We start from the raw sequence: 121,896 nt of genomic DNA, 5'->3' as shown, positions 1-121,896 counted from the left end.
CAGGGCTGGTTTCCTTCAGAATGGATACCGGTAGATAGGAAAAAATGAACAGCTCCCCCCCGCCCCCAGCCGAGCCCTGTGGGTTTTTTTTTAATTAAAAAAACCATAAATGATCTATTCTAGATCGTTCTCCCGTTGAACAACAGGATCCGACTGGACGTCCTAAAAGACTCCAGGAGCTTACTTCCGAGAAAGTGCGGTCAGGACCCGACCGCTCGCCCCACCATTGGGAATCCTTTGCAGGAACCCGATCCTCCAACTGCGCTAAGCGCGCCTTACTCCAGAGCAAACATGCATAGGATCAGGCCGGGGCACCCACTGGGCCACTCCCGAGTGCACCGGAAAGTAAGCACGGAGAAGATCGCCGCTGGAGGCCCGAGCGGGGAGATCCGGGAGGCGGAGTTCGGCTCGTCTTGTCCCGCTCCCCGCCCTGCCCGCCGCTCCAGGCTCGGCCATTGGCTCCCCGGCTCCCCCCGCCGCCGAAGTTTTCCTTTCCCTCCCCGCCTCCTCGTTCCCACAGATCCGGAGACTTGAGTTTCTCCGGCTTTCCCGGCGGAGCCTCCCCGACGCGATCGCTGCTTGCGGGGCTCCCTCCGCCCGCCCGCTCCTTACGGGCGCCTCTGGGGTACTTTTTGGAGAGGTCGCGCGTCTTGGCGCACGTCGGAAGCGCCGCGGCCGCTTTCCGTTCCACCGATCGGCAGCGGGGCTGGATTTGCGCCGGCGCTGCTCTTCCTGGGCACCGGATTTGGGGAGGGTCTCTCGCACAGAGTGCCCGCCCCGCGCCCCGCGACAATTTGGCACATTTTGGAAAGCGCGACGTGGCTGGCAACCAGACCTTGCCCCGCTGCTAGACACGTGTGCCGGGGTTTTCAGACAGTTTTGCCTGCAGCTTTCCTCGCCTCGCCTCCTCCTGCTATGGAAAAAGGAGGGCGTGGGGCGACTTGGGGGGCTGGGTAGGGGCGGGGAGAGCTTTAGACGGCGGCGCACTTCGGAAGACCACCAGCGTCTCGCGTCTCCAACCCTGCGCTGAGCAGCCCAGAAGCCAAGGCGAGGGGCTCTGAACGGCTCTCTCCTCCTCCTCCATCTCCACCTCGTATTTCAACCCCCCCCCCCAAGATGGCAGCTATCCAAGCCCTCCAGCAGTGGTGCAAGCAACAGTGTCAAGGATACCGGGATGTCAGCATCACTAACATGACCACTTCTTTCCGGGACGGCTTGGCCTTCTGTGCCATCCTTCATCGCCACAGGCCGGATCTCATGTGAGTTCTACACAGAGCGAGGGAGCTGGGGAAGGGGTTGCCTTAGGGGTCTCACTCTCACCCCTTTGCAATGAAGGACTTGGTGTGTGTGGAAGAAGAACACTTGCGAAGCGCTGGGGGGGGGATGATGGAAGGCTGGCAAGTTCCTGGCGGGTAGAGCTTTCAGAGGGGGGGGGGTCCTGCTGGAATGACTAAGTGGCACCTCCATGGACAGATGCAGTCTACCAGAGGTTTAAGCCAGCATGGTGCAGTGGTTAGAGTGTTGGGCAAAGGCCTGGGAGTGACCAGGGTTCACAGAATCGTAGAGTTGGAAGGGACCCTGAGGGACACCTAACCCCCTGCAATGCAGGAATACTCAGCTGTCCTATACTGGGATCAAACCTGCAACCTTGGCATTACCAACACCATGCTCCACAACTGAGCTATATCTCAGAACAGGCACACACTCTCAACCTGGTCTACACTGAGGTCCAGCTCCGAGGGCCTTCTGGTGGTTCCCTCACTGCGAGAAGCAAAGTTGCAGGGAACCAGGCAGAGGGCCTTCTCGGTGGTGGCGCCCACCCTGTGGAACACCCTCCCACCAGATGTCAAAAAGAAAAATAACTACCAGACTTTTAGAGGACATCTGAAGGCAGCCCTGTTTAGGGAAGCTTTTAATCTTTAAGAAATTAGTGTATTCTAATATTTCTGTTGGAAGCCGCCCAGAATGACTGGGGAAGCCCAGCCAGATGGGCGGGATATAAATAATAAATTATTATTATTATTACTTCACAGGGTTGTTGTGAGGATTAAATGAGGAGACAGGGAGAACCACGCATGGTGCCCTGAGCTCATCAGAGACAAAGGCGGTATATAAATGCAATCAATCAATCAATCAATCAATAATATTTAAAATAGGTGGTGTGGGTGGAGGCAACTTCTTCATGTCTCCAAAAGGCAGGATCAGCTGAGGCTTGTAGTCCAAAGTTGTTCCTACGCGAGATGAAATGTCAAAGTGCTCTGATCAGAAAATATGATGCGGGGATATCTCTTTTTAAGTAGTAGTAATTGCTGATGTTGGGGACCACAAGACATGCTGGCTGGGGCTGATGGGAATTGGAGCCCAACAACTTATGGAGGGCACCAGTTTGCAGAAGGCTGCTTTGGCCCATAGAGCTTCACATTCATTAAGCTACACACCCAGGCATCTAGGTTGACCCAGTAAGCTTCCTTATCAACCTCCCTTTGCTCTGAAATCATGTTCCAATGTCCACCTCTGTTTGTGCTTCCCCTTTTCAAGCGAAGTGGGTGGCGCTTCGTGAGAGAAGCTTTCTTCCTCTGTTATGGGATGCCATCCCCTGAGGCTCACCTGGCAGCATCACAGCTTTCTTTTAGGCGCCAAGTAAAAAACAAAACACAAACCCCACTTTTTGTTTGCTCAGCCTTTTAAAAAGTTCTTCTGTACTTTTAAAGTGTACTTGCCTGCTCCTTCCCCCTCAGTTTTGTCTTGTGTGCTTAAAAGCAGACAAACAAACAAACAAACAAACAAACAAACAAACCTGTAACCTGCCCTGGAGTCAATCCGGATGAAGGGAGGTTTTAAAAACATGCTCATTAATTTTGTCCTGACAATCCGTACAACAACCCTGTGAGGTAGGGGTGGTATTAGTGCTGCAGGGTGGCTTGCCAAACTCCCCCAAGGGAATTCATGACAGAGGTGAGATCTGAACAAGTTTTTTCACATAAAAGCAAAAGTGATAATAGAGAGATGTAACGGATAGCCACTGCCGATAGCCTTTACCTCTGTGGATTTCTGCAATCTTCTTTATAAGCCATGCAAGTTGGTGGCCATTATCACATTTTGCAGTAGGGGACCACACAATTTGTTGTTTAGTCATTTAGTCATGTCCGACTCTTTGTGACCCCATGGACCAGAGCACGCCAGGCACTCCTGTCTTGCACTGCCTCCCGCAGTTTGGTCAAACTCATGTTCGTAGCTTCGAGAACACTGTCCAACCATCTCGTCCTCTGTCATCCCCTTCTCCTAGTGCCCTCAATCTTTCCCAACATCAGGGTCTTTTCCAGGGAGTCTTCTCTTCTCAGGGGGTGGCCAAAGTATTGGAGCCTCAGCTTCACGATCTGTCCTTCCAGTGAGCACTCAGGGCTGATTTCCTTCAGAATGGATAGGTTTGATCTTCTTGTAGTCCGTGGGACTCTCAAGAGTCTCCTCCAGCACCATAATTCAAAAGCATCAATTCTTCGGCGATCAGCCTTCTTGATGGTCCAGCTCTCACTTCCATACATCACTACGGGGAAAACCATAGCTTTAACTATACGGACCTTTGTAGGCAAGGTCCTACAATTTAACTATGCGCTATGTGGATAAATTATTTTTGTCTCTCCTGAACCTTCCAATGTTCAGCTTCTCTGGATATCCTCTAGTATTCTGAGAGAGGGAGCAAAATTTTTATCTATCCACTTTCTTCATGCTATGCATAATTTTTTAATAAACTTGCATCTTATCCCCTCTAACTTGCCTTTTCCCTAAACAAAAAACTCCCAAATGCTGTTGCCTTTCCTTGTAAGGTTGTTGATCCATCCCCAGGATTATCTGCATTGCCCTTTTCTGAACTTTCTCCATCTCTTCCATATCCTTTTTGGGGTGAGGTGACCAGAACACTACACGGTATTCCAAATGCAGTTGCACCTGAGATTTGCATCACAGTGTCACGATATCAGCATTTTTCTTTTCAGCTCTTTCCGTAATGATCCCTAGTGTGGAATATCAATAATTTTGGTTGCCCTTTTCTGAACCTCTACAATATCCCGGGTAGCTCAGCCGGTAGAGTATGAGGCCCTTAATCTCTGGGTCATGGATTCAAGCCACACATTGGGCAAAATATTCTTGCATTTTAGGGGGTTGGACTAGATGACCCTCATGGTCCCTTCTAGTTGATGGTACAATCACAGCAAGCCCTGGTGAGATCAGCTGCAATAGGGAGTACTTGACTGGGAGCTGTGCAGCACAGCTTGCCCCTCCCATTTTAGCAAGTCCCCCCCCCCTGTTTTGCCCTAGATTCACACTAGGGCTGCATGCATTGACCCCAAAGCTAAGAAGTTCACTGATCATCCCTCGAAACTTGAAAATTAATTCAAATTGGCAGCTGCCGCCCACAAAAAGCAGGATGGAATTCCAAATCATAAATAACAAAATGCAGCCCCCCCTTCTCCTCCCCAAGTAAATTCATTGCAGGAGCAAAAGGATTAAGAAGCAAAGAAAAAGGAACTGCCTTCTCTTGGGATTTAAAAAAACTAAGAGGTTTTCCACTGGCCTGTCAGGGATCCACTATATCACCCTCCACTCCCGCAGACGAGGGCCAGACAAAGGAATCGCTCACAACCAAACTTCGCCCACCGGATGATGCCATTCCTGTTGAAACCCCAAACGCACATGATGAATGAACTCAGTGGTTATGCATGACCGTCTGAGCCACTGTGGCATAATGTGCTCTTGTCCCACTTCCTTCCATGTGACCGACTCTGACGAAGGAACTAGTGGGAAATGAGAAAGAAGACAGCTGAGCGGTCAAGCGGTCGAGCTTACCCAGCCCTCTCCTCTTGTCTTCAGCACCAACGGGTCAAAGAATCGTAGAAATGTAGAGTTGGAAGGTACCCCCAAATATCATCTTGTCCAACCCCCTGCAATGCAGGAATCTCAGCTAAAGCATCCCTGACATGTGGCCATCCAATCTCTGCTTAAAAAGGAAGGAGAGTCCCCCACCTTTTGAGGGAGATTCTTCCACTGTCAAACAGCTCTCACTGTTCGATCCACAGATGGATTCAATAGGTTTTGCTATGTTCTTAAGAACCCATCTGTTTCTGGACCTTTGCAATGGAGCCTTCCTGGGAAAAAAAACCAGGATTCTTGTCCCAAACCCTTTCTCTTGATTGCATCTGTGTTTAAACAGTGTTTATTTCTCAGCAAACAGACGCTGAACTTACCCCTTGGAATGTGGAGGCTAAAGCAAATAGTTTAGATGGAAAGCCTGTCCGCCTGTTATTGTTTTGACTTGCTTTGCTAACAGGTCTGACACATGTTTGGCTGTTTATACATCATCCACATCCTTCTCGGGAAAAGCAGGCGAGGGTGGGGGGGAGGAGAGAAGTGAAACAGAATCTGCTCACTCAAGGGCTTCCCCCCTCCTTCTTTGATGATCACTCATAGCCGAGTAAGATTGTCTTCCATGAACACGATCTTAACAATAAGTCCGTAAGTGACTGTGGAGGCCAATTCTGAATCTATACTTCCTTCCACAGTGGGGACATAACGCATTTTTCGCTCTATAAGACGCACCTGACTATAAGACGCACTTAGTTTTCAGAGGAGGAAAGGGGGAAAGCCCCGTTTTTTTTGGGATCAGCTCACAGTTGTGCAGCTTCTTTTGCAAAGAGGAAAAGCCCCATTTTTTAAATGGATCAGCTCAAAGTTGTTGAGTTTTCTTTGCAAAGGGAAAAAATCCTGTTCAACTGACAGTTCTACAGCTTCTGATAATCTAATCAGCCAGATAATCCAATCAGCCAGTCACATGTTGCTGGGGAAACAAACAGTCTCCCTCTGCAGAACATTCAACAATGGAGGCCTGGGCAAGGGGGCAGGGCGGGGTGGGAGCTAGCTTCCCTTATCTCCCTCCCTGATCTCTTGCAATCAGCTGCTGAGCGGCTTCTTTTTAACACCCCTCTTTCCCTCTTGTTAGTCTTTAGCTCTTTCAAAAAAAAAAAAAGCATGATCTGCTTTTTGCCCCTGGGCAATTCGGCTCCAAGGACCACACATTCACCCCATAAGACGCACAGACATTTCCCCTTACTTTTTAGGAGGAAAAAAGGGCATTTTATGGAGCGAAAAATACTGTAGGTTTCCAGATGGGAGTTGATCATGGTGGGGTTTGCCAAGCGTGCCTTCCTCTTAGCACGTTTCTCTCTTTCATCCTGAGTTTAAGCGTCTTCAAAGTCCATGACACTTTTGGTAAAGGCTGTTCTCCAACTGGAGCGCTCGCAGGCCAGTGTTTCCCAGTTGTCGGTGTTTATACTACATTTTAAAAGATTTGCCTTGAGACCATCTTTAAACCTTTTTTGTTGACCATCAGAATTACGCTTTCCATTTTTAAGTTTGGAATAGAGTAGTTGCTTTGGAAGACGGCCATCGGGCATCCACACAATATGACCCGTCCAACAAAGTTGATGTTGAAGAATCATTGCTTCAACACTGGTGATCTTTGCTTCTTCCAGTACACTGGTACTAGTTTGCCTGTCTTCACAAGTGATGTGTAAAATTTTCAGAGACACCGTTGATGGAATCTTTTGAGGAGTTGGAGATAGTGTTTATAAGTGGTCCATGCTTCACAAGCATACAGTAAGGTTTGTAGTACAATAGCTTTGTAAACAAGCATTTTGGTTTCCCTGCGAATGTCCCAGTCCTCAAACACTCTGCACTTCAATCAGGAGAAAGCCGGACTCGCAGAGCTCAGGCAATACTGGATTTCCCAACATTACACCATTGAGTTGGATTTGTGGCACTGCAGAGGGGTTATTTTGTGCTTGTTGGTGCAGCACTTTGGTTTTCTGGATGTTGGGTGATGGGCCAAGATTTCCATAAGCTTCTGCGAAGATATTTAGGATGGTTTGGAGGTCATCCTCTGAGTGTGCACACACTACGTTGTCATCAGCATGCTGAAGCTCTATGATGGAAGTTATGGTAACCTTATGCTTTGCTTTCAGCCTATTCAGATTAAAGAGCTTTCCATCTGTTCAATATACGATTTCTACTCCGGTGGGGAGTTTCCATTTGACAGAGTGTAGGATCATGGTGATGAAAATAATAAATGGGCTGATAACACAACCCTGTTTAACCCCTGATGCCACTGTGAATGGTTCACTTTGAGGGCCATTGTTGTCTGTGATTGCTGCTGCCATAGTATCATGGACGAGCCGAAGTCATTGCCTCCAATGTTTGACACACACACACACACACACACACACACACACACACACCCCGCAAATCTACCTTAATAATGGGAGAGCTTAGTGCTGGGAGCAATTCACATACTTTTTCCTGGTCATCTTTTCAGCGACCGTGCGAGGTAGACCAGTATGATTATTCCCACGTAGCGAGGGAGCTACAATTCCCAGATTTCCTTGGGGACTGCTTCTTCTTCTTCTTTCTTCTTTGGCGATCACTTGTAGCCAAGCAAGATTGTCTGCAGCTGTGCGAGGGCAATAGAGGGGTCTCCCAGAAACTCCCAGCACCCTATAAAACCACAGCTCCCAGGATTCTTGGAGGAGCTGAACTGGAAGCTGACCTGAAGCCGATTTGTGAGCGGAGGAAGGAAAAATCTGTCGGGCTGAGGATCCAGAAGTAAAAGCGAGTCTTCACCAAAACTGTAGAGAAAGCAAAGAACTAAGTACTTTCCTGCCTCTGTCCTGAATCAGCAGCGCCTGAGCCAGGAGAGGCGGCTGAGCTCCTCTGTATCTCCATATCTTAAAAACCTTCATTGGGGTTTTTTAATAAGCGTTGGATGGCCATCTGTCATATAAGATCGAGTTGAGATTCCTGCATTGCAGGGGGTTGGACTAGATGACCCTTGGGCCCCCTCCCCAATTCTATGATTCTATGAAACCACAGCTGTTTAAAGTGGCATCACAGCCCTTTATTTATGGTGCCAAGTGGCCTTTGTCTCTTCATTATTTAGCCTCCTTTTCCCTTCTTGTGTATCTCTTCCTGCTTCCTGCCAGCCCCTCCCACCTCCCTCAGGCATTTCCTTGAACCTCTCTCCCTGCCTGTTCTCTTCCCGGCCAGGGAATCAACTTTCCTTGCAAACTGTGGCAGCGGGAATCCTTTTTCACTGCCCCGGTGTTGTTCTGAGGGCACGGGATTCCCCTCCTTCTCCCCGTTTTTCCCTTCATTTCCACTCCTGTTTCATTCCTGCATCAGGCAGGTCTGTTTGACCTCCTGTGCCTTTAATAGTTGTGTAGAAGTCGGAGGGTGGAATTTTATGCGGTGCAGCTTCTCGCTTGCAAAATTGTCCTTTTTTAAGCAGCTGGGAAATGATAGAGGAGGCCGCATGCCCTTGAGGAAATCGCTTGGCTTCTACTGAGTGGGGTTCTTTTGCACGGCAGGCAGAAATCAACAGGTCAAGCCTTTCCCAGGATGTTGATATGATTATGATGCTGCTGCTGGAAACTTCCCACAGGCATGTGGGGGTCAGTGACTCAGGGTCAGCCTCAGACCCCTTGTCCTTCCTTGCCCTGAGCTGAGATGCGAGTATGGGCAGGATCCTTCGGGGGAGTGGAGGACAACCAAGCAACTGTTTCCAGCTTCTCTTCATCTGCCTTGTTTGCATGTACAGGAAAGGATAAGCTCACATTCCAGCAAAGGGCAGTTCAAAAAACTGCAGAGCAACTGTAGCAGTGTGCAAACATCAAGTAAAATGGGACATACTGGGACTGCTACTTGCTTGCTATTATGGTTTTGTTTACTATATTTGTATCCCACCTTTCCTCCAGACCCTTCTCTTTTTTGTCCTCAACAACAGCCCTGCAAGGTAGGATAGACTGCGACGGAGCAAATGGCCTGAGGCCAGCCTGTGAACTTCATGGCTGAGCAGGATTTTGAAGCAGGATTCAGTCCTCTAACCCAGGCTTCCTCAACCTCGGCCCTCCAGATGTTTTTGGCCTACAACTCCCATGATCCCTAGCTAGCAGAACCAGTGGTCAGGGATGATGGGAATTGTAGTCTCAAAACACCAAGAGGGCAGAGGTTGGGGAAGCCTGCTCTAACCATTACACAGCCGGACAAACTATTGGAAAGTTTTAGCTGTCTAGCTAATGTGGAAACTCTGTTTCAATCTCGTATGCTCTTTGGGTCCTGTTTTTGAAGAGGAATGCTCAGATGACTAGATTTTTGAAGAGGAATGCTCAGATGACTAGATTTTTGAAGAGGAATGCTCAGATGACTTTTCGGTTCTTCCCCCACTCTCCCCTGGAAATGGGGTGTCTCAGCCACCTCTCAACTAAATTTCAGGCTTCTAGCTTGAAGCGTTGCCAACTAACCAGCAGAAACTTTCCTGCCTTGCTCCCGTGCCTTTCAGAAGGAAGTGTGGCCTGCAGGCACCGTTGAGGACTCTGCATTATCACTTGCTAATAAATGTGTACAGATCGAGCTGTGGTCGAAGACACAGGTGTAGAGCAGGGGTCAGCAAACGTTTTCAGCAGGGGGCCGGTCCACTGTCCCTCAGAACTTGTGGGGGGCCAGACTATATTTTGCGGGGGGGGGGGGGATGAACGAATTCCTAGGCCCCACAAATAACCCAGAGATGCATTTTAAATAAAATGACACATTCTACCCATGTAAAAACACACTGATTCCCGGACCGTCCGCAGGCCGGATTTAGAAGGCGATTGGGCCGCATCCGGCCCCCGGTCCTTAGTTTGGGAACCCTGGTGTAGAGGCTGGTAAAAAAAGTTGGCAACCCTATTTGGTCGTTTCTAGAAGGCAGAGAAACTAGTTTTTCCAGAACTTTGAGACTTCCTCCTGCTTTTACCAGCTGCCATTGTTCCTGGACCATGATAGCTTGGCCACAGTAGTTCAAGATTGGATTACTGCAATGCGCTCTATGTGGGGCTTCCCTCACACTTGATGCTGCAGCACAATTGCTGACAGGAGTGAGGCCTTGTCAGCATATAACACCTGTGCTCCGAGATCTGCACTGGTTGCTGATTTGCTCCTGGGCAAAGTTCAAGACGTTACTAGTAGCATATAAACCACTTTTCCGCTTGAGAACACTTTACCTGCAAGATTGCCTTATCCCTTATCTGCCCACTCGGCTTCCTTCTGCGGAACTGGCATAGTTACTGGTGCCGTATAATGCCAATTCCACGTTCATAAGAGCTCAGTTTTTTACACTTTGGAACTCCCTGCTAATTGACATCTGGCAGGCGCCTTCCCAGTTCTCTTTCCAGCACCCACTGAAGGCATTTTCATTTGGACAAGCCTACCCAGACATGTGGGACAGCGGGTGGCGCTGTGGGTTAAACCACAGAGCCTAGGGCTTGCCGATCAGAAGGTTGGCGGTTCGAATCCCCGCGACGGGGTGAGCACCCGTTGCTTGGTCCCAGCTCCTGCCAACCTAGCAATTCAAAAGCACGTAGATAAATAGGTACTGCTACAGCGGGAAGGTAAACGGCGTTCCCGTGTGCTGCTCTGGTTCGCCAGAAGCGGCTTTGTCATGCTGGCCACATGACCTGGAAGCTGTACGCCGGCTCCCTCGGCCAATAATGCGAGATGAGCGCGCAACCCCAGAGTTGGTCACGACTGGACCTAATGGTCAGGGGTCCCTTTACCTTTACCTTTACCCAGACATGTAAAAAGTTGAAATGTGTTTTATCTGTTTTTAGCTTGTCACTGATTTAAATTTCTCTGAGTGTTTTAAATTGATGTTTTTACCGATGATTGCATGGTTTTATTCTTTTTTGTGAACCGCTTTGAGTTCTTTTACCATCTTGTTGTTGTTGTTTAGTCGTGTCCGACTCTTTGTGACCCCATGGACCAGAGCACGCCGGGCACTCCTGTCTTCCACTGCCTCCCGCAGTTTGGTCAAACTCATGTTCGTAGCTTCGAGAACACTGTCCAACCATCTCGTCCTTGTCCTCGTCCTTCTCCTAGTGCCCTCCATCTTTCCCAACATCAGGGTCTTTTCCAGGGAGTCTTCTCATGAGGTGGCCAAAGTATTGGAGCCTCAGCTTCACAATCTGTCCTTCCAGTGAGCACTCGGGGCTGATTTCCTTTAGAATGGAGAGGTTTGATCTTCTTGCAGTCCATGAGATTCTCAAGAAGAGTCTCCTCCAGCACCATAATTCAAAAGCATCAATTCTTCGGTGATCAGCCTTCTTTATGGTCCAGCTCTCAATATCATATACTTTACCATCTAGTGGTATATAAATATTACAAAATAAAGAAATAGATGAGCAAGCAGTCTGGCACAGAGTAGTACAGCTTGATGTGGAATCTAGGCACATATAAAAAACGCTGTGAAAATGCTTTTTGAATTTGCCATAAGCTTACCATTGCCCTCTATTGTCACATTTGTATAATGCACTTAGAACACACTTAAAACGTTATATTTGCAGCTGTATAGCTGAGTCCTGAGATGCACCAGGGCTGTTTCCCCATCCTTCAGCTGGCCTAGCTCCATGTACACCTGACCTGGTTACACATTATAGAATCACAGAATTGCAGAGTTGGAAGTTATAAGTTTTTCCCATTCTTTATTAAAATGTTGGTCTTCCTGATTTCTGATCCTTCAGGTCATTTTAGCCATTTCAGCGGAGTCCATCAACTTCACTTGCCATTCTGCTCTTGTAGGGACTTTATCTTCTTCCTGCCTCTCCTTTTATCCCCCGGCTGTCCTGCTCCAGTGTCCTTATCTGTGTCTGGACACGCAAGCCAGCAGGGGACTTTCCTCCCGTGTCCAACCTTTGTGTTTGCGTGCGGAACTTTGCATCCGCCAGGTGGGTGTTAAGGTTAAGGCCCAAGTGGAAATGAAAGAGAAAGCCAGGGCGCTGCCTCCAAATTGCAGCAGGATTATAAACTTAAAGCGCCGGCAGTGATGATTTCTTTTCAAGTCTTGAGCCGGAGTAGTAAAGAGCAAAGATCAGCATGGGTTTCTGGCTGCTTTGCGGCTTCTCTGTTGCCCAGCCAGCTATGCCTTGGGAGGAAATGTGTTCTCAAGTAATTTTTGATGATTCATCGGTGCTGAGTCATGCTTCCCTAAAACTCTCCATGCTCAGTTCTTCCCAGTACAGTGGTGTACCTTGGTTCCCAAACCTAATTCGTTCCGGAAGTCTGTTCCAAAACAAAGCATTCCAAAACCAAGGCGGGTTTTCCCATAGAAAGTAAGGCAAAACGGATCGATCCGTTCCAGACTTTTAAAAACAACACCTAAAACAGCCATTTAACATGAATTTTACTATCTAACGAGACCATTGATCCGTAAAATGAAAGCAGTAATCCATGTACAGTGGTACCACGAACTTAATTCGTTCCGGAGGTCCGTTCTTAACCCGAAACTGTTCTTAACTAGAGGCGTGATTCCGCTAATGGGGCCTCTTGCTGTCACTGCACCGCCAGCACACGATTTCTATTCTCATCCTGGGGCAAAGTTCTCAACTCGATGTAACTCTTCCAGGTTAGCGGAGTTTGTAACCTGAAGCGTTTGTAACCTGAGGCGTTTGTAACTCAAGGTACCACTGTACTGCGGTCGCACAATCCATCCATCCATCCATCTATCCATCCATCCATCCGTAGCTGAACTAGGTTCCACACAGTCACCAAAACAAAACAAAAAAGAGGCACAAAAGCAAAAACCCAAAATAAGTAGCAAAACCAGACAGACCTCAGCTTAATACTCAAAACGGAAGCGTAACACTCAAAATGGAGAACGTTCGGCTTCTGAAAAAAAATCGCAAACCAGAACACTTACTTCCGGGTTTGCAGTGTTTGGGTTCCAAGTTGTATGAGTACGAAGGCGTTTGAGAACCTACAGAGTCTCCCACCCACTCAGTGGACAATTGGTTGCTTGTTGCTTGGTCTGAGATCAGAGGCGAGTGCAAGCCAGCTTTTCCCAGGCTTAAGGGAGTTGTAGTTCAAGATCTCTGGAGATGCATGGAGTTGGGGATGTCTGCTATAGGATTTGGGAGGTGGCTGCACCGGTTCATGTTGCTCAGCAAGACTTCTCAAGTTTGGAAGGTGCTTTTAATAAACGTTATCTACCTGCTTCTCTGGCCACGTTAACAGCATCATGCCACTTTAAACAGGCATGGCTTCCCCCTGCAAAGAATTCTGGGAGCTGTAGCTTGTTAAGGGTGCTGGGAATTGTTAGGAGGCCCCCATTCCGTACCCTCCAGCACATCAAAAGGGAAAAACCAGGACGCCATATTCTGGATGTCATGATGTCGTATTCCCATTTTTTTTTCTTGCAAGAACATGTACAGTAGGCAATTTTGGGTGCAGTGATCTCCCGTGATTTCACGCTGCAATTTCTCCCTGAAAATGCGCTTTTCATGGTCTTGATCCCTCAAAATGCACAAGATCGCAGATCCGGGGAAAACGCTTTCTTCGCGGGGAAATCGTGCGAGATCACGGCACCCCGAATTGTGAGCAGAGCTGGCGGACTGAGGGTTTGATCCTGCTGGGTGCTGCTTTGCCTGCGACAATCCCTGCAGAGATCACACTTGAAACTCAGACCCCTGCACCCGGCAGAATCGCATGCCCCACTCTCCAGCCGAATAAAGTTGTCGGTGCCCGGTCTCGCTCGTTTGGCTAAAAGCTTCCTTCTCTTTGACCTTCTTTTCCAGAAACTTCAATGCTCTGAGCAAAGAAAACATCTATGAAAACAACCAGTTGGTAAGATTTTCAAGTTCTGCTTCCTGCTGTGACGTCATGTTTGCTGTGCCCTCAGGGTGCCTCTCTGCCCCTCCTCTCTGCCCCATGATTTGGCCCTGGATAGATTAGATCAAAACAAACGGACCATAAATTTAGACAGCGTGCCAAGAAACTTAACCCTTCTTACATTCTGCCTGCATCGGGCAGCCTTCGGGTCAATTCAAACACTCCTCCATCTGTACCTGTTTAATCTAGGTTTGCCACTTTTGTACAAAATGCTTGGAAATGTGCCCTGAATCGAACCAAAGGCTGCCGTTCATTTGCCCTGTTGCCAGAGAAGAAAATCAGGAATTTGTTTGAGCCGTAGGCTAGCATAAAAAGTATCCTTTACTGTTCAGGACAAAGAGTGCTGCCCTTTTCTGTCCGAGTTCTGAAAAAACCAGTTCTGCAAGATTTCCAACGTGGTCAACCACGGCAGCGAGGGAAAAGCTGGACATGAGGGGTGTCTATTGGCCAATGCACGTGACGTCACCAACACTCACACACATCCAGATCCTCAAGGCAGTTTTGCAAGTTTATAATTTGTTTGAGGGGAGAGGTGAAGGATTGAAGAATAAGCGTATCCACATGGATATGCAATAGATGACAGATAGATAGATAGATAGATACCACACACACACACACACACACACACACATTTTTCTGAGGACTGTGGAACAGCATAAATGGCCCTACTTCCTGTTTTATCTTCACAACAACCCTGGGAGGTAGGTTAGCCATAGACTTGCCCAGTAGGCTTCATGACTGAACAGGGAGGGTAGGATTTGAACCTAGGTCACCCCGGTCTCAAACCTTTATTGACATACAAACAAAATTCTGTTCAGTACAACAGAATCACTCAGCAAAATCTGCATCTGACGATTAAAATACTGTTGTACAACATTCACGAATCCTCACTGCATGTTGCAGAAACCTGGCTACTATCTGCAAGATCACCCCAGTCTCCATTTGACCCTGCTATCCCTCCACCTTGCTGCCTTTTTTTTTTTTTTGCAACCTCTCCCTAGACTCTGCCTTCCCATTTGGAAACTGGATCATGCCCTGTTCATTTGCTTGTGGTTACTGAAAATTGCATTTCTGGATCTCTGCATGCCTGGTGGTGGGGGAAGGGAGCTGTTGTCTTGCACAGATGTTTCCCAACAGAGGCACGGCATTCGGACCACCCAACCGGCTCTGTGCTGGCTCCAAAAATCTGAATATGGGCTGAATGAATGAATGAATGAATGCATTCAGAATGGAATGTGCCTTGTGAACAAGATGGGCTGCAGATTTTGCCGCTTCTCCAAGGACAGCTTCCTTGGCCTCAGTCCAGAATCGGTTCCACCACTGCTCAGCAGAAGCCTCGCCCTCAGCCTGGCCCTCCCAGAGAACATTTCCATGAGGACTAGTGACTTGACCCTCCACTGAGCGCTGGGGCGATGCCGCAAAGAGGCTGCTCTGACATCTCTTTGCCGCTGGGCTTGTTTTCTGAGTCCCGAAACCAGTCTTTAATTCAGCAGAGCATGGGGGTGCTTCATTCCCTTGTGGGAGACTTTGGGAGGCCTCATGCTCATGCTGGGCTGGGCCAGAGGCAGGAAAATAATAATAATAATAATAATAATAATAATAATAATAATAATAATAAAATTTTAAATTTATACCCTGCCCTTCCCGGTTTAAAAACCGGGCTCAGGGCGGCTAACAGCAAATATAAAACATTGATTAAAAAGCAACTTAAAAACAGCATAAAATACAACATAAATGCAGCATCAATGTCAATAAAATTCAAAAATTCAGGGGTCATGGGGGGGGGGAACCCCAGTCAGTAGACATCAAATGATCACCAGGGCTAACTGGCCAAGTTGGTCCTACTAGGAGGAGACCAGGGAAGAGTTTAAATGTGGGGTCCCAGAAGGGTTTATTCATAGAAGAGGAAAGGGAAAAGGGAAGAGAGGATCAGGCCAATTCAAATTGAGGGCCAGGTGGAATAGCTCTGTCTTACAGGCCCTGCGGAAGGAGATCAAGCCCTGCAGGGCCCTAGTCTCGTGGGACAGAGCATTCCACCAGGTCGGAGCCACCACTGAAAAGGCCCTGGCCCTGGTGGATGATAGTCTGGCTTCCTTAGGGCCTGGGACCTTTAAGCTATTATCATTCATGGACCTTAGGGTCCTCTGCGGGACATACCAGGAGAGGCTGCCTAGGGCTTTAAAGGTCAAAACCAGCACCTTAAACCTGACTTTATACTCCACTGGGAGCCAGTGCAGCTGGTAGAGCACTGGTTGGATATGCTCCCATGGCAAGGATCCCACTGGAGTTTCTGGGACAGTTTCAAGGGCAGCCCCTTGAAGTTAACTGTTGATATTTGGACAACTTTTCTGCTGTACATACTTTATTGGAAGGAGAAGAATAATCATTTCCTTAATAACAATTTGAACAATTTATTTAACTAAAACAATAACATTATAGCACAGGGGTCAGCAAACTTTTTCAGCAGGGGGCCGGTCCACTGTCCCTCAGACCTTGTGGGCGGCCGGACTATATTTTGAAGAAAAAAAATGAACAAATTCCTATGCCCCACAAATAACCCAGAGATGCGTTTTAAATAAAAGGACACATTCTACTCATGTAAAAACACACTGATTCCCGGACCACCCGCTAGCCGGATTTAGAAAGCGATTAGGCTGGATCCAGCCCCCAGACCTTAGTTTGCCCACCCATGGTTTACTGTGACATGCAACTTGGACCAACTTAAGCAATGAGAGGCAAAACGTGGCTAATAATGTTCTAACAACATATATATATATAACCTGTGTTATTTCACAATTCTTGAATAGAAAACATATGGTGGAGATACAGCTAATAAAATAAAATGCAAGCAATCCTTTCAATAGTCCCATTCTTCATTAGCTTCTTAGTGAGTGCTGATCGCATGCTACTTGAAGCACCTGTTCGGACCATTCATATGCTGATGAAGAATTTATATCGAAACAGTTTATCATCCAGAAAAACTGTACAGTGGTACCTCAGTTTAAGAACGCGTTTGGTTTCGCGGAGTCGTTCGCTCCCTGAGCAGTACTTAAATGGAGCGCCTCTTCCGCACGTGTGTGAAGTGCCGATAAAGCGCTTCTGCGCATGCGTGCGCCACGCAGATTGCTTCTGCGCATCCACACACCACAGAACCCGGAAGTAAACACTTCCGGGTCCGCGGAGTACTCAAACCAAGAGTACTCAAACCGCAGCAGACTTAAACTGAGGTATGACTATACTAGGTTTTTGAATCATCCATTATCTCACAGGTTCAGGATTGTGACTGTTGAAAGGCTTGTTTGCCGCCTCTTATACCGATGGACTATGTGGACTACTAGCGATAGACTTTCATTTTCTGTGATTCTATTGCAGGCATCCCCAAACTGCAGCCCTCCAGATGTTTTGGCCTACAACTCCCATGATCCCTAGCTAACAGGACCAGTGTTCGGGGAAGATGGGATTTGTAGTCCAAAACACCTGGAGGGGCGAAGTTTGGGGATGCCTGTTCTATTGCATATTCTCTGCTTAAGAATTGCTGCGCTTTGAGCTTCTGTTATTGCATGATTGTGGGATTGGGACCATTGAAAGGCTTGTTTGCCTCGATTGACTACCTTCTCCAATTCTGTTCATGCAATATTGATTTATTTTATTAGCTGTATCTCCACCATATGTTCTCTGTCCAGGAACTGTGAAATAATACAGGTTTTTTATATGCTGCTAGAACATTATTAGCCACTAGTGTAATTCAGCCCGTTCAACAAACGGGTGCTAGAACATCCCGGGGTTCGGAGAAGCGCTTGCGCAGCGCTTCTCCGACCCCCGGGACCTGTCCTTCCTGTCGGCGGCAGGGGGACAGGAACGAAGGAGGAGAAAGGGCTGCTTTCTCCTCCTTCCTTCCTCTCCCCCAGCCGCTAACAGGAAGGAGACATCCCGGGGTTCGGAGAAGCGCTTGTGCAGCGCTTCTCCGAACCCCGGGACCTACACTGGGGAGGAGAGGCTTCTTCCCCGCCCTGGCCTGGCTTGGCTGGAGGCGGCACCGGGGCCGGCCGTGAGCCCTGCGTTGGCAAGGCATCTCCACGGGACACAAACGTCTACCTCGCCGCCGCTGCTTCGCGGCCTCCCGCTGCTGCCGCGGCCCCACCACTCCTCTCACGGGCCAGGGAGGGTTGTGAGAAAGAGGCGGAGGAGGACCAAGATGGCCGCATCGGGCTCCGGGGCCGCGGTGGCTGCGGGAGCCGGACCGGGCTCCTCAAAGGCGCCCTTCCTCCCCCCATTCACCTCCGCCGGCCTCCACCCTCGCTTCCCCGACGTGCCCTGCAGTGAGGCGGTGTCCGGCCGGGAGCGGCGGTTGGAGGAGGCAGAGGGGGGGGGAGAGAGAGCGTGTGCAGTCTCTTCGTTCAGTCCCTGTGTCCGTGGGGCACATGCGCAGTAGCGCGGACACAGGGACACAGGGATTACTGGACGCAGAGACACTTGCACTTTATTATATAGGATGTGCTGCCTCTTATTGCTTAAGTTTGTGTTTGCAACACAGGGGACTTTTTTTTGTTACATGCAACCTGGACCAGCAGATCTCTTCATTACCTACTGCGGTTTCCTTCATCCTGACACCCTCCAGCTATTGTTGAACTCCAGCCCCTATCAGCCCAAGCCAACATCTGGAGAACATCAAGCTGGGCTGGGCTAGCCAACTTGCAGTATAACCATTAAGGCATGCCTCTCATCCGGCCGTACCTGACCCTGCTGAATCACAGCAAGACGTGGTTGCTGGGGCTGGGGGAGGTCTCTCTCCTCACCCAAAGTTCTTTATTTTCTGCCCCCCAAAACATGGTGGTCACCCCATTGCCGTAAGCCCTGTATATTTTCATTTCGTTGTTTAAAGCAGTTGGGGGAGAGGAAGCTGCTCTATCGGCGACTTGCCATAAAAGCCTTAAAAAGAAAAAGAAAAGACAGGTATTGTTCTCTGGGAAAACGAGAGGAGGGGGAGTCTAGAACAGGCCAAGCTTTAATACAAACCGGGAAGGGGGGGGGAGAACACAAGCAGGAAGCTTGTTTTAAGATCTCTCTGCTCAGCTGTGTAAAACTGTAATGGGTTCAAGATGGTGGAGCTTAATGGAAAGTCCCCAGCCTGAAACCCAGGAGGACCATCTCCCACCAGCACTGAGAGCAGTGGGCAGATGGAAACAATGGTCTTTGACTTAGTGGTGTTGTTGTTTTTGCTGGTGTCGTTTGTTTAAAGCCTTTTTTAAACCTTGCTTGTTCTGCCTGGACACTGAGGTCCAGCGCCAAGGGGCCTTCTGGCGGTTCCCTCGCTGCGAGAAGCCAAGTTACAGCGAGCCAGGCAGAGAGCCTTCTCGGTAGGGGCACCCGCCCTGTGGAACGCCCTCCCACCAGATGCCAAAGAGAAAAAAAAGCTACCAGACTTTTAGAAGACATCTGAAGGCAGCCCTGTTTAGGGAAGCTTTTAATGTTTAATAGATTATTGTATTTTAATATTCTGTTGGAAGCCGCCCAGAGTGGCGGGGCAACCCCAGCCAGATGGGCGGGGTATAAATAATAAATTATCATCATCATCATCATCATTATTATTACTCTTTCGTCTCAGAGTGCCTTTACTAAACACCAGTAGACAGGCAGGCCATCCTCCACAGGCTTCCAGACTTAAATGGTAGGGCACACAAGGAAAAAAGAGAGGAGGAGGGGAGAGGAAAACCTCCCCAGCAAGCTCCAGAACCAGCTCTTAAAGCTAATTTATTTCTTTGATTTTAAAAGAATTGTAGGGGTAGGTGTGGGAATGTTCAGGAATGTGGATAAGGAGATATTGTTTAATATATCCTATCCCCGCTTGCGCTAGCAAGCACCAAACTTTAGCAGAGTAAAAACATTCCCCTTTTTCAAAATACACAGCAGAAAAGCGTTTGCGCAGGCTTGTATAAGCCACTAAAATAAAGTGTATTTTCCTGGTATTTCCCCTTTGTCCCTCTTAAAAGAAAAGACACAACACAATGCTCTTAAAAGTATAAAAGATGTTTACTTACAATCTTCCTGAGATACAGCATACTCAAGAGGTAGACTTGCTTAGGTATAAAGTAATATATACATTGTGAAGTTCACTTATAAGAAGTGAGACTCCATCTCATCTCTCTCTGTTGGCTGGAAGCCTAGAGAGAGAATCCTCACTAGATGCTGAGTCCTTGAAGTCCAAGAGAGTAAGGTCCAAGAGGTCTGGAAATGGCTTCTCGCTAGTGAATTTATCTGCCGCTTCCCCAACTCATTTGCATGTGGAGGAACAGGAAACCAAGCTAGTCATGTGTTCCTCCACAGTCCTCCAAGTGGACTCTCTAGCATAGCTGCCAAGTTTTCCCTTTTCTCACGAGGAAGCCTATTCAGCATAAGGGAATTTCCCTTTAAAAAAGGGATAACTTGGCAGCTATGCTCTCTAGGGATTGTTGTGACTTGACTGCACTTAACCCTTTGCATCCCACAGTAGGCACCCTCGCCAATGGGGGAATTCCATGCAGATACACAGACCAAATCACTGCATAAACCCGATTGCAAAAACAATGCCAAAGGTTAAAAAAAAGAAGAAGTCACAATTAACAGACTCGGATGAGCACGACTCCATTTGAAAACGAGCAAAGCCTTGGAAACCTTGAAGCCCCGTGACAACGCGACAGTGGCCTCTCGGCAAATGGGAGGCACTACTGGGAGAGAATGTGGGGGCTGCCTTTGGGGGGTCCCCTGGGCTCTGCACCCAACTTGCATGATTCAATTCAGGCCCCCTTTCCCCCACAACAGCCTTTGGGGTAATGTTGGTTTGACACACCCCCGTTCCCTAAGTAGATATTCGCTTGCTCCTCCTTCCTTGGGGGGAAAGCACTTTGTGGTTTGCCTCAGGTGCCAAAATGTCTTGGGGTGGCTGTGCCTCCCCCCGGATGTTTCTAGGCTACAACTCCCATCATGCCAGACCATTGGCCATGCTGGCTGTGGCTGATGGGATTTGTAGTCCATCAGCACCCCGGGAGGTCGCCGACTGGGTTAGGCGTCCCTGCATGACCGCAGCATCTTTTATGAAAGGGTTGTTGGGCAAATGTCTGCTTAAAGGCATGTGCTCACGTTGTGTGGCAATACCCGAGTCCTCCCCGAGAGAATAAAGACACAAGACACTTGGTATAGGGTTAATGGGCATAAAAGGCCACAACTTTATTGATTACGGATGAAGAGAGGTATTGGCAATAGGCATTGGATCTAACCGACTATATCTGACTCCAGCCCGTTCTGCTGGCAGTCTGTGAAGGGTTAACCACCATTGGATGAGTCCTGCGATGCACATCAACTAGGACCCATCCTGGGGCCACCATTAAGGGCGTGCCCACTGGCCCTCACCTTCCACGGCTTCGGACTTGGCAACGCCCGGACTCCTTAAGGGAGTACCCTTCCGCATTTGGGGGAGGTGATGGCAGCAACCTCCCCCCCGCACCTGTACCTTCCAGAGAATCCAATGCCTACCGCCAAAAACCCCGAGTTGTGACGATTTGCATACGCGGCAGGCAAAAAACCCCAAGGCCAGAGCCAATTTGCCAAGTGGGAAAAATCCTACCAGGCCCCAGATGGTGGCCAATAAATGTGCGCAGCAACGTCAGGAGCAAACCTGCCTGAAAAGAGGGTGGGTGGGTGAGGAAAGCAGGAGCCGGGTCGAGGAGAAAGGCTGATTCCCCGCCGCGGGCCTGCTTAAATGCACAGGCAACGCCCCCAGAGGAATCGTGATTGGATGCGCCAAGGCGCGTCGCGGCGGGGAGGCAGCCAATGGGCTAGGGGGAATGCTAGCCATTCCCCCTTCACGGGAAGTCCTCGAGAGCCCACAACATCTCCTCCCCTTAACGGGAAGAGATTTTGTGTGGCAATACCCGAGTCCTCCCCGAGAGAATAAAGACACAAGACACTTGGTATAGGGTTAATGGGCATAAAAGGCCACAACTTTATTGATTACGGATGAAGAGAGGTATTGGCAATAGGCATTGGATCTAACCGACTATATCTGACTCCAGCCCGTTCTGCTGGCAGTCTGTGAAGGGTTAACCACCATTGGATGAGTCCTGCGATGCACATCAACTAGGACCCATCCTGGGGCCACCATTAAGGGCGTGCCCACCGGCCCTCACCTTCCACGGCTTCGGACTTGGCAACGCCCGGACTCCTTAAGGGAGTACCCTTCCGCATTTGGGGGAGGTGATGGCAGCAACCTCCCCCCCGCACCTGTACCTTCCAGAGAATCCAATGCCTACCGCCAATCGAGCCCCAAGGGGGGGCTCGCCGCCAATACCCTCACAGCCGTAACCAATACCTAATAGCGCCTAGAATGTCAGCAAGCCACACGTCATTTCCATCATTCGAAAGATGCACGCCATCATCACGGTATAAGGTTGCCTCAGTAAACTTAATAGCAGGGTGCGGTATAACATGTCCATTCAAGGCCAGAACCTTCTTGACCACTGCAATATCCAGAAACTTCCTTGCTTTGTTCACCGCAGCAGGCGAGAAGCAGTCGCGCCACACACGCCTTTCCAGTAGCGAGGACCAAAAGATGGTCATTCTGGGGAAAGCAGCCAATAGCTCATCCAAGTCCTTGTATATAGTCCATTTCAAATCCTGGCCGCTTCGATAAGCCAAATCATTCTCGCCAAGTTGCACCACCAACGCATCAGGAGGGCCTTGCAAAGCCGCCCTAGCCTGCACCGCTGTCAAAAATTCGCTCCAACGCATTCCCCTCCTCGTAATCCACGACACTCTGACCCAGCTTGGCAATCCCAAGTGGGGACCCAACTCCAGGGCATAGGCGCGCGCCCTGGCCCAGTGCACGATGCTGTGTCCAACCAACCAAATGTTAACAAGTTTTCCTGAAAGCAAAGCAAAGGGAAACATAAGATGACAGTGACCAAAAGGGGGGGCGCTATTTCGAGGAGCGGAGGTATCCCCTGTACGCTTTGGATTTCCAGCGTCCCAAGTTTTTTATTCTCTCTACAGACAAACCCAGGTGTGCTGCGGTTGTAGCGGCCCCAATGCGAAAGGAATGGGCTGCGAATTCTGACGGAGGGAAGCCGCACGCGTCAAGCGCTTTACGCATGACGCGTGTGAATTGATGTCGGGCTAAGCAAGACCCGTCACGGTGAATAAGGAGAGGGCCCGGTGAGGGAGGTCTCAATTGCAAAAAGCGCCTAGTGTCCTTCACAGGACATGGGCCGTGCTGGCAAGTGGCAGGCAGACGTATAAAAGCGCCTTTCCGTTGCTGATCCGTTTTCGATTGCCGAATGTGTAAAACCAGCTCCTCGTCCGACAAGGATAAGTCGGAGAGCATCAAGCCCCTAGTAGCCTGCCCAGGGAGAGACTCACAAACCACTTCGCCCACCCTGAGGGCGGCGAAAAAGGCTATAGAGTATGCCGCCGAGAACAATCTAGCCTCATATTTTGACCAACAAAGCTTTCTGAGTTGCCTATGAATCTGATACAATATGTCAAAAGTTATGGGTTTCCGCTTATCCTTACGAGGAGGCTCCAACCTGCGCCAGCCTTCGAGCGCTTTACGCACAAGGAAATCTGAACAGGGATCAGTTGCATGGGTGGCTTTACAGAAAAAGGAAATAGCGGATGTTTGAATATGTAAAGTTCTGGGTGCCCTGCCCAACCTCCTTAGGCTAGCTAGGTACATCAAAACCTCTTGCGTACTGGGTGGGGATTTTACTCCCGAACCCAAGTTTTTTGCCCGAAAGATCGTAAAGTCAGTCCACGCCCTTTTGTAGGTTTTAAGAGTGGAGGGGGCAACCGACGCCAATACTCCCTCTAAGACGTCTCGTTCCCAAGACTCCACAGGTGTTCCGGGAACGCCTCCGGCAATTGCTGAGCCTCTGGTGCAAGAGAGCGGAAGCGGTCCATCTGGAAACGAGATAATGCGTCCGCAATATCGTTATTAATACCGGGTACAAATTTTGCCGAGAAGTAAATGTTTAACCGCAAGCACAGCAGCACAAAGACGCGCAGCAAGGCAGACACTCTGGGAGATCGTGATGATTGCCTGGAAAGAACGCTGACCACGGCCTGGTTATCGGTCCAGAAGCAAACCCGCCGGTCCTTGAATTCGTCCGCCCATAAGTGCACTGCTACAACTATGGGAAAGAATTCCAGAAATGTTAGATCGCGAATGAGGGGCTTCTTTCGCCACCGGGAGGGCCACTGCTGGGCACACCATCTACCTTTAAAATAAACTCCAAAGCCAAGGGAACCTGCTGCGTCTGATTGCACCTGAAAATCCACCCTAAGCTTCAAGTTATCCTGCCACAGGGAGACACCGTTAAATTTGTCCAGGAATTCCAACCAGACCTTCAGATCCGACTTGACCCCTTTGTTGAGGCGCACACGATGGTGGGGAGCGCGCAAACCTGCCGATAGCCTAGCTAATCTTGCACAAAAGGGACGCCCGGGGGATATCACTCTGCAAGCGAAGTTAAGATGACCTAATAGGGACTGAATTTGTTTCAAAGTCAACTTCTTCAAAGGAAGGAGTTCGCATATAGTTTGTTTTAGGGCCGACAACTTGTCCTGGGGCAACCGAGATGTCTGAGCAACGGTGTCCAATTCAATTCCCAGGAATGTAATGATAGATACTGGGCCCTCCGTCTTGTCCGCTGCTAAAGGTACCCCCAGCTCGGCGGCCAGGGCGCCAAAAGCTTCTAAAAGGTGGGCACAATCTGAATTAAGGGCACTCCCACAGAAAAGGAAATCATCTAGATAATGGGTCACGCCCTCAAGGCCTGTCCTAAAACGCAAGGCCCAGTCCAAAAAAGTGCTGAAGGATTCGAATGCGGAGCACGCAACGGAGCAACCCATGGGCATGGCCTTGTCCACAAAGTAAGCTCCCTCAAATTTGAAACCCAACCACCTGTAATCGTGTGGGTGAACTGGCAAGAGGCGGAAGGCTGATTCAATATCGCACTTAGCTAGTAAGGCGCCTTTACCAAATTTTCTAATTAGCTTGATTGCTTGGTCGAAGGAGGCATACCTGACAGTACAAAGCTCTTGGGGAATGCCATCATTTACCGAGGAGCCCCTAGGATGCGATAAGTTGTGAATCAACCTAAATTCACTGGGGCACTTTTTGGGCACTATTCCTAATGGTGAAACATGAAGGTTCTGGATTGGGGGCTCTGAAAAGGGGCCCGCAATTCTGTTAAGGCATATTTCTTTATTGATTTTCTTCCTAGCTACCTCAGGCATTTCCCTCACGGACTTTTGATTAGGCGGTTCACCTGAAATTGGGGGTATGCTTACAGGAATTCTAAAGCCTTTGAAGAAGCCCTCCCAAAGATATTTTGCTGCCTGCCTATTGGGATAGAACCGGAGTAAAGATTTTAAAGGTTGAAGTTTGATGGGGGAAGAAGCCAAAGACAAAGACAAATTAATACCGGTTGGCCGAGGGGCCCTGTCTGCCTGCTGTTCCATTGCGGGGCCCCTGTTGGAAGTTGCCCCTGCCACCGCGAAAAGGCTGCCTACCTTTAAAGCATGCAGTCGCGGGGTGGGCGCCCTGGCACTTCTCGCACTCGTGGCTATATTTGCAGTAGGGTCTCGCACAAGTGCCTTTATTAAATTCCCAGCAAACTAGGCGGTGGTTTGGCTTTTTATATTCAAATTTTCCTGAGCGTGAACCTTCCATATTCTTCTTCTCAATGTAAGGGTTGACATGCTCGCCCCAGAAATTTTGGTCACGCAAGTCCCACCGTGTAGAAGATAGTAGGGATGCATTCCTACGAAAATCCTCATCATACAGAAGGGCTGGGCCTTCCCCTGCTAAAGCATAGGCCTTCCGTACGTGAGCCATGTAGGCGAGAAGGTGCATAGCCCTCTTAGGGTAGCACGCCACTATAGTCCCCATGTATACCTGGAACCCATCCAGCCAGTTCTCAAAAGTGCGCTCCGCCCTGGGCTCCTTGTACCTGCGCTTTCCATAAGTACGCTTTTTCTCGCCTTTACCGGTTAACTTTGAGGGTGGTAGGAGGGTAAAAATATCCACATAGTCACCGTTAAGAATTTTTGTCCTTTTTTTACTAGACAAGTGATTTCCAAGTATGAAGTCTGAGGACTCAAATGTGGAAGTTTTTACATCCTCCACCAGAGCGCCATTTTTCCACTCTAATGTCCCATTAAAGGTTTTGCGGTGTGAATTTGCCCGCCTCTCATGTGCCCAGACAGGTAAACCAACAAGCTCCTCCCCCTCTCCCCAGTACCCATCCAAAGTTGACTCCTCATCGGAGCTAGAAGATGAAGTACCTGACTCGTCATCTGGATCAACGTGCTTGGTCTTCTTTGTCTTCTTTTGGCCCGTCTTCTTCGTCTTCTGCTTGCCCTGAAGGTTAGAGCCCTGCCGAGATGGCGTTGCCCCCACCTGGTCCTGGTTATCGCTTTCAGATGTAACAGACAGTCGACTGGACCTGGTATCGGATGGCTGGCTCCTCAAGCAATTAGGGGTACCTAGGGACAACTGGGAAACAGGAGCATTACCCTCAGAAGAAGATGCCTCCCGATCGGCCGAGCCAGCAGAGGTGGACGCTGCGGGGCTTGATTGAGACCTGGTCGCCATGCGCTCGGCCTGCCCTGTTATGAAGGAAGACGAGGTCCCGGGGCGCACCCCCTGAGACGCGGGTGTTTCTGCAATAACAGCTTGGGACCCTTCGGAAGATATCCCCTGAATTGTGACTCCTGGTCTTGAAATCTGCTGAAAGAAAGTTTGGAAGCCGGAGAAAAGGTTGGCCACCGCCTCGGGAGGGACGGCAATAGGGGAGACCATTGGGGTACTGGGATTGTCGCTGGTTACAGGCCTCTTCCTTGGAGGAGCGGCTGAGGAGGCGCTCTGCTTCCGCTTAGAAGGCATTGTATGAAAATGATGCTGGCCGATACTTAAGATTGGCTTCAATTATATGTTCCGCCAAAGATGGAAAACCAAATGTGCCTGAAAGCGTTAACAATTAGGAAGCCCGCACCGCACCTAACAATGTTTCAATAAATTAAAGAAAACAAATCGTAACCCAATTAATGAGTGCCACTAATTATTCAACTGAATGAATTAGGCCCGTGAATTGCGCCAATTAAAGATAAAACAACCTGAGCAGTTCACCTAAGCGGAACAAATGTTTCCCCGGTATAGCAATGCAGCCTCAATAAGAAGCTAGACTCTGTACGTAACCAATGAAACTACACTAATGTGATCAAATATACCGCTGATGTGATTAAATAAACCGCTATTTTAGCGCCCAAACAAAGTAATTCAATTAATTTGCACCAAATGACTTAAATAAATTCCAATTCGAGACCCAAATTGCATACCTAAATAAGGCAAATATTAATGCTGAGCAAACCCCCGAAAAACTACCAGAAAGTACTTAACAAAAGAACCTAGGGAATCACGCGATGCCGCGGCCCAGTTGCAGCCGATAGAGGGGCCTATGGCAGATATGCACAGGAGACTGACCCCCACGCTATGGGCCACAGTTCAGCCCCCCCAGCGGCGTGAAGAGTGTGTGGTTGACTGCCCGATGAGGAATACAGAGCCCCTAGAACGGCTAATCGCGGGGGCGGGGTGCGCTAGAGATAAATAGGCGGCGATCCAATAAGTAATAACGACCCACCCAAAATGGCGGCCGAGTCGGGCACGTAGCCACTCTCAAAATGGCGGCCCGATAAACAATAAACAAAGGTGACCCACTTAAAATGGCGGCTGAGACGGGCACGTGGCCACGCTCAAGATGGCGGCCCGAAAAACAATAAACAAAGGAGACCCAAGCACTACCCCTAAAATGGCGATCGGGCCCCTACCGGACCAAATGGTTGTGCTGCAAGATGCCAGGAGCTAACGTAAGCACAGCAACCTCCCGCCAAACCCGAGCCTTTAAAACTTGAAACGAAAAACGTTCCGCTACTCACAAGCCCCACCGGAATGGGGGGGAACCCGACGCTATACCGCGTCCCGAGGCGCTTCGGGCACTCGTTGTGTCGCCGAACAAAGGGCAAACCAGCCCGGCGTGAGAACGGTGGTGCTACCCGGGAGAGGCGAAGAGGGCTGGGGGATGAGCGATCCGGGGTCTCCGGCGCGTCGGAGCGGCGGCTCCCGAACTCGCGGTCCTCCCGAAGTCGCGGTCCCTAAGAGCAAGACGGTGGCGAGGGAAATCCCCCGGCGCGAAGGCACCGGTCACCTCGGGGCGCAGGAGCAGCCCCCACGAGCCTGAGTAGCGACGAAGATTCCACCGACGATCCGAAGACAGGGAGCCGGAGCAGAAGGGAGGCGAGCGGGAAGCGCACGCCGAGGCGTCCGAGAAGGGACCAGCCCCCCGCCGCTTTTCTTAAGGAACCTAAACCTGAAAAGGAAAAGTGGCGTTTAAAAACGCCGTTTGAGTGATTTCAGCTGGTTTGCAGTGAGTTCCGCGTTCGAGCCGGAAGGCTGTAGCGATATCCAAAGCAGGAGCCGGGTCGAGGAGAAAGAGGCTGATTCCCCGCCGCGGGCCTGCTTAAATGCACAGGCAACGCCCCCAGAGGAATCGTGATTGGATGCGCCAAGGCGCGTCGCGGCGGGGAGGCAGCCAATGGGCTAGGGGGAATGCTAGCCATTCCCCCTTCACGGGAAGTCCTCGAGAGCCCACAACATCTCCTCCCCTTAACGGGAAGAGATTTTGTTGGAGCCCATAGATCGACAGAACTGCAGCCGTCTTGCATGCAGAAGGTCATGGGTTCAAGCTCTGGTATCTCCCATCGAATGGTTTCTCAGGCAGGGTGGGAAGAAACCCCTTGCCAGAGACCCTGGACAGCCCCTCTAAGTTGCTGGAGTGTTTCTGGCCCTCCTGAATCGAGTCTCGCTTTCGACCAGGGTTTCTGAAACTTGGGTCTCCATCTGTTTTTGGACTACAACTCCCACCAGCAGGATCAGTGGTCAGGGATGATGGGAATTGTAGTCCAAAAACAGCTGGAGACCCAAGTTTCGGAAGCCCTGCTTTAGACCTTGTAGCAAACCATAGTTCAGCTTTGTAAACCGTGGCTTGGCCTTGCCTCTCGGAAATCTCACTGGTTTGGGATTTCAAAACAAAATAACAATCAAGTCTCCTCTGTTCACGACTGATAGGCTTTCAAAGTGGCCGAAATGGAACTGGGCATCCCAGCCTTGTTGGATGCGGAGGACATGGTCGCTCTCAAAGTCCCCGACAGACTGAGCATCCTCACCTACGTCTCCCAATATTATAACTATTTCCATGGACGTTCGCCAAGTAAGTAAGGCTCCCTAACCCCTTCCATCTCTCCTGCAGAGCTTTTGACTGAAAATAGATCCTGCGCTATTTCACAGCTGGAATAAACGCTTCAAAAAATGGTTCTGGCAACTCGATGGAAGCGACAGCTTTCAATAGCCATGTTAGGAGACCTCCGCTTCCCCTCACAGAACTACAGTTTCCAGAGTGGTTTAACCATTGATCCCTCTTCCCAGGGAACTCTGGGAAATGTAGCTCCGTGAGGGGAAACAGGGGTCTCCTAACAACGCTCGGCACCCTCGACAAACTGCAGCTCCCAAGGTTCTTTGGGGGAAGCCATGGTGGTTTAAAGTGGTATCCATTGTGCTTTAAAAGTATGGCGGGGGGAATGTGGCCTTAATTGACTATGATAGCCCTGTGAGATCCATTAGGCCAGTCGGTCCCAAGCTGAGGTTGATGGGAGTTGCTCTCCAAAACATTTGGACGTCCCAGCAGTGCCGATTTACGTATCAGCTAAACAAGCTATAGCTTAGGGCCCCACTCACTTGGGGGCACCAAAGAATTAAAGAAAAAACAACAACCTGGATGTACATTTCCAAAATATAAGATAAAAAAACACAAATGAAATTAAAGCTACATACTGCAACAGTGTTTTGTGTTGTGTAGGCTCCTATGATGTAAGTCATGGCCCCCACCTGCTAGCCTGTGCCCTAAAATATCACTGGTTTACTCATTTCTATATATAGGGTGCCTACATTCTGCATGGACTGGTTGCAGGGCAACATGTGCAAATGGCTTTAGATACCTATGAGGTCCATCAATTGCCATTTGTTGTTGACAAGGGACAGCTGGACATATAAAGGGCCCCATTCCCTTCAGTAGCTTAGGGCCTCATCACACCTAAATCCGGCCCTGGGTCCCAGGTTGGCAAAGGAGGTTGTGTTACACTGAAAGACAGTTCCCCGCTTATTAGATCCAATTAGTTTTGTGTTGACGTTTTCTCGGTTTAGGGGGTTGAACTCAGGGACGTCTTAAGCCCATCCAGCGCCACCCTCCAGAGCCTCTCCAAGGACCCGGGAGTGCCAAGCGGACCGCGGCAGCAGCGGGAGGCCACCTCCGAGGACTCCGCGCTGCGCCTCCTTCTCGTTTCCCCAGCGCTGGGTTCCGCTCAGTCAAGCTTCACCACCAGCGCGCGCACCGCAGGACCAGCAAGAGCTGCTTGGGCACTGTGCGCGTGCTGGTGGCGAAGCTCGACTGAGCAGAACCCGGTGCTGGGGAAACGAGAAGGAGGCGCAGCGCGGAGTCCTCGGAGAAGGAGAGAGACGCGGCACAGCCTCTCAGCTTGTGGAGCGCAGTCCTGGCCAGATCGCCGGAACCCTGCGCTCACTTGGCGCCCTTCCAGCGCCCTCCAGCGCCGTGGTTCTCCGCGCCACTAGCCTCTATGGCTAGGACAGGCCTGGTTGAACTAACCACCTTAAGTCGGTCCTGTTTCCTGCTTCCTTATTGAGATGTTTTTTGTCTTCCTTTCCCAACAGTTGGAGGAATGTCTGGCATAAAACGCCCGTCTTCCGCACCCAGCGAGGAGCCGATGGGGAAGAAGGTTGTTTCTGAACCGGTGGCGCCAGCCCCCAGCAAGCCCCCGCGAGTCCTGCCGCCATCTGAACCCAAGACAGTTCCAGCCTCTCGCAATCTGGCGAAGGAGAACTCACCGGTGGCAGCGGTACGGGTCGGCCATCTTTTGCCCTAGAGACTGAAGCTAAACGGAGGGGCGGGGGGGGGGGCTGTCGACTACAATTGGACGTGATAGCCAAGAGTGGAGCTTCCACGTCTAGTGGCAGTGTATCTTTGTAAAACCATTGGCTTGTCCGCTTCCTTGGAGGCACCTAATTGGGTGCAGTCCGAAACGGGAGGCGGGATTAAATGGATCCTTTGACTCTGGTCTCCGGTTCACTTCTCTCTTGCCTTTTTCTCCCCCAGAGACGTATTTTAGCAGAGACCAGCAACACGCGAAGCAGCAACTGCGCCATCTGCGGAAACCACGTCCACCTGGTACAGCGCCTCTTGGTGGAAGGGAAGCTTTATCACAGGAACTGCTTCAGGTACTGTTCAGGTTGGCGCTCGCCAGATACACCTTGTAAAGGACCTAGGAGTCTTGGTAGACCACAAACTTGACATGAGTCAACAGTGTGATGCAGCAGCTAAAAAAGCTAATGCAATTCTGGGCTGCATCAATAGGAGTATAGCATCTAGATCAAGGGAAGTAATAGTACCACTGTATTCTGCTCTGGTCAGACCTCACCTGGAGTACTGTGTCCAGTTCTGGGCACCACAGTTCAAGAAGGATACTGATAAGCTGGAACGTGTCCAGAAGAGGGCAACCAAAATGGTCAAAGGCCTGGAAATGATGCCTTATGAGGAACGGCTTAGGGAGCTGGGTATGTTTAGCCTGGAGAAGAGAAGGTTAAGGGGTGATATGATAGCCATGTTCAAATATATAAAAGGATGTCATATAGAGGAGGGAGAAAGGTTGTTTTCTGCTGCTCCAGAGAAGCGGACACGGAGCAATGGATTCCAACTACAAGAATGAATATTCCACCTAAACATTAGGAAGAACTTCCTGACAGTAAGAGCTGTTCGGCAGTGGAATTTGCTACCAAGGCGTGTGGTGGACTCTCCTTCTTTGGAGGTCTTTAAGCAGAGGCTTGACAGGCATATGTCAAGAATGCTTTGATGGTGTTTCCTGCTTGGCAGGGGGTTGGACTGGATGGCCCTTGTGGTCTCTTCCAACTCTATGATTCTATGTTCCCACCTTTTCTCTGTTTGGACTGTTGTTGCTGCTGCTGCTGTGCTCGGATTGTTTTTTAAAAAACAAAACAAAATTTTATTAGTTTTCAATTTTTTATAATATTCTCAATTGAATATAATTAACAAAAGAAAAATCAGATACAAGATTCCCTTGCACCGTTAGACCTCCCTCTACCCTTCCATGGGGCCCCCACGTAACATTTCCTGCTGCATATTTTATGCCTTCCATTTAACATTTATATCTTCAGTCTCTGTTAACTCACAAGTGTTATTTAAGTCCTGTTAAGGAGCTCAACTGTTTACAGTACTCTTCCAAATACGATATAAACTTCTTCCAGTCTTTTTTAAAATCTTGGTCTTCCTGATTTTTGGTTTTTCCAGTCATTTTCGCCATCTCGACATAGTCCATCAGTTTAACCTGCCATTCTTTTCTGGTTGATGCCTTCTCGTCTTTCCATCTCTGGGCTACGAGCATTCTGGCAGCTGTCGTTGCATACATAAACAGTCTTTTCAGCTCTTTTCGTATTTCCGCCACTATAATAAGAAAGCTGCTGGTTTTTTAAAACAAATGTTCTTTTAGAAGTGTGCATGCACACGAAAGCTCATACTAATAGCAAACTTAGTTGGTCTCTAAGGTGCTACTGGAAGGAATATTTTTTTTATTTTGTTTCGACTACGGCAGACCAACACGGCTACCTACCTGTAACTAGTTCTTTTAAACATTTTTTTCCATTTCATTATATATTATTTCCCAGAATGTGTTTGGATTGTTGTTGTTGTTGTTAGCATTAGAATTAGCATTGGCGTTTATATTCCGCTTTTTTCTCCAAGCTGCTTAAGGGGGCATACAAGATCTCCTTTTATCCTATCTCCTTTTACCCCATCAACAACCCTGTCAGATAGGTTAGGCTGAGGGGCAGCGAATGGCTTCCAGGGTCACCCAGAGAGCTTCATTCGCAGCCAAGTGGGCATTTGAAAGCTGCGGCACTGGACAAAGAAGAAATCTTGTACAGGTGAAACTCAGAAAATTAGAATGTCGTCGAAAAGTGCATTTATTTCAGTAATGCAACTTATTATTTTTTATTTTTACAAATGCTTTCTTTTGGAAATTCCACAGTAATATAACAAATAGTTACAATAATACAAAAATAAACATCGCTATTACATTTCATTAATGACATTCCATTTAGAATTGATCCGCCTTTGTTGTTGTTTAGTCGTGTCCGACTCTTCGTGACCCCATGGACCAGAGCACGCCAGGCACAACTGTCTTGCACTGCCTCCCGCAGTTTGGTCAAACTCATGTTCGTAGCTTCAAGAACAATGTCCAACCATCTCGTCCTCTGACGTCCCCTTCTCCTTGTGCCCTCAATCTTTCCCAACATCAGGGTCTTTTCCAAGGATTCTTCTCTTCTCATGAGGTGGCCAAAGTATTGGAGCCTCAGCTTCACGATCTGTCCTTCCAATGAGCACTCAGGGCTGATTTCCTTCAGAATGGATGGGTTTGATCTTCTTGCAGTCCATGGGACTCTCAAGAGTTTCCTCCAGCACCATAATTCATAATGATCCGCCTAATGACCAATAATTACAATTACAGTGGTGCCTTGCTTAACGAATGCCCTGCTTAACGAAATTTCCGCTTAACGAAAGGATTTTTCGAGCGGAGCTTGCCTCACTAGACGAATGCGTTTTACGAAAAATGTGTCTAGCGAATCGCGGTTTCCCATAGGAATGCATTGAAATTCAATTAATCCGTTCCTATGGGCAAAAAAAAAGTCGAAAAAAATTCAGTGCATTCCTATGGGATTCGCTAGACGAATTTTTCGCTATAAGAAAAGACCCATGGAATGAATTAATTTCGTCTAGCGAGGCACCACTGTACAACAAATAAAGGCTTGACATATCTTGCTTTGCATGTCATGCAACTATCTCATATATTGGTTTCACCTTTTAAGTTGCATTACTGAAATAAATGCATGTTTTGACGATATTCCGATTTTCCAAGTTTCACCTGTATCGATTAAAATAGTTGACTACTGGGGCTCAGAAAGGACTAGAGACTTGCTTCGTTCATTTTGAGAAACAAACGTGGAATCTTGTTATCATTTTCCGCTTCATCAAACGCATAATCTTAGGGCTGCTGCTTTCTGCGTAAAGTGCTCACCCTCTGTCTGCCATTTTTCGCCCCAGGTGCAAAGAGTGCTCTAGCACCCTCCAATCGGGAAACTACAAAGCTGGGAGACACGCCGGCACTTTTGTCTGTAACCGGCACGAGCAACCGACACCCCTCTGGGATTCCTTGTCCTCTGGCACGAGGGATGTCCCCACGGAGGATAAACCTCCCGCTCCCGCCTCCTCCGCACAGAACTACTTGAAGGGACTTGAATCCAAGACGCCAGCGCAGGAATCCGTGAAAATGAGCGGTGCCATGAAATCAGCAGCTTCTGAGCCACTGAACCCTGGGAACCACAAAGGCAGCTCTGCGTCCGCGAGCTCAAGTTCACATTGGTCAGACGTTACCGGGAACAAACCGGATCGTCTAGCCATCTCCAGCACCTCTCCTTCCCCACCGCGCTGGACACCATCGTCCGCCAAAACGCAGCAGGCACGGGAGAAGTTTTTCCAGGCCGGATCAGGGAGCTCGGGACTTCCTCCGAGCAAAACGGAGCCGGTTAAAAACCAAGGCTCTCTTTTGAACCCTCCTTGGGTCTCCGGGAGAGCATCCTTTTCCGGGACCCACACGTCGGGGTCCGGTCCGGATGTCGGCGAGAAGGACAGAGCACGGAGCGTCCTGATGCAGGCATTGCCAGGGCTTCAGTCTTCCTCCAACAGGACTAGTGGCTTCTCTAGCGCCTCGCCCGGCTCGACGGCATCCAGCACGTAAGTGCTTTGTGTCCCTCCTTCGGCGCCCCTGAGCGGGCAGCAGGTTCCCATCTCTGCACTAGGAAAGTCACAACCACCTGTAATCCTTTTGTGCTTGGAGGTATACTGCTCCTGGCATGGAGGTTCTAATTGCCTACATTGGATAATGGGAGGCTCGACCAGCCAATTCTCTTGCAAGCCCAACCCCCTACCCCTTCTGTTTTTAACATGCAACTGGAATAACGCTCGCCCCTGCGATTTGGGATCCTATACACTAGCGAGGCAAATGCGTGCATGTTTTACTGCGGTTGTAGAAATTGAACAAATTTCCGGTCTTCTCTACTACCCTCATATTAAAAAAGAACTAAATAAATCACAGGCTAGGTTTGGAAATTTGGGAGGGAAGTTTCAGCCTTTCGATGTACACACTGGAAATTTTATGAATGCAAGTTCTTTTCTCACTTTTTGCCAATTATTTTTATTGATTTTCCATAATTTGTAACAAATGGTCACCAAATTAATACAAATTCAATTCAAATTTAAAAGCTGACTTCCCACCCCCCTCTATTTTCCTCCCTCCTTCGCTGCTCCCAATAAAACAACTTTTCCAACTATCATTTCAAAATAAATCCATCCCTTCTCCCTATGGTTCACCTCCCTACACTGCTATAGTTTTTATACATTGTTATAACCTGTCCTCAAAATAGTTGAGTGGAGTGAATCCTCTTCTATCTATCTATAACAGTCGTTCATCAATTTTCAGACATTTCCTTCTGATGCTTCTTGAGTAACACTTTGCCTGAGAAAAACAGATCTTGCTTGCTCCCAGACAAGTTCTAACCCAACGGGATTTAGTGGGCAGCTAGACTGGTGACTGGGAGCGGCCGCCGAGACCACATAACACTGGTCCTGAAAGACCTACATTGGCTCCCAGTATGGTTTCGAGCACAATTCAAAGTGTTGATGCTGACCTTTAAAGCCTTAAACTAGGCATCCCCAAACTGCGGCCCTCCAGATGTTTTGGCCTACAACTCCCATGATCCCTAGCTAACAGGACCAGTGGTCGGGGAAGATGGGAATTGTAGTCCAAAACATCTGGAGGGCCGAAGTTTGGGGGTGCCTGCCTTAAACGGCCTCGGTCCAGTATACCTGAAGGAGCGTCTCCACCCTCATCACTCAGCCCAGACACCAAGGTCCAGCTCCGAGGGCCTTCTGGCGGTTCCCTCCCTGCGAGAAGTGAGGTTACAGGGAACCAGGCAGAGGGCCTTCTCGGTAGTGGCTCCCGCCCTGTAGAAAGCCCTCGCATCAGATGTCAAGGAAATAAACAGCTACCTAACTTTTAGAAGACATCTGAAGGCAGCCCGGTTTTTAAAGACTGATGTTTTAATGTATTTTAATCTTTTGTTGGAAGCCACCCAGCGTGGCTGGGGAAACCCAGCCAGGTGGGCGGGGTATAAATAATTTATTATTATTATTATTATTATTATTATTATTATTATTATTATTCCCTCCGATTGCCCATAGCAGCAAGCCATCTCCAGCCACCTCTGGCACACAGCATCTCGAGACGAAAAGCATCTCGGACTGGAAGCCTTCCAGGCCTGTCAGCGTGCCGGCTGCCACGGGAGATCCACGGAAAGGACCCCGGACACTTTCACCCGGCCTCGAACGTTCGCCCAAGGACCTGGGTGGCAAAGCGGGCATCGGGGTGGCCCCCCAGAGCAGGCTCAAGGATCAGCCCCCCAGCAGACCTGCAGCTGACTCTGGGCATAAACTGGACGTTAAGGTCTCCAAAGGTAAAAAGTGGCCCTTGCTTTATTTACTCATTGCATCCCGTTTTTCTCCATTTATTTATTCATTTCATGAAATTCATACGTCGCTTGATTGTAAACCACCTAACCAACCTCCAGCACTTTAGGAAAAAAAGATAAAACAATGAAGCTGAGAAACATTTACCACAATACTTTAAAACGTACAAAAAGTCAACAAACTGAAACAGATTAAAATTCTCACTGGCCTTTCTAAGCAATCTTGGAAAGCTTGCTTCAATAAGAATGCTTTTAGCAGGTGCTGAAAAGAAGACAGTGAAGAGACCTGCTTGATGTCAATAGGCAGGGAGTTCCAAAGTTGCCACACTAAATGAGAGTTCTTACCAATGTGGAACAGGTTGAATCATAGAATCACCGAATTTTAGAATTGGAAGGGGCCAGATGGGTCATCTAGTCCAACCCCCTGAAATGCAGGACTCTTTTGCCCAACATGGGTCTCGAACTCATAACCCTGAGATTAAGAGTACAGTCATACCTCGGTTTAAGTACGCTTCGGTTTGTGTACTTTCAGTTTAAGTACTCTGCGGACCCGTCTGGAATGGATTGATCCACTTTCCATTACTTTCAATGGGAAAGTTTGCTTCAGGTTAAGTACGCTTCAGGTTAAGTACAGACTTCCGGAACCAATTGTGTACTTAAACCGAGGTACCACTGTACAATGGTACCTTGGTTCTCAAACTTAATCTGTTCCGGAAGTCCGTTCCAAAACCAAAGCGTTCCAAAACCAAGCCGCGCTTTCCCATAGAAAGTCATGCATCAATAATGGATCAATCCATTCCAGACTTTTAAAAACAACCCCTAAAACAGCAATTTAACATGAATTTTACTATCCAACGAGACCATTGATCCATAAAATGAAAGCAATAAAGAATGTGCTGCAGTCACACAATCAATCGATTGGTAGCTGAACTGGGTTCTACAGAGTTACAAAAAGAGCCGCAATTTTTTTTTTTGCAAAAACAGACAGACCTCAGTGTAACACTCAAAGCGATCCCCCCCCCCAGGTCACCCGCTGCCGATGGCTGCCGACGTTCCTCCTGCAATTTTCCACGTTAAGGGGGGGGGGGCTGAAAATGGATTCTCCGCCCCTCGGAATTAAATAATGCAGACGCGAGTGCTGAACACGCACTATATTCTGTTAGTTTTCTGGAAGTGGCAATTTATGTTGTGTGAAAGCTCAAATATGGCGCGGGACTGAACAGGTTTGTGTGAACGCTGCCCTTAACTTGCATACTATATTCTGCCTAGTTACAGACAGGTAGCCATGTTGGTCTGCCGTAGTCGAAACAAAATAAAAAAAATTCCTTCCAGTAGCACCTTAGAGACCGACTACGTTTGTCATTGGTATGAGCTTTTGTGTGCACTTGGAAGTGTACCCGAAAACGTGTGCAGGCACACGAAAGTTCGTACCAATAACAAACTTAGTTGGTCTAGGAAGGAATGTTTTTATTCTATTCTGCCTGTGCTGCTCGCATGGAGGGTCGATGATCTGTGCAAAAGGTTTGTAAATGCCTTCTCATAGTCTCATTCGTGGATGTCTTCTTTCTCCAGCGGGAGCCACGAGCGTTACGGAAGAGAAATCAGAAACGCCAGCGGACTGGAGGTCCCGGCTGAAGCCGGTGGCAAACAGGTGAGTAGAGCAGGAGAAGAGGGGATTTTGATTGGGTGGAGAACATAAGATTGTGTTTGCAGACACACACACCATGGCAGACACACGCAACAAAAGTGTGCCATAGGCAATATATGGCAAAACATTTGGTGAGCAACCAAGATGGAATATCCCAGCAGATGGAATGTCCTGCAGAATAAATTGTGAAAATTGAGGAAATGTATGCACAACTGTATGAAGGACATGGGTGGTGCTGTCGTCTAAACCACTGAGCCTAGGGCTTGCTGATCAGAAGGTCGGCAGTTCAAATCCCTGCGACAGGGTGAGCTCCCGTTGCTCGGTCCCAGCTCCTGCCCACCTAGCAGATCGAAAGCACGTCAAAGTGCAAGTAGATAAATAGGTACCACTACAGTGGGAAGGTAAACGGCGTATCCATGTGCTGCTCTGGTTCGCCAGAAGCAGCTTAGTCCTGCTGGCCACATGACCCGGAAGTTGTACGCCGGCTCCCGCGGCCAATAACACGAGATGAGCGCTGCAAACCCCAGAGTCGGTCACGACTGGACCTAATGGTCAGGGGTCCCTTTACCTTTACCTTTATGCACGACTTAGTCTGCATAAATTGCACGGGTAAAATTCTGCTTTTATTGGCATGGAAAGTTGGTTTGTATTAGAGCAGGGTTTGCATTATTTGGCTAGCGCAGGATATAAGCGGCTCTGTCAAAAGCCCTTTTAGGGTTGTTGGGTTTAGAGGACTCTGGGCTCCTTCTACCAATGCTTGCTTCTCTCCTTTTGCAGAGTCCCTGGCCACGGTGACCCCAGAACCGCTCACAAACCTGCAGATGTTCACAGGGCAGCTGCTGACATAACTCTGAGTCCAGTGCAGAACGACAAAAAGCCAGCTCATTCAACAGCCTCCCTGGCGAATCGGGAAACTGGTATGATAGCATTGTAAAGGCAGTAAGTGCAGCAGCAGGATAGTTTGTATAGCATTCAACATAGAAACTGTGATTTGAACCACCTCAGCAAGTATCCAGTCCTCACTGAGGCTGTCAAAAAACCTAAAAATGGGGGGGGGGTTGTCCCTGTCGAAAGCCCAGACCCCCCCAAAATGTGTCCCTGGGCACTTGGTGCTAATGCAGATTTAAGAACATAAGGAAAACTTGCTGGATCAGGCCAATGGCCCATCTGGTCCGCCATCTTGTTCTCACAGTGGCCAACCCAGTGCCTACAGAAAACCCTCAAGCAGGATTCGAGCACAAGAGCCCTTTCTCCTCCTGTGGTGTCCAGCAACTGGTATTCTCCTAGCCCAGGCATCCCCAAACTTCAATTCCCATCTTCCCCGAACTACAATTCCCATCTTCCCCAAACACTGGTCCTGTTAGCTAGGGATCATGGGAGTTGTAGGCCAAAACATCTGGAGGGCCACAGTTTGGGGATGCCTGTCCTAGCCCGTAGCCACTGATAGCAATCTCCTCCATGCATTTGCCTAATCCTCTTTCAAAGCCATCCCAGTTAGTGGCCATCACTGCCTCTTGTGGCAGGGAGTTCCACAGTTTAACAATGCACTGCATGAATAAGCATTTTCTTTTATCTGTAGCAATTCCATAGCTCACCAGCCATCTGCTAGACAGAACATTAGACTTAGAAATATTTGACTAGTGAACCAGTGGCATCTAAGGATTCTTAAAACTGATCAGCTCCATATTTGAGACATTCACCTTCATAAAAGTGGGAAGAACCGGTTTGCTGCAGTAGCTTTGGGTGCTATCAATATGTGTGTAGTGGAGAATTTGTGTGGTCTGGGTCTCAGAGGTAACTCCTGGCAGGATTAATCTCTGTTGTGCCTGTTTTTCTACCGGAATGTTTCCCCCCCCCCAGTTTTGGGGTACTTGTTGTTGTTTAGTCGTTTAGTCGTGTCCGACTCTTAGTGACCCCATGGACCAGAGCACGCCAGGCACTCCTGTCTTGCACTGCCTCCCGCAGTTTGGTCAAACTCATGTTTGTAGCTTCGAGAACACTGTCCAACCATCTCGTCCTCTGTCGTCCCCTTCTCCTAGTGCCCTCAATCTTTCCCAACATCAGGGTCTTTTCCAAGGATTCTTCTCTTCTCATGAGGTGGCCAAAGTATTGGAGCCTCAGCTTCACGATCTGTCCTTCCAGTGAGCACTCAGGGCTGATTTCCTTCAGAATGGATAGGTTTGATCTTCTTGTAGTCCATGGGACTCTCAAGAGTCTCCTCCAGCACCATAATTCAAAAGCATCAATTCTTTGGCGGTCAGCCTTCTTTATGGTCCAGCTCTCACTTCCATACATCACTACAGGGAAAACCATAGCTTTAACTACGGTATACGGACCTTTGTAGGCAAAGTGATGTCTCTGCTTTTTAAGATGCTGTCTAGGTTTGTCGTTGCTTTTCTCCCAAGAAGTAGACGTCTTTCAATTTCGTGACTGCTGTCACCATCTGCAGTGATCAAGGAGCCCAAGAAAGTAAAATCTCTCACTGCCTCCATTTCTTCCCCTTCTATTTGCCAGGAGGTGATGGGACCAGTGGCCATGATCTTGGTTTTTTTGATGTTGAGCTTCAGATCATATTTTGCGCTCTCCTCTTTCACCTTCATTAAAAGCTTCTTGAGGGGTAGTATTTTTTTAAAAAAAGAAAAATGACACCCTGTATGCTTGTCTATTTGTTTTAATTCTGTTGTGTTCTTAACTTTCGGAAGTCACCCCTAGAAAGCTGTTGAAGGGTGGCGTCTGAGTTCCTCAAAATATATAAACCTTAGGTTGGATGGGCAAATGGGCAAGATTTTTTAGGAGGTGGGCTTTCCACACAGGAAGCAGGCTTGGAAATCTCATTGAGCAGGAGAAAATGATTGACTATGCAGAGTTAGCAAAGTTGACCTGCGGGATCTGAAACCAGGGAGAGACAAAGTTCCAAAAGGAATAGAGTAAATTCGTGGACTATATGGAGAAGAACTGTAGAAGTTTAAAGACCACTTATTCCACTTATACGAATTGGTTTTAATTAGATGGACTAAAAGGAACTGTGAGATAAGAGTGGGAAAGAAAACCGAATGATGGGAGGGAGGGAAGTCAAAGCTCGGCAGAGCAAAATGAACTAAAATAGAATCATAGCATCATAGAATCGTAGAAGTGGAAGAGACCACAAGGGCCATCCAGTCCAACCCCCTGCCAAGCAGGAAACACCATCAAAGCATTCTTGACATATGCCTCTCAAGCCTCTGCTTAAAGACCTCCAAAGAAGGAGACTCCACCACACTCCTTGGCAGCAAATCCCACTCCCGAACAGCTCTTACTGTCAGGAAGTTCTTTCTAATGTTTAGGTGGAATCTTCTTTCTTGTAGGTGGATAGAAGATAAAATGCAAAATTCTTGTTTGTTGTTTGTTGTTATTATTTGTTGTTGTTTTTGTTTGGTGTTGATTATTTGGAAATTTAATAAAAATTAGCTTTAAAAAAGGAAAGGAAATCTCACTGAGCAAACGGTTTTTCCAAGACTCCTTCAGAGGAACACGCTTCCTGCAGACTGGGCCGTGTGCAGAGTATCTCAACAATCACCTTTGCCTCTACATCTTTTTTTCATTGCAGCTTCGTCAGCTGATCAACCGCCAAAGAAAACACTGCTGGTGCCTCCCGTGGATATTTCCAGTGGCTGGAGGTCCCCCAAGCAGCAGTGGGAGGATATTGCCGCAACCAAGAAGGCCGAGGGGCTGAGCCCCTCCAGGAAGGCCGTTGCGCCCGGTAGGTTACTGCCTCCTCGCTGGACTGGCTTGTGTGTCATGCTAAGCCACGGTTTAGCCTCGCTGTGGAGCACCTCTGAGCTGCGGGCCATATGTTGTCTCCAAGAATCCTTTATGTGGCCCTTGGTGTCATGGAATTCTACTCAGGATTGATCCAGAGTAGATTCCAATGCATAGTTAACAGAGAAACAACTTTAACACATTGCAGGATTTCCCCAAAATAGACCAGAGGCAATTTAAGGAAGTTTTTAATGTTTGAAGTTTTATTCTATTTTTATTGTTCTGTTGGGAGCCTCCTAGAGTGGCTGGGGAAACTCAGCCAGGTGGGCGGGATATAAATATATTATTATTATTATTATTATTATTATTATTATTATTATTATTATTATTATTATTATTATTCCATGCAGAAGAACTTTACTGCTACTAAAGGCAAATGAGCATAATTGTCACAAATCCAATACATTCAGGATTGGCACTGTCCATAAGAGATCCAGACAACTTAAACTTACAATAACCTATAATAAGTCTAAATCAGGCATCCCCAAACTGCGGCCCTCCAGATGTTTTGGCCTACAACTCCCATGATCCCTAGCTAACAGGACCAGTGTTCGGGAAAGATGGGAATTGTAGTCCAAAACATCTGGAGGGGCGAAGTTTGGGGGTGCCTGGTCTAAACCTTGGCTTTGACAGAAAGCGATAACGGGACCAGTTTAAGCCGGCTGTACTCAGCTTCTCTGAAGGAATAACCCAAACATCAGGAACCTTCTGCTTGTTTCTTTCACACAGAGAAGCTTCCAGAACCCTCTTGAATTAAGTAGAATAGGAAATATCTCTACACATCAGATCAATACTTTTCATACTAAGAAATGCAAACTGCCACTTGGGGCCAGTGGAGTCTTTCCCAGCCTTACCAAGAGACTCCAAAGATTTGACCCTCTGCATTTGACCCTCTCCACCTAAACATTAGGAAGAACTTCCTGACAGTAAGAGCTGTTCGGCAGTGGAATTTGCTGCCAAGGAGTGTGGTGGAGTCTCCTTCTTTGGAGGTCTTTAAGCAGAGGCTTGTCAGGCATATGTCAAGAATGCTTTGATGGTGTTTCCTGCTTGGCAGGGGGTTGGACTGGATGGCCCTTGTGGTCTCTTCCAACTCTATGATTCTATGATTCTATGCTAACTGAGATACAGCCCTGCAGTTCTGCACTTCCTTACCTGATAGCTAGCAAGCCCTATCGAACGAGGTGGGGCTTGCTTCTGAGTAGACATGAACTGGGTGCTGCTGCCCGTCTGTGTAAGAGGCTTCCCTTTTTCCTCTCTTTCCAGTGAGGCCGTCTCCTCCTAGAGTCCTCCAGAAGTCTCTGACCGGTCGAGCGGTGTCTCCCCCCAAGGTACGGCCAGGAGTGAAGAAAGGCAGTTTTGTGCAGGGGTGGGGAGGCCTCTAGCCCTCGTCCAGGAGCAGTGGGACTCTGAATCCCATCAGCACCTGCCGGCGTGGCCAGTGATAATGGGTGATGGAGTCTATCAGCAGGTCATCCCATCCCTGATGTTGGGGGTGGAGAGGCTCAGATTTGCTAGAGGCCATTGGTGTGGGCCGATATTCCGTTTCTCAGCACGACCTACCTCGCAGGGTCGTTGTGCGGAACAAAAGGTGGCGGACTCTCCTTCAGGGGAGTTTTTTCGAACGCAGGACGGGTGGCCAAGTGCCAGGGATTCTTGAGCTGTCATTCTTGCAGCGGGGTTGGACTAGATGTCCCTTGGGGTTCCCTTCCAGCTCTGCAATTCTGCGAGGGTAACGTGGAGGAAGAGAACTGGATGGTTCTGCTCCCTAACGGTAAGGATTATATTGTCGTATGGCGTGCGTGATAAAGCGCGGCTATTTTGTTCATTTCAGCGCCACCCAGACTACATCCCCGAGGAGGAAATCCAGAAGGAAGTCCGGCAGATTGAGAAGGATTTGGACAAGCTGGAGCTCAAAGGGGTGGATATGGAGAAGGAGCTGAGGAACTGCGAGGGAGGTGAGGCAGGTCCAGGTGTCTTTGGGGTGGAGAGGCGACTGTGGTCCCCTGCTGTGGGATTTGTTACAGTGGTGCCTCGCTTAACGAATGCCCTGCTTAACGAAATTTCCGCTTAACGAAAGGATTTTTCGAGCGGAGGTTGCCTCGCTAGACGAATTCGTTTTATGAAAATTTCGTCTAGCAAATCGCGGTTTCCCATAGGAATGCATTGAAATTCAATTAATGCGTTCCTATGGGCAAAAAATAATTTAAAAAAAATTCCATGCATTCCTATGGGATTCGCTAGACGAATTTTTCGTTATAAGAAAAGACCTGTGGAACGAATTAAATTCATCTAGCGAGGCACCGCTGTATTCTTATAAGGGATACAGTGGTACCTTGGTTCTCAAACGCCTTGGAACCCAAACACTGCAAACCTGGAAGCACACGTTCCGGTTTGCAAACTTTTTTTGGAAGCCGAACGCGCTTCATTTTGAGTGTTACGCTTCCGATTTGAGTGTTACACTGAGCTCTTTCTGTTTTTGATATTTATTTTCCTTTTTTGTTTTTGCAGATCTTTTTGTTTTGTTTTTTGTGACAGTGTGGAACCCAGTTCAGCTACTGATGGATTGATTGATTGTGTGACTGCAGTATGTTGTTTATTGCTTTCGTTTTATGGATCAATGGTCTCGTTAGATAGTAAAATTCATGTTAAATTGCTGTTTTAGGGTTTGTTTTTAAAAGTCTGGAACGGATTAATCCGTTTTGCGTTACTTTCTATGGGAAAGTGCGCCTTGGTTTTGGAACGGACTTGCGGAATGGATTAAGTTTGAGAACCAAGGGACCACTGTATATGAAATATTGAAGCTTTTCCTTTGGGACGCCTGCCCGTGGTTTGCTTGGCGGGGTCCAAGATGTCCCCCATTCAAGCCCCAATTGGCTTAGTTCTAAGACTTCCATATTCCCGGATGTCAGAGTTTATCAAACCTCAGGCAGCCCCCCCCCCAAGCGAAGAGCTCAGAGCCAACTCTTCAAAGTTTCTTTGGTCTCCTGTGTGCAGATGAGAGCGAGGATGGCCTGATGGTGGAATGGTTCAAGCTGATCCACGAGAAGCAGCTGCTGCTGAGGCGGGAGTCTGAGCTGATGCACAAGTGAGTGAAGCCATAGAATTGCAGAATCATGGAGGGGCACCCAGGGGCCATCCAGTCCAGCCCCTGCAATGCAGCATGGCAGCTAAGGTCCGGAAAAGTTTGCCCATTTCTCAGCGGGGCGGGGTGGGGGGTGATGGGAAAGTGGCCGCAAAGATGGTATTTGGCCTGTCAGCTGATATCCTCCCCTCTGCTGGATTTGCAGCAGATTATTTATGTGTTTATAACCATATTCACATACTAAAAAAAAAAAGGGGGGGGGAGATCAGAGTGGCTTGCAACAATTGCACATTAAAAACCATACAACGGAAAGTACAAAAAAGGAGTTAAAAGAGCCATTGTGGTTTAGTGGCTAAAGACCAGGGTTCAAATCCTCCCTCAGTCATGGAGGAACTCACTTTGGGGGCCAGTCTCTGCCTCTCAGCCTAACCCACCTCACAGGGTTGCTGTGAGGATAAAATGAGGAGGGGGAGAAGTAGAGCAACAAGCGGGGGAGGGGTGGTATATAAAATGTAATAAATTAATTAAGTACTAAATAAATAGATCCCGATGGAAGCCTGCCTTTCTTCCTCTTTATTAGCTTGTGGGAAATTCACCCCTTTTTAAAGGAAGGCTTTTGGACCATAAAGTTAATCCTGTTTTAGCCTTTTAAATATCTATATCTATATGTGTGTGTAAGTTTCCAGGTGCTTCCTGTTTCTGATTATATTTTCTTACGTCACTGTGTCTCCAGTTTTCTGTGTGTGTGTGTTTTTTATACTCTCCCCACCCCCCACCCCGAATGCATTTATCCAATTTAATAGGCCCACCCCAACCACACCACCAAATAATCCCAAAGCTGGCTGCATGTAAAAAAAACCCAACAACCCTTGGCTTAAAAACAGAAAACATTCTCTGAAAATTTCCCCCAAACGCAAATAAAAAAGCAGCAGGAGTAAAGAGCAGGTGATAAAATCCATAAAGACGGGCGTAACCTTTATTATTTGCTTTAAAACCAGCATCGTCTTGAATGGCCAGCCTCCTTTGACTTCTAAGGAAAGGTGGGCTGTCGGTTTCTTAAATTGGGGTGGGGAACCTGTGCCCCCCCAGATATTGCTGTACTCCCAACTCTTAGTCAACAGGGCTCACAACTGAGGATGACGGGAGCTGGAGTCCAGCAATATCTGAAGGACCACATATAAATAAATTTTAAAAATGGCAGGCTGGTTCTCTGTTGCAGTCCATTGTTCCCAGCTAGGGCAAAACCCCTTAGTGTACGTTTTGGCCATCAGGAATTAGTAGGTCCCCCTGTAGTGGCGAGTTGTGGAATGGCACAAACCATTTGGTGGGGGGGGGGCTTTGTCTGAATCCGCACTCGCTAACCTTGAATGAATGAATCTTTATTTGCACCAGCCATCGGCCATAGCGATAAAACAACAATACAATATACAAAGACTAGAAATAAAAAGTCAGTGATATAAAATAGATTTGAAGGTTTCGAATCAATATTCAAATAGTGGATCTGATTCTGATTGCCCCAGCTAAAAACCTTGCAACCTTTGCTGTCACCTGCTCATCTTGATCTGCCAAGAGAAAGGACAGTGGTTGGGCGACCAGGAATGGACAAAAAAAGAGGGGTGATAATCTCATTCCTCAAGTCTTTATAAAGAACGCAAGCCAGAAGGGCATGCGCCACCGATTCGGTACTGCCATCTCCACAGGGACATAAGCGTTTTTCCTGTGGAATCTGTTGGAATCGTCCCTCAAGTACAGCCGAGGGCAGTACATTCAAGCTTGCGAGAGTAAAAGCATGTCTATATTTTAGAATTGCTAGGTTATGCAGACAGGGTGCCAGAGAGTCGAAATGGGAAGGTGGAAAATAGTCATACCATGGGCAGAATTTCCTTATCGTGGCCAAGTTGTTCTGTCGCTTGATATCATTTCTCGCTAACCTTCCTCCCCGTCTTTTCTTTGGAAACCAACAGGATGAACCAGCAGAAGCTGGAGGAAAAGCAGTGGGACATCGAGGGCGAGCTAAGGAGCCTCATGAGCAAATCTGGTGCGTCGTCCGCCTTTCTCTAGAGACTCTTTTTTAAGAAAGTGTTTTCCCCTCCCCTTTTCCTTTGCTCTGATACAGTACAGGTAACCCACATCTTTTTCTTTTTTAAAAAAAGATTTTTATGGAAGTACGAGAATTTTTACATACATTATATTCTCTCCTTCCAATTTTTAATTTCACGTACCATTTTTCCTTTCCTTTCCCTTCCCACCCCCTCCCCCACCCATAATCCATTGGAAGGGTTCAAACAGTTGTCCTCAGCCACGGGCACAATGTCTTTAATTTCCACTGAATGTCTTCTGGTCCAGTAGTTGTTATCCATTGAAGATAGGGGTTCCATCTGGTCCTTATCATAGTAGACTTGGCCTTCCATGTTATTTCCTGTGACGTTACTGCCACGATGTCTGATTGAATAAATTCAAACATATAATTAGTCCAGACCTCTACTGTCCATTTTTCTCTGTCTTTCCAACCTAAAGCTATTGTTGCCTTTCCTGCTAGTATCATTGCTTTGAAGGTGTGCTGGTCACCTTTCTCTATGGCCGTGTTTCCTAGTATACCCATTGTCATAAGATTGAAGTCTATAGGTAGCTTCACTTTAGAAACTTCATTAATAACCTTAAGGACTTTATTCCAAAATCCCCCTACCTCTGGGCATTCCCAATACATATGGGAGAACCATCCCTTGGCTTGTTCACAGTGCCAGCAGTTAGGGTTCAATCCTGGTATCATATTAGCTAGCTGGGCCGGAGTTCTATATCATTTTAGAAAGAATTTTAGTTCGAGCTCCTTAAATTTGCTTACTTTAATCTCATCTATTCCTTTCATTATCCTTTCGACCTTTGATTCGCTAATTTGTTCTTCCTTACTCCATATCTTTTGAATAAGTTGGGTTGTCAGTTCTTTATTTGTAATCATCCTCTTATAGATTTTACCTGTCATTCCTTGTTTAGTTCCCCCCCCCATTTGTTTATATAGTTCCTCTATTGGCTCTTCTAATCTCATATTTCCTTTCTCTTGGGCTTTAAGAATTTCATTATATAACCCTCCAATTTTTAGCCAGTATTGGTTACCTATGTTCTCTGTTACTTCCTGCAATGACTTTAAGGACTCTCCTCTATACATTTCTTGGACTATGTGATATCCCTTAGCACTAAGAATTTTCCACCATTTGGGGTCGTCTATTGCCTCATATATGCTTTCTAAGGGTGCCCACAGAGAGATCCTTTTTAACCATATAGGTTGCCATCTCCTCCATATGCCTAATGCCAATTTCCTGGGTCCTATTGCAGATTTCAGATCTTCCTTTACATTATTTGTGAAGATTCCAAATCTTCCTGCACCGTTGTTGGCTTCATCCTCAAATCTGATCCACTTTTGTTTATTTTTTGCTCCAATTTCTAGTAAAGTTTTTAATTGGACGGCTTCATAGCAATTATAAATGTTGGGGAGGCCCCACCCTAATTCTGATTTGTGGTTATACACAAACCTATTTTGTGTCAGGTAACCCGCATCTTGTGCTGCTTTTACTTTGTGCAGGTGAAAAATACATACATACTGTCAGAGAAGGTTGCAGCTACTCATGAGTAAAGACGCTCCACTCCGTCGTTTCTTTCAGAGTTTTATTGTGCATGCTATTTACAGTGCAAGAGTATCGGGAAACATGACTGCTCAGTCCGTATCAGAACCTCGCAATGGCTTCTTCCTGGTCTTCGCCCAGCACAACAGCCTGGGGACCCCAAAACGCCACCCCCTTGCCCTACGGGTGGTAGCACGCCTCAATTCAGGCATCGGGGGAAACGGACACCCTGTGTCCGAAGGCTCTCTCAGCTCCTCCTCCCCTAGCATACGACAGACCTCTCTCCACTCCGCTCACTTCCTCATTCCTCTCCTCTGGCTCGCTACTGGTGCTGACGCTGGGTGATGAGCTGGTGAAAATGATAGGTGGGGGCTCTCTGTAAGGAGACCCCCTAACACATACATACATTCTTCTTCTTCTTCTTCTTCTTCTTCTTCTTCTTCTTCTTCTTCTTCTTCTTCTTCGATCACTCGTAGCCGAGTAAGATTGGCTTCCATGAACATGGTCTTAACAGTGATTCCGTAAGTGACTGTGGAGGCCAATTCTGGATCCACACGTCCTTCCACAGTGGGGGCAGAGGTTTCTAGGCAGGAGTTGATCATGTTGAGGGTTTGCCGAGTGTGCCTTCCTCTTAGCACATTTCTCCCTTTTCATCCTGAGTTTGAGTGTCTTCAAAGTCCATGACACCTTTGGTAAAGGCTGTTCTCCAATCGGAGCTCTTGCAGGCCAGTGTTTCCCAGTTGTCAGTGTTTATACTGCATTTTTAAAGATTTGCCTTGAGACAGTCTTTAAACTCCTTTTGTTGACCACCAGCATTACGCTTTGCATTTTTAAGTTTGGAATAGAGTAGTTGCTTTGGAAGACGATAATCAGGCACCCACACAACATCACCAGTCCAACGAAGATGTTGAAGAATCATTGCTTCGACACGTTGCTTTTTCCAGTACACTGGTATTAGTTTGCCTGTCTTCCCAAGTGATGTGTAAAAAATTTCGGAGACACCATTGATGGAATCTTTTGAGGAGTTGGAGATGGCGTTTATAAGTGGTCCATGTTTCACAAGCATACAGTAAGGTTGGTAGTAAGTGGTACCTCTGGTTAAGAACTTAATTCGTTCCAGAGATCCGTTCTTAACCTGAAACTGTTCTTAACCTGTTCTTAACCACTTTAGCTAATGGGGCCTCCTGCTGCTGCCGTGCCGCCGCAGCACGATTTCTGTTCTCATGCTGAAGCAAGTTCTTAACCCGAGGCACTATTTCTGGGTTAGCGGAGTCTGCAACCTGAAGCGTTTGTAACCTGAAGCGTTTGTAACCCGAGGTACCACTGTACAATAGCTTTGTAAACAAGCATTTTGGTTTCCCTGCAAATGTCCTGGTCCTCAAACACTCTGCCCTTCAATTGGGAGAAATCTGCATTCGCAGAGCTCAGGCGATACATCCGTACATGGAGAGCAGGGGAACCAAACCCTCATGGAAGCTACAAGTTACCTTCACATTTTGCCAGGAACACCTGGAAACTGAATCTGCAGAAAGCAGGACTCAAATGTCGGGGAACTGTTTTAGACTTCCCCCGACCCTTCTGTTTTTGTCTTATGCTGGTGCCATTTAATTACTGTTGTGAGTCGCTTCAAGTAGTTTCGTAAAGCAAAAATGAAGCCACAAATAAGTTTAATTATTATTATTATTATTAATAATAATAATAATAATAATAATATATTATTCCCCACCCATCTGGCCGGGTTCCCCCAGCCGCTCTGGGCGGCTTCCAACAAAACATTTAAATACAGAAATCCATCAAACATTAAAAGCTTCCCTAAACAGGGCTGCCTTAAGATGCTTTCTAAAGATCTGGTAATTGTTACCACAGGGTGGGCGCCACTACCGAGAAGGCCCTCTGCCTGGTTCCCTGTAACTTAGCTTCTCGTAGCGAGGGAACTGCCAGAAGGCCCTCAGCGCTGGACCTCAGTGTCCGGGCAGAACGATGGGGGAGGAGACGCTCCTTCAGGTATACTGGACCGAGGCTGTTTAATCAATCAATCAATTAATGATTGATTGATTAATTAATTAATTAATGAAAGTGGGTGGAAAGGGTGCATCTTATCAGACACAGACTGTAGGAAATCTAGGCCAGGCATAGGCAAACTCGGCCATCCAGATGTTTTGACACTACAATTCCCACCGTCCCACTGGTCCTGTTAGCTAGGGATGATGGGAGTTGTAGTCCCAAAACATCTGGATGGCCAAGTTTGCCTATGCCTGATCTAGGCCTTGTGGTTTGCACAGCAGATCCGTGTGCCTCTTCCCCATGTGGCAACTTGATCCCGGAAGTGCAGATCTCCTGTATTGTTGCTTCCTGAATGCAAGTGGGTGGGGTCAAGCAGGTGCAGGAGCTGATTGGCAGCAGGAGGGAGGAACAAGCCCAGCTGCTGAAGGATGGCAAAGGCATAGAGCAGGCATCCCCAAACTGTGGCCCTCCAGATGTTTTGGCCTACAACTCCCATGATCCCTAGCTAACAGGCCCAGTGGTCGGGGAAGATGGGAATTGTAGTCCAAAACATCTGGAGGGCCGAAGTTTGGGGATGCCTGGCATAGAGGCAGCCAACAGGATCCCCTCCAGATTATTTCTGGATTCCAGGTCCCATCTGCCCCTGGCCGTTGTTAGTGGGATGGCTTCAGGAGAAGAAATGGCTCAGGAGTAAACTCACACAAATCTGGAGTAGAGTCCCTAAGACGGTTGGATGGCGCCTTATTTGCCTCCTTCCGGCAACTCCTGCAGCCAAGCTGGTGCCAAACGTCTTGCTTTTCTTTTCTTTGGATCCCATCATTGATGCCGAGAGGAGGGTCTTGTCATCTGGGCAGCCCAGGACCTCAAGACACACTGACCAGGCTTGCGCCCTCGAGAGGTCACTTCGGTGCTGCAACATTGCAGTTTGACTTCACCCTCCGGAGACACACTCCATTGTCTCTCAAGATAGACGGAGGCCAACAAGTTGCTTTAAACTCTTTTTAATACAGTGGAACCTTGGTTTCCAAACATAATCTGTTCCGGAACACCGTTCGGCTTCCAAAACGTTAAAAAAAAAGGAGGATCAATGGGCTGGCTGCAAAGTCAATGGGAAATAATGAAAAACACGCCTTCGGAAGCCGTTCGACTTCTGAAAAACGTTTTAAAATGGAAGCAATTACTTCTGGGTTTTCGGCATTCGGGTTCCGAATTATTCGGCTTCCGAGACGCTCAAAAACCGAGGTTCCACTGTACTGCTTTTTAATGTTGCAATGTCTTGGGACCTTGCAGTGAAGGGCAGGTGATAAATTTATTATAAATTATTATTATTTATTACAACTAATTTATTAATCCTCTAAAGCATCATCTCAAATCGATTTACATATATGGTATTTTTTTTAAAAGTTCAAAACACAACAGCAGCAAATGCATTTAAAACATGATTGGTATTCTAAACATGCGGACACTCGTAGAGATCTACTGGGTGAATAAGGAGAAAGACCATCTCGCACAGCCTGCGGCTTTTCTGTGCTCCCATGTCTTCCTCCAGTCCTTCCCAGCTTTTATCTCATTCTGTTCCTTTCACCACTCCTCTAATGGAAGGCACATTCGTCCTTTCAGTTTTCTTTTCCGTTCTCCTGCCGTCACTGTCGCCACTCGAATCCAGGACATGGGGATGAACGCCCGCATGCTTTCCCTCTTCGCAAGCCCTACCAGCCACCTCCCCACCACCACTGCTACCGCCCCACTCACAGCTGTGTGGATATTTTGTGAGCCAATTAATGGTAATGATTGGCCTGTGTTGTTTCCCTTCCCCCTGTTGCTTAGAGTTCTCAAAGACGCCCAGGGAGAAGGCCCGTGAGGAGGAGCTGCTGGCGTTGTACGTGGCCACCGTCAACGACCGGAATAAAATCGTGGAGGACCTGGACGAAGACCGGCTCAGGTGCGCGAAGGCTTTTCAGGCGGGGGGGGGAGAGAGAAGGCTGCGTTCATGCATTGCCTTGACTCTGTTGCCTATCCCTCGCCATCCTGGAGAAAAAGGGCAAGTGAGGTACTGTAGGGTTCTGTCCTGGACCCACTGTCAGGCTTCAGGGAATCGGCTTTCTCCCCACCCCAGAAGCAGATAAGCAGAACAAAGGAAAAGGAGTCTTCCTACCAGTTAGAAACTTTAATGATCAGAGTGAGAGAACAAATAACCCGTCTCCTAGAACGGCGGTGCTCCCAATTAAGGATTACACCCCCTTAATCTACGTCACTCCTACGTCTTGTAATCGGAGCTTGTCCCCTCTGTGCTTTCTGTTCTGCCACCGTCTTAGCCCTTCTTGACCTTAGGGAGACCAGAGACAGTGAATCTGTTAACTCTCTATCTCCCGGTGTCTCTTCTCCTAGCTGTTCCCCATCCAGTATTTCCCAGCTTCTGCCTTCTTATCTGTGTCCCTCTGCAAGCCACTGTTCCAAATCTATACTGCCCTCCTGCTCCTGGGAAGATCCAGTATCCGGATCAGGGGGAGGGGGAGGCTCCCGCCATTCCTCCTCAGTGCAGCCCTCCTCAGCACGGTCCCTGACATCAACGTCTTTGCAAGGAATGAAGGAGATGATCATCAAATTTGCCGATGGCCCCAAACTGGGAGGGGTAGCTAATGCCACAGAAGACAGAATCAGAATGCAAAATGGCCTTAATGAATTAGAGAACTGGAATCACAGTGGTCAGCGCTGGGTCGTCCGTGTTCTGCAACGTGACTGTATTCAAAGATAGCAAGTAGATGCAGGGCTTGGCTTGCATAATCTGTACAGGCCGCAAAAACCCACTTTTATTGGCACAGAAAAGTTGTTGACCTTGAGGAAAGGTGGGGCAGTGGAAGACCCCCTTCATTTGAAACCCTGGAAGGGCACTGCCAGTCAGTGAAGACAGAACTAAGCTAGATACGGCCCCAATACTCAGTGCAAGGCATCTTGCAGCCCTAAGGGAGATGCCTCCCCACATGTAAGAAGGCAGGACCTGAACTCGGGCCCTTTGACATGTGAAGGTGATGCTCTGCTACTGAACACTGACCCCTCCCATCCTCTCCAGTCTTGGCATTTCAGGGCTCTGTCAGTTCCTCCCTTCCCTGTATAGGAGTGGAACAGGCTGCAAAGTTGGGCTGGCTGCCTCTTCTTTTCATTTTTGCCTCCCTGCTCCTGATTTTCCTGTTTCTCAAGAGGAAGCCCCTTCAGGAAAAGAAGGCAGGACTTCTTAATAGAGGGCCCTGCGTTGAGGAAGCCCTCTTTGGCCTCAGCATTTTCTGAGAACGGCCAACGAGCTCCCACGGTAGGTCTTTACTGGCTCCTTCTGCCAATCGAGGTTCATAGGGTCCGGCTCCTTGGCAAGCCTTTTGGAGTAATTAGGAACCGCCTTAGTTTCTGGCTGTTGTTTCCTTGTCGGTCCAGGTCTTTTCGCTCCAAGCTCTGAAAGGATGTGCTGACTAGGCAGGTGGGGAAGAAGCTGCGCTGCCAGCCTGGTATTTCTCTCCCCCCAAGCCCCCCCCAAAAAACTTTCTGTGAACCAAATCAAAACTTTGCTGAGTTAAACCAAAGGGCTTGCTTCAACTGAAAAAGAATGTCAGGCAGGAAGCGAGGGTCCCTGCTGGGTCTCTGCTTGGGTCATGGATGCCTCTTTGGAGAAATGGGCAGAACAGGAACTCATGCAGGGTGGCAACGGGCAGCCTCCTCTGGGAAACAAATCGTCCTGTGCCTCCGATAGAAGAATGAACTGATGACATGCGCCACAGAGACATGGCAGAATTAGCCAATCCCGGCAACAGTTGATTGGAAAGAGGCACGACTGCTGTAGGGAATCATACAGAGAGGCGGTAGACAACCTCCTGACTTTTCTTTGTCCCCCGCCTCCTTGATTAGTTTTTTGAGGAGATGGCTTCCTTGATAGAAATGAGGAAGAGGGAAGGAGCTGAAATGGTAGAATGCGCTCTGCTCCTTTGAAAGGTAGGGCCTGGCTTGTCTGAGCTGAGCCAAGGGTCATACTTGACCTTTATGATGCCAAGAGTCCTCATCTATCTGAGTTGCATAGTTCAGTGCTCTGTTCTCTGTAGGGTTCCAGCTGCTGAAACATCTGGAGTGCATTCTCTCTCCCCCCCCTCAACTGTCTGTATTTCCTTCCTCAGGGAAATTGAAGAAGATGAAGTGATAGCGGCCATGATCCAGAAGCTCGGTAAGCCTGATCTGCGATTTTTTTTTGTGGGGGGGGGAGAGAAAGCCTCGTCCTTGGATAAGACCAGATGTGCTGGGTCAGATCTGGACCACATTCACAGCACACATTTAAAGCAATATTGATAAATCATTTTATCCGCATGCTGCCTTTCCAAAGTTCAAACCATGCTCAAGGCGCAGCTTACAACATATTTTTTAAAAAATCGCATAACTACACACAGAAAAAAAGTAGCCATGACCGATAAACAAAGCATCAAAAGGTACACAACCTACTTAAACGATCTCCACATAAATCGTGAAATCCAAAAGAAAGATGCAAAAAATTAACAGCGAGAACAGCAACAACTTCCCACAACAACTTCCCCAAAGCAATAATCTGTTTGGCAGTCTCAGCTTTTGCAGCTGGAGTCAGTCCGGGCCCTAGGAGGAAACTAGACCAATAGAAGCCCAGATGGTGCTCTCCACGTGGTGCTGTTGGACTACAACTCTCATCAGCCCCCAGCCAGGGATGATGGGAGTTGTAGCATCCTGTCCATGCAGCCTGTCCCTCCCATAGATCTGGTCTGAGGAGTTAGGTGATCTTGGGAAACCAGTCTTGAGCCATTTCCTGCATTTAGACTCCATAATCTATCGCGCCCCTTGATCGCAACCACATCTGCACTCTTGATCAGTTATGCAAAGACGTGTATCGTTTTTCTCGCCTTCTGTAGACGTGCCCCGTAACACCCAGGAAAGCGAAAAGAAGAAAACGAAATTCGGCTTATTCCATATGTTGAAGATAAAGAACTAGGTGGAAGAGTGAAGTTTCCTCGGAGACAAAGAGTCCGTTTTCCATTGGTGATGGAGTAGCCATTCGGCCTCTCTTTTCTGCTTTGGGAGAGTAAAAGCCATTTTGGCCAAAAAAGAAGAAAAAAAAGAGGAAGCCGGAGAACCAAACAAGGGGTTTATTCAAAACCTGGAAAGTGGACAGTCAGGGATGGAGTTTCCCTGGTCCAGATCCGTGAACTGAACAGGCCTTGAAAGCAAACTTGATAGACTCGCTGGCATCATTTGGAGAGCAAATATGTTCATTGGCTGGTGTTTCTCTGTACACTAGTCTGTCTGGAGAATCCCAGTCCGGCCTAGAGCAATTCAGGAACTCTCTTTAGGAGCAGTTTCTCCCTCCTCTGCTACCAAGCGAGTACAGTCGTACCTTTGTTCTCAAACTTAATCCATTCCGGAAATCCGTTCCAAAACCAAAGCATTCCAAAACCAAGGCGCACTTTCCAAAAGGAAGTAATGCAAAATGGTTTAATCCGTTCCAGACTTTTAAAAGCAACCCCTAAAACAGCAATTTAACATGAATTTTGCTATCTAACGAGACCATTGATCCATAAAATGAAAGCAATCAACAACGTACTGCAGTCACACAATCAATCAATCAATCAATAGCTGAACTGGGTTCCACACAGTCACAAAACAAAAAAAGCCACAAAAACAAGAACCCAAATAAATAGCAAAAACAGACAGACACTCAAAACGGAAGTGTGGCACTCAAAACGGAGCACATTCGGCTTCCAAAAAAAGTTCGCAAACCGGAACACTTGCTTCTGGGTTTGCAGTGTTTGGGTTCCAAGTTGCTTGAGTACCAAGGCGTTTGATTTCTGTAATTGGGGATGGATGTAGAGCTGCCAGAAGCCTTATGGCTTTCCCCAAATAATTCTGGGAAGCGTAGTTTGTTAAGGGTGCCGAAGGCTCTTAAGAGGCCTCTGTTCCCCTCACAGGGCTACAATCAACAGATTTCCCTGTAAAGAGGGATTGCAAAACCACTCTGAGGCCATGTTCATACCACACATTTAAAGCACTATCTTACCTCTTTAAACAGTCGTGGCTTCCCCCGAAGGATTATGGGAGCTGTGGTTTTGTTAAGGGGTGCTGAGAATTCTTAGGAGCCCCACCCCACCCAGCTACATTTTCCAGAGTGGTTCAACAATGGTCACTGTACATTTAAAACACTGTAATAGATGCTTAAATTTTTAAGCTACCCCCAAAGAAATCTGGGAGTTGTCGTTTGTTCACGATGCTGGGAGCCCCTCCCAGAACTACAGTTCCAAGACTCCCCTAGGAAGAGGGAGACACTCTGAGAATTGTAGCTCTGGGAGGGGAATACGAGTCCTCTGACAACTCTCGGCACCCGCAGCAAACCACACAGTTCCCAGAATTCCTTGGGGGGGGGAAGCCATGGCTGTGTTAACGCACTGTCCTTAGGCTAGTGTCGAGCAGAGAGGAGGGTGGCTTTAACTGTGTGGGGGCTGCTGAATTGGGCTTGGGTGTGCATGCCAGGCGCAGAGGACCCATATAGAAGCAGCCCCCCCACCAGTTAGAGCGGGGGCCCCTGCTTGTGCGGTGTGAAGGTCGACTCTCCTTCCTTGGAGGTTTTAAAGCAGAGCTTGGATGGCCATCTGACATGGGTGCTTTATCTGGGATTCCTGCATTTCAGGGGGTTGGACTAGATGACCCCTGGGGGTCCCTTTCAACTCCGCAATTCTATGATTCTGTGTGTGGGGAGACCAACTCGCTGTGAACATTTCCTTCTAACCACTAGGTGGCAGCGCAGCTCTCAGCAAGCCGGTTTGCCCAGAGCACGGACCAGTTGACTTTTTCTTCTTTTCAAAACAAACCTCAGGAAGTCGTATTAAAGACAGAAGGGAGGGGTGGGGAAAACAAATAAGGGAAATTTGTTCTTTTCTTATATATAAAAGAATGACAACATCCAAACACGCGCGCCCGTGTAGCTAGCCGGTTGCTCCCGCGATGGGCTTCCTTTTTGCACTTGTTTGTATTAAAGCAAGAATGATTTAAACGGTGCCGGTTTATATAACGTGGCTTGGCTTTGGTGGCTCAGGGGAAGAAATGGCCTTTTAACTCATCTGAATTTCACCTGGTGTTTATACTGGCAGCCAAGGGAGAGGACTTTTGGCAAGTAAATAATATTAATAAAAAAGGGGACAAGCAGATTTTTTTTTAAAGTGGGGGACCTTTAATTGTCCGCCTTCCTTTTTAAAAAGTAGCTCTGTGGCCAGTTCAGGTACACAGGTGGGGTTGATGCCCTCATCATCCAGTTAAATATTTAGAATAGGACCACACACCATTCTTCATGGGAGTGCCTGCGAAGGTCTTTCCTGCCTATTCTTAGCCACAGGATCCTTTTCCTGACCAGGAGTTTGCAGAACTATTCCCATTTTCTTTTTAGTGAGGTGGGTTGGGAATTGTGCAGAGTTAATTCTCAAAGGCATATGAAAGGCTTCCATCTCCTTTGGACACCATGCATTTAAAGTGCTGTGGGACCATTTCAAACAGTCATGGCTTCCCCCCGCGCCAGAGAATTCTCCCATCAAATTTGTGCGCACGGAAATTGGGAGGATCATTTCAACCCATTTCTTCGGGAAAGATTGTCCCAACAGTTTCTGGGGAGTGGGGTTCATTATTTGCAGAAGCAGAGCTTCCCCCCCCAAAAAAAGGGTTTGGGTTTTTGTGTGCGCAGTGGCTACAAGGAAGATAAGAAATTGTTGACTTCCCAACTGCACTTTTGCAACTGGATGGAACCATGGTGGGTGGGGGTGGGCATGGTAGACATACCATAAAAACAGACGAGAATATTCAGGAGAGATTCTGCAAAGTGGCCTTATTCTTTGAGGTGAGTCAAGGAAGAATCTGGGATTAATTTGGGACTATTTAATGCCCCACCTCTCCGCCACACACACACACCTTTAAAAAGTCATGGGAATTGATTGCAAAGCCCTCCAACATTTCTCCAGTGAAAATAGGGATATCCTAAGGAAAAGCAGGACATTCTGGGATCAAATCTGAAACTGGGATGGCTTCTTAAATCTGGGACTGTCCCTAGAAAATAGGGTCTGTGGTCCAGGCAGCCATGTATCCAATGGGGATCCAATTGTGAGATAGATCCAACCAGAAGAGTTAGCTAGGACTATGTGCTCAGGACTTGGCACATCAAGAGATGGCATGGGGCATAATCTATGTGGTTGGCACACAACACAAAGCCTCCAGATTGGCCAGGCCTTGCAGGATCAGACCAAGGGCCCATCTAGTCCAGGATCCTTTTCTCACAGTGGCCAACCAGATGCCCATTGTAGGAAGCCTGCCAACAAGACCTGGGTGCAATAATGCTGCCCCCACTTGGGAATCCTAGCAACTTGTATTCAGAGGCATAGCAGAGGAAGAACATAGAGCCTTCGCAGCCATTGATTGTCTTCTCCAGGCTAAGGGTGTTCTCCACCCTGCAATGAAGTGGAGAAGCTGAGATGCAACTTGTTCAACGAAGCAAAGGCGTTTGTCCTGGCGAGGTTGTGGCAGGAGAAGGCCTTGGTCCACTGCGCGATGCTCCTGGGAAGTTTCGTAGACCCTCCAGGCGACAGCCCAGGAATGATGTGAGCCTGAAACTGACAAGGCTTAAGTGGGCGTCTCATCTTGAAACTCCCCATTTCTGGGCCAGTTGGAGGAGCTTACTGGATGCATATCAAAGCCTTCACGCAAATTGTGGCGGCGTGATGGAGGTCTAGAGTGAAAGTGATAAGACCCATATCAAGGGAATAACTTAATTAACCGGTCTTGATCAAAGAACTGCATGGATTCAATAGCCCAGTTTCGAGAGCTAAATGAGGACATTTAAAGAAACTGTACTTGACTGCATTATCAATTTTCCTGGCCAAAGAGCTTTGAAGTAGAATTAAGCAGGGACAGGAAATTGTCCCTCCCCCATCCCTCGAATGCCAAGTGGCTCTCTGTTTCACTAGCAAAGGGATACTTGAGATCATCAGAAGCACAGTTCAATGGGCAAACAGATTTCTTGCGCAGCCTCACCGAGATGGACCACAAATGCCAGGAGTCTCTTATCATTGTCACCAAAGAGAACCAACATTTATAGCATGCCATCCACCTGGGCACCTGCAAAAGTCATATGTGCTCATCCCAGGCGAGTGCTCATCCCAGCGCTGGGAGGATTCATGGATTCAGAAGGATCAGTCCTTGGCAAATCCACTTAGGAGCAAAAGAAGCTTCCTTGTACAAAGGCAGACACTTGGTCTGGCAAGCTTAGTAATGCCTGCCTGCATTGTCTGGTTCTCCAGGGTTTCAGGGCTGCATGGAGATGCCAGAGATTGAATCTGGGATCTTTGGAAAATGGAGCATGTGGCCTGCCACTGAGCTAGAAAAGGATCTCCGGCTGCAGGACTTGGAAAGATGAGCGACTCTGGAGTTGTGGCGCTCATCTCGCTTTCAGGCCGAGGGTGCCGGTGTTTGTCCACAGACAGCTTTTCCTGGTCATGTGGCCAGCATGACCAAACCGCTTCTTTTGCAACAGAACACCGTGACAGAAACCAGAGCGCACAGAAACACCGTTTACCTTCCTGCCACAGCAGTACCTATTTATCTACTTGCATTGGCGTACTTTCGAATTGCTAGGTTGGCAGGAGCTGGATCAGAGCAACTAGAGTTCACCCTGTCACGGGGATTTGAACTGCTGACCTTCTGATCGGCAAGCCCAAGAGGCTCGGTGGTTTAGACCACAGCGCCACCTGCGTCCCTACTTGGAAAGAGACCTGCTATGTAAGTAGACTAGCCTTCTTCGGCCTAATGCTATTGACCTGATGTTGTGGAGCTCCAACTCTCACCAGTCCCTGAGTTCAGGGATGATGGGACTTGTAGTCCAAAACTTCAAGAGGGCCCGAAGCTGGGCAAGGCTGGAAGAGGCAGTTCTGAGTTAGCTGGACGAATGATCTGACTCGGCTGGAAGCAGCATCCTTTGCACAAACGGTGGGACCCAATTCCCCTGCTTCCTAAGCGGTATGTTCTTGGACCTATTAATTGCTTGTGAACTTTCCACATCATCTCAGCAGCTGAGCTTGGGGGTCTAGGCGAGGGGCTCCTGTCAGTCAGCTGAAACCAGAGCCAAGCAGAACCAACGGAAATGAAAGTTTGCAAAATCTGCAGGATGCCTTTTCTTTACACAGCACACCGTTAAACTATGGATCTGTAATGGTGCTGGTTGCTTCCTCATGAGTAATCCGCTCCAAACTCTGTGGCTGGTTTTTACAGAGTTTTATTATATACATATGTACAAGACAGAGCAACAAAAAGCATGACCGTTCTATCCCGAATCAGAATCCGGAAGCACCGCCCTTCGTGACTTCCGCCAACAGAACACGCTGGGCGTTCGGAATCTCCTCCTCTCTGCGCACCTCTTTTCACCCCTCCGCTGTTGGGGTGATGGGGCTGGTGGAGAGCCCTCCCCACTAGAACTGCCCAGCTGGGGGGCTGGTGCTGTCTCCTCTGGCACCTCCCCCTCCTGAGCGCTCGGGTCCGACCCTCCAACACTTCCCTCTGGGAACCTTCCCCTCTCAGCATCCTCAAGGCTCTGCACCGCTTCCTGAGGGTCCGAAGCGCTGCCATCCCGGGCTCCTACTGCACCGGAGAGCCCCTGTCCCCACTTCCTGGACTCTCCGCTGACCCCTGGTGGTCCCCTGACAGGATCCCACTCACCCAAGAGGCAGCGATGGCCGCCAATCTACCGTAGATGGCTTTAAAAGAGGATTTGACAAATTCATAGAAGAGAGGAATATCAAGGTCTACTAAGCATGGTGGCTAGGCTCTGCCCCAGTTGCTGGAAACCACAGAAGAGGAGAGTGTGCTTTTGCTATATTCATTCATTCATTCATTCATTCTGTGAACCACCCAGAGCCCCCCTGGTATAGGGCGGTATGTACTGTTCTAAGCAACTCTCTGTTCATTAATAATGGTGTCCTGCAACCACCACCCCCAATATGATTTTATAACAGTACATTCAATAAATAATAAATAATAATCTGGTTGGCCACTGTGAGAACAGGGTGTTAGACTGGATTGGGTCATTGGCCTGATGCAGCAGGCTCTCCTTATGTTCTGGCCTAGCCTGCAGATCTCTCCCTGTGCTGCCCTTTAATCTGATATATCATTCCAAACCATCGTCTGTGCTCCCGCAGATGATCCAAACCATGGCTTGGGTTTCAAAACCAGATGCGCAGCCCTGTCCTTCTGCAGCGGTTGAACTTTCAGTTTCCGAGGACAATCTGGAGAGTTAAAGGGTCAGGGGGAAACCTCTCCCTCTCTCTCCTCCCCACCCCACCCCACCCCCAAGTTGTATTTTCCTGCTGCCATTCTGAAGGTGATAATATAATTCACGTCGGAAGAGTTAGTGGGCTGAAAATGAATTGGTGGAATCAATCCAGAGGGTATAAATGAATTAGCATGTAAATGAGGACACTTGCTCTACATACTTTCATATCGCCTGCAGCTGTAAATAATTCCAGGGATGGAATCAAACACTGCAAACAACTTCATTTTGATGCTCTTCTCCCTCCCTCCCATCCTCTCCATCTTCTACTCTGGAGTACTTGCAGCTGCGGGCCCTGGATCTACCTTCTGTGAGGCTGGCAGAGAGATGTGTCTCACGTGGGTTAGAGGGGGATCAATTTCTCGCATCTTCCCATACCCCCCCCTCCTGCCTGATCATGCATTATTTACAAAACGGGCCTGCTAATCATTTGGTTTGGGGATTTTGTTTCTCTTTTTTTGCATTCCTGCTTAGACGTCATCCAAACGGGTCAGGGGAATGTCTTGCTAGCAACCCAGTCAGATGGGCAGGGTACAGACAATAATTATTATTATTATTATTATTATTATTATTATTATTATTATTATTATTATCACCCAAGGCAGTGATCATAATCTCACCCTGACGTGTGGAAATCCTTTAGACATAGATGGGCTTGTACAGGCATCCCCAAACTTCGGCCCTCCAGATGTTTTGGACTACAATTCCCATCATCCCTGACCACTGGTCCTCTTAGCTAGGGATCATGGGAGTTGGAGGCCAAAACATCTGGAGGGCCGCAGTTTGGGGATGCCTGGGCTAGTATATAAGAACTGCCATTGGCACAGGGTCACAGTATCTGGTGGTTAATTTCTAAAGCAGGAATGATGAACCTGTGGCCCCACAGATACGTATTTTTATTTATAAAAATATTTTTATACCACAACTAGCTGGCCTGGCCATGCATTGTTGTGGCTCAGTCTGTTAAATGGACCCTCAGAGTCCCCCTTCAGACTCCCCTCACCTTCAGAGTCCCCCTTCATTTTGTTGAAAAGTTTTACGCGTGTTCTGTTTACACAGGGTCATCCCTGTGGCTCCCCCCACCCTGTCCTGACCCATGAGGTATGCCGCCCCCTCCCCCACCCAGGCGAGTCCCTACCTTCACTTGGCCCAGTTTGGAAAGCCGAACCAAGATGCTGTTGAGAGGGAAGCTTTCCTAGGTGTGCAGTACCAGTGTAGCCGTCACTAGAGGGCGCTGTTTTGCAACCTCTCCTGTACTCTCCCAGCATGCACTTTCATCTGAGTTGTGAGTTCTGGAACACGTGGTTTTTGGGCTTTTACGTGGTCCAGGTGTGACATACACAAACAGTATGGGGTCACTCTCATTTTCGTTTGGGATGTTGTGTCAAAATTTGAACGCAATCGGTCAAGCGGTTTCAGAGAAAAGTGGAGACACACCCACATGTCCAGTTTATGTTATATATATATATATATATATATATATATATATATATATATATTCATTAAAAAAGAGTGGTGCATAATTGTATGTACATACAATCAGTGCTTATTTCCCCGGGTGGGGGGGGGCAGGGGTACGCATACCCCTAAACATTTTTTGAATCTATGTTTGGCCTCATTGAGGGGCAGTATTTCAATATGTGTAGGAAAATGAGAGTATCCCTGAACATTTTTTAAAGAAAATAAGCACTGCAGACAATAAAAACAATATAAATATGTTAAAATCAGAAATCAGCTATTTTGATAAGATGCATTCCTATTGCATGCGTAGGCCTGATGGAATAAAAAAGTTTTCGGCAGGCATTTAAGAGTTAAAACAGCACATGCTGAATCTCTCTTGGCAGAGCATTCGCCAAGATGGAAGGCCTCACCGACTCAGGAATGACCTGTGGTGCTCCTGCGGGTTATCTCAGTGATCAAGCTGAAATAGAAGGGTTCCTGCAATTCTGTGGTTCTAAATTGTTCAGAGTTCTGTTTGACCAACTCCCATAAGCCCCAGACAGCACGACCAACAGGAAGGATGATGGGAGGTGTAGTCTAATAGCATTTAGAGAGCCACAGGTTCCCCATCCCTGTTATAAAGAGCTGGTGGAATACAAGGTTGCTCATGAGCTACACTCTTTGAATGGTCCACCCTGCCACCTAATCCCAGATTACAAAATTATTGTGCCGATTCTGTGATTGGGGGCGGAGGGGAGACACTGCATAGGCTTAAAGGTACTGTCTCCTTTATTGTTACACCGTATTCTCCTGCGCGGACCCCTGGCACAAATGTATGTGACTATGACTATGAGCATAGGAAGGTGCCTTACTCTGCATGCCAGGCATGTGCTCCGCTGCTGAGCAATGACCCCTCTTGTTTGTTTGGGCTGTGGGTGCAGCGAGGAAGAATCTGAAGAGACCAGCCTGGAGCAAGAAGACATCTAAGACCTGGTAGCAAGCTGCTTTTATGAGCATCTGGTAGCAGCACACTAGGAGATGGGGAGGAAAGAGAGGTGAGAGCTTCAGGACCCGGGACAGCTCCCAGTTTGCATAGATGTTGTTCCAGCAAGAGATGGAAGTCAACCAGGCCTTTGTATCCTGAGGCAGGTCCGGTGACTGTCTAAGCCAGGCACCCCCAAACTTCAGCCCTCCAGATGTTTTGGACTACAATTCCCATCATCCCTGACCACTGGTCCTGTTAGCTAGGGATCATAGGAGTTGTAGGCCAAAACATCTGGAGGGCCGCGTTTGGGGATGCCTGGTCTAAGCCCTACCCCTCTGCTGAGAGCAGACAGGAGCTTGAAGCAGCAGCCCACGATCCAGATTCTTACTCTTATTTTGACACTCAACAGTCTCTTGCTGTGTCTCCTCAGGGCTGGGGTTGTGGGGAAGACGACGCCTCCTTCATCCATATGAAGAAGCCAACCAGACTGGCAGCTAGATCTTACATCAACACTGGTGACCGAGGGCTGCAGAGCAGGTCACACGACACCCCCAGTTGTTTTTCTTGAGGGGTGCAGAGCAGGCCACACAATACCCTCAGTCCTTTCCTCCTCCACCTCACTGTTCCTCAGCATCTGCAGCCCGAGAAAGCTGCCTCATCTTGCCCAATGGTAGTGCTGGCCCCCGTGGAGGGGAAAATAAACAAACCAAGTGGGATAGCTTATGGTTTGTGGAACAAGCCTATGGCTTCTTCGCGCTGTGTACAAATGAAACTAGTTGGTATGAGCATTTGCGAGGGGCTCGTGTTCCCCTTTTGAGGATGCCCCACCCAACTCAAAGTCCGGGAGCAGATAGGCCCTGATTCCCGCAGGAGGTTTGATTCCGAATACTCGCAACTGAGTCTCCCCTCAGCTGCCCTGCCTTTCTGCTCTCCTTCATCGTGGCTTTCTCACTTTGACACTGACGGATTGTTGTCTTGCCTCCTTCATCAGGCCGGCGTTTTGGGTTCCACGCAAACTCGATCTCCCAGGTGGACTGGAATCGCTGATTAAGACAGATTGAGTTGAAGCGAGTCCATTAAATTGTTAATAAAGGATATTACACCCCTGCCTTAATCGCCAGCGAGGCTGACACCTTATAAAAGTACATTAGGGCCTAATCCAATTGTGAGCCCCGCTTTCCGAGGTGCCTCCTCCCCGCCCCAAATTGAAATTATATCATATTCCTCATTTCTTAAATTAAAAAGCTAAAACCTTTTAGTTTGCTCTCATATGCTTGTGTAAAACTTAATCAGAAGCTTTAACAACATTATTCCCCCCTCCACGCACCCCTCCCCAAGATGGGCCATTTCAGCTCTCATTTATTTACAAGGGAGAACTTCCTGGTAGGCGAAGTGATTCAATTTGCGGGCGGATACATCAAGCACTTAAGGATTTCGCTCGGGATTGATTGATTATTTATCGTGTTATCTTGCCTGAAGACGTCTGATATGGCTCTCCTCTTGCTATCTCCTTTTCCACCTAATGCTCTGCTTCTTCGTAGTTTTCTCCCTGCCAAGTGCTCTGGGGCCTTTTTCTTCTTCTCTGCGACAGAAGGGAGAAGCTGTTGGGAAACCCGGAATTCCTCAGCCCATGTGGGAACAAAGACCCTGGGCCTGCCATAGCGCATCAGTTTAATGGCTGAGCACATTGGCTGCATCCCTGGCAGTCTGAAGCACAGGGATGCTATTCCGTATTTATGTATTGAATTTACAGCCCAGTTTTTTCCTCCAAGGAGTGTACATGTCTCTCGCTTGTGCCTCATTTTGTTCCCACAACAACCCTGCGAGGTAGGTCTGTTGCATATCCTGAGGCGCCAGGCAAAAAAGTGTCTCTTCAACAAGACATTCTATGACTTCTTAAATGTGTTTGTCGGAGGGTGTGTGTGTGTTGTTTTGCTTTTGTTTTATTATGTATTTTGTGCTCTCCTTTTGTGAGATCTTCGGATGAAGGGCGGTGTGCAGATTTAATTAATAATGACCCAGGTGGCGCTGTGGTTAAACCACTGAGCCTAGGGCTTGCTGATCAGAAGGTCAGCGGTTCGAATCCCTGTGACGGGGTGAGCTCCTGTTGCTCGGTCCCAGCTCCTGCCAACCTAGCAGTCCGAAAGCACATCAAAATGCAAGTAGATAAATAGGAACCGCTACAGCGGGAAGGTAAACAGCGTTTCCATGTGCTACTCTGGTTTGCCAGAAGCGGCTTTGTCATGCTGGCCACATGAACTGGAAGCTGTACACCGGCTCCCTCGGCCAATAATGCGAGATGAGCGCGCAACCCCAGAGTTGGTCACGACTGGACCTAATGGTCAGGGGTCCCTTTACCTTTACCTTTAATAATAATACAGTAGTAATAATAATAATAATAATAATAATAATAATAATAATAGGTTAGGCCAAGAGGCAGTGACTGCTTTCAAGCTCACTACACGGCTGAGTGTGAGATTCGAACCCTGGTCTCCAGGGTACTACTCCAACACTCTAACCACTGCACCAAACTGTCTCTCAAGATGACCAAGAGGAGGCCACTAGGCTCTCTCTTGTAGGGATGGGGAAAACTGTGGACCTCTGGATCTTTGTGGACTCCAGCTCCCATCACCCTGACCATTAGGCATGCTGGCTGAGGGAGATGGAAGTTTGGTAGCATTCAGAGGGCCCCAGGCTGGTCATTCCTGCTGTATGTCCAGCCCCGTTAAAGCACAGATGAATTCAACACCACATTTAGACTAACTACGGTAAGTACCATATTAAATAACACTGCCATAGAACCCTACACATTTATTCGGCAATGTCTCCAGATTTCCCCTCTACCATCACCCCCCTTCTCTTCTTTCCCTTTTTAGCTTTGGGGACCCACTCTGTGCTAATAGCCGTTCCATATTTCTAATCAAAGATGCGCTTTTTAAAAAAAGCCACAGCAAATGTTGCCAGCTGCATAGAGGCTCGACGATTAATCAAATTCATTCAACAGAATGCAAGAGAACTGGGAAGAGACCAGCTTCTTCCAACAGAGATGTCAAGCAAAACATTTGGGCACCAGAACTCTGTGGCGCAGTGGGGCCAAATGGACGGTTAATGCCGTTCTGGTTGGGGCAACGGTAGCCAAACTAAATGCGCCGGGCGGAGGTCAAAATGGCAAGCCTTGGCTCATGGTGGAGGGCCTGTTTGGCATGCACAGGGTCCTGAGTTCAAATCCTGCCATCTCCGGGTACGGCTAGGCTGAATGTTGGAGTACCCCCCCAACTCTAGAATTCTAAGCTCCTGTGCAATGCTAGAGAGCTGCTGCCAGTCAGTGCAGACAAAATTGGGATAGATGAACCACTGGTCTGATTTGGTGTAAGGCAGATTCCTGGGTTTCTCACATTTTCAACATGGTCCTGAATGGGGTAACTGTGCCCCTGAAGGACCAGGTGTGCCTCGTGGGAGTCATTTTGGACTCTCAGCTTTCCATGGAGGTGCAGGTCAATTCTGTGTCCAGGACAGCTGTCTACCAGCTCCATCTGGTACGCAGGCTGAGACCCTACCTACCTGTCTCTCCAGAGTGATGCACATTCTGGTTATCTCCCACTTGGACTACTGCAATGCGCTCTACGTGGGGTTACCTATGAAGGTGACCTGGAAACCAACTAACCCAGAATGCGGCAGCTAGACTGGTGACTGGGAGCAGCTGCCAAGACCACATAACACTGGTCTTAAAAGACCTACATTGGCTCCCAGTACGTTTCCGAACACAATTCAATGTGTTGGTGCTGACCTTTAAAGCCCTAAACGGCCTCAGCCCAGGATACCTGAAGGAGCATCTCCACCCCTATCGTTCTGCCCGGACACTGAGGTCCAGCTCCAAGGGCCTTCTGGCAGTTCCCTCACTGCGAGAAGTGAGGTTACAGGGAACCAGGCAGAGGGCCTTCTCGGTAGTGGCTCCCGCCCTGTGGAACGCCCTCACACTGGATGTCAAGGAAATAAATAACCATCTGACGTTTAGAAGACATCTGAAGGCAGCCCTGTTTAGGGAAGTTTTTAATGACTGATGTTTTAATGTATTTTTAATCTTTTGTTGGAAGCCGCCCAGAGTGGCGGGGTATAAATTATTATTATTATTATTATTACAGTGGTGCCTCGCTAGACGAATTTAATTCGTTCCACGGGTCTTTTCTTATAACAAAAAATTCGTCTAGCGAATCCCATAGGAATGCATTGAATTTTTATTTTTTTATTTTTTTGCCCATAGGAACGCATTAATTGAATTTCAATGCATTCCTATGGGAAACCGCGATTCGCTAGACGAATTTTTCGTAAAACGAATTTGTCTAGCGAGGCAACCTCCACTAGAAAAAACCTTTCGTTAAGCGGAAATTTCGTTAAGCAGGGCATTCATTAAGCGAGGCACCACTGTATTATTATACCCTCCAACTGTCCCGATTTGACTGGGACAGCCCAGAATTACAGAAGCCATAACTGCTTCTGATTGGCTCCCCAAACGTCCTGTTTCTTGGTCCCGCACTCTCTCGCGGGAGTCAGCTGGCTCCCACAAGAGCATGGGGACCAAAAGATGCACGTCTTTTGGTGCCGCGCTCTCGCCTTGCACCTGTGCGCCTCCTCTTCATCCTCCTCCGCGTCACATAGCCCGAGCGCTGCCAGCTTCCGGAAGTACGTGGGGGGAGGGGAGGAGTCCCTGTAGCCCTTGTGTGTTTGTGGTCAGTTGTATTCCACTGGGAGCAGTCAAGTACAGCATTCCTTGTTTTCCTAGAGTGGACATGCAAGGGAATGTTTGGTCCAGCCAGTCGAAACTTCCTGTTCCTCCTGGCCTGGAGCATCCTTCCTTGCATGTGACTAGTGGGTGGGCGTGAATTTTCCAGACCTGGCAAAAGGACAAGCCATGCTTCCACTCTCTTTCTTTTCCATCTTCTTTTTTTGGCATGTGTTGTGAGGGTGGGGTGGGGAGGCGGTGGAGAGGCAAAGTGGCAGTGGGCAAAGGTGTGCAAGGGCGGGGCCTGTCAGCAAGATAGGGTGGGGGTGAGCCCTGTGGGAGGGAGGGGCCTGGAGTGAGAGGGGCGGGGCCTCCATTGAGGTGCCCAGTGGGAAGCGGGGGTCACTGAGGGGGGGTGGATGTACAGTGGTGCCTCGCTAGACGAATTTAATTCGTTCCACGGGTCTATTCTTATAATGAAAAATTCATCTTGCGAATCCCATAGGAATGCATTGAATTTTTTTTTAAAAAAATTGCCCATAGGAACGCATTAATTGAATTTCAATGCATTCCTATGGGAAACCGCGATCCGCTAGACAAATTTTTCGTAAAACAAATTCGTCTAGCGAGGCAACCTCCGCTAGAAAAATCCTTTCTTTAAGCGAAAATTTCGTCTTACAGGGCGTTCGTTAAGCGAGGCACCACTATATCTGCGGAGGGGGCGGGGATGTGATTTTAAGTGTGCCGAGGGGCTGGATCATGTCCCGATTTTCTTTAGCAGGGTGTTGGAGCGAATGTTGTAATTATAAGAACTAAACCAGAATAACGTGGCTGCTATTTGAAGAAGGGGCAGCAGAGAAAAAGGGTTAAATATTTAAAGCCACAATCTGTGGTGTCATGGGCGACCACCTGGGACAACTGCAAATACTAAATCTGACACTAGATGGCAGTGGGGAGCTAATGACAAATTCAATATATATTTCAAAACGTTTTATAAAAAAGCATTTTCACAGTAGTTTTTTTTTTACGTGTGTCTAGATTCCACCTTGGGTGGGGAAGCTTTTTCAGCCTGAGGGCCATGTTTTAAAGTAGAAATCTTCTGGGGGGCCACATGCCAGTGATGGGGGGTGGGCGGAGGCGAAGGCAGTTGGAGAAATGGCTGTGACTCTTACCTTTGTTGTGCTCATAGCTGCCAAGTTATCCCTTTTTTAAAAAATATATTTTTATTAATTTTCCAATTAAAACCAATTATATCACATTCATTATTTCAAATTATACACATATATATCAATCAAACCGAATGTTATGCCAAATCATCTAAAAAAAATTTTTTTTTTTGGGTTCCCATGCTTCAAGAAATTGGGGATTCCTCGCAACCGTCCACTGCCGTCTTTTTTCTAAAGTTCAAATCGTCTCTCCGAGTTCATAATAATCCAAATCTTTCCCTTACAGTCACATAGATGTTTTCCATTTTCAACCGATTGTTTCCCAGCTGCTGAGATAAATATCAAACAAGGTTTCACAAATGTTCTTTCTCCTGTGTGGGTTAATCAGTCCAGCCTCCCCATAAATCTTCTTGGTCTGGAGCTCCCTGTTGCGTCAACACGAAGCAGCGCCATCTTAAAAAGCTCAAATCACTTTCGTTTTCTCTCATAACTATGTAGATTAACGATCTTTGTTGTAAAATTTACAGCTTTTCCAGGCAGAAGACCCAAACATCAAACCATAGACTCTTGGTAAATTAATGGATCTCCTTGCCCTATAGCTGAACTTAGCTTCAGGTCGCTGCTCCAATTCAAAGTGCGTCACAGCTCATAAATCCTCCGAACGCGTCCAGGCACTCCTTCCGTCCAACTAGAGGGGGGCTTTTCTCATCGGCAACTCCACATCTTTAAAAAATATGCTCAGTAACAACAGTTTATAAAGTTCAACTCACACAGTCTTTTGCTTCTCTTTCACTCCAAACAAGCCAGGACATCGCGTCTGGGAAGGTACGAGGTAACACATATGAAGAAAAAAAAAAAACTCACTTCCCTTATCGCTCCGTCCCCATCAATCCTTCTTCCAGATGAAATACAGCCTTTGACTCCTCTCCCTCAGCAGCATAAATTTCTCAGCAGTAAACAGCGCTTCTTCCCCTCCTTCTGAAGTATGTCCATAGATTTAAGCCTAATTATCTTCTTTAACCATGGAAATCCCCGCCATGCAGATTAGCGTCCGGGAGTCCTGGCCCTCGTAAGTGCTTTTCAGCCCAAGCTCCCCCCACTCCATAAACAGTCGGAGTGGGTCTGGGGGCATCGCGGGCCAGCGGCCCCTCTCCGTAACCCCCGGAGAGGGTAGGGGGTTGCCATTTACTCCCCTAGCAACCGCCAAATTCCTTACGAAGGTCAGAGGGATGGAAAACAGGTCCGCCATTCCTGCCGGCGGAAACCGGAACCAAGTTATCCCTTTTTTAAAGGGATTTCCCCTTATGCTGAATAGGCTTCCTCGCGAGAAAAGGGAAAACTTGGCAGCTATGGTTGTGCTACACTAAAGCCAGAGGTTTCTACACCCAGACCATCCTGTCGTGAAATAACCACCGTCACCCTAACATTCTTCTCTACATTGCATTAGAGATATTCTTAACATATGAAGTGGCACAGAAATTAAATAATCTATAATATTGTGGTTATGATTTGATAGATAGAATATAGGGTGCAACAGAAAGGGGAGAAGCAATAACTCCATGAAAAACAGAGTGGGAAGCCGACAAAAAAAGGGGGAAAGATGAAATTGTGTTTTGACTGTATATGTTAAAACTGTTGAAACTTAATAAAATATAATTTTTTAAAAAAGAAATTAAATTATCAATCAAGAGCCGACCCGCCAATCCTATGATTTGGTGGACTATCGCCAGCTTATCCCTGGTCCTGGTAAAATGTAGTTGCTCTGCCCGTTTCCTTCCCAAAACACGGAATGCAAACAAACCCAAATCATCAATATTTATTAATTTGCCATTATGCGGGAATGCGAGTGAAAGGCAAATTATTCCCCGGCCTCTGATTTGTTGACGGCTGCTAAAATTGCAATCACAGGCGACGTGTCGCGTTAAAAATACTTTCTGTAAAAAAGAGTGGATTACTAAGGTTTAGCATGCTGCTCAGAACTGACAGAATTTGGGAAGTTGAGAGACGGGAGACAAAAGGCGGCTGGGGGGGGGAATGTTAATAAGTGGCATCCATTTATCGACTCGTGGAGGCCTCCGCACAACATTTGCTATCAATATTTAGCAGCAGCATAAATAGTTGTGTTTTCAGTTCCATAACTCCGACTCCAGTCCATTTTGATTCCTTGCGATTGTAATGGAAAGCGTGGCTGGCAATTGTAAAGACAGGCATGACCTCCCCCACTTCGTTTTGCATATATTTTGCATACATGCCCACACATAAGGAGCAATCCGACTTGACAGTTATGCCAGGGAGGTGGGTAGACTCCGTTTTCCAAACCTGCTTGACTCAAGAAAGGAAAGGAAAACCACGTGACCAGAAAACCAGGAAGCGGCGTTGAAAAGAGAAGCCACACCCCAAACAGTCATGGGAATGCCCGCCCCCAAGGCCAACCAATCAGGGATTTTAGTGGTGCCCACATGCCACCCAGACATAGAGTCAATGATTATGATGATGATGATAATTAATATATTGATCGATCGCCTTCCAAACCACTGTCTTGAGGTTATATATGAGAGGAGATATGAGAACCATATTGAAATATCTCAAGGGCTGTTAAACAGAAGATGAAGCAAGCTTGTTCTCACCTGTTCTGGAGAGTCAGACTCTAGCCAATGTCTTCAAGTTGCATACGTTTCTGAGTACAATTCAAAGAGTTGGTGCCTACTTTTAAAGCCCTCAACGGCCTCGGCCCAGTCTACCTGAAGGAGTGTCTCCACCCCCATCGTTCAGCCTGGACATTGAAGTCCAGTTCTGAGGGCCTTCTGGTGGTTCCCTCCCTGTGAGAAGTGAGGTTACAGGGAACCAGGCACAGGACGTCTCCCTTCTCCCTGGCTGGCTGTGGGGTGGGCGGAGGGAAAGCCAGCCAAACGCTTTGCACGGCTCTGGGGCTTTCTCTCCACCCGCCCCACAGCCAGCCAGGGAGAAGGGAGGCAGGCAGTGCGGCGGGCAGTAGGGCAGGCTGGCCAGCGGCCCTGTTTCTAGGGGGGGCAATTGCCCCCTCCTGCCCCCCTGCCTACGCCCATGATGGAGACTGGGGTGTCTCTCCCATGATGCTTCCACGAAAATGTCGGGGAAAAGAACAATGTTGTTGGTATATTGCCCCAAATTTCAAGTTGTGTATATCTGTAAATAAAACTATATATCTTTATGGATATATGGTGTTGCTTATCACATATGTACAACTTGAAATTTGGGGAAGTACACCAGCAATATCGCTTTTCCCTGACATTTTCATGGAAGCATCATGGGGCAGCGGAAGCAGGCATGTGCAGAAAGGGTGGGGGAGTACTGACATTGCTGGGCCACATTACTCTCCAGCCGCCCAGAGTGGCTGGGGAAACCCAGCCAGATGGGCTGGGAATAAATTATAAATTATTATTATTATTATTATTATTACTACTACTACTACTCTCACACTGTGGATGGCATTTACAGTGGTACCTTGGTTGTCGAATGGCTTGGCACCCCAACAAATTGGCTCCCGAACGCTGCAAACCTGGAAGTAAGTGTTCCAGTTTGTGAAAAAAATTTGGAAGCCGAACTTCCGACGCAGCTTCCGATTTAGTGCAGGAAGCTCCTGCAGTCAATCGAAAGCTGCGCCTTGGTTTTTGAACTGTTCCGGGAGGCGAACAGACTCCCCGAACAGATTCAGTTTGAGAACCAAGGTACCACTGTACCATGACTTGCTACAGTGATTGCTACACCAATTCAATAGGTTTGAGATGTCTTCAGCACCCCTAAAGTTTGTTGGGACAGGGCTGAGCCAATGTTGTGATCAGGAAAACCGACACAATATTCACTACGTCTGAATGCACCCCTCAGGACCGGGCCCCCTGTTTCATTCCCAGCCAGATGGGCGAGGTATAAATAATAAAACCATCATTATTATTACTACCATGACTTCATAGCACCATAGAATCACAGAGTTGGAAGGGACCCAAGGACCATCTAGTCCAACCCCATGCAATGCAGGAATCTTTGGCCCAATGTGTGGCTCGGACCCACAACCCTGAGATTAAGAGTCCCATGCTCTACCGACTGAGCTATCCACTTGATAGAAGCTTACTCCGATAAGCGTCTGGCGGCTGTGAATCAGGTGAATTCCATATTGGGGAATCATTGTAGCAATTCTGATCCTCGCCAGCACAGTGCATATCAGTTTGTCTGTCTGTCTGTCTGTCTGTCTGTCTGTCTGTCTGTCTGTCTGTCTGTCTGTCTGTCTTTCTGTCCATCTCCCTTTTAAATCGTTTATTTCATTTCAACAGGCGTATAGCATCGGATAAGAGGAAAAAGGAGGCGGGATAAAACAAGAGCTACAAAGCGAGTCAAGAATAAAAGCAAGTTACGTAGAGGAAAGGTAAGCAGGACCATAGAACTGTAGAGATGGAAGGGACCCCATGTGCCATCTAGTCCACCCCCTGCAATGCATCAGCCAGGTTAAATGTCAGAGGGCTTCCCAGATGAACCCATACTTAGCAGGGACCCTATTACGTTGTGGGTAACTGGCGGCCTGTGTCACGGAAGCAGCAATGAGATATTGGCTGAATTTTCTGTAAGTATAACATCTCTTGCTTTTTAATGCCAGTTACCTATTGCAAAGTGGGGCGCGGGTGGCTCTGTGGTCTAAACCACTGAGCATCTTGGGCTTGCTGATCAGAAGGTTGGCGGTTCGAATCCCCACGATGGGTGAGCTCCCGTTGCTCTGTCCCAGCTCCTGCCCACTTAGCAGTTCGAAAGCACATCAAAGTGCAAGTAGATAAATAGGTATCGCTCCGGAGGGAAGGTAAAAGGCGTTTCCGTGCGCTGCTCTGGTTTCGCCAGAAGCGGCTTTGTCATGCTGGCCACATGACCCAGAAAAAACTGTCTGCGGACAAACGCCGGCTCCCTCGGCCAGTAAAGCGAGATGAGCGCTGCAACCCCAAATCGTTTGTGACTGGACTTAACTGTCAAGGGTCCCTTTTCTTGTTGTTGTTTAGTTGTTTAGTCGTGTCCGACTCTTCGTGACCCCATGGACCAGAGCACGCCAGGCACTCCTGTCTTGCACTGCCTCCCGCAGTTTGGTCAAACTCATGTTCGTAGCTTCGAGAACACTGTCCAACCATCTTGTCCTCTGTCGTCCCCTTCTCCTAGTGCCCTCCATCTTTCCCAACATCAGGGTCTTTTCCAAGGATTCTTCTCTTCTCATGAGCCTCAGCTTCACGATCTGTCCTTCCAGGGAGCACTCAGGGCTGATTTCCTTAAGAATGGATAGGTTTGATCTTCTTGCAGTCCATGGGACTCTCAAGAGTCTCCTCCAGCACCATAATTCAAAAGCATCAATTCTTCGGCGATCAGCCTTCTTTATGGTCCAACTCTCACTTCCATACATCACTACTGGGAAAACCATAGCTTTAACTATACGGACTGGACTCAACTGTCAAGGGTCCCTTTACCTTTACCTTTACCTAATGCAATGCTTGAGCTTCCTTTCCAACCCTTACCAGTTCCAATGCAACTGACACCTTGCTGTCTCTAAATATGGAAAGGAGGCACAAAGTTCTCTCTCTTTTTCAGAGTGGCGCTGGCGACGGTGGAGTTTTGCGCAAAACCATATGCCCAGGCGTCGAAGCAAACCGCAAACAGGCCAGCGACGGCGGCAAAGCTGGTGCGTGGGTGGGGAGGGAAGTGTTCATAAACGAAGCTGCGGAACCCAACCGGGGGTGGGGGGTGGGGAGAAGCGCTCGGCAAGGTATGCCAGTTGGTATTTTGATTTTTTACAAAAGCAATATTGTGACGGCTCGGCTCACACTTCCTTCGGGGACGCTCGGCGGGTTAACGACATCGTGGAAGATGCACAATTTGAGGAGGAAGCTGAAGGAGTTGGGGAGGGGAGTTTGGCAGAGAAGCCCAGGAAGAATATCCTCAGGGGCAGACATAATTCTCCTGGAAAGGGGGCCATGTCAGACACCTTTGTTACCTTAATGACCCATATTTAGAAAGCCATTACCCAAAACCTGCCTGACTAGTCCAACAATTTGAATCCTTCCTTAGATTTTAACACTTGCTGGATCCGGGAATTATAAGAGCTACTCCTTGCCTTTAAAATAAGGGCTACTCCTTGCAAAACTCATAGCAGTTTTATTAGGGTTGCCATATTTCGACAAGTTGCCAAAGTTGTTGAGCTTTTTTTTTTTTGAGATTTTGCAAAATCTCAAAAGAAAACCTCAAAAGAAAACTGAAGTTTAAAGCCATTTTTAATGAAATTTGCCAAAATCTCGTCTTCTGACATCAGTTGCCATACGTGGTTTCCGCCCGGACACTACTTCCAACTGCAGTCTTCCAGCTTTGTCTGGGAAATTCCGGACATATGGCAACCCTTGCTTTCCACTGTGACCAATCCTATGTATGATAGGATCTTTCCTCATTGGAGGGTCTCTCCATCCCTTTGAATGACCTGGTTGTCCTTTTATGAACCATCTCCGACTTTTCAATATCCTTTTTGAGTTGAGGCGACCAGAACTGTGCACTGTATCCCGATTACGGCCACACCATAGATTTATATTAAGGCACAGTGATGTCGGCAGTTTTATCTTCAACCCCTGTCGCTGAACCCGCTATTGCTATGATACCAGCTGGCCAGAGTGCTTGCTTCTGCACTTCTCACAGCTGACCTGTATGTTCTTAGACAAAGATGATTTCACAGAGGCCATGAATGCGTATTCTTCTCCCCAAAAAGAAAAGAACCTGCAAATGATGGCTTGATCTGCCCCCACCTCCAATTCTGAGAAGGGAACCCGCCCCTCATCCCCTGCAGGGTGGGGATGGAAAGCTGTTGTGAGACCCCCAAATCTCCATTTACAGCAATTGTCCTCTCCTGAACGAGCGCCACAGATATCCCTTGCTCAGCTGCATCAGCAGTCAAGCTGATATTCCCTGTATCAGTTTCATTGGAGACCAAACAGCCTTGTATCTGTGTCTTGGGCTTGTTTTCACCTTCACTATATCTTGTAATTATGTCTTTATCTGTGCTCCGTACAAAATTGGTTCGTGTCCAATTATAACCCCCCCCAATGCATCTGCGCATGTGTTCGCCTGCTCAAGCAAAGACAGCCAGCACTGTTCCAAAAGTTCCCCCTGCCTTTCTCGCCTGAACACCAATTAATGAAATAATAATAATAATAATAATAATAATAATAATAATAATAATAATGATAATTGCATTCCCAAATTATCAAATGAGACGAGAGGGGGGTGGGGAATTGTGAAATTCTCACGGGTGGGGTGCAGAGATTCTGGCCCAATGCAGAAACACAGGGCTTTGACTTAGGCAAAGTCTGACCATTGGGTCTCTCAAGCTTAGTATTGTCTACATTGACTGGCAGCAGCTGCCTGGGGTTTCAGATGCAGAATGTTTCCCAGCTTTACTTGGAGATAACCAGGATTCGAACCTGGGACTTTCTGCATGCTGTGCAGATGCTCTGCCATTGAGCCACAGTCCTGGGTACTTGCGTGAGCCATCTTCCTTTCCCCTTTCTTTTTCTTCTAGCCTGCCTTATTCAGCTCTCTTCATGCCCGGTGGCCAATGTGTGTCTTCTCTTGCAAACATTTATTTTTGCTCTGCTACGTCTGCCCCGCCCCCCACAACCCATGCTTCCTGATCTAAAAATCTGTGTGGGAGAAGTAGCCTCTTCGCATCATGTCTTGGGCTTTAACTGAAGTCCGGACGCCCATGAAGGCTGCAGGCTGCTGACTGTTCAGCCCTGGCATTTTGCCCTTCCTCTTGCCACGTCAAACAGCATCTCTAACCTGGCAGGTGGCTAACCCCCCAACGTGGCTTGAGAAAAGAGCTTCTACAGGGCCGGCTCTAAGGCAAGGCTGGGTGGCGCAGGGCCGCCAGGGGGGCACCGCGCAGCTGTGCCCGCTGCAGCGGCGCTGTGCGCTGTGCCCACCAGACAGCCGCAGTGGGAAACAGGGCGGGGGGTGCGCCGGAGAGATCTTCGCACCATGGCGCCCGGGCGCCCGATATGCTTAAGACGGCCCTGAGCTTCTAATTCAGCGGGCGGCAGCAGGCATCCCACCTGGCTGTTCTTTTTCAGAGGACATAGAAGCAGCTTCCTCCATTTCCAGGTACCGACGGAGTGCCCCCGTGGTGCCCCCACCACCTGCCACTGATGTATTCGCCAGCAGAGTCCAGTCAGGATTGCCAACTTACGCCCACAACGTGGGTGCCCTGGGCTGTGGGTGCCATGCAGCATGCACGGCCCAGGCACTAAAAATTGTGGGTGCCCATCCCCTCCGTGGGGAATTTTGTGGGTGTTCAGGCACCCAGGACCCCAGGGAGCACACATCTTATGACTCCAGCACAGGAAGTCCTGGAGTCTCTCATCACTTGGAGACTGGGGGTGGGCATAACCGAAGACACCTCTGTAACCCTATCTCTGGGAAGCCATCTTGGTGGCGGCGTTCATGTGGTTGCACAGCTGACAGGCTTCCCAGGGGCATAGGATTGGCCACAGTGGAAAGCAAGATGCTGGACTAAGGCAGAGATTCCCATCCAGAAGAACCAGGAAGTCAATCATGTTTCATCCAAGGGGGTTATTTCTATGTAGAAATAGGCACGGGGAAATCTCTCCATCCTGGTTTCTCTCTTTTTTGCTGCCAGGTGGCGCTGTGGGTTAAACCACAGAGCCGAGGGCTTGCTGATCAGAAGGTTGGCGGTTCGAATCCCTGCAACGGGGGGGGGGGGTTCCGTTGCTCAGCCCCAGCTCCTGCCCACCTAGCACCTAGCCGAGGGCTTGCTGATCAGAAGGTTGGCGGTTCGAATCCCTGCAACGGGGGGGGGGGGGGTGTTCCGTTGCTCAGCCCCAGCTCCTGCCCACCTAGCAGTTCGAAAGCACATCAAAGTGCAAGTAGATAAATAGGGACCGCTCCAGCGGGAAGGTAAACGGCGTTTCCGTGCGCTGCTCTGGTTCGCCAGAAGCAGCTTTGTCATGCTGGCCACATGACCCGGAAGCTGCCTGCGGACAAACGCCGGCTCCCTCGGCCTATAGAGCGAGATGAGCGCCGCAACCCCAGAGTCGGACACGACTGGACCTGATGGTCAGGGGCCCTTTACCTTTAAGTCTGATCCTATCCATTTCTGCATTAATTTGTGGATTTCTTAAAGGCCCTTGACGATTGGTCAGTGATTGGGTACAAATTTATCCTTATGTATGTATCTTTGCATTGGCCTATGTTATTTTCACTCACGTCTGCCAATGTACGCATACTTCCCCCTCATACTCCCATTTTCATACACATTATTTGACTGAAGAATCAGATCACAAAATTTGGAGATGTGTACCTCAGGTTAAGAACTTAATTCATTCCAGAGGTTCATTCTTAACCTGAAACGGTTCTTAACCTGAGGTGTGCTTTGGCTAATGGGGCCTCCTCCTGCCACTGCGCCGCTGGCGCGCAATTTCCGTTCTCATCCTGAGGCAAAGTTCTTAACCTGGAGCGACCACTTCCTGGTTAGCGGAGTTTGTAACCCGAATCCTCTGTAACCTGAAGCGTCTGTAACCCGAGGTATCACTGTACTTGTTGTTTTCACCAGCATGTGCCCAGTTATGCACAGTGCCTCTTCGTGTGCGCATTATTGAGCCTGAGCAGCTTCACAAAATTCGGAGAACCGGGAATTTCAAAAGGCAGCTGCGTTCCGGTTTCCATATTGTTTCGAAAAGGACGAAGGAGGTATGTTTGCATTAAAATCCAAGCAGAGATCAATTTCCCCATCATTCCTAGGCGGAAGAACATCAGGCCGACTCTGGAACGGACCTTTCGGCCTGATTCAGCATAGCTCTTTCCTTAAACCACCATAGATGGTTAAATAAAACCTCCCCTCTCCAGCAGAGTAGAAATAGCAAGTCTCTTTCGCACACACACAATCTCCGAGGCAGCACTTCAGCCACAAACAAGAAGAATCAGCCTCCATGTGCCACCTCGACGGGGGGAAATCCTGTGGCCGGCCGTGTGTGAATATTCATGCGCCATCTGTGGACGAAAGCGCAGAGCGGCTGGCTCAGCTGTTTGCGCCCAGGCGAGGCGTCACGCTCCAGGCTGGCTCCCTTCCAGCTCCGAGTGCAGGTAGACCCTCTGCTTCTGTCCGGAGCCTGGCAAATGTCCGCCCTGGGCCCTCTCGTCGGAGGCGTCGCGGTCATGTGACGGGCCTGTCAGCTGACAGAAGAGGATGAGTCAGCTGGCAGCTGTCGGGCCGCCTCGAATAATGACAAAAACAATTAGCAGTCCGAGTGGTAGCCTCTCCTTAATTATCTCCTCCGAGTTTAATTAACTAGCTAAATTATCAGCAGTAATGTAGGCATTAATTATGTCAAATTACAGTGTAAAAATCACTAAGTGTGGAAAATGTCAGTTCAGCTAAGCTCACCTGCCGGGCTGAGCTGAACCGCTATGACAGGGTGCTGTGGACAGACGTGGGAGGGGGTTTCGTCCTTTTTGGCATCATCCTTCCAACCCCCCCCTTTTTTACAGGTACTGAGCACAGCGACTCCTCAGCCCTATCAAAAGGGCAGAGGTGAGCAATGGGTAGCTGAGTGGGGGGTGTCACAGCAAACGGTTGAAGCAGCCGGGGGGGGGGCTTCTTTATTATTCACAGCCTTGGGGGATATTCTGGTCTCGAGCAGGGGAAAAAAATAAAAATAAGAGAGCGAGCGAACAGTGGAATATTTTTGGCTGGTGCAGAGGGAAGGAAGCAACGCAGCTCCCCTAACCAGATGGCTTGGCTGCCGAATTATTAAATTATGAATATTAATACAAATCAGACACGGAAGAGGTAATAATTTTGCTGCCCTACAGAAATAATTAACATAATTTTGATAAATTACACGATAAGAGAATCTAAAAATTGAGGTAGATTTATCTTAATTAACATCTTGGACCTGCTCCGAAAGGTAAATTGTTCTGCTGGGGATTACGGAAGGACAAGGAACGGGGGCGTCCCCTCGCCTCGGAGAGCCAAGCCGGCCTCTGCCCCCTCCCCAGTGCTTCATCGTTCAAGCCATTAAGGCTACAGGCCCAATCTACAGACAATTCTGGAAACAACTGAGACCCAGGGCCAGTTGAGAAAGCCATTCTCGTCTCTCGATTTCTTGCCACCAAAAAACCCCCTCAAAAAACTGGCATTTGGTGAATGTCTGAACAGATATCACCAGAAAGCCATTGTGCACATTGAGTTGTGAACATGCTCTCTGTGTTATTTAGTTCAGACATTCAAGTTCACCGTGGTGCTATAGTCAGAGAACAAGACGTGTGCATTTACAAAATCTGCAGTACCACCACATGTGGATTACTGCATGCTACCCCAATCTCTCAGCAGTCAAGGATTCCAGGGGCTTCAGGTGCTCAACCAGGATTCGGTTTACTGGGAATGAAGGACAGTGTGGTGTCTTTAGGATTTGTGGTTTATTTACACATATGTACAGGCGATTCCCCACTTACCCGGGGGTTACGTACCCGGGCACCATGTGCATATGTGAAATTGTGCATCGCGGGAGCGCACCAGCTAAAAAGCCTGTAAACACCCCGAAAACTTTGAAAAACCAGCAGCACTTACCAGACGCCCTCCAATCCTCCTTTCTCAAACTCCCAACTCTCCATAGGTCTCAAAGGTTGGTGCAAAGGCTCATGGGATTACACTTCCTAGCCGTTCTAGTCGTGGCATTTTTGCCGTTTTCATGCTCTTTTTGTGCCGTTTCGCAGTTTGAATTGAATGATTTGTTTCCCCTCCAGCGCATGCGGAAACATGCTCATGCATGACTTGAGCTTATGATGTAGGGGCTCATAGCATCACCCCCCCCGGCAAAAAAACGTATCGCTTCTCCCATGGTCACAGCCTTGGATTCTAGCAGAAAACAAGCGCAGCTCTGTCTCTCTAGTTTCTGCTTGCTTCTAGCTTCCGCACAATACTTTGCCGTTTGTCTTTCTTTCTACCAGAAGGAGGAGGGGGCCCGCCCATTTCCCCACGGGGCCCCATCACTTCTTTGGGTTTCCTAATAGTGGTCCTTAGATGGCAACTATGACCATTCTCTCACAAAGATACTTGCCTGGACAACTCAGCAATGGATATTAGCCCTTGTTAGATCCAGGAACCCCAGAATCAGGAAGGACTCGCCCATATCATGCAAACTAACCCCCCCAAACTCACAACAATACTGCAGAGTTGCAAAAGAGACCCAGGAAGTCTTCTTCCTCTGAATCAGACCGCTGGTCTTGCTCAGTAATTCATGTACAGTGGTACCTCGGGTTCAGAACTTAATTCATTCTGGAGGTCTGTTCTTAACCTGAAACTGTTCTTAACCTGAGGTACCACTTTAGCTAATGGGGCCTCCCGCTGCTGCCGCGCCACCACCACGCGATTTCTCTTCTCATCCTGAAGCAAAGTTCTTACTATTTCTGGGTTAGCGGAGTCTGTAACCTGAAGCATCTGTAACCCGAGGTACCACTGTAGCTCAGTACAGTGGTACCTCGGTTTATGAACACAATTGGTTCCGGAAGTCTGTTCATAAACTGAAGCGTTCATAAACTGAAGCGAACTTTCCCATTGAAAGTAATGGAAAGTGAATTAATCCGTTCTAGATGGGTCCGTGGCGTTCGTAAACCGAAAATTCATAAACCGAGGTGTTCATAAACCGAGGTTCCACTGTAATTCATAGGAGCCAACTCTGAGGGGTTGAGGTCCCTTCAGCCCCCTCAATAAAATATTTGAAGGGGCCAGCCCCCCACCAAAGCTGATGGGCATTGTGTGTGTGCCATGACTTGCGATCGATTATGCAGAGCGGGGCTTAGCTGGGACCCCCAATATTGTATTCAAGTTGGCACCCCGGCTCAGTAGTATTTACACGTGTGGCAATTGTCTTTATTTCAGCGCTGGAACTCAGATTTACAAAAAAAGAAAGAAAAAGAAACACACACACCAATAAATAAGTTTTAGAAAGGGGCACAAAACATTTTATTATTATTACAGTGGAACCTCGGTTTATGAACACCTCGGTTTACAAATTTTCGGTTTACAAACGCCACGGACCCATCTGGAACGGATTAATTCACTTTCCATTACTTTCAATGGGAAAGTTCGCTTCAGTTTATGAACGCTTCAGTTTAAGTACTCCGCGGACCGTCTGGAACAGATTAATCCACTTTCCATTACTTTCAATGAGAAAGTCTGCTTCAGTTTATGAGCGCTTCAGTTTATGAACAGACTTCCGGAACCAATTGTGTTCATAAACCGAGGTACCACTGTATTTAAACAATCAAGACTCATTGCTCTCTGCTCTGCTTCCCCTTTCTTCCCGCCCAGGGCAGCCCTGCCCTCTGCCTGCCCCTCAGAGTTGGTGTGCCAAGTGAGGCCGGGCCTTGGCAGCTGCTGCTAGGGACAAGGGCTGGCTCATCTTCTTCCCTCAGGTGGTGGAGAAAATAGGGACATTCCAGGATCAAATCAGAAGCTGGGATGGTATCTGTCATTCCAGGATTGTCTCTGGAAAACAGCGACACTTGGAGGGTATGAGCTTCCTTTGTTCCGAAGTTCTCTGAGAAGCCATCAAGCAGGACCTGGCTGCAAGAGTAGAGCACTCTTCCAATGTGATTCCCAGAAACTGGCGCTCAGAAGAATTTACTGCCTCTGGCCCTGGAGACAGAATAATAGTGAAAGCGGTTCGTGTGGATATTTATTGGAACGTTGCAAATTGGTTCTTCGGGGCCTTGGAGATGAAGGTGACAGGGCGTCAGAGTGCTGCGTTCAGCTCAAAAAGTTGCCTTTCTACGCAGCGTCCCTTGAGATTTAAAAAGGAAGTCGAGACAATGGACTTGATGAGAACTCAGTTGGCAGAGCACGGGCCTCTTAATCTCAGGGCCACGGGTTCGAGTCCCATGCCGGGCAAAAGATTCCTGCATTGCAGGGGTGGGGGGTGGGCTAGAGGACTTTTGTGGTCTCTTCCGACTCTACAAGTCTGTGATTCTAAGAGACCTGCAGCTGGATCAGGCCAAGGGGACCCTTCATTTTAGCATTGTGTTCTTGCAGCGGCCAACTGGATGCCAGAAAGCAGGACCCAAGAGCAGCTCTCCCCTCCTGTGGCTTCCAGCAATTGGCATTCAGGGCCTCCGACAAAACGCTACCCTGTTGCTGGCATCAAAACATGATTCAGCTGCTCTTCTGTTCTGCAGCCAGCTCAGAATGAGATGGGGGTGCAGCTGGCACAGCTATAGGATGGGTGTTGTAGTCTATTTGGTGGGCACCAGCTTGGGGAAGGCCGTTCCCTCCTGACTCCTGGCCAAAGGCAAAAATCCATCATTGCCTGCCCTCCTCCTCTGCCTTCTCTCTTGGCAATCGGATCGGTTGGGAGCAGCTGGAAAGGAGAACTTAGTGCTTGGGCGGATGCGGGGCTGGTGTGAGCCCCCCGGGGGCCGCGCTCCTAATTTGGGAGCCGCCACAAAGGCTCACCCGGTCCGCACCAGAGGTCCTGCTTAGCAGTCTGCAAACAGTCTCTGTTGTGTGTGGCGAAGATCAGGTGGCGAGGGGGGGGGAACGGCGTGCAGAGTACATGTCTGGGCGGCGCAGAGAGCGGCGCTGGAACAAGGGGAACCCCACTGAGGAATAATTAATGTGGCTCCGTTTCACCAGCTTCTCCCAGCTGGGCTCTGCTGGGGCTTGTCCTGGTTCACACACCTCAAACGTGACCCCCCGACGGCAAGCTGTGCAAAGCGGTCCAAGATGCATATTGATAGGTGCTGTGCGCTGCAAGGATAGATATTGTGGGGGGTGGGGGTAGGGGGAGAGGAAGGGCCTGGAACTGTGCCCACTGCACACCCCACCTCCAGAGCCCAGCTGAGCTTCATTTTATTGGCCTTGTGACGATGCACAAAAGGATGACGAGGATGTTGGGCCAGCCGCCAGATGTTTCGGTCTACGACTCCCATCTGCCCCAGCTGGCATGGATGCCCATCTCCATCACCACCTTTCATGACCACGGCCGCACTAGTTTTTCCTCACACTGCTCCCTGCCCTCTGCCTCAGTTGGCATTTTAGTGGTGACTCTGCCAATTTTGAGCGGGAGCCGAGCTTGGCTCCCATTCGTGGTTGCCACCTGCCCTTTTCCTTTGCCCACAATGCAATGCCCTGGCCTGCAGATCAGTGGAATCTGTACATTTCACAGACCTGTGTAGCCTGCGTTTCAAACTCTCTGGGCTCTCGTTCGGAAGTGGAACCCCCACTTAAAATGTCCGCCCAGGGTCCCAATGGCGAATGTCAGTGTGGCCCCCAGTGAGGGTTCCTTCTGAGCCCCTGGGGCCGTTGGTCAGTGTCAGTTGAGCCTGAGTGTGACTCCTCTTAGCAGCGACAAGGACGGAGGTCACCAGATTTTGTGGGGTATCAGCATTACCTTGCATGCTTCCAGCCCGCAGAGGGCAGGATTGAGACCTACAGATATCAAGGGGGGAAATACATTTTGCGGTTTCCCGCCAAACTCCCAAGTTCCATTTCTCTCTCTCTCTCCTGCACGAAGCAGCAATGATACAAGCGTCAACCATGGAGACCTAGAATCTGAAGCCATGCATGTAAATATGAAGAAACTGCAAATGAATATCATTTTCCCCGCTTTACCTCTCTCTCTGCACTTTATTTTGCTCTTTTAAGCAATGCTAACTCTGTGTGAATGAGAACGAGCAGGTGTTGGTGGGACTTGGTAGATCCAGCTTCCAGGCTTTTAACTTTGCTGTAAACCAAACACCTTTTTACTTTAATTATAATTATAATTATTTATTTATACCCAACCCATCTGGTTGGGTTTCCTCAGCCACTCTGGGCGGCTCCCAACAGAATGGTCAAAGGCCTGGAAACGATGCCTTATGAGGAACAGCTTAGGGAGCTGGGTATGTTTAGCCTGGAGAAGAGAAGGTTAAGGGGTGATATGATAGCCATGTTCAAATATATGAAAGGATGTCATATGGAGGAGGGAGAAAGATTGTTTTCTGCTGCTCCAGAGAAGCGGACACGGAGCAATGGATTCAAACTTCAAGAAAGAAGATTCCACCTAAACATTAGGAAGAACTTCCTGACAGTAAGAGCTGTTCGGCAGTGGAATTTGCTACCAAGGAGTGTGGTGGAGTCTCCTTCTTTGGAGGTCTTTAAGCAGAGGCTTGACAGCCATATGTCAAGAATGCTTTGATGGTGTTTCCTGCTTGGCAGGGGGTTGGACTGGATGGCCCTTGTGGTCTCTTCCAACTCTATGATTCTATGATTCTATGAATATTAAAGGTAAAGGGACCCCTGACCATTAGGTCCAGTCGTGACCGACTCTGGGGTTGCGTGCTCATCTCGCATTATTGGCCGAGGGAGCTGGCGTACAGCTTCCAGGTCAAGTGGCCAGCATGACAAAGCCGCTTCTGGCGAACCAGAGCAGCACACGGAAATGCCGTTTACCTTCCCGCTGTAGCGGTTCCTATTTATCTACTTGCACTTTGACGTGCTTTCGAACTGCTAGGTTGGCAGGAGCTAGGACCGAGCGACGGGAGCTCACCCCGTCACAGGGATTCAAACCGCTGACCTTCTGATCAGCAAGCCCTAGGCTCAGTGGTTTAACCCACAGCGCCAATAGAATATTAAAAACACAAGAAAAGATCAGACATTAAAAACTTCCCTAACTTCTAAAAGTTGTGTAGTTCTTTATCTCCTTGACATCTAATGTGAGGGCGTTCCACAGGGCCCTCTGCCTTTTAAAATCCAAGAGATTTCAATGTTACAGGGTGGCATTCCAGAATATGGGCCGTTGCCCTCCTAGAGAAATGTACACTTTGCAGGAGGTGGGAAAGAGGCCTAGCAAACCAGGAGAATTTTCTGGGCATTTGGATCCCATTCTTGGCTTTTGTGAACAAGAGGGGACAGGAGAGTGAAAACGCCACTGGCGCTAACTTCCATTGTGGAGTTTTGTGATACGATGGTGGAATGCACGTTGTAAGACATCAGGTTTATTGAACAAACAAACTCTCTGTGCCTGGTGTTTCATTTTTTCCTCAGGTCTAGGTTACTAAGATTTCTTATTTGTAATAAGAAATACAAAAAAGTTGCAATGCATGATGGGTGTTGTAGTCTTCCTAATATTTACTTAGCCTTTTCCATAGCATTTTGGAGAGTTTGATGTGCTCCACACCATTGTTTCAGTGACACTTCCAACAATCTGGATGTTTGAGGTTCCTGAAGAACAGGAGGTCAACTCAAATGGGCTGCCCAGCAGAAGCCCATGTGAATTGGCACACTAACCTGTGTGCTTGTTAGTCAAGCTGGACTTACGGCCACCAATTGTGCTGGTGACCACAATTCTCAACTCTCCCTCCCTCCAAGAAGGTGGTTGCTTTTGGGTTTGCGGATACACTAGAATAACATAATGGCCTATAACCAGGAATTCAAGATACACCCCAGCAGTTGCAGTGGCCAAAACACTAGCAGGTGGTCCTTTAGAGCACAATCCTATGTCTGTTTTTTGTTGTTGTTGTTTAGTCATTTAGTCGTGTCCGACTCTTCGTGACCCCATGGACCAGAGCACGCCAGGCACTCCTGTCTTCTACTGCCTCCCGCAGTTTGGTCAAACTCATGTTCGTAGCTTCGAGAACACTGTCCAACCATCTTGTCCTCTGTCGTCCCCTTCTCCTTGTGCCCTCAATCTTTCCCAACATCAGGGTCTTTTCCAGGGAGTCTTCTCTTCTCATGAGGTGGCCAAAGTATTGGAGCCTCAGCTTCACGATCTTTCCTTCCAGTGAGCACTCAGGGCTGATTTCCTTCAGAATGGATAGGTTTGATCTTCTCGCAGTCCATGGGACTCTCAAGAGTCTCCTCCAGCACCATAATTCAAAAGCATCAATTCTTCGGCGATCAGCCTTCTTGATGGTCCAGCTCTCACTTCCATACATCACTACCGGGAAAACCATAGCTTTAACTATATGGACCTTTGTCGGCAAGGTGATGTCTCTGCTTTTTAAGATGCTGTCTAGGTTTGTCATTGCTTTTCTCCCAAGAAGCAGGCGTCTTTTAATTTCGTGACTGCTGTCACCATCTGCAGTGATCAAGGAGCCCAAGAAAGTAAAATCTCTCACTGCCTCCATTTCTTCCCCTTCTATTTGCCAGGAGGTGATGGGACCAGTGGCCATGATCTTGGTTTTTTTTTTTAATGTCTGTTTACTCAGCAGCAAATCCTTCTCAAATGGGTTTACTCCAGAAGGAAGTATTCTATACATATCAGCAGTCGAAGGCTGCTTTCAGCCTCTACATAAACTGTCTCTCTTGCTCCCCCTGACCACCCAACACGGAGCTGTCTGTGGTTCTGCTTCTTGGACCAAATTCTTCCTCTGCTCTCCCAATCCTTGCAGCAGACTCCGCCTGACATGGCTTCTTGGTGCCCTTCCAGCGCCCTTCCAGCGCCCTCCAGTGCCCGGCGCCATGGTTCTCCGCGCCACTAGCCTCTATGGCTAGGACGGGCCTGAGTCTGAGCATGGAACTCCTGTAGGAAACTTACAGGAAAACTCTGTGAGCTTCAGTTCCTGCCATGTGCCTATCTAGCAAAACATGAATTGTTGGTTTGATTGCATTTTAGATAACCCCACAAAATGTCCTGATTTATTACCCCTGACTGGCAATAGCTCTCCAGGATTTCAAGGGGGGGGGCAACATTCAAAGCCCTACATGGAGAAGGGCAGGGATAGAACCTCAGACCTCTTGCAAGGAAAGCTGGTGCATATGGTTCATTTTGCTAATGCAGTTTTTTCATTAAAAAAAACAAACTTGTGTTCCGGTGGGTTGTATATATTGCTTTTTATCTCATGATCTGCTTGTTTGAACCCATTTACTCGTTTCAAGGCATCTCTGAGCAGCTTGGCATTTTGAAAACCTCTAAGTGGCGTACAAAAACTGCAACATAAAATGAAGAAAACATTGGAATGAAACCGTGCAGTAAAAACAGTGTTGTAAAAAGGACATGGAAACAAGAGATTCGGGTCCGGTCTTATGGGCCGGGGGAAGCCTGGGCAAGAATATATGTCTGAAACAAATTATTAGATGGTGCTTCACATCTGGTGGAGAGAAGGATATTCCACAAGAAGGCAGGGGCAGCGAGGGGAAAAGCCTGTTTTCTGGTCACTGCCCTGCAACACTCCGTTAGGACCTTACCTTCCAAGTCTCGGACTGCAGAATCCGGGACCGGCAGCCGTGTGACACCGGAAGTTGCGTTGACGTAACTTCCGGTGTCGTTTTGCCCTTCTATGGGCACCAAAAATGGCCGCCACCGGCTTCAAAAGTCGCTTCTACGCATGTCAGGAAGTGTGTCGACACAACTTCCGGTGTCGCTCCACCCACCTATGGGCACCAAAAATGGCTGCCGCCTATACCGGAAGTCACGTCTATGCACTTCCGGACATGCGTAGATGCGACTTTTGAAGCCGGCGGCGGCCATTTTTGGTGCCCATAGAAGGGCAAATCAGAAAAAAAATGGCCGCCGGCAGGAGAAAATAACGGAGAAAAATGGGAGACGAAGTGATACGGGGGACCACTGGGAAAAGGTAAGTAAAAACGGGGGTTTCCCGGGGAAAACGGGGTACTTGGCAGCTATGGTTAGGACACAGAGCAACGAGTAACATTTCCCCTGTTGATTATTCCAAGTGATCATAGAACCATAGAATTGCAAGGGGAGGGTACATTAATGCACATGTGGTGGGATTGTGTGAGGATATGAAAATTCTGGGATATAATATACAGCGAACTTAAAAAGATTTAAAAATTTTCTTTCCAAAAACCCCCAGAAACCTTACCGTTAGGCATCATGTCCACTGGAATACAAAAACTTTTTTGAACCATCTTTATGTACGCAACTACGGCAGCTAGAATCCTAATAGCAAAAAATGGGAAAGGTAACTTTATTCCCACAAAGCTTGACTGGCAGGTGAAGATGTTAGAATACTTGGAACTTGCAAAAATGACCAGGAAATTAAGAGGAAACACAAATCAGAAAGTGAGTAAAGAATGGATAATATTTAAAGAATGTATTAAAAAATATTGTGAAAATGCAGATCTCCTGACAGGTTTAGATTAAATCTTGAATATTAAGGAATGCTAGAAACTGGAAAAAATTCTTCTGATATGCAATAGATATAACAGGAAGTGCATAGGCTAAGAATATGTAGAAAGGTGAATCAGAAGTCAAAAGTGTGTGTGAAGTTAGAAAATTTGTTGTTTGTGTGTAGGTGACATACTTTTCTTTTTGTTTGTCTGTGCTGTTTTATGTAAACTGTTTTGCAATAAAAAATTTTTAAAAAAAGAATAATAGAATTGTAGGGTCGGAAGGGGCCAAGGATCATCTAGTAATATTAATTGTAATCATAATAATTTTATTATTTGTAGCCCACCCCTCTGGGTTGCCCCAGCCACTGTGGGTGGCTTCCAACAGATATGAAAAACACGATAAAACATCAAGCACAAAAAAAACTTCCCTAGGCAGGGCTGCCTTCAGAGGTTTTCTAAAAGTTGTTTATCTCCTTGACCAGTTCGACCCCCTGCAATGCAGGAATCTTTTGCCCAGCATGGGGCTTGAACCCATGACCCGAAGATTAAGATGGTCATCCTCTACCAACTGAGCTTCCAATAGGGTTGCCATATTTCAAACAGTGAAAATCCGGACAGGAAAGGTTGTTGAGCATTTTTTTTGGCCCAAGTTGTTGAGCTGCCAAGGCTAATCTTACAGGTCGGATGGTCTTTCAGGTAAGCCTCTCTTGAGTTATTCAGGGGTTTATAAGTGAATAATCAGACCCTTTGCATTCGAGCTGCTAGCAGACAAAAGAAGCACAATTATAATTTCTTTTATTTATTTCATTACAATTTATATACCACCTGAAGGTAGAAACAACAACTCGGAGCCATTTAGAAAAAGAAGAACACACACACACACACACCGTTAAAACTAGAATAATAGAATCATAGAGTTGGAAGAGACCACAAGGGCCATCCAGTCCAACCCCCTGCCAAGCAGGAAACACCATCAAAGCATTCTTGACAGATGCCTGTCAAGCCTCTGCTTAAAGACCTCCAAAGAAGGAGACTCCACCACACTTCTTGGCAGCAAATTCCACTGCCAAACAGCTCTTACTGTCAGGAAGTTATTCCTAATGTTTAGGTGGAATCTTCTTTCTTGTAGTTTGAATCCATTGCTCCGTGTCCGCTTCTCTGGAGCAGCAGAAAACAACCTTTCTCCCTCCTCTATATGACATCCTTTTATATATTTGAACATGGCTATCATATCACCCCTTAACCTTCTCTTCTCCAGGCTAAACATACCCAGCTCCCTAAGCCGTTCCTTATAAGGCATTGTTTCCAGGCCTTTGACCATTTTGGTTGCCCTCCTCTGGATACGTTCCAGCTTGTCAGTATCCTTCTTGAACTGTGGTGCCCAGAAGTGGACACAGTACTCCAGGTGAGGTCTGACCAGAGCAGAATACAGTGGTACTATTACTTCCCTTGATCTAGATGCTATTGATGCAGCCCAGAATTGCATTGGCTTTTTTAGCTGCTGCATCACACTGTTGACTCATGTCAAGTTTGTGGTCTACCAAGACTCCTAGATCCTTTTCACATGTACTGCTCTCAAGCCAGGTGTCTCCCATCCTGTATTTGTGCCTTTCATTTTTTTTTTTTTGCCCAAGTGTAGTACTTTACATTTCTCCTTGTTAAAATTCATCTTGTTTGCTTTGGCCCAGTTGTCTAATCTGTTCAGGTCATTTTGAAGTGTGATCCTGTCCTCTGGGGTATTAGCCACCCCTCCCAATTTGGTGTCATCTGCAAACTTGTTTTTAGTTATTAAAAACATTCAAAATTTAACAATTGAAATCAACGAGAAGCTGAAAACAGTTTAAAACACACACCAACCTTCTACATATCCTGCTAGGCTTGCCTGAACATAAATGTTTTTAGGAGGCACGGAAAAGAGTACAGTGAAGGACCCTGCCTGGTGTATCCATTGGCAGGGAGTTCCAAAGTCTGCCCCACACAAAGTAGGATTTCTTACAAACAGGTATTATGTGGCACCGGTAACAGCATCAGTTCTGCAAATCGAAGTAGTGGTGGAGGATTGTGCATATGTGGCGTGATAATAAACGTGTTTTGGGATATACCCAGAATCCTTTGCAGCGCCCGTGACTTCCACCACAAGTGCGGCCGAGGCCTGACCTGCAAAAAAGAAAAAGGTTTCCTCGAGAGGAGAAGCATTGCAGTTGGCAGCTTTTGGCCAGCAAGACTTCGGCCCCCGATCCGCCGCGTGGCCGTCCCCCCAGCGCTGGCCTAATTACTTTCCGACACGCTGCAGGAACAGGGAGGGAGATGGCTAAGGCTGGAACAACGGTACTGACAAGGAAAACATTAATTTCTGGAGTTCTTTTAATTAATTCATCAGGAATCATGCTGTGTGGGATGATTACGTTAAAGTGTTTAATTACAAATTTATATGTAATGATGCACTTTAATTACTTTGGACTGGTACATTATTATTGGGCCCTTTTCCCGAGATTCCTGGCACCAGATCCGGGTGGCAAAACAAGAAGCTGCGCCGATGGGGCCTGAGTCCCTGAATTATTTACAGGGCTTTGGGAGAGATCCAGTGGTGATTGATGGTGGTGGTGGGGGGAAGCTCCCCTCCTAAGTGGATGGTCTCACCTTGGGATCGGCAGCAAAGCGGGAAAGCTTGGATCAAGTGTCCTCTTCTTAGGGGAAATTAAAGAGCTGGAGCCAATTGAGAGCGTATTGGAGCAGGCTTCCCCAAGGTGGCGCCCTCCAGATGTTCATGCTATAATTCCCAACTCCCAGCTGGGTTTGTTGTAGCCTCAAACCTCTGGAGGGCCCTAGTTTGGAGAAGGATACATCAGAGGCACTGATTTCAAAGTTCCAATTGCCTAGTGAAGCAAAAGACAGTTCAAAACGCTAAGAAAGAGGCAAAATAATAATAATTTTCATTAATTAATTTCTGGTTGCAGATTGAGGGAATGCAGGAATAATGCAGCTAATGAAAGGATTGTTATGGAAGGTTGTTGTGGGGGGGGGGGTTCCAGTCTGGGTGATTCCAATGGGTACCTTCCAATCCTGTGATCCTGCGCTCGTGAGGCTAGAATATAAAGGAGCAAGTTGGGACAGATCCCTTGTTAAGGTCATGGCCTTAGCTGCTCAGCCAAGTACCCATCACCTGCATCTTAAAGAGTGGGCTCTGTTTCCATGGAGACAAGCAGGAGTGTCTTTTCCCGTCTCACCTGGCTGGATGTCACATTCTAGGATAGCAAGCAACAGGCCAAAGGGGGGGGGGCAGTCTGTATAAGAGACCGCTGTGTGTGAGAGAGTTTGGGGCTGTTGCTGAAAACTGGAGGGATAGAGACATGGTCTTGCTTGGTGCTGGAACGGAAAAGCAAGTTCTGTTGGGGTATTAATGCTGTGACCAGGGCCGTATTGAGGTTTGATGTGGCCCTAACCTACTGAAGGTAATGGGGCCCTTTATATGTCCAGCTGTCCTTTGTCAACAACAAATTGTCGCTGTTTTTTATGTTGAATAGATGCTGTATGGTAATTTATGGTATCTAAAGCCATTTGCACATTACACAATATGTATTTTATCAAAGTAATTGTTGAACTGAAATACTTATTCTTGTGGGTTAAACCACAGAGCCTAGGGCTTGCCGATCAGAAGGTCGGCGGTTCGAATCCCCGCGACGGGGTGAGCTCCCGTTGCTCGGTCCCAGCTCCTGCCAACCTAGCAGTTCGAAAGCACGTCAAAGTGCAAGTAGATAAATAGGGACTGCTCCAGCGGGAAGGTAAACGGCGTTTCCGTGTGCTGCTCTGGTTCGCCAGAAGCGGCTTTGTCATGCTAGCCACATGACCTGGAAGCTGTACGCCGGCTCCCTCGGCCAATAACACGAGATGAGTGCCGCAACCCCAGAGTCGGTCACGACTGGACCTAATGGCCAGGATCCCCTTTACCCCTTTACCTTTATATTAAAAATGAGCAAACCAGTGATATTTTAGGGAGCAGGCTAGCAGACGGGGCCCATTACTTACATCATAGGAGCCTACACAACACAAAACACTGTTGCTGTACGTAGGTTTTATTTTATTTGGTTTTTATCTTATATTTTGGAAATGTACATCCAGGTTTTTTTTCCTTTAAATTTTTTTGGGCCCCCCAAGAGAGTAGGGTCCTAAGCTATACTGTAGCTTGTTTAGCTTTTACTTAAATGCAGCACTGGAGCCTGTGATCCCCTTCATCTTATGCTCAGGCTGCATATATGTGCAAATGACAACATCTATGACAAAGATAGGGGCAGATGGGGCTTGTCCACCTGGGAAGGTAGCCCATCTAGGAGAAGGAAAACTCTGACCCTGAACGTCCGCTGCCTTGAGGGGTATCTTGGGGAGGAGAAAAGGCACCACCTATGATGGTGGGATAGCGCCTTGTACGCCTCCTTCCGGCAACTCCTGTAGCCATGGTGGTGCCAAACGTCTTGCTCCGCTTTCCTTTGGACCACCTCAGCGAGGCCGATGGAGGGCCTTTGTCAGGCGGCCGTGGATCCAGCCTCCACGGCAGGTCGCCAGAAACAGATAAGACAAGGAAAAGTTCTCACCAATTGCTTTTTATTCAATATTCACAGAGAGAGGCTGGGAAATGCAGCCTCTTGGAAGAATGACGTTGCCCCGAGTGAGTCTCCACCCCCTTCCTCTCTCACGCGTCACAGCTATGGGTGCTGAGAAGTGCCCTCTGCCTTTGAGCTCTTTGCTCTCCTACTTTCAATGCTTGCCGGCTGTCACGGTCCGGTCAGCGGGCGATTGAAGCCCTGACTGAGGATGTCAGGACCAGAGGCAAGATGGTGATGTAGAAGCAGGAACAAGTGCAGGGCTGAGGGTCCAGCAGCAGGCAGTCGCAGGGTCAAGGAGCAAGGCAGAGGCGAAGGTCTGGGAGTCAAGGAGCAAGGCGTCAGCAAGGCAAAGGTCCAAGGGTTGAGGAGCAAGGCGTCGGCAAGGCAGAGGTCCAAGGGTCAAGGATCAAGGCGTCGGCAAGGCAAGGGTCCAAGGAGCGAGAGGCAACCAGGCAGGGATAGCATTGCTGTGGCAAGGAGCTGAAGGGAAATGCTGAGCTTTTATCCCTCCCAGCTCCTGCCACCAGGTGCAGTGAGGTATCAAGTGGCCTCACCTGAGTGACCACTCCTTGCCTCTCCAGCACAAGCTGAGGTCTTCACCTGAGTGGCCACTCCTTGCTTCTCCAGCACAAGCTGAGGCAGGCCCCAGTCCTGCAAAGCACTACAGGCCCCAGAGCCTGACTCCTGCCCATACTCCTGACACCGGCTTTTTGGGGTGTGTGTGTGTGGAATGCTTTCTAAAGACAGTGAGTCCATCAGCTGTTGCCCCTCTGGTGTTTCTTCGTCCTCCTCCACCTCCCCTCCCATTATTTCCCAGCTTCCCCCCTCATCTGCCTCTGACCTCCCTCAAACCACTGTCGTAAATCGTCGTAAATCTATACTGTCTTCTTCTCTGGAAGGGTCAGGCTTGGGAGGCGGTCTCCACCATTCCTCCTCTGCCCAGTCCCTGACAGTCTTGTTGTCTGGGCAGCCCAGGACCTCCATACACAGTGCCCAGGCTTGCGCTCCGAGGAGGTCACTTTGGTGCTGTTTGACTTCACCCCTGGAGGTTCACTCCATTGTCTCTCGAGACAGACAACAAATATCCCCCCAAAAACCTGCAGTCTCCGCTGACATGCATTCCAAGGAAACCAAACCCTGGATAAAAATGCGAGAACCCCCGGAATCTCTCATCGCTCAGAGACCATCTTGTGTGCAACAATGTACAATCCGCCATAAAATAACAACAGCAACAAAATCCACAATAGTGCAATATTTACAGTAAACGGCCTCACGCACTAAGCTGTCTTAGCGGCAAGCCATAGAGCACTTGAGTTCCCTGCAAAAGGTTCCAGGTTCAATCACTGCCCCCCCCCCACGCCTGAACCTCTGAAGTCCCACTGTAGATATAATTCTGAGCAAGATGGATAAATGCTGTTACTATAAGGACACTTCCTATTTTCCTGTGTTCCTATATGTCTCTCTTTCTTCTTGGGCATTTCCAGTCAATGGCTAGTGTGAACTACTCATCTTTGGGCTCTTTTCATAGAATGACCACTGAGACCATATGACACCAGTCCTGAAAGACCTACATTGGCTCCCAGTACGTTTCCGAGCACAATTCAAAGTGTTGGTGCTGATCTTTAAAGCCCTAAACCAGGGGTGCCCAAACTTTTTTCAAAGAGGGCCAGATTTGATGAGATGAACGTGCGTTAGGGCTGACCAAAGTCGCTGAGCTTTTTGTTAGGATAGAACTTGCTGAGCTTTTTGTTGGATTGAAGTTGTTGAGCCTTTTGTAACATTACAATTGCTGAGCTTTTTTTTTAGGATTTTACCCCATGACATATACTGCCACGGGGGACAGATTAAATCGACCAGTGGGCCGGATTAGGCCCCCGAAACAGAGTTTGGATATGCCTGCCCTAAATGGCCTCAGCCCAGTATACCTGGAGAATCGTCTCTACCCCCATCGTTCGGCCCAGACATTGTGGTCCAGCACCGAGGGCCTTCTGGCAATTCCCTCACTGCGAGAAGCAAAGTTACAAGGAACCTTCTAGGTGGTGGCAACCTCCCTGTGAAACACCCTCCCACCAGATTTCACAGAAATAAATGACTATCTGACTTTTAGAAGACATCTGAAGGCAGCCCTGTTTAGGGAAGTTTTTAATGCCTGACATTTTAATGTATTTTTAATCTTTTGTTGGAAGCTGCCCAGAGTGACTGGAGAAACCCAGCCAGATGGGTGGGGTATAAATATATGATGATGATGATGATGATGATGATGACAGAACTGTACAGTTGGACCATGAGGGTCATCTAGCCCAACCCCCTGAATCTTGTGCCCAACATGGGACTTGAACCCATGACCCTGAGATTAAGAGTCTCATGCTCTACCGGCTGAGCCATCCCTTTCCAGAGTGGTTTAGCCATCAATCCCTCTTCACAGGGAACTCTGGACATTGTAGCTCTGTAACAGGAGCAAAGAGGCCTCCGAACTCCTCTCAGCACCCTTAACAAATTACAACTCCCAGAATTATTTGTGGGAGGGAGCCATGACTGTTTACAGAGGTATCCTAGTGCTCCAACTGTGAGGGTGGACTGGTCCTGCAGTGGCTACGTCTCCAAATGGAAAGCGTAATGCTGGTGGTCAACAAAAGAGGTTTCAAGACTGTCTCAAGGCAAATCTTTAAAAAATGTAGTATAAACACTGACAACTGGGAAACACTGTCCTGCAAGTGCTCCAGTTGGAGAACAGCCTTTACCAAAGGTGTCATGGGCTTTGAAGACGCTCAAACTAAGGACGCAAGGGAGAAACGTGCTAAGAGGAAGGCACGCTTGGCAAATCCATACCATGATCAACTCCCACCTGGAAACCTATGTCCCCACTGTGGAAGGACGTGTGGATCGAGAATTGGCCTCCACAGTCACTTACGGATCCATAAAACCGGGTTTATGGAAGGCAACCTTACTCGGCTACAAGTGATCGGGAAATAAGATGTCTCCATAGGTAGCTTGGACTGGGCAACATGCCTGAGGTCACCCTGTGAGCTTTGGGGCTGAGCAGGGATTTGAACCCAGATCTCTCTCTAGCCCCTCTCTGGCCCACTGAACCATCTCTTTCTAATCCTGCCCCCCACACCCTCGCCTAGCCTCAAACCAGCCTGTGATTTTGTTTCCAGAAAAGCCACCATGAAAACCAGGCGATGTGGGGAGGGGGAGGGGGTTACGAATGTCTGTCTGTGTGTCTGTCTGCAGGAAGAGACGGGCATCTGCCTGGGAGCCTGCCTGTTCGATCTGGGCGAAAGCAAAACCGCTGCCAGGCGTGCCAATGCCAGATGGTGTTTGCAAGCGCTGCCAGGTCCCAGCTGAACGCTGCCCTCGGAGAGCCTTTGAGAAGTTGCCTCCGCCGCCAGCCCTGCCAACTGCAGCGGCATATGCTTGGCTTTGCCCCTACACCTGTTGGTGGGGAGGATTCACACTCGGCTCTGGCAGCCGTGGAGGAGAGGAAGGAAACGGCAAGTCTCCCCCCTCCCCCCCCCAAAAAATCTGGAAGTGGGTATTTAAAAAAAAACCAAAAGAAAACTGAGAAGAAAGCTGTTAAGGTTCTTGCAACTCGAGGGAGAAAGCTAGCTAGCCAAAAGAGAGCACAGAGGACCCATCAGAGGACTGCCTCATCGAGCAATGCAGAGGGAGAATACCGGGAATTCCTGGTACGGGATGGGGGAGGCGATTTGGTGCACTTGTGAAATAATTGTGATTATTTATACCCCGCCTTTGCCTCAAACTTGGACTCAAGGTGACTTGCACAAATTAAAACGACACAGAGGAAATACTGAAGGCTAAAAACATAGAAAAGGTAATAGTTTAATTAAAACGCCAACAGAATTAAAATAATATATTGAAAACAGATCTATTAAAATACAGATAGTAAAAGCAGCACAACACTATTTAAAGGCTCTTTCATTAAAAAAAAGGTTTGTCTGTCTCACAAAGCCTGTTAGGTGATGATAATTATTATTATTACTACTACTATATACTTATTTCCCCCCGGTGGGGTTAAAAACAAGAACCACTAAGAACATAGAAAAACCCGTCATTAATTAAACATTGATAGAATTAAAACTATATACCTATATAAAATCTGTTTGATATATACTAGCAATAAAAACAGCACGATGCCAGGAATAATGCTGTCTTCACCTGTGGACAGCAAGGAGGGAACCAGTCTGGCTTCACTGGGGAAGGAGTTCTGAAGTTGTCTGGGAGCGGCCACCACCGAGAAGGCTCTGTCCCCACGTCCCTACCAAGCGCCCCTGTGAGGGTGGCGGGACAGAGAGAATAGCCTTCCCCAAAGACCTTAAAACCTGGGCAGGTTTGTATGGGAGAATAAGGTCCTTCAGGTAGTGTGGCCCTTGACTCCACAGAGCCAACCAACCTAAGACAGGTGGGTTTTTGCAGGTGTCATTTGTGACATGTTGTTCAGGTATTCATCATGTTTTCGCGGTGGATTTATATGGGACCATCTACTCATCATTCTGCCTTAGTCATTTTGTGATGCTTCTCCTGCTGTTTGGTTGTGTGTGTGTGTGTGTGTTTTAAATAAATCTGCAGCCAGTTCAGATATGGTGGCGTCAAATTTTTGGAAGGCTTTTGATCTCAGTAATCTGGATCATTGGTCTTCTACAACATGGCAAATCCATGCAGGGCATAGTTGGAGAGCGCTCTCATCGGAGGCAACGATGGCCACCGATTTGGATGGCTTTAAAAGAGGATTGGCAAATTTGTGGAGGAAAGGGCTATCGGTGGCTACAGGGCTGTCTTAAGCATATGCGGCGCCGGGGTGCAAAGATCCTCCTGGCACCCCCCCCCGATTGCTCAGTCCCAGGCGTACAGGAGGGCGGAGCCATCTGCCCACCTCATGGTCTCGCTGGCTCATTCGTCCCCCAATGGGCGGGCCGCGCAACCTCGGGACTTGTAACACGCCCAGCGGGCAACGCGCCATGCCACTGGGATGCGCGCCAGCCACCCCCCACCTGTTCTTCACTCCGGGGGCTGCAGCATGTTGCTCCACCACTGCTTTCAGGCCCCGGACTCTCGGCCTGGCGCCCCTGAGAGCCTGGCGCCTGGGAGCCCCGCACCCCTAGCGCCTATGGGTAAGACGGCCCTGGGTGGCTACCAGCCACAATGGCTTTGCTCTGCTTCCACAGTCAGAGGCAGCAATGCTTCTGAGTGCCAGTTGCTGGAAACCACAGGACGAGAGAGGGCTCTTGTGCTCGCGTCCTGCTTGAAAGTTTGCTACAGGCATCCGGTTTGCCCCTATGAGAACAGGATGCTAGGCCATTGATTTGATCCATCGGGATAATTCTTATATGTTGTTGTTGTTGTTTAGTCGTTTAGTCGTGTCCGACTCTTCATGACCCCATGGACCAGAGCACGCCAGGCACTCCTGTCTTGCACTGCCTCCCGCAGTTTGGTCAAACTCATGTTCGTAGCTTCGAGAGCACTGTCCAACCATCTCGTCCTCTGTCGTCCCCTTCTCCTAGTGCCCTCAATCTTTCCCAACATCAGGGTCTTTTCCAGGGAGTCTTCTCTTCTCTTGAGGTGGCCAAAGTATTGGAGCCTCAGCTTCAGGATCTGTCCTTCCAGTGAGCACTCAGGGCTGATTTCCTTCAGAATGGATAGGTTTGATCTTCTTGCAGTCCATAGGACTCTCGAGAGTCTCCTCCAGCACCATAATTCAAAAGCATCAATTCTTCGGCGATCAGCCTTCTTTATGGTCCAGCTCTCACTTCCATACATCACTACTGGGAAAACCATAGCTTTAACTATACGGACCTTTGTAGGCAAGGTGATGTCTCTGCACAGGAATTCAAAACGGGGTGGAGGTAAAACATTGCTGCAATCCCCTATTTCTCTGACCAGCGAGAAAGGTGCACCCAATCTGCATTCTGTCTTCTTGGTCGCTGGAGACTTGCTGACATTCTGTGTTATTTCCATTTATTTGCAAATATGCAGGTGGGGGGCAGCACCACCGAAACACTCCACCAGGCAGCCAGAGCCTCCTGCTCCTGCATCAGATCTCTAGGGAGGGAGCAGAAGGCCCCCTAAGACGCAGAGCCCTCCAGCATTTTATTTTGGGTGTCATTCAAGGGCAGCAAATGGTTAGCTCTCCATTCATTGCGATTGCATTTTGACTCCCAGTGAGGAAGGGAAGTACATGCTGGATTTTCTAAGGTGCCAAAAAATAGCGCAAAATAATGGTTTATTATTCATTTATTTACACACTCCCTTATAATTAGCATTCCTAAGTGGTGTTGAGTACTATGTACCTTGGCGGGGCCCAGGAGTGAAGGTGGGCACTATTTGCCATTGCACGTCAGACAGCAGAATTTACTGGACAGTCCCTGTCCCCAAAGATAGATGCAGAATCCCAGGTGCACATTTACAACACATGACTCCTCCCCCAAAGAATCCTGGGAACTGTAGTTTGTTAAGGATGCTGGGGACTGTAGCTGTGCAAGGGGGGAAACTGCAGTCCCCATGATTCTTTGGGGAAGTCACATGCTTTCAGTGCACATTGGGGTTACAGGAAATGTATGGTACAGATCTGCAGGTGGTTTTTTGTGTCCTTTTCAAGCACCTGGATTTCAACAACTTCAGCCAGGTGTGGAGTGGGAGAAAGAGGTCCTGTATCTCCCTTCCAGGTGTTTCCTACAACTCAAAGCAACTAATGTACACATTTCTTTCTCCTTCTTCTTCTTCTTCTTCTTCTTCTTCTTCTTCTTCTTCTTCTTCTTCTTCTTCTTCTTCTTCTTCTTCTTCTTCTTCTTCTTTTTTAAAAAAACTGCAATAAGGTATCAAATAATAATAGTAATAAAAAGTAAACGGAAGAAGTGAAAATTCAGCAAACAGCAAAAAAAAAAAGTTGTTGTTTAGTCGTGTACTGGAGTCTGCAAAGATTCTGCCAGCTCATGCAAATCTGGCTTGGCTCCGCCCACAACGCATCAGCCCCCATCCTGGCTTCACCCCAGCATGCCAGTCTCCTATAGGCTCCACCCCAGTCCACCAGATTTTGCCCCCTCGAATGTTGTGGTGGCATTGAATGAAGGTGAACTGTTAATCATTCTAGTTCATTGTTATATTTTTTACCAACACCAAGGAAGGAGGTGGCACTGGGAGTTTTGACTTCAGGCACCAGAATGTCGTAAGCTGTCTCTGAGGCCCTGTTCACACCATACATTTAAAGCACTATGATACTACTTTAAACAGTCATGTTGTTGTTGTTTAGTCGTTTAGTTGTGTCCAACTCTTCTTGACCCCATGGACCATAGCACGCCAGGCACTCCTGTCTTGCACTGCCTCCCGCAGTTTGGTCAAACTCATGTTGGTAGCTTCGAGAACACTGTCCAACCATCTCATCCTCCGTCATCCCCTTCTCCTAGTGCCCTCCATCTTTCCCAGCATCAGGGTCTTTTCCAGGGAGTCTTCTCTTCTCATGAGGTGGCCAAAGTCTTGGAGCCTCAGCTTCAGGATCTGTCCTTCCAGTGAGCACTCAGGGCTGATTTCCTTCAGAATGGATAGGTTTGATCTTCTTGCAGTCCATGGGACTCTCAAGAGTCTCCTCCAGCACCATAATTCAAAAGCATCAATTCTTCGGCAATCAAAAAAAAAAAAAAAAAGCCATGCCAAGAATAAGCTGAAAAAACCAGACTGGACCAGCAATAACCAGAAACAGCACACAAACACAATCTTGGATCTCTGTGCATGTTGAAGTTTACCTTAAGTTTAGATCTGAAGCGTTTTGTCAGTTTAATTTATGGAAATGAAATAGCCCGGAAAACAAATCCATCTTATGACTAATTTCCCCTCATCATCACACCCTAATCTGCCAGCGAGAGGCAGGATGCTTTGTTTTTCTGAAAAATTAGTTCTATGTCCAGCTTAGCAACAGCTTCCTTCTGCATTTTCCTCTCTCAGCATAAGAAACGCTAGAAGAACCTGCAGCTGGATCAGGCCAATGGCCCATCTGGTCCAGCATCCTGTTCTCACAGCGCCCAACCAGGTGGCTGTGGGAAACCAGGGAGCAGGACCTGAACACAAGTAAGGTAAAGGACAAGGGTGACGCTGTGGTCTAAACCACGGAGCCTCTTGGGCTTGTCGATCAGAAGGTCAGCGGTTCGGATCCCTGAGACAGGGTGAGCTCGGTCTCTGCTCCTGCCAAACTAGCAGTTCAAAAGCACACCAAAAAGTGCAAGTAGATAAGTAGGTACCACTCCGGCGGGAAGGTAAACAGTGTTTCCATGCGCTGCTCTGGTTTCAGTGTTCTTTTGCGCCAAAAGCGGCTTAGTCCTGCTGGCCACATGACCTGGAAAAACTGTCTGCGGATGAGCGCCGGCTCCCTCGGCCTGTAAAGCGAGATGAGCACCACAAACCCAGAGTCATCTGCGACTGGACTTAACTGGACTGGACCTTTAGATAAAGGTAAAGGACCCCTGGATGGTTAAGTCCAGTTAAAGGCAACTATGGGGTTGCGGCACTCATCTTGCTTTCAGGCCAAGGGAGCCGGCGTTTGTCCACAGACAGCTTTCCGGGTCATGTGGCCAGCAGGACTAAGTCGCTTCTGGCGCAATGGAACACTGTGACGGAAACCAGAGCGCACGGAAACGCCGTTTACCTATCTGTCTTTGCACCTATTTATCTACCTCCACTGGCGTGCTTTTGAACTGCAAGGTTGGCAGGAGCTGGGACACAGCAACGGGAGCTTACTCTGTTGCAGGGATCGAACCGCCGACCTTCCGATTGTCAAGCCCAAGAGGTTCAGTGGTTTCCGCCCTGTAGTTTCCAGCAACTGGGATTCAGAAGCATTGCTGCCTCAGGCTGTGGAGGCAGAGCCCAGAACCAGGGATAGAACCCAAGAAATCTGAAGGACATCAGGATATGGGAGACTCACGTAGAAAGATCCTGTTATGGTGGGCAGATGTGTGTTATTGTTTTTCAAACTCCCCTTGATATGCCCTGGTGCAGTGGTTCCCAACAGGTGGTCCGCGGACCCCCAGGGGTCCGCGAGCTATGCCAGAGGGGTCTGCAAGATGCTATTAGAATAAAAAATATTTTAAATATATTTCGTATGATAACAGATTTTTTGTTTTGGCCGCTTCCTGCATGAGCAGAGTCTAGCGCAAAACTAGAATTAGATAGAGGCAGTAGTTCTGCTGTATGCCGTTAGGTGGCGCTTTACAAACACTACTGTTTTGCAAAGAGGCAGCGTGCGCATTCTACTAACGCTCACCTCCCCAAGATGCTTTGTGTGCGTCGGCTTCATTTGTGTGCTACTGCGCAGGTACCCTGTCTTCTCCATTCCCCTCCCTCCTCCCTGGCACGCGCTGCCTCTTTGCAAAACAGTAGTGTTTGTAAACAAAGCGTTGTTTTTCGCGGAAGCTACAGTTCGCGTAGTTAAAATGGACCGTTGGTTTAAAAGTGGTTCGTTAAAACGACAAAGGCCTACAGATGAAGAGGAAGATAATGCATTTGATGTTCAAGCAAGTAAGTCAGTGACTCTCGAACCGATCTTGTCAGTGTCCATTGAACCTAAATCGTCGGCGTCCCTTGAACCTAACCCTTCCAAGATCAGTGTTAAGCTTACTGGAAAAATTAGATTAGGAATTAGGAATTAGATTTAGGATTAGGAATTAATGGGGGTCCTTGTCACAATAGCGGCTCGATGAGGGGTCCTCGAGAAAATGTTGTTGGGAACCCCTGCCCTAGTGTATCGGACATAGGGCAGTTATAATTCACAAACAGAAGAGAGACCCCTTCTGGTGGGTTATGAATGAGATGCGAGGCTCTCCTGTTTTTCTGGATTTCAACAACTTAGCTTCCAGCCGCAGAAAACTAAAATTAACCAGGGTCTTCTCTCTCTCTCTCTCTCTCTCTCTCTCTCTCTCTCTCTCTCTCTCTCTCTCTCTCTCTCATTCAATTAATTTTAATTCACCGAGAGCAACTACTCTAGGGGGTAATTGCTTCTCTCCTTGGAAATTGCGTAAACTTCATAAGTGCACATGGCTCTCCTGTTAACACGCTTTAAAGGCAGAGTCCCTCCTTTGAACTCTAGTCCTGCCTCATTTCCATTCTTTCTTTCTTGTTAATAATAATATTTAGCATTTCTAAAGGAGCACTTTGCATCTTCAAAGCGCATTTGCAGACATTAAATAATGGAACAGCACAACCCCTTTTGGGTCGCGCGGGGGAGGGGGGGCTCACCAGCCTTCTTTTGCAGGTGCTTCTAAGGAGAGAGAGAGAGAGAGAGAGAGAGAGAGAGAGAGAGAGAGAGAGAGAGAGAGAGAGAAAGAGAAAGAGAAAGAGAAAGAGAGAGCACAGGAGAGAGAACAAAAAATGCATTAGAGCTGGCTTTTAATTTGTGAATTCCTGACAGGGTACAAACCAGAATTCAGTGGCAGTGGGGAGTGGGAAGGGAATGCAGGGGAGTCCAGCTCCAAGGCCTCCCCCCCCCCCGAGAAGGAGAAATTTGGTCAAGGTACCTGATGGATTCTCTGATGAAGAGGTGATAACAAGGCTTTCAAGTTTTGCTATTGTTTGTGAACACGGACTGAGGCTAGCTGACTATTCTTTGACTGATCCCCACAAACTGGACATTATGCTGGGCACCACTGCTCTTTGTTATAGGGACCATGAGGGTCATCTAGTCCAACCCCCTGCAATACAGGAATCTTTTGTCCCAGCTTGAACCCATGGCCCTGAGATTAAGAGTCTCATTCTCTACCAACTGAGCTGTGGCTATATGTGCTTTCTTGATGAGCTTTCTAACCCCCTGGCCAAGGGTGTTTTCAAGCAAGAGGATCGCAGGCATGCAAGACGTACAGAGGAATTTCACTTTCTTGAATGACGGATGGATCAAATCAAACATTTATCTTGTCCCACATCCTGCTTCCTGCTGGGGCCAGCCAGGTGCCCCAATGGCAAGACCCCCAAAGCAGGGCACAAAGGCAACTTTCTTCTCCCGTAACTGGTATTTACAGGTAGACTGCTTTTGAACATGGAGGTGCCATTTAGCTGGCACAATAAATAGCTGTTGATAAACCTCTCTGCCTCTGCTGGAACAAACAGAACCAGTGGGATATGGTTATGTCTAGATTTAAACTCTATAGGAAGGACGGAGAAGAACATGCGGGCGGTGATGTCACTCTGCACATCAAAGGGGGCACTGTGTCCAGCAAGAGCTTTTCTGAATGGTGGGCGGACTTTTGTCATCTGTCCAAGAGAGCGTTGCTCTGACACTTTCAGAGACCTGCTGTAAGAACTTTGCAATGCACTTCAGGGACACAGTTGCTCAGATTCGGACAGACTGCTTTGTCTAACTCAGTGTTGTCTACACAGTTGGGTCTCTATCCAATCCCTACGTGGAGAATCGAGGGACTGGACGTAGACCCTTCTGCTTGCCTTAAGAGAAGACTGTGCCCAGGCCAGTTCACCTGCTACAGCTCACAAGGTATGTTTGCATTAATGTGCAATGATTGCAGTGTGTGTGTGTGTGTGTGTGTGGTTTGTGATGCATGCATTTGCATAGCACTTACAATCATTCAAAAAAAAATTGTATGCATCATCTACCGGTAATTCTAATCCATACATAGGACGTGGGTGGCGCTGTGGTCTAAACCACTGAGCCTCTTGGGCTTGCCAATTGGAAGGTCGGTGGTTCGAATCCGCGCAATGGGGTGAGCTCCTGTTGCTCTGTCCCAGCTTCTGCCAACCTAGCAGTTTGAAAGCATGCCAGTGTGAGTAGATAAATTTGTACCACTGTGGTGGGAAGGTAAATGACGTTTCTGGCACTGGTCACAGTGTACCATTGCGCCAGAAGCGGTTGAGTCCAGTCACCTTTGACTGGACATAACTGTCCAGGGGTCCTTTACCTTTTACTTTTTACCTTTAATCCGTACAACAGCCCGGTCGTGTAGATTCTGCACTGGAGTAAACAACGTCAGAGATCCCTTCCAACTCTAAAATCCTAGGATTCAGATAGTAGTATTAGCCCCCATACTGCAGATGGAGAGACTGAGGCAAGGAGGAAGAGAGAGAAAGAAAGAGACTTGCACAAGGTCTTCTAGCACATCTTGCAAGAGGCAAAATTTGAATCAGGAGCTGCCAAGATTCATAACCCTAGTGTCAAAGTCACTATTGCTACACCTCATCTCTGATCTATCTATCTGTTGCCATTATGCCCCGTGAATGCAGCTCTGCCATACTTCTAAGACTTCACTCTATATTCTAGAGAGTTATCAGATGTGGTTTTCTGATTAAAAACAAACCAACCCTGGGTTTCTAGGGTCTAAATTTGGAGGATCTGATGTCCAGATTTTAACTGCAGGGGTGAAAGAAAAAGTAATGACTGTTTAGGAGTTTTAAACTGCAGGGCAACGGTGTCTTTTATTTGCTTCTGAGAGCTTTCTCCTGGAGAGAGGTGAGCATGTGCTATTCACCAAGGAAAAAGAGCACCAACAGATGGCGCCCTTCTGTTTCTTAAAGTCGAAGAGTTGGGTTTTCCAGAATCCCTTGACAGGATGATTTTTTTTGTTTTGTTATATCCATGCTGCTATATTTTGAAGACTTTGGGGGTGTTTTTAAATTAAAAAAATCACAGTACATTTCAGGTAGCTTAAATCTATGCATCTCCCTCCTTTCCAGTGAGCTCAACAAGTTTCAAGGCCACAGTTATGGATGACGGCTACTGGGAGCCAACGGGCTACCCATTTTAGTCGAAGTTCGCCATTCCAACCAACACCAATTTACCAGTGTTCCCGGTGTAAGCTAGACAGTACTGAAGTCTGCAAATATTCTGCCAGCTCATGCAAATCGGACTTGGCTCCGCCCACAACGCATCAGCCCCAATCCTGGCTTCACCCCAGCATGCCAGTCTCCTATAGGCTCCACCCCAGTCCACCAGATTTTGCCCCCTCGAATGTTGTGGTGGCATTGAATGATGGCGAACTGTTAATCATTCTAGTTCATTGTTATATTTTTTACCAACACCAAGGAAGGAGGTGGCACTGGGAGTTTTGACTTCAGGCACCAGAATGTCGTAAGCTGTCTCTGAGGCCCTGTTCACACCATACATTTAAAGCACTATGATACTACTTTAAACAGTCATGTTGTTGTTGTTTAGTCGTCGTTTAGTCGTGTCCGACTCTTCGTGACCCCATGGACCAGAGCACGCCAGGCACTCCTGTCTACCACTGACTCCCAAAATTTGGTCAAACTCATGTTCGTAGCTTCGAGAACACTGTCCAACCATCTCGTCCTCTATCGTCCCCTTCTCCTAGTGCCCTCAATCTTTCCCAACATCAGGGTCTTTTCCAGGGAGTCTTCTCTTCTCATGAGGTGGCCAAAGTATTGGAGCCTCAGCTTCAGGATCTGTCCTTCCAGTGAGCACTCAGGGCTGATTTCCTTCAGAATGGATAGGTTTGATCTTCTTGCAGTCCATGGGACTCTCAAGAGTCTCCTCCAGCACCATAATTCAAAAGCATCAATTCTTCGGTGATCGGCCTTCTTTATGGTCCTGCTCTCACTTCCATACATCACTACTGGGAAAACCATAGCTTTAACTATACGGACCTTTGTCGGCAAGGTGATGTCTCTGCTTTTTAAGATGCTGTCTAGGTTTGTCATTGCTTTTCTCCCAAGAAGCAGGCATCTTTTTATTTCGTGACTGCTGTCACCATCTGCAGTGATCAAGGAGCCCAAACAGTCATAGAACCCCACAAAGGATTCTGGGAACTGTAGTTTGTTGAGGGTGCTGAAAGTCATTAGGAGACCCTCCTATTCCCCTCCTAGAGCTACAGTTGTCGGAGTGGTTGAGCATTGCCTCATCAGAGGGAACCCTGGGAATTGTAGCACTGGGAGGAGAATAGGAGGGTGTCCTAATAACTCTCTGCACTCTTAGGAAACTACAGCTCCCAGAATTTTGGGGGGGAAGCCATAACTGTTTAAAGTGGTATTGTAGTGTTTCAAATTTATGTAACAGTGGTCTGACTCTGCCTCGCTTGCTCCCATCCTAAGCTTCATAGTCTTCAACCTGGAATATAGGCTTGATAGTCCCGAATTGTGGGGGAAATACATCATTACATCATTTACAATGCAGTCCTATGCATATCTGCTCAAAAGTAGTTCCTGTAGGATAAAATGGTACTTACTCCCAGATATGTGGGTGGAAGCTTACAGTCTTAATTTTTTTATTATTGACACGCTGGGCATTCTGGGACTGAGATAAATAAGAGATGATTTGCTGGAGCTTGGAGACTGTCAGGGCAGTAGCGTAGCAAGGGGGGGAGCAATGGGGGGCAGGTCGCCCCGAGTGCCACCCTGGAGGGGAGGTGACACTTGGCACCCCCCCACTGGGGAACATTCCCCCCCGTTGCATGAGAATTTTCAACTGTTCTTATATGTTCTTTCAATGCTGATTTCATATCTGAAGTCAGTTTTGTTCTGTGACCTCTAGTTTTTTTTTTTTGCAGTTCATGTTTTTCACTTTTCACCAGAGCCAGAGCCGGGGGGGGGAGGGGGGTGACAACAAAAATTCCGCACCGGGTACCACCTGGGCTTGCTACGCCTCTGCCACCGGGAGGAACGTATCAGGCGGCCAGACAAGGACTTTAGTCGTTTTCTTTATCTTCCCTATACAACAGCAGGAAACTCCGGACGACTGCCAGATGCAACTGAAGTCGAGCGCCCCCTAGTGACTAAACAATATAATGGCACAATCCACACAGGAAGCTCCGCCCAGATACAGTTAAGTCTAGTCCCCTCTAGTGACAGAACGATGCAATTACGCGATTCTTACAGGGAATATTTGCATGCTTACAAAAGTCTCTACCCCTTTTGGGTGATCAGGGAGATGCCCATTCTTCCCTACCAAGTAACCTGCTTTGAGATTCAGAGGAGAAAAGTGTTAAATAAATACAATAAATGGATACACTAGTGCTGACCATTTTAAAACAAATAAATGTAGGATGTGTCAGTGAGTGATTAACACCCACCCCCACAAGCTAAAAGGGTGTATTTTTTGTTTTGTTTTTGCCTTGAATCCACCTTAGTTTTTTTTCTTCTTTTTTAAGAAAAAGGAAAAAAAGTTGATTTAATGCCTCAAGAAAATGCCTGCAATCGCATCTCCGGTTTGGTCAAGAAAGCAGCTGCAATCAATCACCCCGTAATTGATCCAGTTTGGCAAAAATCGCTCACCAATCCTTCCTGGAAGACAATCCGATGAGCCGCTGGCCGTCAAGCCATCGCTGCCCTTTAGCTCCGAGGAATTGTTGCTGTGCAAATCCCGAGCTGTGAGTCTCTCTCTCCCCCCCCCCCCCCGGCCCCACTTTGCAAAGGGCCTATTGCACAAAGCAACACCGCAGGGATTCAGTCCTTGACGTGGTGCAAAGTGCAGAATTCAACTTCTAGATAATCTTAGTGTTCCATTGTGTAAGCAAGTTCCTAGCCCTCATGCCTGCAGCGGACGTGTTTGTAAGGGGGTGAGGGTAGGCAAGGCCTATTGCAATCTCAGAAGCCTGGAAGGAGGCTGGACATATTTACTATGTCTGTATCACATTCTTTTTTCCTCCACAGAACTGAAGGAGTTCTCCCTCTCCCTATTTTATCCACACAACAACCCTGCGAGGTAGGTTAGGCAGAGAGACAGTGATTGGTCTAAGGTGAACTTTATGGCTCAGTGGGGACTAGAACCCCAGTCACTTAGGCCTTAGTTCAGTATTCAAAACACTACACTACTCATTTGATCCTCACAACAACAACCCTGTGAGGTAGGTTAGGTCGAGAGACTGCGACTGGTCCAAAGCCATCCAAGGGGCTTCATGGTTGAGTAGGGATTCAAACCCTGGTCTCCCAGGCGTTAGTCCAGGCGTCGGCAGTGTTTTCCGGATGTGGGCCGGAGGATTCAAATGGACTATCGTCCGTGGAGCAGACATGGGCGGGACATGCACAGAAGCCATTTCCGTTGTCCCGGACATGGGCAGCACGGCACCGGCTTCTGTGCATGTCTGCAGCTGCACAGACACAATTTCCAGCATCTGCGCAGGTGCCATTTTCGGCGCCACTCAGCAAGTCCCCGAGTCCCCGGGAGACTCACCGAGCGGGTGGCTCGGTTCACGGGTGGTCCATGGGCCGGATAAATGGCCTTTGTGGGCTGCATCCAGCACATGGGCCATAATAATAATAATAATAATAATAATAATAATTTATTATTTATATCCCGCCCATCTGGCCAGGTTCCCTCAGCCACTCTGGGCGGCTTCCAACAAAACATTAAAATACTGTACAGAAATCCATCAAACATTAAAAGCTTCCCTAAACAGGGCTGCCTTGAGATGCCTTCTAAAGGTCTGGTAGTTGTTGTTCTCTTTGACCTCTGGTGGGAGGGCATTCCACAGGGTGGGTGCCACTACCGAGAAGGCCCTCTGCCTGGTTCCCTGTAACTTGGCTTCTCGTAGCGAGGGAACCGCCAGAAGGCCCTCGGAGCTGGACCTCAGTGTCCGGGCAGAACGATGGGGAGGAGATGCTCCTTCAGGTATACAGGACCAAGGCCGTTTAGGGCTTTAAAGGTCAGCACCAACACTTTGAATTGTGCTCGGAAACGTACCGGGAGCCAATGTAGGTCTTTCAGGACCGGTGTTATGTGGTCTCGGCGGCCACTCCCAGTCACCAGTCTAGCTGCCGCATTCTGGGTTAGTTGTAGTTTCCGGGTCACCTTCAAAGGTAGCCCCACGTAGAGCACATTGCAGTAGTCCAAGCGAGAGATAACTAAGGCATGCACCACTCTGGAGAGACAGTCCGACCTATGCCTTAGTCCAACTCTCTAAACCAGGCATGTCCAAAGCCCAGTCTGGGGGCCAAATCCGGCCCTCTGGTTGATTTAATCCGGCCCCCGTGGCAGTTTATTCACTGGGGGGAAATCCACAAAAAAGCTCAACAACTTCAATCCTAAAAAAAGCTGAACAACTCTGGACGGCCCTCACGCATGTTCACTTCATCAAATCTGGCCCTCCTTGAAAAAAGTTTGGACGTTGTTGTTTAGTCGTTTAGTCGTGTCCGACTCTTCGTGACCCCATGGACCAGAGCACGCCAGGCACTCCTGTCTTGCACTGCCTCCCGCAGTTTGGTCAAACTCATGTTCGTAGCTTCGAGAACACTGTCCAACCATCTTGTCCTCTGTCGTCCCCTTCTCCTAGTGCCCTCAATCTTTCACAACATCAGGGTCTTTTCCAAGGATTCTTCTCTTCTCATGAGGTGGCCAAAGTATTGGAGCCTCAGCTTCACGATCTGTCCTTCCAGGGAGCACTCAGGGCACTTTGGACTCCCCTGCCCTAAACACTACTCCACACTATACATAGTGGAAGAAAACCTTATAGGCAGACCCTAAACACCTCGATCAGGACTGAGCATGCTCAGTGGTCACAGAATAGTGAGTGACCCATATGTGGGCAGATGGGGGGAATGGAAAACCCAAAAGGGGAAAGGAAATGGGGTAATTTAGAAGGGGGCATGGCTGGCTGGAGCACTGTAATTTTTTTGTTCCAGGTTCCATTTGCTGTGGGGGTGGTGACGGATACAGTAATCTAGGGATCAATTTCTGCTGGCCTCTATGACAAGAAGATCCACTCTGAATATCTTTCTCAACCTTCCATTTTAAGCTGTTTTGTTCTCTTCCCTTTTTATCTCAGAATTGGCAACAAACAAGATTAAACAGCTTCGTTTAAACAGGTACAAGTGAGGTTAAATAGTTCTACGCACTCTCTAGAAGAGACGGCAATGCTGTTTTGGTGCCTAGGGCAGAAAAACTCCAGTGGCTAAAAACATAACAAAACTCAACAAACTAATATTTGGCTTCTCTTTTATAACATACTAGCAGCCTTGCCCCTGGCGTTGCTTCGAAGAAACCAAAATATCAGTGCGCTTTTTAAAGATTCGGTCCACTGTCTTGATGCAAACTGGCATCCGATTGGATCCTAACACAGAGGAAAACCTGCTCCTTGATCTCAGGAACCATAATTCGAACACAAGAGTAGTATCGCTTGTAGTTTCCAGCAACTGGCGTTCAGAATCATTACTGCCTCTGACCCATGGAGCCAGAGCATAGCCATTGATAGCCCTTTCCTCCATTAATTTGTCCTCTTTTAAAGCAATCTAAATTCTTTTCTCTTTTCTCTTAAGCATCTTGGGTTTGGTTTTGCTGTTGCTGCCGCCGCCACTTTTGCAAAGGGTTGACAGACTGGCGCCTATTTTGCATCATTTGCATCGCCCCAACTAGTGGCATTCCAGGGCATTGCGGAGAGAAAAATGGCAGCCACCACCACCCAAAAGTATTTAAATAATAATAATGAATAGAATTGGAAGGGACCGCTAGGGTGAAGCCACCCCCTGCAGCACAGGAATCTTTTGCCCCAGGTAGGGTTTGAACCCATGGCCCTGAGATTAAAGAGCCTCATGTTCTACTGACTGAGCTATCCCAGCTGCCCAGAAAGAATCCTGCAAAATAGCCTCCTTTCTCTAAGAATTATGATGACGATGGAGCAGCAAAAAACCCTCAAGAAATTTCCTTGGGAAAATGCATTTTGGGAAACATCTGCACAATTTAGGGTTGCCGTATTTCAAGGAGTAAAAATCCAGACACGAAAACTGTGATTTCACCCTCGGAATCCCAGAAGAACCAGGGATATGGCAACCCTAGACCATTCCATAAAGGTTAACCAAGGATCCAGGAAAGACCATGGAACTCGAGCAAAGGGCCAGATGGAACAGGAAGCTCTCTTTTGCTACTTCCTGTCCAGGAGGACGGACCCAATGGCCAGCCTGTGTGGGTCAGCCCAGGGCCTGAAGGTACTTCACTGCAAAGGCTGCAGCCGGCAGTTCTTTGGCTCGCCACACGAGGCAACCGGCGCACAGATCCTTGCAGCTCCTGACAATTAGGCACTGCTAGGAACATCTCATCCATGCTCAGGGAGCGCCCCTCCAACTGATTAGTTGCTGCCATCAGCGTCTCATTGTTTCCTAGGACGGTTTTTATTTTCGCTTGTGTCAGCGTTTGCATCGCGAGTGGCTCCTTAGCAACGTCTAAAAGTACAATGACAAAATTAAGAGGACCTGCCCAATTAAAGCCCGTCAGAGAGAGAGAGAGAGAGAGAGAGAGAGAGAGGCAGGCTTTGTATTTCCAGACGGAAATGGCCCTAGCCAGGCATCTGCATTTGTGGAATTTACTCGCATTAACTTCCTCTCCTGCAGGTCAATAGCTCATATTGTCAGCTCTGTGAAATTGTTCAAACATATATAATATGCTCTCAAAACATTGCTTAATTAAATTCTGGGGAACATTGACACACAAACAAAAAAAAGGGAGAGGAGAGATATTAATATCAAGGATTCCAGCATCTAACGGCAGTTTACATAGATCAGAGGGTGCTGGGGGTTTTCTCTTTCGCTGCAAAGAGGTTATGAGCACGACAGGTTTGTTAATCTACAAGTTAAGGATGTGATTTAAACGACATGACATGAAGGAGCAGTAAGGAGATTGGGCGTGAAAAGGAAGGGATATTGTACAGGAGGTTAGGGAAATGTGAGCGAGAGGGAGATTTGCAGAACATAAAAGATAACATTGATCAATGGAAACGGAAACAAAATAATCGTTGCAACAAACGCCACTAGTGCTATGGCGATCCTGAGTTTACTGGCCACCAGTGGAGTCTTGGGGCCCATTGGAACTAGTAGGGTGGAAAGCAGGGAGGCCAACAGTAGGTGGCGTCAGAGCGGAATATAGGCAGAACCAACCTTGCCATCCGCCCTGCTGAGTTCCACAAGGGGCAACAATGAGACTAAGGCGGAGGAAGCTGACAGGCAGTACCAGGCTCTCAGCTACATTGGTCAAAATACAGTGTTATAAATGTGTTATAACACTCTGACACCAGATGGCGCTGTAGAGCTGAAATAGCAACTCAATGATATTTTAAATTGTGAGCTTTATAACAGTTTTTTTTTGCAGAGCGTTTTTTTTAATAGCTGTGTAGATCTAGCTTTGGTTGTAAGAAGATAGGGAGGTTATGACTGGCTATGGACAGGCTGAGCTTAGTGCAGCAGTTCTCTGCTTGCCCCAGTGGACCCAGTAGCTACAGCTATTGCCTAGGACTTGCCGATCAGAAGGTTGGCGGTTCGAATCCCCGCGATGGGGTGAGCTCCGGTTGTTCGGTCCCAGCTCCTGCCAACCTGGCAGTTCGAAAGCACGTCAAGTGCAAGTGGATAAATAGGGACCGCTCCAGCGGGAAGGTAAACGGCGTTTCCGTGCGCTGCTCTGGTTCACCAGAAGCAGCTTAGTCATGCTGGCCACATGACCCGGAAAAACTGTCTGTGGACAAACGCTGGCTCCCTCGGCCAGTAAAGTGAGATGAGTCACTTTACCCCAGAGTCGTCCGCGACTGGACTTAACGGATAGGGGTCCCTTTACCTTTACCTTTTCCACTTAAGGGGCCAAATCTGGCAAAGACTGGGCTGGACTGTACGACAGATTTCCGCCTCTACATAGCTCCATCCTTATTTTAGACATCATGATATATCGGTATATCACGACACACAGCTGGTGATAACTTACGATGTTGCAAACCAGGCGTTGTCCGGCTCTACACTGTCACCCACCAAAGCCAGCTTGTGTACCCTTTCTGGCACAGAGAAAAAAACCAACCAGCCTGCAGCAAAACACAGCGCCGGGGCAGGGTGTAGCATGGGCAGGGCCACAGGGTGCAAAATTCTTCGGGGCGCAACATTTCAAAAAGGAGAAAGTAATAAAAAATTGAATAATAGCATGCCTGCCTCCTCACACAGAAAACCCCTCAATGTCCACGCTCCCAACCAATCCCTCGTCCTGCTCCCCACCGTGCATGATGCTCATGGGGCACCGCAGCTGCCCCCTGGGTAGGTTGCCGACCTATTGTCCCTTCCTTCCAGCCTATTGGCGGGCAGTGCCAAGGATACTTGCCTTGTCCCGGGTACTGGCAGCCCACGCTATGCCACTGCTCTGGGGCATGATGCCCTGTTGGTGGTCTTGCTCAGATCTAACTGGACAATATATGCGGAGATACAATTCCATGGGAAAGATGAGGCAAAGCAAACCCAGGAGCACCAGATCATGTCATTCTATAGTTTAGTCGCTAGGTGGCACTGGACTTGGTTATTGCTGGAAAGAGTCAGGAGTTGGCTGTGTCATTCTGTAGTTTAGTCACTAGGTGGCACTGGACTTATTCCTGGGAAGTCTGGACACAGTTTCCTGTGTCTGCTCTGATCTCGGAGAGCAGCAATGATGCTCTTCCTGACTGCTGCATCTCCTAAACATTTCACGGCAGTATTTGATTTTGCACTTAGGAGTCTTCAGTGGCACAGCATTGAAGGGGCAGCCCTGTCAATAATAAGAAGTGGCTCCCAGAATAGCAAGGGGGCAACTAGGTTTTTCCAAGGCCTTAAAGCAATTCTTAATCATGCCTTGCAGTTATTTGGGGAGCTGTTATTTTTCAATGGAAGACCAAGGCTTGTGGCCAAACATCCCCTTGTTTCAATTTAAAAAAAGCTGTTGTTTTTCTGGAACAGGAAAACCAACATTTTCTGGAAAAGGCATAGACAAGAATTAATCTGATCCCCTTGTAAAGCCACCTGAGTCGCTGGCCATCACAATTTTTGATTACAGTAGTATCACCTATATCACCCTGTATCCAGCTGGTTACAACCTCCACCCCAACCATTCATATCTATCTGTCTAGCTAAACACACACATGCCTACCCTATAGAATCCATACCCTATAGTACTCTAGTACCCCATATTACCAAAGGTGCCATGGGCTTTGAAGAAGGGACGCAAGGGAGAAACGTGCTAAGAGGAAGGCACGCTTGGCTTGGCAAACCCTCACCGTGATCAACTCCCGTCCGGAAACCAATGTCCCCACTGTGGAAGGACGTGTGGATCCAGAATTGGCCTCCACAGTCACTTACGGACCCATTGTTAAAATCGTGTTTATGGAAGACAATCTTACTCGGCTACGAGGGATCGCCAAAGAAGACGAAGAAAGAAGCTTTCTTTACTAATAGTGCTATGTAAGTGTGAATCCTATGTAGGTGTGAAACAGAATCATTCAGGTACAATAGGGCTTGGGGATCTAAAACATTTAGAGGAACAAATCCTATGGGGTGTGAGCTCCTCAAATAGCCCAATGAGAACTCCGTCTTGAATTCATACCCCAGATGTTTCTCCAAGGAGCTCAGGGTAGAGTAAATGGTTCTCCTGCCTCTTCATTTAATCCCCACAAGAATCCTGTGAGGTAGGCTAGGCTGAGAGGCAATGACTGGCCCAAGGGCAACCAGAGAGCTTCATGGCTGGGTGAGGGATTTGAACTCTGGTCTTCCAGGTCCTAGACTGATACTCTAACCCAGGGGCCAGCAACCTTTTTCAGCTGTAGGCCGGTCCATCGTCCCTCAGACCATGTGGCGGGCCGGACTATATTTTGAAAAAATAGTATCGAATGAATTCCTATGCCCCGCAAATAACCCAGAGATGCATTTTAAATAAAAGGACACATTCCCAGACATACCTGCCAAGTTGTTGTCAGAGAAATAAGGGACCGGGCCGGAAATAGCAGACCGGAAGTAGTGCTGCCACCATTTTGGAACTGGGCGGAACATGCTCAGAAGTGACTTTTGATGCTGCTTTGCCCAGTTCCAAAATGGCCGCCGCACCAGAATAAACCAGGAAAAAACAAAAAAATCAGTTTTTTCAGCTAGGAACAGCTGGAAAAACGGGGATTTCCCGGGGAAAACGGGAGACTTGGCAGCTATGTTCCCAGACCGTCCGCAGGCTGGATTGAGAAGGCGATTGGGCCACATCCAACCCATGGGCCTTAGGTTGCCTACCCCTGCTCTAACCACTACACCACCACTGGCTTTCTGATGGACTGCTGTGTAGTGGTGGCAGAAGTGGGGATGGAAAACTGGGGAAAGGGAAGATGGAATGGAATAGCCTAGAACTAGCTAGAACCCTAAACACGCCACCCAGTGACATTTGTGGTGGGGTCCTGTTTGTTTAAACCATGGCAACGATTTGACTTCAACCCGTTTTAAATGCCATAGGATCCAAATCGAAGTCTAGTTTTCTTGGGAGGCAGGGTCAGGATTCTTTTTGTCTAGAAGGCGACCTGTGAGTTTGACTCTGAAGTTCGGGAACAGGCAAGGTAGACCCACTTATGTTGAGATACAGTCCAAAATGAGACAGCAAACTGTATGAGTCGGAAGATGGGTTGCCAATAAACTTGAGTAAATGCAAATGTAAGCCGAATAAATTTATTTTAAGCATTCTCTCCCCACCCACGTTTGATATCAATATTGCAGTACTAGAAACAGCAAATAGCTAAATCTGGTTGATTGTTTGGCCTCGGCTAACATGGTTCTGGGGCCCTGTCTTTTCCATCCGCTATCTCTAACGATTTAAGAAAGTAAAAATAAGAAATTTATTTTAAGCACCCTCTCTCCACCCATATCCAATGTCAACATTGTAGTTCTAGACTGGAACAGTAAATAAGTAAAGCTGGCTGATTGTTTGGCCTCAGCTAACATGGTTCTAGGGCTCCTTTCTTTCCTTGCTTATCTCCACGTCTGAAGATTTATGTGTGTGCTCCCTGGGAGCAGCGTTTGCGAATCCCTCCATCTCAGGGAGGTAGGTATGCTGCGTGCCAACGCAAGTCTTGCCTCCACGCAATTATCCCCTTATATTACTGGGATGTATTAGCCACTGTTTCAGAAAGTGCTTTGTCTATATTACGCTGTAGATCATAGGGGCCTGCCAAAGCGCCGTAAATAATTCACCGATATGCAGACAAATGGAAGGGACGCGCCTGAAAATGTAGCTAATTTGTGGTATTATTTAAGCAGGGCTTTTCTCCTCTCCTTCCTTCCCTGCTCCCTTAGGCATTAGGGGCAAACTGCTACAATAGCAGTTTTTCCCCAAGTGCTAAACTAGGACCCCTGCTTGGATTTGGGAGCTGGAAACAGGGTTTGGAGAAGGGTAATAAAGTTCCACCCCAAAAAGTTTCAGTTGCAAGATTATTCTCTCTCTCTTGTTTGCTGCTGCTTTCTTCTTCCGCTTACTTGGCATCGTTTCTGTCCTCATTTACCCCTTTCCCAACTAGACACATGGCTCATCCCAGCCAATCAGGGACCCTGTAGAAAATGCAATGGCATCCCTATGGTAAGTGGCCGCTTGGATTTGGGGCTGCGATTGCATCACTGAAGGCAAACAACGCCCACTCATAGCTGCCAAGTTATCCCTTTTTTACAGGGATTTTCCCTTATGCTGAATAGGCTTCCTCACGAGAAAAGCGAAAACTTGGCAGCTATGCGCCCACTAGGAGCAAGGGCAGCGCTTTCCTGAAGTGGTCACATGGGCAATCCCAGCCAATCAGATATCCTAGCCAATCAGAGGTCAAGGTTGGTATCAGAATGTCTTGTAATCATTCATATTGAGCTTTGCAATGATGCCACTAAGTCCAGAGAGAGAAAGTGTGCCACAAGAGAGGGCAATGCAAATGAGGCATTGCCAATTTCTTTTTCTTTCCTTTTTTTGGACACAGCCAATGAGTGCTGATTGGCTTAGCCCTAGTAGAAACCTTATACATATGTAGGCAAAGGAAGCTGATGGAATGATCACTAGCATTGTGAATGCATCTTTCGATAGAATTCCCATTAGACCTCAGGTCTGAAGCTTTCAAACTGCTCATCGAATCGTGGAATTGTAGAGTTGGATGTGGTACCAAAGGTCATCAAGTCCAACCCCCTCATGAAACAGGGTAGGGTTTTGGCAGACTTTGCCTGCTTACATTTTCAAACCTATCCTTAACACCTTAAGCCCTTGAATTTTGGTTTGCTTGGTCTTTTAAAAAGCCATAATGCAAAGATGCTGAGTGCTGTTCTCAGTACCAGTCCCTTGCTTGCTCAGTGCAATTGCAGAATTGCAGACACCACATCTGTGGGCTGACCATCTAGCAAAGTTTCGGTTTCATTCCCCCAAAGTCACGAGAGAGGGGGGGAAATTATTTTGGTCTGCGTGAAGAGAGTGACCATCTGCTTCGGTTCTCTGAAACGATGATGAAAAAATATTTTTGGAATGTTAGACATTCCCCCCTCCCACACATGCACACACTTTGCTGTAAGACAGTATGTTTCTGTGATCTGAAATCTCCTCTAATGGAAATATCTCAAAATCATCTTGCAACCATTAGAGGAGATTTAGCCTTGCCTTTTAACAATGCAGAGACATCACCTTGCCGACAAAGGTCCGTAGAGTTAAAGCTATGGTTTTCCCAGTAATGACGTATGGAAGTGAGAGCTGGACCATAAAGAAGGCTGATCTCCAAAATGTTGATGCTTTTGAATTCTGGTGCTGGAGGAGACTCTTGAGAGTCCCATGGACTGCAAGAAGATCAAACCTATCCATTCTGAAGGAAATCAGCCCCGAGTGCTCACTGGAAGGACAGATCCTGAAGCTGAGGCTCCAATACTTTGGCCACCTCATGAGAAGAGAAGACTCCCTGGAAAAGTCCCTGATGTTGGGAAAGATGGAGGGCACAAGGAGAAGGGGACGACAGAGGATGAGATGGTTGGACAGTGTTCTCGAAGCTACGAACATGAGTTTGACCAAACTGCGGGAGGCAGTGGAAGACAGGAGTGCCTGGCGTGCTCTGGTCCATGGGGTCATGAAGAATTGGGCACAACTAAATGACTAAACAACAACAGCCTTGCCTTTATCCTGCACGAAGCAGGAACTAATCCCAGTTTAACAGATGATGGAACAGTCACAGGTGAATTTTCCCCAAGGTCACATAGTGACTCTGATGGGCAGTCAACGCTGCCAAGGTGGTCCAACTCTTCCTCATTTCCCACACCACCCAATCCAAACTTATCTTCCCCTTCTTTGAGGGCTTTCTCAGCTCGGCTTCATGGTCTGTTGCAAAAGCTTCTGCTGTTGCCCCAAACCTGGGCCCATCTGCATTTCACTGAGCTGGAATGGTGGTTTTGGGGTTGCCAACTGACCAGAAAATGCCACTCCGGCCTGCCCTTGGGCCGCTGACAGCAGCTTGATTGGAAGAAATCAGCAGCTGATGCTTTTAAGTGTCGGGAGAGGTGCTTGAGAACTCCTGCTGATGTCTGCCAATGTTGTTATGAGCATGGGAGCACTGGACACTAAAATAAAAATAAAAATATGGCAACCGTAGCTGTATCTAGGGAATCAGTAAAGCATTAGGTACTTGTGCATTAGGCGAGTCCCCCATGTCCTTGTCTGATAGATACTTACCCGTAGGTGAAAACTGATTGGTTTTCCTGTTCTGCTCAATTTGGAGAAATTTGGAGAGTACCTAATAATGGTTTTTCCTGAAGACACTTTGCGATTGCTCAGAGACCCATCGTAGTACTGTATCCTGTGCTCACATATTGGCCAGCCAGATGCCTCTGGGAAGCCCGCAAGCAGGATGTGAGGATGCCGGACGATTCCTTTCTGCTTGCGTTGCCTGACCTCCAAGTAGCCTCCCCACCACCCTAGCTTCTTAGAAGATACCTTGGCTTAGTTCCCAAGCTCTGCATCCCTCTTAGATGACTCAGCCAGGCTCCTTCACCGGGGAACATCCAACAAGACCAGGCATAGGCAACCTCGGCCCTCCAGATGTTTTGGGACTACAACTCCCATCATCCCTGACCACTGGTCCTGTTAGCTAGGGATCATGGGAGTTGTAGACCAAAAACATCTGGAGGGTCGAGGTTGCCTATGCCTGAACAAGACCATGCCTTCTTCCACACTGCTG

General features: G+C 48.0%; 1 protein-coding gene across 2 annotated transcripts; it reads left to right on the top strand.

Moving 5' to 3' along the window:
• Positions 1–512: 512 nt before the first annotated feature.
• Positions 513–61,689, top strand: MICALL2 (MICAL like 2). 2 transcript variants are annotated; one of them, XM_060282492.1, is made up of 17 exons: positions 513–1,259; positions 13,647–13,695; positions 28,898–29,039; positions 30,554–30,738; positions 30,996–31,117; positions 34,014–34,703; positions 36,213–36,481; positions 38,066–38,144; positions 38,919–39,058; positions 41,728–41,880; positions 43,203–43,267; positions 43,771–43,894; positions 44,934–45,024; positions 46,986–47,059; positions 52,470–52,584; positions 54,800–54,846; positions 55,556–61,689. In XM_060282492.1, the coding sequence occupies exons 1-17, from the start codon at positions 1,117–1,119 to the stop codon at positions 55,633–55,635; spliced, it is 2,568 nt and encodes an 855-aa protein (XP_060138475.1). In that variant the 5' UTR covers positions 513–1,116; the 3' UTR covers positions 55,636–61,689. The 2 variants fall into 2 exon arrangements, with proteins under 2 accessions (XP_060138475.1, XP_060138474.1); XM_060282491.1 differs by having other exon boundaries at positions 36,210–36,481.
• The last annotated feature ends 60,207 nt before the right edge of the window (positions 61,690–121,896 follow it).

The sequence above is a fragment of the Zootoca vivipara genome, chromosome 14 (genome assembly GCF_963506605.1).
Source record: "Zootoca vivipara chromosome 14, rZooViv1.1, whole genome shotgun sequence".
Classification (NCBI taxonomy): domain Eukaryota; kingdom Metazoa; phylum Chordata; class Lepidosauria; order Squamata; family Lacertidae; genus Zootoca; species Zootoca vivipara.
The sequence above is the reverse complement of the archived record's forward strand: the minus strand, read 5'-3'. Positions and strand labels throughout refer to the sequence as shown.

What these genes read in the sequence shown, in the direction of transcription:
- MICALL2 (XM_060282491.1), top strand. Translation starts at nt 1,117, where the DNA reads ATGGCAGCTATCCAAGCCCTCCAGCAGTGGTGCAAGCAACAGTGTCAA. An exon ending in CCTGGCGAATCGGGAAACTG is followed by an intron (nt 39,059 to 41,727) that starts GTATGATAGCAT and finishes TTTTCATTGCAG; the next exon opens with CTTCGTCAGCTGATCAACCG. An exon ending in GAGTCTGAGCTGATGCACAA is followed by an intron (nt 45,025 to 46,985) that starts GTGAGTGAAGCC and finishes GGAAACCAACAG; the next exon opens with GATGAACCAGCAGAAGCTGG.